General features: G+C 41.4%; 1 protein-coding gene and 1 pseudogene across 1 annotated transcript; one reads left to right on the top strand and one right to left on the bottom strand.

Annotated features, from left to right (window-relative positions):
• The first annotated feature begins 10,250 nt into the window (after nucleotides 1-10,250).
• Nucleotides 10,251-72,604, top strand: LOC104675552 (cullin-2-like). The gene is given in 19 exon segments (XM_030940154.1): nucleotides 10,251-10,417; nucleotides 18,649-18,751; nucleotides 21,317-21,411; nucleotides 34,269-34,374; nucleotides 37,272-37,382; nucleotides 42,912-43,074; nucleotides 46,740-46,864; nucleotides 49,327-49,434; nucleotides 50,094-50,153; nucleotides 50,973-51,023; nucleotides 51,026-51,103; nucleotides 51,208-51,294; nucleotides 53,287-53,439; nucleotides 54,007-54,084; nucleotides 57,819-57,885; nucleotides 65,413-65,615; nucleotides 68,334-68,435; nucleotides 70,488-70,604; nucleotides 72,015-72,604. Coding segments are annotated over 19 exon segments (2,106 nt in total). The 3' UTR covers nucleotides 72,147-72,604.
• Nucleotides 72,605-109,483: 36,879 nt separating this feature from the next.
• On the bottom strand, nucleotides 109,484-110,705 carry LOC104672440 (annotated as a pseudogene).
• Nucleotides 110,706-114,436: the final 3,731 nt, after the last annotated feature.

Below are 114,436 nucleotides of genomic sequence, written 5' to 3'. Positions count from 1 at the left end.
TCCTCCTCTTAGGTCCTTAATCATTGAAAATACTTACCTTATAATCTTTATTTGCATTGTTATTTTGTAAGACACTTGGAGGGCAGTCTAAATGTTTGTGTCTGTTAATTTGTGATCACAGGGATTGGTTCCCTTCATGTTTCCTTATGTCTGATTGTAAATTTGTTTCAGCCTGGGTTGAGGTTTTGTGTTTACTCTACCATCTGACTCCTTATGTTAACTTAATGTTTGGGACTAATCAAACCAGGCACATAGTGTAAATTCAAACCCAAAATCTATTTGAATGCAAGCCTGTTTACATTATTATAGCACACTCTTTACCTCCTCTCCAGAGCGTAGAGCAAACTAGACAAGCTTTATTATTGTCTCCCAATGTCGTAGTTTTGGGTTTTGTGATTTCTCTGCATGTGTGTTTTTTTCTTTGTTGGTTTTTGTTATTAAATATTCTACCCTTCTGCTGAATGTGTACCCCTTTGAAAGTCTCAGCCATATGAACAGGGTCTCATCAGTTTCAACCTTTCATTTATTAGAAGCCTGAAGTCTTTGTGTTTGGAACATTCAAACCAAAATTCATACATTATTGAGACAGGATAACTTCTGTAAGGCAGCCTCTTTGAGCTTTAAGTTTTAAGGTATCCATTTTATTTCTGACCTCTAAAGATTTTTCTTAGTTTCTTAGGGACTCAGGTATTCATTTTAGGTAATTTTAATTAGGATGGTTTTTAGGTTGTCTAGTTTTTCTTATTACCAGAAACAGAAATTCTTTCAGTTATTTATTTTTCAAACCAAGTTTTATGACCTCTACAACTACAGCTCCACTCAGGTCAGGAATGACTTTCACGTTGTCAAGTCAGTAAATATTTTGTCTTGATCTTAGGCCACATTTCATCAAAAACGTTTTCATTGAGATATTCCTGTTAGAAACACTTTTTGCTTTAATATTCTAATATTTTTGCTTTTGTAACAGTGTGCTTAGCTTGGCTTTCCTATTTTTTCTTCTTTTACTTCACTTTAATCTTTTCAGGACTACATGTGCAGGTCTGTTATATAGGTAAATTAGTGTCATGGTAGTTTGTTATACAGATCATTTTATTCCCCTGGTATTAAGCCTATTACCCATTCATTTTTTTTTTTTTTTTTCTGATCTTCTCTCTCATCCTACCCCACCTTCCGCCTTCTGATAGGTTCAAGTATTTGTTGTTCCCCTCTATGGGTCTATGTATTAACGTTTAGCTCCCACATATATGTTAGAATATGTGGTATTTGGCTTTCAGTTTCTGCATTGGTTTGTTAAGTGTAACAGTCTCCAGTTCCATCCCTGTTTCTGCAAAGGACATAATTTCATTCTTTTTATGGCTGCATAGTATTTCATGGTCTTACTATTCTGACAATTTTTAGTTTTCCCATAGCTTTGTTGTATCCTAAACTGTATTAAAATTCCTTGGGTGTTTGCTTTTCTCACTCCACAATTTTTACCAGATTTTAATACTTAAAATATTTTTTCTCCAATATGACAATGGCTACTGAAGTGATCTCCCTGACTCTACTCTGTTGTCTTTCAAGGCATTGCCCACACTGCAGTCAAAGTGATTTTCTTTTTGAGGTAAAGTTTCACTCTTTTTTTTTTTCTTTTTTCTTTTTTTTTTTTTTGAGACGGAGTCTCGCTCTGCCGCCCAGGCTGGAGTGCTGTGGCCAGATCTCAGCTCACTGCAAGCTCCACCTCCCAGGTTCATGCCATTCTCCTGCCTCAGCCTCCCGAGTAGCTGGGACTACAGGCGCCCGCCACCTCGCCTGGCTAATTTTTTTGTATTTTTTAGTAGAGACGGGGTTTCACCGTGTTAGCCAGGATGGTCTCGATCTCCTGACCTCGTGATCTGCCCATCTCGGCCTCCCAAAGTGCTGGGATTACAGGCTTGAGCCACCGCACCCGGCCTTTTTTTTTCTTTTGAGATGGAGTTTTGCTCTTGTTGCCCAGGCTGGAGTGCAATGGTGTGATCTCGGCTCACCACAACCTCCACCTCCTGGGTTCAAGTGATTCTCCTGCCTCAGCCTCCTGAGTGGCTGTGATTACAGGCATGTACCACCATGCTTTTCTAATTCTGTATTTTTAGTAGAGATGGGGTTTCACCATGTTGGCCAGTCTGGTCTTGAATTCCTGACCTCCTGACCTCAGGTGATCCACCTGCCACAGCCTCCCAAAGTGCTGAGATTATAGGCATGAGCCTCCATATCTGACCCAAAGTAATATTATTGATACAGGAGCTATGTAGAAAGAAATTATTTAGGCATATAATGAGGGATAAAGAGTCATTGAAAGAGCTTCCCTTCTAATAAAAAGCAGCCCAGAAAATTATTTCTTTTTTCTAACAAAGAGCAGCCTGAAAAATTGAGCTGCAGACAGATAAACATGCTGGAAGCTTGCATGGGGCAATGCTGACAGCTATGCCAAGAGAAAAATGCTACCTGGGGGCCACACATAGTCAACATGGAGGTTCCATCTTCCCTTTTGTTACCATGTTTATAGAAACATAGAAATGGGCAACATGTCACAGCTTAGGCAGATAACCTGCCTGCATAATAAAAGATTAAAATAGGGCTACCAGAGATTCACCTTCTATGCAAATGGCACACCTGTTCTAACCAGTTTTTTATGTCCTATTCAAATCAGACACTGCCTCCTCGCCAGCTGATCTTTAAAACCTTCTGTATTTTGCCATAGACAGGCAACCCATTTTTCCAGGACAACTCTTTGCAGCAGACAGCTATTCTCTTTCTTTTGACTTCCACTCTCAACCTCACTCTTTGTGTGTCTGCATCCTAGTTTTACATGGCCATAAGATAAGGAACCATGGGTGTTGGGTAAGTATAGCAGTGGACCCCAAATCTCTACTTTTATTTTGAGGTCTTCGCTCCTCAATTTTAAATTGTAAAATCAAACTTAAAACTGGGTATCTGATGGCCAGTTAAGAGACTGGGTATCTGATGGCCAGTTAAGAGATGGCCAGTTGTGCTCACCACCATTCTCAAGATGCAGGTGAGGTGACAGGCTTGCTGGGGAATGCTGAGCAAATCCCCCAGTGACCTCAGGATGCTGGGAATGTTGGTTCTGTTTTGAACAGATTGACTTTCACAAAGAGCCTAGCTGTCATGTGGGACTGGAAGAGATCCAGAGGCAGTTCCTGGCCAAAGCTACACCCCAATGTTACCCAAAGGCTTCTGGATGTACTCTTCCAGCCTCTTACTGCTCATTAGGTATCAGCAACACAATCTCCAAGGTTTTTTCATCAATTTTTTTTCTTTCCTCTCCATGACCACCATGTCTCCTGTCCCCTCTTTATATGCAATGCTGCAATAATTTTTTCAGTTAAAAGAAATAATCATATCAGGCAAGATCAGCAATTCCACAGTAACTGGGCATAGAGCTTAAGGGATTGCCATTTTTGTGATTTTTCTAGGAACAAAGGGTCTCCCCTTCCCTACCCAATGAACATCTTTTTCTCTATCCTTTATCTGGAAAGTACATGGTATTTCAAAACCTACAGTGCCACCCAATGGAATAGGAATCCTCTCCAAGAGATACCTTGTCAGGCCTTTGCTGGAACACTGTATTTTCCCAATACTATTCCTTTTTTGCACCCCTCAACTATAAACCAAGCTTTATGCCCCATCCATGAATGGGAAAACTCAACAATGAGGAGGAAAATGTCTCCCAAAACCAAATTTTGTGTCAATAATTTCTCCTTCAACAGAAAAACTTCCATTTGGTCACTACATGTTTTAAAGCACCTATTCTACTTCCTGTTACAATAATACTTAAATAATAAGGGGATTTCATGTAGTAAGGATGCTAACCAGAACCACTGCCTAAGAATATATACTTTAATCTGGGGTATAATAACAGCATATAGAGCACAACCCAGTACTCTCGCTCCATTAAGGGGCCTTGCCCACATACAACTGTTACATAGTCTGTCCTGAGAGCCATCTATTGGGAAGCCACAGAGATCACAGAAGTCTAGAAAATCATAGGGAAATCGCCAACAGAGGACTAAAGTTGAAATGGTAAGTGTGACTAATCCCATTGCTTAGTTCCCCTGGATCCATGTCTGAGGGTGGTGTCTGCATCCACTTTAATGGATGCTGGGGCTCAGGGAACCAAGGAAAGAAACAGTTGAAAGGATATACCCATTGGCACCTCCTTTACCCTGGGTCATTCCAAAAGAAAGGAAGGACACTAGGCCAGGTGCAGTGACTCACACCTGTAATCCCAGCACTTTGGGAGGCCAAGGCAGGTGGATCATGAGGTCAGGAGATCCAGACCATCCTGGCTAACACAGTGAAACCCCATCTCTACTAAAAATACAAAAAATTAGCCAGGCATGATGGTGGGGGCCTACAGTCCCAGCTACTCAGGAGGCTGAGGCAGGAGAATGGTGTGAACCTCGGAGGCAGAGCTTGTAGTGAGTCGAGATCACGCCACTGCACTCCAGCCTGGGTGAGCCATCTCAAAAAAAAAAAAAAAAAAAAAGAAGAAGAAAAACAAAACAAGAAAAAGAAAGGAAGGAAGGAGACTAAAGGGATACCTTTTTCTCACTTCTCTTTTCAGATGGGTAACAGACTATCCTCAGCCTGTACTCCTCTGGAGTGCATTATGAAGCATTGGGACTCCTATGACCCCAGGACTTTGAAGAAAAAGTGGCTAATTTTCTTTTGCACAAAAGTATGCCCTTCTTATTAGCTTGAACTAACCTGACTTTGGAGGGAAGTCTTGATTTTAATACTATCCAAAAATTAGATCTTTTCTGTAGATGAGAGAGCAAACAGGTCAAGGTTTTCTATGTACAGGTTTTCTTTGCCCTGTGAGACAACCTAGATCTTTGCAAGCATTGCACAATTGACCCAACTCTTTTAGCAGTCATATCAGGGAGGTACAAAGGAAATAATTCTCCAAAACTAGAAAGGCAACTTCTAGGAGAACCATCTGAGGGAGCAATCTAGTGTCCTAGCCCCTTCTATCACCTATATTCAGGTCCCCCTCTAACCACACCACAGGCTCTTCCACTTCCACCATATCCAAAACTTCCCACTCCTTCAGGTTTGCTCTTAATCATATGGGAAATTCCCAATGAATGTGATGCCACTAGGGTTCAAGTTCCCTTCTCATTTCAGGACCTTAGGCAAATAAAGGGAAACTTAGGCCAATTTTCTGATGACCCTGATAGCTATATAGAAGCCTTCCAAAATTTATCTCAGGTGTTTGACCTCTCATGGAGGGATGTTATGCAGCTCCTAAGCCAAGCTCAAATGCTGCTGAAAAACAGGCAGCTCTGCCGGCATCAGAGGAATTAAAGATGAGCAATATGTCTCTTCTAGTAGGCCAAAAAGCAAAAGAGAAAATAGGTAAGGACAAAAAAAGGGAAAACACCATTCCCAATAAAAAGAGAGGAAATACCTCCTGACAACCCTCATTAGAACCCCAATAACTTCACAGATAAATGGAAAAGAAAACACTTTTTATTGTGCATATTGGAAGGCCTGTGAATAATTAGTGCCAAATCTCTTAGTTACTCTAAAATGTCCATGACAGACAAAAACCCACGTGAGAATCCCACAACCTTTATGGCAAGGCTGAGAGAAGCACTAATGAAACATACCTCCATATCACCTGAAACAGTTGAGGGACAGCTAATTTTAAAAGACATGTTTATTACACAGGAAGCTCCTAATATTAGAAGGAAACTACAGAAGGAGGCTACAGGACCAGATACCACCTTGGAAAATCTCTTGAGGATGGCCACCTTGGTATTTTATAATAGGAACCAGGAGGATGTCCAGGAGAAAGAGAGGAAACACAGGGAAGGACAGGGGCTGTAGTAACTGCTTTACACACTTGCAAGATCCAGGATCCCTGAGGTGCATCTCCTAGTTGCTACCAATGTGGCAAGTCAGGGCACTTTAAGAAGCATTGCCCGGGGAGCAAGAAGCAGCCACCTTGACCCTGTCCAGCACATGGCAGTGACCACTGGAAATCAAACTGCCTCCAGAGATGGAGGTCACCATGTCCAAAACTGGTTTCACTAATGGTCCAGCAAGACTGATGAGTCCCTGGGATCAGACCCCCAGCTCCAGTGGTTCGAACTGCCATTATTGCTCAGGAACCCTGGTGATTCTGGAAATTGAAGGAAGGAATATGAACTTCTTTCTGGACACTGGAGCCAGTTTTTTACTTCTCTCTAATCCAGGCCTCCCCTCTTTCTGTAGCATGACCATGATATGCATCTCAGGAAAGATTCTAACCTGCTATTTTTCTCAATCGCTTAGTTGTAGTTTGGGAGATCTATTATTTACACATATCTTCTTAATCATGCCTAAAATCCCACTCCTTTATTAGGTAGAGATATTTTAACTCACATGGGGTCAGCATTCTTATAGCCCCAGAACAAACTCTTTGTTTCCCCCTGGTGGAAACTAATATTAATTCAGAAGTGTGGGCAATTCATGGAAGAATAGGTCAAGTTATAAGCACTAGGCCAGTCCAGATTCACCTTATGGATCCCAGTTTTTTGGGGAGTTCAGGCGATAGTTAGGATAATATTCCCTAAAGCCAGATGCTAGGAAAGGGCTAGAAGCCATTATTAATAACCTGAAAATGCAGGACCTCATCAAACCCTGTAACAGCCCTGCAATACAACTGTCCCAAGGAACACACCTTCTTTGGGTCATTCTTTCCAAGGCTTTACGGTGGCTTTACCCTTCAAAGTTAGGGCTGAACCCTTTTGAAATGCTATATGGATGGTCTTTTCTTACAAATGATTTTATTTTAAGGAAAGAGACCTCTTAGTTGGCTTAGCATATAACCCCCTAGCTCACTTTCAACAAGGATTAACACACCTTAGACAGAGAAATCCACCTGCATAATAAAAGATTAGGGTGGGAGCTACCAAAGATTTGTGTTCTGTGCAAAGGGCACACCTGGTCTAACCAGTTTTTTACACCCTATATAAGTCAGACACCACCCCCTCACCATCTTATCTATAAAACCCCCTGCATTTCACAACAGACCAGCAGTCAATTTTTCCAGACACCTGTCTGCAACAGAGAGCTATTCTCTTTCTTTTGCATGTTAAACTTCTGCTCTCAACCTCACTTTTTGTGTGTCCATGTCCTTGTTTTCCATAGCTGTGAGACAATGAAACTCGAGTGTTACTCCAGACATCGAAGCTGTTTTATTATGAAAACATACTTCTGATTATGCAGTCTCCTGCTTAAATTTTTAAAATGGCTTTCCATTAGAATGAAATTTAAAAGTCCTTTACGCCCTGAAAGCCTACACCAGTTGACTCCTAGCTTCATCTGTGAGCATTTTATTTCTTTTCTTACTATACCATAATGACTGTATCAGCTAGGGTTGATTGTTGCATAAGCCACAGAAGTAAATTCTGTGCAATTTAAGCAAAAAGGGGAATCTATTACCTATTTTTGCTTGTTGCAGAGAATTAAGTGCAATGCCTGTCTCATAATTCTGGAAGGCTAGAAATAAGCTTAGTTTTAAGAGTTAGATGAACAAGAATTAACTACTAATAGGCTTCATTTTACTACCATTGGACTAACATAGGTCTGACCATTTTCTGCCCTTTTTAGTACATGTTTAAAGTTTAAACACCCAAGAGAAACTATTATTGTCTTGGCATGGATCACATGTTCAGCCATGGGCCAAGAGGGTATGAAATGTGGGAGGTACAATTCACTGATAGAAAATATAATGCTATTTGGGAAAGAATATAATGCTATTTGAAAGGAATTCTGAGTAAGTAAAAACAACAGAAATTGTTTCTAAGGATTTCTTTTTAGTCGACGTGTCACTGTTGCAGAGACACCTGTCCTAAACTGTTAATCTCAGTGGTCATCTTTTAAAATTCTGTCAAAGCACATTTTACTTTTTGTTGGGAACAGACCCCCCAAAATTTGGCCATAAACTGGTCCCAAAACTGGCCATTAACAAAATCTCTGCAGCACTGTGACATGTTCATGATGGCCATGATGCCCATGCTGGAAGGTTGTGGGTTTACTGGAATGAGGGCAAGGAACACCTGGCCCACCCAGGGCAGAAAACTGCTTAAAGGCGTTCTTAAACCACAAACAATAGCATGAGCGATCTGTGCCTTAAGGACATGCTCCTGCTGCAGATAGCTAGCCAAACTCATCCTTTTATTTTGGCCCATCCCTTTGTTTCCCATAAGGAATACTTTTAGTTAATCTATAATCTATAGAAACAATGCTTATCACTGGCTTGCTGTTAATAAATATGTGGGTAAATCTCTGTTTGAGGCTTTCAGCTCTGAAGGCTATGAGACCCCCGATTTCCCACTCCACACCTCTATATTTCCGTGTTTGTGTGTCTTTAATTCCTCTAGCACTGCTGGGTTAGGGTCTCCCTGAGCTGGTCTCAGCAACTTTTCATGATAACATTGATATGTGTATGATTTTATAATCTCTATTTCCTTCACTTTAAGTTTCATAAAGGCAAGAATGACATCTATTTAGTTTTTTCTGTAGTATTATTACATCTATTATTTTATCTGGGCATAAAAGGCACACATGATTTATATAATACTGTAAAATAAAGTAAATTATGCAAAATTTTACTGATGTAGTCACTTAAATGATGTTAAAATATTTAAAAGAATTTTATAATGGAATAGAAAAATGTGTGTGTTAAAAATAAAAAGAACTGGGGCCGGGCGCGGTGGCTCAAGCCTGTAATCCCAGCACTTTGGGAGGCCGAGACGGGCGGATCATGAGGTCAGGAGATCGAGACCATCCTGGCTAATACGGTGAAACCCCGTCTCTACTAAAAAATACAAAAAACTAGCCGGGCGACGAGGCGGGCACCTGTAGTCCCAGCTACTCGGGAGGCTGAGACAGGAGAATGGCGTGAACCCGGGAGGTGGAGCTTGCAGTGAGCTGAGAGCCGGCCACTGCACTCCAGCCTGGGCGACAGAGCAAGACTCCGTCTCAAAAAAAATAAAATAAAATAAAAAAAATAAAAATAAAAAGAACTGAAAATTCTGTATTTGGTATATAGGCAATTATATAGAAGAAAACAAAACCACAGACTATGCACTAAAAAGCTTGAAAAATACTTTATCACTTTTTCATTTATGAAGCTTAGTTTTGATAGACACAGAATTCTTGGCTGGCTTTTATAAGGTTCCAGGCTAAAAGCAGGAGGACCCCAATCCCTCTGGTTTGTAAGGTTTTTGCTGAGAAATTGGCTGTTAGTCTGACAGATTTTTTTTTTATAGGTTACCTGATACTCTGTCTCACAGCTCTTAAAATTCTCTCCTTCACATTGACTTTTTTCAGACAAACAAGTGTTGGGGGAATTTGCCACTTCCAAACCAGCACTACAAGAAATGCTAAAGGGAGTTCTAAATTTTAAAACAAAAGCTTGCTATACAGCAAAATAGAACCTCCTTAAAGCATAAAACTAACAGGGCCTATAAAACAATAACACAATGAAAAATACGAAGTGTCTAAGTAACAACAGGATTAATTGAATAGTACCTCACATCTTAACATTGAATGTAAATGGCCTAAATGCTCCAAGTAAAAGAATATAGAATGACAGAATGTATAAAAATCCAACAACCACATATTCGCTGTCTTCAAGAGAGTCACCTAACACATAAGGACTTATGAAACTTAAGGTAAAATGGTGGAAAATGATATTCCACAAAAATGAAAACTAAAAGCAAGCAGGAGTAGCTATTCTTATATCAAACAAAACAAACCTTAAAGCTACAAAGCTTTGTTGCTTTACAGTCTGTATCCTTTTTTATATTTAAAAAAAAGGCAAAGAAGGATACTATATAATGATAAAGGGATTAATCCAACAGGAAGGTCAGTTTCCTTTTTTGTCTTAAAAAAAGACGAAGAAGAATACTATATAATGATAAAAGGATTAGTCCAACAAGAAGATATTACAATCCCAAATTTATAGGCATCTAACACTGGAGCTCCCAGATTTATAAAACAATTCTTATTAATGAGAAGTGACAACATGCTAGCAGCCCTCAGCTCACTCTTGGTACCTCCTTGGCCTCGGGGTCCACCCTGGCCATGCTTGAGGAACCCTTCAGCCTGCCACTGCACTATGAGCCCTCTCTGGGGATGGCCAAGGTGAGCTGGCTCCCTCTGCTTGCAAGGAGCTGTGGAGGGAGAGGCACTGGCAGGAGTTGGGGCTGCACATGGCACTCGTGGGCTGGTGCAGGTTCTGGGTGGGTAGGGGCTCGGCATGCCCTGCACTCAGCGTGGCCGGCCAGTGCCTGCTGGGCTTGACTGGGGGCAAGCTCCCTCTGGGCTGCCAGAGTTCCTGGGCTAGGTGCCACAGTCCCGTGGTGAGTACCATTGAGAGGTAAAGCCAGCTGGGCTTGTGGGTCTGGTGGGGACCTGGAGAACTTTTCTGTCTAGCTAAAGGTTTGTAAATGCACCAGTCAGCACTCTGTATCTAGTTAAAGGTTTCTAAACTCACCAATCAGCACTCTGTGTCTAGCTAATCTGGTGAGGGACTTGGAGAACTTTTGTGTCTAGCTAAAGGATTGTAAACACACCAATCAGCATTCTGTGTCTAGCTAAAGGATTGTAAATGCACAAATCAACACTCTATCAAAACGAACCAATCAGCTCTCTGTAAAATGGATCAGTCAGTGCTCTGTAAAATGGACCAATCAGCTCTCTCTAAAATGGACCAATCAGCAGGATATGGGTGGGGACAATTAAGGGAATAAAAGCAGGCCACCTGAGCCAGCAGCGGCAACCCACTCAGGTCCCTTTCCATGCTGTGGAAGCTTTGTTCTTTCACTCTTTGCAATAAATCTTGCTGCTGCTCACTCTTTAGGTCGATGCCACCTTTTTGAGCTGTAATACTCAATGTGAAGGTCTGCAGCTTCACTCCTGAAGTCAGTGAGATCACGAACCCACCGGGAGGAACGAACAACTGCAGACGCACCGCCTTTATGAGCTGTAACATTCACTGTGAAGGTGTGCAGCTTAACTCCTGAAGCCAGGGAGACCACGAACCCACCGGAAGGAATGAATAACTCCAGATGCGCTGCCTTTAAGAGCTGTAACACTCACCGCAAAGGTCTGCAGCTTCACTCCTGAAGTCAGTGAGACCATGAACCCACTAGACGGAAGAAACTCCAGACACATCTGAACATCTGAAGGAACAAACTCCAGACACACCATCTTTAAGAACTGTAACACTCACTGCGAGGGGCCGTGGCTTCATTCTTGAAATCAGCGAGACTAATAACCCACCAATTCCGGACACGCTAACACCTGAGAACTCAGCAAAACAGCAACACAATAATAATGGGGAACTTCAATACTTTACTGACAGCACTACACAAATCATCAAGACATAAAGTAAAGAAGAAGCTATGAATTTAAATTACACTCTAGAACAAATACACCTAACAGGCATTCACAGAACATTCTTCTCCCAAACTGCAGAATATGCATTCTTCTCTTCAGCACATGGAAAATTCTTCAAGATATACCATATAATAGGCCACAAAAAAACAAGTCTCAGTAAATTTAGAGAAATCAAAATCATATCAAGAATTTTCTTAGATCACAGTGAAATAAAACTGGAAATTACCTTCAAAAGGAACCCTTAAAACTATAAAAATAAATGAAAATTCAACAATCTTCTCTTGATTAATGTTTGAGTTAAAAATTAAATCAAGATGGAAATTTAACAATTATTTTTAAAAAACAATAATAATGACACAAATTATCCAAACATCTGGGATACAGCAAAAACGGTGCTAAGAGGAAAGTTTATAGCATTAAATGCCTACACCAAAAAGTCTGAAAGAGCATGAATAGACAGCTAAGGTCACACTTCAAGAAACTAGAGAAACAAGAACGAAGTAAACCCAAACAAAGCAGAAAGCAAGAAATAACAAAGATAAGAGCAGAACTGAAGGACATTGAAACAAAAAATAGAAAAGATAAATGAAACAAAAAGCTATTTTTTTGAAAAGATAAACGAAATTGAGAGCCCATTTGAAGATTAGTCAAGAAAAGAAAAGAGAAAATCTAAATAAGCTCAGTTAGAAATAAAACTGGACATATTACAATCAATAACACAAAAATTATAAAAAATTATTTAAGGCTACTATGAGCACCTTTACATGTACAGACTAGGAAATCTAGAGAAAATTGACAGATCTTTGAAAATACACAACCCTCTTAAATCAGTAAGAAATAGAAACCATGAACAGCCCAATAACAAGCAGCGAGATGGAATTGATAATAAAAAGAAAGTTGCCAACAACCAAAAAGGCTAAAACCAGAGGGATTCACAGCTGAATTCAATTAGACATTCAAAGAAGAATTGGTACTATTTCTACTAATACTATTCCAAAAAATAAAGAAAAAGGAAATGTTTCCTACATTATTCTATACAGCCAGTATCATACTAATAGCAAAACCAGCAAAGGCTACAACAAAAACGGACATCTACAGACCAATGTCCCTGATGAACATATATGCAAAACTTCTCAACAATATACAGCTAACTGAATTCAACAGTACATCAAAAAGATAATACATCATGACAAAGTAGGTTTTATCCTGAGGATGCAGGGACGGTTTAACATATGCAAGTCAATAAATGTGATACATCTTATGAACAGAATTTTTTTAAAAGTATGATCATCTCGAAAATGCAGAAAAAGCATTTAATAAAATCCAGAATTATGATAAATTTCCTTAACAAAATAGGCATAGAAGTCACTTACCTCAAACAAACAAAAACCATTTATGACAAACCCACTGCCAATATCATACTAAATAAGAAAATTTGAAAACATTCTCCTTGAGAACTGCAACAAGACAAGGATGCCCACTTTTATCACTTATATTCAGCATGGTAGTGGAAGTCCTGGCCAGAGCAATCAAACAAGAGAAATACATACAGGGCATCCAACCTGGAAAAGAGGAAGTCAAACTGTTTCTGTTCACTGGTGGTATGATCGTATACTTAAAATACTCAAAAGGCTCATCTAAAAAGCCTCCAGATTTTATAAACAGATTTAGTAAAGTCTTAGGATACAAAATCAATGTACACAAATTAGTAGCACTGCTATACACCAAAAACAATGAAGCTGAGAATCAAATTAAGAACTCAATCTGTTTTACAATAGCTGCAAAAATAAATAAATGAATAAATAAATAAAATACTTAGAAATATATTTAACAAGAAAAGTGAAAGAGCTCTACAAGGAAAATTACAAAACACTGCTGAAAGAAATCATGGGTGACACAAACAAGTGGAAACATATTTCGTGCTCATAGATTGTGACATGGTTAAGTTTGTGTCCTTACACTAACCTCATTTTTAATTATACTTCCCATAATCCCCATTTGTCAAGAAAGAGACCAGGTGGAGGTAATTGGATCATGGGGGTGATTTCCCCCATGCTATTTTTGTGGTAGTAAATTCTTATAAATCTGATGGTTTTATAAGAGTTTGATAGTTCCTCCTGTGTTCATTCTCCCTCCTGCTGCCAAGTGAAGAAGGTGCCTTGCTTGCTTCCCCTTTACCTTCCACCATAATTGTAAGTTTCGTGAGTCCTCCCAAGCTCTGTGGAACTGTGAGTCAATTAAATCTCTTTCCATTATATTTTATTATAAATATTTTTATATAACATAATATGTAAATATTATATATAAATAAATAATATATATATATATATTTCCAGTCTTGGGCACTTCTTTACAGCAGTATGAAAATAGGCTAATAGATACTAAATATTATTCTGAAAAATGACCATACTGCCCAAAGCAATCTCTAGATTCAATGTAATTTTTATCAAAATACCATCATTATTATTCACAGAACTGGAAAAAAACAATTCTAAATTTCATGTGGAACCCATAAAGAGCCTTCAGAGCCAAAGCCATACTAAGCAAAAACAACAAATCTGGAGTCATCACATTACCTGACTTCAAATTATACTACAAGGCTCTAGTTACCAAAGCAGCATGGTACTGGTATAAAAATAGGCATGCAGACCAACAGAACAGAATAGACAAACCCTGAAATAAAGCCAAATACAGCCAACTGATCTTTGACAAAGTACACAAGAACATAAAATGAGACCCTATTCATCAAATGTTGCTTGAATAACTATCAGCCACATATAGAAGAATGAAACTAAATCTTCAGCTCTCACCTTATGCAAAAATTAACTTCTGATGGATCAAAGTCTGAAATCTGAGACTAGAAACCATATAAATTCTAGAAGATAACATCAGAAAACCTCTTCCAGACACTGGCTTAGAAAAAGAATTTATGGCTTAGATCTCATAAGCAAATAAAACAAAAATAAATCAATAAATGTGACCTAATCAAACGAAAAAGCTTCTGCATAGCAAATAATAACAATCAGCCAAGTAAACAGACAACCCACAGAGACAAAATATTTGCATGCAAACTATGCATATCAGAAAGAATTAATATCCAATAACTACAAGCAACTCAGGCAAATTGGCCAGAAAAAAACAAATAATCCCATCAAATGTGGGCAAAGGACATGAATCGAAAATTTTTTAAAGAAAATATACAAACAGCCAACAAACATGAAAAAATGCTAAACATCACTAATTATCAGAGAAATGCAAATTAGAACTACAGTGAGATACCCCCTTACTCCTGCATAAATGGCTATAATTAAAAAGTCAAAAAAAAAAAAAAGATATTGGCATAGATGTGATAAAAATGAAAAACTTTTGCATTGCTGGTGAGAATGTAAGTTAGTACAACCACTATGGAAAGCAGTATGGGTATTCCTTAAAGAACTAAAAGTAGAACTACCATTCAATTTAGCAATCATACCTTTGGGTATCTACCACCCCACCCCCCTTAAAAATAAGTCTTGAAAACATAAGTCATTATATGAAAAAGGCATATGAACAAGTATGTTTATAGCAGCACAATTCACAATTACAAAGACACAGAATTAACCTAAGTGCCCATCATCCGAGGAGCGGATAAAGAAAATGTGATATATATGCACCATGAAATATGACTCCCCCTAAAAATGGAGCAAAATGATTTATTTTGCAGCAACTTAAATGGAGCTAGAGGAAATTATTCTAAGTGAAGAAACTCAATAATAAAAAAACAAATATTGTGTGTTTTCACTTATAAGGGGGGAGCTAAGCTATGAGAATGCAAATGCTTAAGAATAACACTAACATAAGGGACTTATATTATTCTAATATCTAGAATTTGCAAGGAACTCAAATCAGCATAATTCCATCAGAAAGTACGCAAAGTTCATGAATAGACAATTATCAAAAAATGACACACAGTCAGAAACATACAAAAATACTAAACATCACTAATTTTAACTCAAGACAGAAGGTTGGGACAGAGTTTCACCATGTTGGCCAGGATGGTCTTAATCTCTTTTTTAAATTAATTAATTATTTATTTATTTTGAGATGGAGTCTCGCTCTATAGCCCAGACTGGAGTGCAGTGGCGTGATCTCAGCTCACTGCAACCTTCACCTCCTGGGTTCACACCATTTTCCTGCCTTAGCCTCTCCAGTAGCTGGGACTACAGGTGCCTGCCACCATGCCTGTATAATATCTTTGTGTTTTTAGTAGAGATGGGGTTTCACCATGTTAGCCAGGATGGTCTCAATCTCCTGACCTCGTGATCTGCCCATCTTGGCCTCCTAAAGTTCTGGGGTTACAGGCGTGAGCCCCCCACGCCTGGCCTCGATCTCTTGACCTTGTGATCCCCCCGCCTTGGCTTCCCAAAGTGCTGGGATTACAGGTGTCAGCCACCATACCCAGCCAACGTTTTTTGTCTTTTAAAGTGTCTTGTCTATAATCGAATCATAGCTGAGTGTTGGAGGTTGAAAAGCTCATTTTTGTAGGTGTTCTTCATAAGGGTTAAACATTTCCTGGTTGGTTGGATATTTGAATAGGTTAGAGAGAAAGAACATATTTAATTGGTTAAAATTATACAGTGGCTTGAGACCCAAAACTATGGTGAGTTAAAACATGAACTTTAAAATTTTATTAAGGTGGATTCACTCCATTAAAAAACGTGTATTCTGGAAGAGTCCAACAGTGCAGAAGTACTATGTATGGAATGAAGTAGGAGAGTCTACCTGTACCACCTCTCTTGTGTAGCTCCTTTCTGCTTAAGCTGGAGATGTGACACAAATCCTTCCAGTAGATTTTGTTTACATTTACATGCAGTGGATATATTAATTTTGGCATTGTGAGACATTTGGGCACATAATTAACATATGCAAAAATCATGGTATTGAATAGTTTTAATTTTTCAGTACCAATTAAGTCGTATCTTTTTTTTTTTTTTTTTTTGAGATGGAGTCTCGCTCTGTTGCTCAGGCTGGAGTGCAGTGGCTGGATCTCAGCTCACTGCAAGCTCCGCCTCCCGGGTTTACGCCATTCTCCTGCCTCAGCCTCCCGAGTAGCTGGGACTACAGGTGCCCGCCACCTCGCCCGGCTAGTTTTTTCGTATTTTTTAGTAGAGACGGGGTTTCACCGTGTTAGCCAGGATGGTCTCGATCTCCTGACCTCATGATCTGCCCGTCTCGGCCTCCCAAAGTGCTGGGATTACAGGCTTGAGCCACCGCGCCCAGCCTAAGTCATATCTTTTAGAAGTAAGTGTGTATATGGCTTTAGGAAGACATAGTTGGAGCAAATAACATCATTATATTGTATGAAAATTCTAGAAGTAGGTATTCAGAACCATAAGACATAATCTTTGTTAAAAGGTCCACATAGTCTTTGTTAAAAAGTCTACGTAATCTTTGCGAAAATGATTTAATTACTAATTATTATTAAAAATAAGTAAGGCTGAGTGTGGTGGCTCATACCTATAATCCCAGCACTTTGGGAGGCCGAGGCAGAAGGATTGCCTGAGCCCAGGAGTTTGAGACCAGCCTAGGCAACATGGTGAGACCCTGTTTCTACAAAAAAATCTTTTGAAGTAAAAATATAAGTAAATAAAGCTTAAAAATATATAAATAGAACCGATCAAAAATTTATAAATAAGTAAATAAATGTGGAGAGGGCTGCTTGTGCTTTCTGGGGTAAGGGAGCATGTGAGATTGATTTTCCATCTCCTTTCCTTCGGTAGGATTTAATAAATCGTCATGTGCTAGGAACTGTGCCTGGGAGCTGGCAGTATGGAGTTGATGAAGGATAGGCTAATGTGGATGGGAAAGGTATAAGTAAATTTTACTGTATAAAAATAAATTTTGTAGAAGAATATATAAAGTGTTGGGGGGGACATAGAGGAGGAAGAATTTGCATCCTTATTTTTAAGTTAATGTTTTTATTTCACAGTATTTCCTAATCTTTCTATTAAACGTAAGACTTCATCCTGAATCATCAGCCTTATTTTCAGTTTGTATCAGCATCTTTAGTTAGGCTGATCTCAGGTTGCTCATAGGTCCTTTATACATTTGGTTAGTGATGGGCAGTTTATAAAGTACTTTAACATATATGAGTTTATTTGGGTAAACTATGGAGATGTCAGGGAAAGGTTCCTTATCTTTACCTTGGAGACACTTGGTGGTGGTCATTGTACCGATCAGATGGCATAGCTTTATCATGGAATAGTCCTGGAGTATAACCACCTGGAGGTCCTGACCTCTGTGTTGCTCTGGTGTCAGTGTTCCTGTGGACAAATGAGCTGTTACCCCCAAAATGCCTTGTCACAGTGGTTGGAGGCAGCATATGAAACACCTAGTTCCCAGAATCATAATGTATTACCGTGTCTGGCCCCAAAGTTGTAAATGGGCTTTGCCTTAAGTCTTATCTTTTGTTCTTCTTGGTCTATAATGTTTCTAATTATTGGAGATGTTGAGAAGATCCAATAAAGCAAAGAATATTAAAAAAAGAAAAAAAGGAAAAAGGAAATGCCACCCCAGAGAGGCTAGGAAACTGGTGAAGATCACTGGCTAGTGAAAAGTCAAGTCTCAGGTCTTACTTCTTTCCACCCCTCCTGTTATCTACCTCCGGTGAGACTTAGCAAGGTACTTAGTTGATGTTCAGAAACTTAATTGGTATTCCTATTCATGGTATATTTCTTCTGATAGAGTAACGGTAGAGTATCCTAACTGCTGTGATGTAGGAGACTGTGTCAAATGAATAATTTTTGTTTAGTTTCTCAGAATTGCTTAGACATATCTGCCTCTTGTCATATTCCATAGCCCTTCATTGATACTATGCTAATATCCATTCTAATATCAATCTTATTTTGTAGGATTCTGGGTAATTTGAATTTCCAGAAACTCCCTCTGGATTTTAACCTCTCTGATAAGAACCGTTTTCCTTACAGTGTCTTCAAATAATTCTCAGTAAATACTTGTGGAACAAATAAGTGAATGAATCTTATAATGCTTTTTAAAGTAAGCATGGTTATGTATTCTGTCTTTGTCATATATATAACAGTATTATGTATATTATAAGCCAAACCATGGAAAGAAGTACTGTTTTTTCATTTTTTAATGCCAAACAAGGTAAATCTCATTATGTTTTAAAGTTGTCTCCAATAAATATGAAAATCTTAATAATTTAACTAGAGATATCTATGCTTTATGTGTGGCCTGTCCTGAACCCCCTGGAGAAAGACTTTATACAGAAACTAAGATTTTTTTTGAAAATCACTTTCGGCATTTGCACAAGGTAAGCAATGATACATACATGATATAAATATGTTGATAGTTGTGTGCCTTACTAGTGTACTGTTTTCCAGTGTAGAACTTTTATCAAGGTGAGCTTGTTTTGCTGCTACTGCTGCTGCTTTTTAAATTTTTTTTATTATTTTATTTTTTTGAGATGGAGTCTCACTCTGTTGCCCAGGCTGGAGTGTAGTGGTGTGATCTCCACTCACTGCAAGCTCTGCCTCCCGGGTTCACATCATTCACCTGCCTCAGCCTCCTGAGTAGCTGGGACTGCAGGCACCCACCACCACGTCTGGCTAATTTTTTGTATTTTCAATAGAGATGGGGTTTCACCATGTTAGACAGGATGGTCTCGATCCCCTGACCTTGTGATCCACCTGCCTCGACCTCCCAAAGTGCTGGGATTACAGACATGAGCCACCGTGCCCAGCCTGCTTGTTTTAAATACAGGAGTAGCTGAGAATACAGACACACACCACCACACCTGGCAATTTTTTTTTTCTTTTTTTTTTTTTTTTTTGGTAGAGACGGGGGTCTCACTATATTGCCTAGGCTGGTCTCAAACTCCTGGGCTCCAGTGATCCTTCCACCTTGGCCTCCCTTGTTTTTGCTTCTTAATTGGCATTTAAAAAATATATACATATTAAGATCTTTGAGTCAAGCACTGTGTTGTTAGGGAAATCAGTTTACTTGCTCAGCATCTTGTAATTAGTAAATGAAGGAGAGGGTCAGCTCAGAGTTTGTTGAGTTTTAAAATGTACTCCTATTCCTCTGGATATTGTTTATACAGCCAAATTTTCCCTTGTTTTTTATTCGTATCTCTTGGTAATTCTCTGTCTTTATTATTTTCAGCTTTTTAGCTGCCTTTCATATGCTATATAAAGTCTTCCCAAAATCTAAAATTAAAAAGAAATGGTAAACGATGATAGAAGCTGTCTCTGTGACCAGTGTTTTGATTAGTATGCTACACATAGAGGGGCAGCATCACAGACATGATCTGTGTATAAACAGTGAATTTCGCAGTATTTTGCTATAGACAGCATTTCTAACTTAATTTAGACTACTGATCTAATCAGGAACTGGGTGAGATAATTTTGTGCCTGCGTAAGAATCTTCACTCTGCTTTTTATTAGCTGTTGTAACCACGGGCAACTCACTTAACAACTACCTTATGGACTGAGTTTTGTCTTTCTTTATCTATAAAATGGGAGTAAAACAACACAGTTTAATTTTTTTTTTTTTTTTTTTTTTTTTTTTTTTTTTTTGAGACAGAGGCTGGAGTGCAATGGCTGGAGTGCAATGAGCCCAGGCTGGAGTGCAATGGCCGGATCTCAGCTCACTGCAAGCTCCGCCTCCCAGGTTCACGCCATTCTCTTGCCTCAGCCTCCCAAGTAGCTGGGACTACAGGCGCCCGCCACCTCGCCTGGCTAGTTTTTTGTATTTTTTTAGTAGAGACGGGGTTTCACCATGTTAGCCAGGATGGTCTCGATCTCCTGACCTCGTGATCCACCCGTCTCAGCCTCCCAAAGTGCTGGGATTACAGGCTTGAGCCACCGCGCCCGGCCAACAACACAGTTTATTTAAACTGTGTAACCCTGCACGTGGTCAGGAGTAGATACTTTTTTAAATGGTAAGAATTGGCCTGGTGTAGTGGCTTACACCTGTAATCTCAGCAGTTTGGGAGGCTGAGGCAGGAAGATCATATGAGGCCAGGAGTTCAAGACCAGCCTAGGCAATATAGTGAGACACTATCTGTACAAAAAAAAAAAAACACCTCATAAGTAAGGCACAATTGATTGTGTGCTGTTTCCCTGAAAATACTGGGAAATGCTCTACTTTTGATTGTATATGGCATGTGCATTTTAGTGTTCTAATGTGATCATTTATCCACTCAAGAAAGTGCTTTTGATAGCAAGTGTGTTAAAGTGGTCTTAAAGTGTTTATGTTTAGTATGTTAATTTAAAGTTCTACTATTGTCAGCTAGTGAACTTTGGTTACACCATAAATGATAACTATGTAAGACATTAGTGATTTTTTTGCAATTTTATATTTTAGGTTACATTGTGTGGATTTTTTTTTTTTTTTAAAGAGATAGAGTCTTCCTCTGTTGCCCAGGCTGCAGTACAGTGGTAGGATCTCGGCGTGATCGAGTTCAAGTGATTCTCCTGCCTCAGCTTCCCAAGTAGCTGGAACTTACAGGCGTGTGCCACCATGGCAGGCTAATTTTTTTGTATTTAGTAGAGATGTTGGTCAGGCTGGTCTTGAACTCCTGATCTCAGGTTATCCGCTCGCCTCTGCCTCCCAAAGTGCTGGAATTAAAGGCGTGAGCCACTGCACCCGTCTCACTTTATTCTCTATTGTGGATGCTTCACTTTCATGTTGAAGACTCACATCTTTCCCAGTTGTTTCATTTTTAATAAGTGTAGTTAATATGTATTGTGTAAATGTAATTTCTACAGTTTGAATTATGTAAATTATTTTAGAACATTAATTTTGATACATTTTATGGTTGACAGTGAAAATGATTATTGCTTTTCAAGTAAAAATATTTTTCCTCTTTATATAGAGAGTTCTGGAGTCAGAAGAACAAGTACTTGTTATGTATCATAGGTACTGGGAAGAATACAGCAAGGGTGCAGACTATTTGGACTGCTTATATAGGTGAGTGTGCCTTTAAAGTCTAGACAAGCTAAGCAGCGTTGCCTGCATTCAATAGTTGACAAGATAATTTTTTTATTACCTATTTCTCACTCACATGTGCAGAACTAAAGCATCCTCTCTGACATGGACTTTTCTCTGCTATGGGGAAAGGTCTATAGTCAGGGTAAGGTGGGTATTTAGGAGCCAGGGAGTGTGTAGAATGTTCTGTGAAAAGTGAAACTGTACTCAATTGCATGGCTCTGTTTCTTCTGATTGTTTGCAACCTGTAGCATGTGTTTAATCTCAACAGAGATCCATGTGAAAATTCAATTTGCATGAAACTTAGTGGGAAAATCTCAGCTCATGTCCCCTCAATATGTTCTTATTTGGCTGTAGCATTCAGTATTTTATGTTTGATGCAAATGATGTTGGATAAATTACTGGGTTATTTTCCCCTTGAAGTTCTGCATTCCCCATGCTCTAGGCGTATTGAATTACTTGTAGTTTCATGATGGCCCATGGTCTCTCCCATTTTCCTGCCTTTCCTGGTGCTGTTCCATCTGCCTGGACTGCTCTCTCTTTCTTTTTCTATTTTTCTTTATTTTATTTTGTCTTTTTTTTTTTTTTTTTTTTTTTTTTTTGAGGCAGGATCTCACCTCGGCTGCAGTGTAGTAGCATAATCTCAGCTCACTGCAGCCTCAACCTCCTGGGCCCTAGCAATCCTCCCACCTCAAACCCCCTTCTCCCCAGTTGCTGGAACAACAGGTGTGCACCGCCATGCCCAGCTAATTTTGTTTATTTTTTGTAGAGATGCTGTCTCACCTTGTTGCCGAGAATGGTCTTGAACTCCAGAGCTTAAGCAGTTCTCCCACCTCTGCCTCCCAAAGTGCTGGGATTACAGGCACGAGCCACTGTGTCTGTCTAAATTAGTACTATTAAATTGGTGCTACTTATGAACTTTTAGTCAATGTTGCAGCATGTTTAGTATGTGTGTGTAAAATGATATGAGTAGTTAGTATCTCCGTTTTTTACAGAGGAAGAAAGCAACGCTGAGAGCATGATTTTGTTGAAGGTCACTCAGCTAATGAATTGCAAAGGCAGGATTTAAACCCAGATCAGTCTGAATCCGAAGCCCATCCATTTAACTACTTAATTCTACCATAATCTTGTTCCAGAAACATGCTATTTCACTTAAGTAGATTCTACTCTCAATCTTTTTCTTGTATAGGCATACTTTGGAGATGATGTGGGTTCAGTTCCAGACCACCACACAATAAAGGGAATATTGCAATAAGACAAGTCACACAAATTGTTTGGTTTCCCAGTGCATATAAGTTATGTTTATGCTATACTGTAGTCAAAGTGTGCAGTAGCATTGTCTAAGAAAATGTGCACAACTTAATTTAAAATTACTTTATTGCTAAAAAAAAAAAAAAAAATGCTATTGATCATTTGAGCCTTCAGCAAGTTGTAATCGTTTTGCCAGTCTTCTTGCCTGGGTGTTGAGGGCTACTGAGTGATCATGGTGATGGTTGCTGAAGGTTGGGGAGGCAATGTGTGGCAATGTGTCCGAATAAGACAACAATGAAGTTAGCTGCATCAGTTGACTCTTTCTTCACAAAAGATTTCTGTGTAGGGTGCAATGCTGTTGGATAGCATTTTACTTGCAGTAGAAATTCTTACAAAATTGGAGTCAGTCCTCTCAAACCCTGCCACCACCTTACCAGCTAGACTTATATGATATTGGAATCCTTTGTTGTCGTTTCAACAGTGTTCATACCATCTTATTAGGAGTAGATTCTATCTCAGGAAACCACTTTTTCATCCATAAGAAGCAACTCCTTATCCATTCAAGTTATAGCATGAGATTGCAGCAATTCAGTCCCATATTCAGGATCCACTTCTGAGTTCTTTTGATGTTTCCACAACATCTCCAGTCACTTCCTCCTCTGGAGTCTTGACCCTCTCTAAGTCATCCATGAGGGTTGGAAGTGTTAACCAAAATGAGTGACTGAGGCAGGTGTCTTCAATCAAGGTTTATTGAGCCAGCTTAAGGATGCACCCAGGAAAATGCAAGGCACAGATGCATCTGTGGCTATTTTGTCCAAAGAGGTTCTTAGGAGGTTTAGTGTTTGTACATTTTCCTTAAAACATGAGGGATGGTGGCAGTGAGGCAAATGATTATCTACTTGTGAGACTAATTAATGCCCAGTAAATCTACATTTTATATAAGGTAAACCTTTGAAGGAAAAGGAAATAGAGGAAGAAAACAGTTGTTCAGACATCTCAGGGAGGGGTGAAGAATGATTACTGTCATCTTGCCTTTGCTCTGTGCCTGGGAATATCAGCTAAGAATTGACACTTACCAGGTGGATCTAACAGACCTTAGATTTTAGGAACTAGGCTTTAGATTACAGATCTGGAGTTATAATTGACCTGTCCATGTGTTATGGGAGGATTTACATTTTAACGGTTTCAAGGCTAGCAAAGAATTTACGTTATGAGTGACTTTTTGATGGGGGGTAGTCATAAGGAAATGGCTGAGGTTTTTTGCCTTACCCCGGGGGTCTAGCTAATATATAATGTTTCTACACAAAGTTGTAACAGTTATCCATCCAGGAAAAGGATGACCATTTAGCATGACTCAGCCTCCAAGGTTAAATTCCTGTTTTGGCATAGGAGTTTTGGGAATCCTGAGATTTTATTTCCCTTTACAGAATTGGCATCTTCCAATCACCTGTTCATAATGATATTTAGACCTTCTCCCATGAATCATAAATGTTCTTTTATTTTATTATTAATTTTTGAGACCGAGCCTCGCTCTGTTGCTGCGGCTGGAGTGCAGTGGCACAATCTCGGCTCACTTCAGCCTGTGCCACCCAGGTTCAAGTGATTCTCCTTCCTCAGCCTCCTGAGTAGCTGGGATTAGAGGCACGTGCCACCACACCCGGCTAATTTTTGTATTTTTTTAGTAGAGATGGGGTTTCACCATGTTGGCCAGGATGGTCTCGAACTCCTGACCTCGAGTGTTCTGCCCACCTCAGCCTTCCAAACTGCTCGGATTACAGGCATGAGCCACCGTGTCCAGCCCAATGTCTTTATTAAGAAGCAAATATGTGGTTAATAAATTTGATTGTAAAATACTACAGTGACTTATAAAATAAAATTAATAATGGTGTCCATATTAAAATGAAAAATGGCACAGTTAATATTTTAAATCATGACTTTATTTAATTAAATTAATTAATTAATTAATTTTTTTCAGACGGAGTCTTGCTCTGTCACCCAGGCTGGAGTGCAATGGTGTGATCTCCTCTCACTGCAACCTCTGCCTCCTGGGTTTAAGTGATTCTCCTGCCTCAGCCTCCTGAATAGCTGGGATTACAGGCAGCCACCACCATGCCTGGCTAATTTTTGTATTTTTTTAGTAGAGGTGGCATTTCACCATGTTGGCCAAGCTGGTCTCCTGACCTCAGGTGATCCACCCGCCTCGGCCTCCCAAAGTGCTGGGATCACAGACGTGAGCCACCTCACCTGGCCATGACTTGATTTTAAAACATTGTATTTCAAGCTTAAATTTACCAAGAGTAGCAATCTGCAATAAGAAAGACATAGTTAATGTAAGTTAGTTTAAATTTTATTCTGTGAGGAAAAGATAATACTGGTTTGTCCTAGCAGATACAAAGCATGTAAAGCTGCACTAAATTAGTAACCTGGCTCGAGAATATACATCCAGATCTTTGGAATGGGTTAGTGAATTCAGGCCTGATCTGCAGATCTAGCATCTGCTTCTATGCTAAGCAATTTACACTTATTACATAGTTAAAGAAAGCTCCTGTAGAATTCTGAATAGGAAAGTGACATCCTGACAGCAGAATTTTTAGATGAATTAAAGATTCCAGAAACTGAAGTAGAGCCCAGTCATAAAAGTGTTTCACATGATCGGGGCAGAGGGTAAGCAAGTACATGGGAAGTCAAAGGAAGTAGTGGGAGGAGGTGATGAATACTTTAGGAAGACAGGAAGACTGACTAATTAAAGCAGGCAAAATGAAAGGATGAGATAAGGGATTCTAATGTTTTAGGTGCAGTTACTGGAATGGTCTTGGTTCCAGTGACCAGAAAAGAAAACTGGTTTGGAGCAGAGATTCCATATTGGAAGGCATATGTAAATGGTAATGATATGACAACTAAGTACCCTCTCCTGAGGGAGCACCCCTCCTTGACGAAATCTTACATTTGTTTCTATATTCTAGCACAGAGTGAGCTCTGTGTGGGCAGAGACCATGTTTTTGCTTCTCATCTTTGTGTTTCCGTGCCTCATATTGTACCTGGCACACAGTACACCCTCGGCTGATGCGTATTGAATGGGAGTGGAAGACCTCTCCCGAGTTTCTGTGCCAGCCCTGCCACTTAGGAGCTGATTGACCTTTGGCAAGCTCTTTAACCTCTCTAGGCTGCAGCTTTCTTATGTATAAAATGATCATAGGAGTACCACATACATCTGTCTTATAGTAGTCAGCCTCATAAAATGCTTAGGGCTGTGTCTGACAGGTGATCTCAATAAATGTTAGTGATTACTTTTATTTCCTGGTATTCATGGCTTTTATGATCTGGCTGCAGGCTGCTTTTCCAAGTTTGTGTTCTACTGTTAGCTTTTGCTATCCTGGCTGTCTGGAATGTTATCCGTTTATTTATTCAGTAATTCATTCAGTAAGTATTTTTTGAGGACTTGACTTTTGCCTGCCACTACTGTGGATGATGTCTACAAGAGGGGTTCTTCGGGGCGGAGCAAGATGGCCGAATAGGAACAGCTCCAGTCTCCAACTCCCAGCACGAGCGACACAGAAGACCGGTGATTTCTGCATTTTCAACTGAGGTACTGGGGTCATCTCACTAGGGAGTGCCGGACAATCGGTGCTGCTCAGCTGCTGCAGCCTGACCAGCGAGAGCTGAAGCAGGGCGAGGCATCGCCTCACCTGGGAAGCGCAAGGGGGAAGGGAATCCCTTTTCCTAGCCAGGGGAACTGAGACACACAACACCTGGAAAAATCGGGTAACTCCCACCCCAATACTGCACTTTAAGCAAACGGGCACACCAGAAAAATACATCCCACACCTGGCCGGGAGGGTCCCACGCCCACGGAGCCTCCCTCATTGCTAACACAGCAGTCTGCGGCGATCTAACCACAAGGCAGCAGCGAGGCTGGGGGAGGGGCGCCTGCCATTGCTGAGGCTTAAGTAGGTAAACAAAGCCACTGGGAAGCTGGAACTGGGTGGAGCTCACAGCAGCTCAAGGAAACCTGCCTGTCTCTATAGACTCCACCTCTGGGGACAGGGCAACGCTAAAAAACAACAGGGGAAGCAGCAGAGGCCTGTGCAGACGCGAACGACTCTGTCTGACAGCTTTGAAGAGAGCAGTGGATCTCCCAACATGGAGGTTGAGATCTGAGAAGGGACAGACTGCCTGCTCAAGTGGGTCCCTGACCCCTGAGTAGCCTAACTGGGAGACACCCCCCACTAGGGGCAGTCTGACACCCCACACCTCACAGGGTGGAGTACACCCCTGAGAAAAGCTTCCAAAGTAAGAATCAGACAAGTACACTCGCTGTTCAGCAATATTCTATGTTCTGCAACCATTGCTGCTGATACCCAGGCAAACAGGGTCTGGAGTGGACCTCAAGCCATCTCCAACAGACCTATAGCTGAGGGTCCTGACTGTCAGAAGGAAAACTATCAAACAGGAAGGACACCTATACCAAAACCCCATCAGTACGTCACCATCATCAAAGACCAGAGACAGATAAAACCACAAAGATGGGGAAAAAGCAGGGCAGAAAAGCTGGAAATTCAAAAAATTAAGAGCGCATCTCCCCCTGCAAAGGAGCGCAGCCCATCGCCAGCAACGGATCAAAGCTGGTCAGAGAATGACTTTGACGAGATGAGAGAAGAAGGCTTCAGTCCATCAAACTTTTCAGAGCTAAAGGAGGAATTACGTACCCAGCGCAAAGAAACTAAAAATCTTGAAAAAAGAGTGGAAGAATTGATAGCTAGAATAATTAATGCAGAGAAGGTCATAAACGAAATGACAGAGATGAAAACCATGACATGAGAAATACGTGACAAATGTACAAGCTTCAGTAACCGACTCGATCAACTGGAAGAAAGAGTATCAGCGATTGAGGATCAAATGAATGAAATGAAGCGAGAAGAGAAACCAAAAGAAAAAAGAAGAAAAAGAAATGAACAAAGCCTGCAAGAAGTATGGGATTATGTAAAAAGACCAAATCTACGTCTGATTGGGGTGCCTGAAAGTGAGGGGGAAAATGGAACCAAGTTGGAAAACACTCTTCAGGATATCATCCAGGAGAACTTCCCCAACCTAGTAGGGCAGGCCAGCATTCAAATTCAGGAAATACAGAGAACACCACAAAGATACTCCTCGAGAAGAGCAACTCCAAGACACATAATTGCCAGATTCACCAAAGTTGAAATGAAGGAAAAAATCTTAAGGGCAGCCAGAGAGAAAGGTCGGGTTACCCACAAAGGGAAGCCCATCAGACTAACAGCAGATCTCTCGGCAGAAACTCTCCAAGCCGGAAGAGAGTGGGGGCCAATATTCGACGTTCTTAAAGAAAAGAATTTTAAACCCAGAATTTCATATCCAGCCAAACTAAGTTTCATAAGTGAAGGAGAAATAAAATCCTTTACAGACAAGCAAATGCTTAGAGATTTTGTCACCACCAGGCCTGCCTTACAAGAGACCCTGAAGGAAGCCCTAAACATGGAAAGGAACAACCGGTACCAGCCATTGCAAAAACATGCCAAAATGTAAAGACCATCGAGGCTAGGAAGAAACTGCATCAACTAACGAGCAAAATAACCAGTTAATATCATAATGGCAGGATCAAGTTCACACATAACAATATTAACCTTAAATGTTAATGGACTAAATGCTCCAATTAAAAGACACAGACTGGCAAACTGGATAAAGAGTCAAGACCCATCAGTCTGCTGTATTCAGGAGACCCATCTCACATGCAGAGACATACATAGGCTCAAAATAAAGGGATGGAGGAAGATCTACCAAGCAAATGGAGAACAAAAAAAAGCAGGGGTTGCAATACTAGTCTCTGATAAAACAGACTTTAAACCATCAAAAATCAAAAGAGACAAAGAAGGCCATTACATAATGGTAAAGGGATCAATTCAACAGGAAGAGCTAACTCTCCTAAATATATATGCACCCAATACAGGAGCACCCAGATTCATAAAGCAAGTCCTTAGAGACTTACAAAGAGACTTAGACTCCCATACAATAATAATGGGAGACTTCAACACTCCACTGTCAACATTAGACAGATCAACGAGACAGAAAGTTGACAAGGATATCCAGGAATTGAACTCATCTCTGCAGCAAGCGGACCTAATAGACATCTATAGAACTCTCCACCCCAAATCAACAGAATATACATTCTTCTCCGCACCACATCGCACTTATTCCAAAATTGACCACATAATTGGAAGTAAAGCACTCCTCAGCAAATGTAAAAGAACAGAAATTATAACAAACTGTCTCTCAGACCACAGTGCAATCAAACTAGAACTCAGGACTAAGAAACTCAATCAAAACCGCTCATCTACATGGAAACTGAACAACCTGCTCCTGAATGACTACTGGGTACATAACGAAATGAAAGCAGAAATAAAGATGTTCTTTGAAACCAATGAGAACAAAGATACAACATACCAGAATCTCTGGGACACATTTAAAGCAGTGTGTAGAGGGAAATTCATAGCACTAAATGCCCACAAGAGAAAGCAGGAAAGATCTAAAATTGACACTAACATCACAATTAAAAGAACTAGAGAGGCAAGAGCAAACACATTCAGAAGCTAGCAGAAGGCAAGAAATAACTAAGATCAGAGCAGAACTGAAGGAGATAGAGACACAAAAAACCCTCCAAAAAATCAATGAATCCAGGAGTTGGTTTTTTGAAAAGATCAACAAAATTGACAGACCGCTAGCAAGACTAATAAAGAAGAAAAGAGAGAGGAATCAAATAGACGCAATAAAAAATGATAAAGGGGATATCACCACCGACCCCACAGAAATACAAACTACCATCAGAGAATACTATAAACACCTCTATGCAAATCAACTAGAAAATCTAGAAGAAATGGATAATTTCCTGGACTCTTACACTCTCCCAAGACTAAACCAGGAAGAAGTTGAATCCCTGAATAGACCAATAGCAGGCTCTGAAATTGAGTCAACAATTAATAGCCTACCCACCAAAAAAAGTCCAGGACCAGATGGATTCACAGCTGAATTCTACCAGAGGTACAAGGAGGAGCTGGTACCATTCCTTCTGAAACTATTCCAATCAATTGAAAAACAGGGAATCCTCCCTAACTTATTTTATGAGGCCAACATCATCCTGATACCAAAGCCTGGCAGAGACACAACAAAAAAAGAGAATTTTAGACCAATATCACTGATGAACATTGATGCAAAAATCCTCAATAAAATACTGGCAAACCGGATTCAGCAGCACATCAAAAAGCTTATCCACCATGATCAAGTGGGCTTCATCCCTGGGATGCAAGGCTGGTTCAACATTCGCAAATCAATAAACGTAATCCAGCATATAAACAGAACCAAAGACAAGAACCACATGATTATCTCAATAGATGCAGAAAAGGCTTTTGACAAAATTCAACAGCCCTTCATGCTAAAAACGCTCAATAAATTCGGTATTGATGGAACGTACCTCAAAATAATAAGAGCTATTTATGACAACCCACAGCTAATATCATACTGAATGGGCAAAAACTGGAAAAATTCCCTTTGGAAACTGGCACAAGACAGGGATGCCCTCTCTCACCACTCCTATTCAACATAGTGTTGGAAGTTCTGGCTAGGGCAATCAGGCAAGAGAAAGAAATCAAGGGTATTCAGTTAGGAAAAGAAGAAGTTAAATTGTCCCTGTTTGCAGATGACATGATTGTATATTTAGAAAACCCCATTGTCTCAGCCCAAAATCTCCTTAAGCTGATAAGCAACTTCAGCAAAGTCTCAGGATACAAAATTAATGTGCAAAAATCACAAGCATTCTTATACACCAGTAACAGACAAGCAGAGAGCCAAATCAGGAATGAACTTCCATTCACAATTGCTTCAAAGAAAATAAAATACCTAGGAATCCAACTTACAAGTTATGTCAAGGACCTCTTCAAGGAGAACTGCAAACCACTGCTCAGTGAAATGAAAGAGGACAGAAACAAATGGAAGAACATACCATGCTCATGGATAGGAAGAATCAATATCGTGAAAATGGCCATACTGCCCAAGGTTATTTATAGATTCAATGCCATCCCCATCAAGGTACCAATGAGTTTCTTCACAGAATTGGAAAAAACTGGTTTAAAGTTCATAGGGAACCACAAAAGAGCCCGCATTGCCAAGACAATCCTAAGTCAAAAGAACAAACCTGGAGGCGTCACGCTACCTGACTTCAAACTATACTACAAGGCTACAGTAACCAAAACAGCATGGTACTGGTACCAAAGCAGAGATATAGACCAATGGAACAGAACGGAGTCCTCATATATAATACCACACATCGACAGCCATCTGATCTTTGACAAACCTGAGAGAAACAAGAAATGGGGAAAGGATTCCCTATTTAATAAATGGTGCTGGGAAAATTGGCTAGCCATAAGTAGAAAGCAGAAACTGGATCCTTTCCTTACTCCTTATACGAAGATTAATTCAAGATGGATTACAGACTTCAATGTTAGACCTAATACCATAAAAACCCTAGAAGAAAATCTAGGTAGTACCATTCAGGACATAGGCATGGGCAAGGACTTCATGTCTAAAACACCAAAAGCAACGGCAGCAAAAGCCAAAATTGACAAATGGGATCTCATTAAACTAAAGAGCTTCTGCACAGCAAAAGAAACTACCATCAGAGTGAACAGGCAACCTACAGAATGGGAGAAAATTTTTGCAATCTACTCATCTGACAAAGGGCTAATATCCAGAATCTACAAAGAACTCAAACAAATATACAAGAAAAAAACAAACAACCCCATCAAAAAGTGGGCAAAGGATATGAACAGACATTTCTTAAAAGAAGACATTCATACAGCCAACAGACACATGAAAAAATGCTCATCATCACTCGCCATCAGAGAAATGCAAATCAAAACCACAATGAGATACCATCTCACACCAGTTACAACAGCAATCATTAAAAAATCAGGAAACAGCAGGTGTTGGAGAGGATGTGGAGAAATAGGAACACTTTTACACTGTTGGTGGGATTATAAACTAGTTCAACCATTGTGGAAAACAGTATGGCAATTCCTCAAGGATCTAGAACTAGATGTACCATATGACCCAGCCATCCCACTACTGGGTATATACCCAAAGGATTATAAATTATTCTACTACAAAGACACATGCACACGTATGTTTATTGCGGCACTATTCACAATAGCAAAGACTTGGAATCAACCCAAATGTCCATCTGTGACAGACTGGATTAAGAAAATGTGGCACATATACACCATGGAATACTATGCAGCCATAAAAAAGGATGAGTTTGCGTCCTTTGTAGGGACATGGATGCAGCTGGAAACCATCATTCTTAGCAAACTATCACAAGAAGAGAAAACCAAACACCGCATGTTCTCACTCATAGGTGGAAACTGAACAACACTTGGACTCGGGAAGGGGAACATCCCACACTGGGGCCTATCATAGGGAGGGGGGAGGGGGGAGGGATTGCATTGGGGAGTTATACATGATATAAATGATGAATTGATGGGTGCTGACGAGTTGATGGGTGCAGCACACCAACATGGCATAAGTATACATATGTAACAAACCTGCACGTTATGCACATGTACCCTAGAACTTAAAGTATAATAAAAATTAAAAAATAAAAAAAAAAGAGGGGTTCTTGCTTTGTAGTCTTTACATTCTAGAGAGGAGATGAATGTACAAGAAAAGAAACCAATAAAAGCATAGGATTATTTCTTGTAGTAGCAATTACTGTGAAGAAAGTAAAATAGTTGTGCATTAAATAGTTACTTGCTTAGGGCTGGGAAATGAAGGCTAACTCCTCTGCAGTTCACGGCAGGCCTGAAAGGTGTGTCTGTGCTGTGAGACTCAGATGAAAGGGGACTACCCTTAGAATATCTGGGATGGGGCACTTAGGTGGAGATGCCATCCGATCTCTACCTTTTACTTTTGTCTCTCAATCTTACTCCTCTTTCCTCAGCTGGAAGGCATGATTGGAAACTCAGCATGAAATTTTGAGAATTGGCCGGGCGCGGTGGCTCAAGCCTGTAATCCCAGCACTTTGGGAGGCCGAGACGGGCGGATCACGAGGTCAGGAGATCGAGACCATCCTGGCTAACACAGTGAAACCCCGTCTCTACTAAAAAATGCAAAAAACTAGCTGGATGAGGTGGCGGGCGCCTGTAGTCCCAGCTTCTGGGGAGGCTGAGGCAGGAGAATGGCGTGAACCCGGGAGGTGGAGCTTGCAGTGAGCTGAGATCCGGCCACTGCACTCCAGCCTGGGTGACACAGCGAGACTCCGTCTCAAAAAAAAAAAAAAAAAAAAAAGAAATTTTGAGAATTACAGTGAGGATAGAGAGGAAGGAATAAATGGCATTTTAAAGGGGGAAAAAAAGGAGTATGATTTTGTAACTTATGGTCAGAGGACACTAAAATGTCAAATGGTGCATCAAGGTTGTAAGCCAGGGAGTCTAGAGCCTTGACACTAGTGAATATGGAGGTGGAGCTTGTGTAAATGGTTGTGGATATACCACTTTGGAGTCAATTTTCTAGGAGTCATTATTTCTTTTAGAGACAGTCTCGCTGTTACCCAGGCTGCTCTCAATCTGCTGGCCTCAAGTGATCCTCTCACCTCAGCCTCCCAAAGAACTGGGATTACAGGCATGAGCCACTACACCTGGCCAGGAATTGTGTGTTTGTTTCCCAAAATTTTTGTCTTGTTTTGGTTGTCTTTGTTTTTAAATGGTCTGAGTGGACCCTTCATTCTGGTATAGTGAACTTTGAAAAGTGTATATATTCACATATAGACTTCACGGGTTGTTGCCTAAAATGCTGTATTATCAGTAGCTGTTTACACTAGCGGAACCTTTCAAATGAATAGTTTTAGGTGGTGATCATTAAAGGCATTATAGTGAAATGGGATCCTAAAAAGTACACAGTTGAACGTTATGAGTCCTTTCTCCATGTTTTATTTTAGATTTCTGTATTCATCTCAGTTATTCTTAAAGCTAATCACATTTATTAGTCTTAAAATATATTGAACATTTTCATTGTAATTCATTTTCCTCTGGTAGACAAAGTCATCTTATATCTGTCACTCTTGCCCATACTTACTGTCTGTAACACTCTGTTCCATTTTCTTACCTACTGATTGTGATCTTTTTTGTTTAAAAATGAAAAATTGCATTTCTTCCTGGTGATTAGAATATAAATTAGAAAGCTAACTTGACTTTGATCTTTTAACCATTCTCTGTTTAGTTTTTGGAAAGTGAACTTTATCTTGACTTTCCCAAGAAGAGTCTGGGAAGTAGCAAACGAGATTGTAGAAATTCTGAAACTTGGATAAGAGCTGTTGGGCTAGAAGGGTAAGGGCTTGCAGAGAAAGGTGGGCTGATAATTTTAATTTTTATTATGTTTCTAATCTCTACATAATTCATTTCTTTTGGAATTATTAGTAGGCTATTCCATGGTTGATATGTAACCTTAAAAATATTCTTCTGAAGTTGCAAGTTATTTGCTTTCCTACTGACTTTAACTTAATATCCATTGATATTACATTTATTTTCCAGGTATCTCAACACCCAGTTTATTAAAAAGAATAAATTAACAGAAGCAGACCTTCAGTATGGCTATGGTGGTGTAGATATGAATGAACCACTTATGGAAATAGGAGAGGTAGGAAATTCTTTTTTTTTTTTTTTTTTTGAGACGGAGTCTCGCTCTGTCGCCCGGGCTGGAGTGCAGTGGCCGGATCTCAGCTCACTGCAAGCTCTGCCTCCCAGGTTTACACCATTCTCCTGCCTCAGCCTCCCGAGTAGCTGGGACTACAGGCACCCGCCACCTCGCCCAGCCAGTTTTTTGTATTTTTTAGTAGAGACGGGGTTTCACCATGTTAGCCAGGATGGTCTCGATCTCGTGACCTCGCAATCCGCCCGTCTCAGGCCTCCCAAAGTGCTGGGATTACAGGCTTGAGCCACTGCGCCCGGCCAGGAAATTCTTTAAATGACTAGCAAACATAAGTATGTTTTTATACATTGAGGTAATTTGTGCATCATTTTTTAAGGACACTGATTTGGCTAGCTTAATATGGTCAAGATTTAAAATATCCTAAATAAAATGCTATAGTGATTTCCTAAGAAGCCTCAGAGGGATGAAAAAGATGTGACAATTACTCTTTTGTTAATTAAATTTATAATGGATGAATGATAGGGTTAATGGTTCTGCATTGTGAAAAAACTCAAAAACAAGTATAAAGTGTTGACGGCCCTGTAGTTAAAAGTACAGGGGACATGTACTTAAAAGACAGGCTAGAGGAGAGGAAACACAAATTTATGAATTTAACAAATTTATTGTAACTTTACTGTAAAAGTAATTAAATTCAGAGTAAAACAAAAATGGGCAGTTTGGTCAGTTCATTCAAGTTCTTGAGGTACAGTGCAAATTAAAATATGGAAAATTATGCTGATTGTGAAAGAAACATTATTGTACAAGCTTGTTTATTCATTTAATACATCTTTATTGAGTAGCCAGGCATTGGGGATACAATGGTGAACAGACAGAAGGTCCCTGCACACAAAAGCTTGTAAGTTCATGTAAGGGAAGCAGATGCCAAATAGGAAATTAGTGTTAACTTGTGATTTGTATTAATGAAGGAAATAAATGGCTAAGAGGCTAAGAGGCAGCATTAGTAGACATTTAAGTTAGTGTAATCCTTTCTGAAAGAAATTGATCAGTGTCTTTCTTTCATTACAATTTAAAATACTTAATAAATTTTGACCAAGTAATCCCAAGTCCTAAGCCTAGTGATCCATACTTGGAAAATAATAAATATGATAAAATTGTTTAACGTTTAAAAGTATTCTTTGCAATCATTGTTAATAGGGTGCCTAGTGGCTAAACAGTGTAAAATTTCAGCATCCAACATTCAGCAATAAAAAGCATGAAAGAAGAATATATTATATATATGATTTTGTTATAAAAGTAGGCAAATGGATAAATTAATAGCAGAAAATTGTTCATAGAAACTTTAACAAAGGGGACATGGTTTATGAAAAAATTTGCACACAAAATTATAGGTGCATGTTGAATACAAATACAATTGTAGGGAAAAGATGATGTAGAGAAAAGGATCAATGAGAAATACCAAAATACTAACAGTAGTTGCTTTTAGTTAGTAGCATTGTAAGTGAATGATTTACTTAAAATTTTCCCTTATCACCGGAACTGTCAAGCACGCTTCTCTTCCCGGAGGAAATCACTGTAAACGATTTAGTCTGCATCTTTTCTGAACTTTACCAGTGTATTTACAAATATTTACATACACACACACACGCAGCAGTTTTCATTTTATTTTTCAAACTGCGATATAATGGCACACATAAAGTTCTACAACCTATATTTCTTCCCTTTTTTTGTTATTAATATCTTTTTACATAAGTTTGTTTTTTGTGAAAGCTTAATATTCTGTAGAGATACAGAGTAATTTTTTAAACTCTCCCCTTAATTTTTTTTTTTTTTTTCTTTTGAGACGGAGTCTTGCTCTGTCACCCAGGCTGAAGTGCGGTGGTGCAATCATGGCTCACTGTAGCCTCAACTCCTCCTGGGCTCAAAGGATCCGCCTACCTCAGCCTCCAGAGTAGCTGGGACCACAGGCATGTACCACCATGCAAGGCTAAGTTGTTTTTTGTTTGTTTGTTTGTTTGTTTGTATGGGGTCTCCTGTGTTGCCCAGGCTAGTCTCAAACTCAGGACTCAAGGGATCCTCCCACCTCAGCCTCCAGAGTAGCTGGGACCACAGGTGCGTGCCACCATGCATGGCTAATTTTTTTTTCCGAATGAGGTCTCGCTGTGTTGCCCAGACTGCTCACAAACTCAGGACTCAAGGGATCCTCCCACCTTGGCCTCCCAAAGTGTTGTGATTACAGGCATGAGCCACGGTGCCTGGCTCTATTTCATATTCCTTTAATTAGAAAATCTAACATTCACCTACATGTCTTAATACGATTAAGACATTGTAGTTTGTAGTGAGTGAAATTCAAGCATTCTTAACCACCAGTATTAAAGTTTTGAATTGATGGGCTCGTATCTACTTTGTTAAAATTAAAGAAGTGTCATCTTAGTACTGGCATAGTATCTTGAACTTTACAATCAGTTTTCCTTTTATTTCTCGAAATGACATCTAATGTATACGTTAACTATCATGAATATTAACTCAGCTGTAATATGAAAAAAATCGTTAAGATTCATGCATGTACCTTTTTATAGTTCTTTACACTTTGATTAGACCAATGGAATAAGGAGCCATATTTTGGCATACTTTGGTATATTTCCATAGATAATTTATATTCTCAAGAATATTTTGTGTCATGCCTTGTTTTAGTGATCGTGGTGGAGAAGACCCAAACCAGAAAGTAATCCATGGGGTTATTAACTCCTTTGTTCATGTTGAACAGTATAAGAAAAAATTCCCCTTATAAGTAAACAGCCTCCTTTAAAAATATAAATAATTAGACTGTTAATTTTTTAAACTGCTTGCTCTAATTTCTTCTAATATGATGTAATTGATTTATCCAGTTTTATCAGGAAATCTTTGAGTCTCCCTTTCTGACTGAAACAGGAGAGTATTATAAACAAGAAGCTTCAAATTTATTGCAAGAATCAAACTGCTCACAGTATATGGAAAAGGTAAGAAATAAAACATATTAAATACGTTTATCTATTTTTGTATCTGGCCTGGTTTTATTTAACATCGTTCTCAGTTTTGGGGGGGTTTTTTGGTGGAAAAAGATTGTTTATTTAATCATTAACTCTGAGTTATAGTTATTATACAATATCGTTGTTAAGTCATTGCTCTTGTAACATTTTCCTGAGAAAACAGTACCCTTCCAGTTTTCATCATAATTGATGCATTTTGATAAATCCTAACTGCCTGGATTAATATATATGCACATTCTTGGCAGAATAATAAACTGGATTTCATGCTTAGTGGTTTGTTTAGAGAATAGGATAAGTGCAGAAGCTCTGTGTTGAGGTTTTTTTCTTCATTTAAAATGAGAGGAAAAATAGGGAAAATATAGTCATGTCTAGAATGACATTTGAATAAGTCACTCTTTTGGTCTGTTAAGTTCTTGGAAAGCTGAGAGACAACCCCACATGAGGTGGGTTTTTTTTTTTTTTTTGGAGACATGGTCTTGCTCTGATGCCCCGACTAGAGTGTAGTGGCTTGATCATGGCTCCCAGACTCAAGCGGTCCTCCTGTCTCAGCCTACCAAGTAGCTGGGACTACAGGCACACACCACCACGCCCAGCAACTTTTAAAATTTGTTATAGAGATGGGGTCTCGCTATGTTTCCCAGGCTGGTCTCAGAACTCCTCAACTCAAGCAGTCTTCCTGCCTCAGCCTCCCAAAGTGCTGGGATTATAGAAGTGAGCCATTGCACCCAACCAAGAAATTTTAATTGATCACTAAACCAGTACATACTGGTTATCATATGTTAAATTCCATTTATATTTTCTCAGTAGTAGAAGAAAAAAAAATGGTCATACAAATTAAATCACCATATATAAGCTATATTAGAATTTCTAGCCATGTTTTTTTTATCTGCAGTGTTGTATTTCAGGCATTTTATTTTGGATGATTTGTGTTAGTTTATGTAGCCAGGAAAGCTCAAGTCGTGTAAGTGGATGAGCTGTCCTCCTACATCTGTAGGCCACAAGTTACAAAGCATCAGTGCTTACCGATACACTGTTCTGTCGTCCACAAAGCCCAGATCTAAAGGTCTTAGTTGTTTGACTCTCTTCCTGCTTTTGTTACTAATTAGCTCTGTCCCCTGAGCAAATTATCTGGAACTTTACCCCCATCGATTAAGTTCAGGTTATACTAGATCAGTGGTTCTAAGCTCTTAGCCCTTATTGCACCTTAGACTCTTGTTGAAATCTCTAGATCCAGCCCTAAGAATCGCACACAGATTATCTGTGATACATACACTTTGCTCTATCTGGCTCTCAAAAAGATGCCACTGGCAAGTGCTGGCAGTAGCCCAGATGTCTGTCAGAAGTTGAAAGGATAAGCAAAATGTGATACATACGTCCTTTGGAATATTATTCATCCCGTGTAGTGAAAAACTCTCAAACCATGTTTTTTCTTCTGCTCTGACATCACAGCAACGCTCATCAGCACAGAAGGCTTCTGTAAACAAAGTTGTGGCTCTTTTCTCCCACACACCAAGCAGCAGACACCAGCCAGGTGTCCTCCAGTTCAACTCTAACACCATCTACTTGAGATAGTGGCCGATCGCACAGATTGGGGGCTGAGTCTCCAAGACTGCCCTGCACACCCCCAGACACCAGTCACAAGGCTGGGCCTCCAGACTACTGACTGACTGGCTTTCAAGTTGAGGTCCTACAATACACTCTTTGGGTTCCATTAATTTGCTAGAGCAGCTTACAGAACTTAGGGAAACACTCGGTGTTTACTAGTTTATTAAGAAGGATATTTCAAAGGATATAATTAAACAACCACTTGAGGAGATACATAGGGCAAGATCTGAAATCATCCCCGAGTGCAGGAGCTTCTGTCCCTGTGGAACTGAGTCTTCTTCGATTTTTGTGGAAGCTTCATGATGTCAGTAGTCTTTCCCCCTGCGTACAGGGTGGGGCTTTCTCTGGGGAGGGTCTTATGACCCACAGTCAGAAAGGTAGGGCAAGATTAGAGTCCTGCCTTGAGGCAGGTGAAAGGAGAGTAGGAGAGAAATTCTGTTTCCTGAGACTCAACACACTCAACATTGTAACTAAAGACTATAACTAGGACTAAGGGAGTTATGAACCAGGAACCACAGATGAAAACCAATGTACATGTATATCACAATACCACACAGTCTTAAAAAAGAATTGAAGTTATGATACTTGACACAACATGAATGAACCATGAAAATGTTATGCTAAGTGAAAAAAACCAGACACAAAGGGGCAAATATTGTGTGGTTCAATTTATAGGAAATATCTAGAACAGACAAATTCAGAAGGACAGGAAGTAGATTAGAGGTTATGGGGGGGGGAGGATGTGGGGATTTGTTACTTAATGGTTATAAAGTTTCTGATGGGGTAATGAAAAATATTTGGAAGCAGACAATGGGGGTGGTTGCACAACACAGTGAGCGTTATTTAATGCCACTGAATTGCCCATGTAAAAATGGCTAATGTAAATTTTATTATCTATGTTTTTACCACAATTTAAAGCTGATAATGTAATATTATCAGCTTTACTGTATTACTGATTATGTATTACTGATAATGTAATATACCAAAACCATTGAATTTCACACTTTAAATGGGTGGATTATATAATATGTAAATTACATCTCAAGGTGTTAAAAGGGAGGGAGGGGCATTGGAATAAATTATGTTTGGAAAAGAGTGTTTATTAGAAAAGCTTATTTCAGGCCGGGCACGGTGGCTCAGACCTGTAATCGCAGCACTTTGGGAGGCTGAGGCGGGCAGATTACGTGAGTCCAGGAGTTCAAGACAAGCCTGGGCAACGTGGCAAAACCCCATCTCTACAAAAAGTTAAAAAACTAGCCACGCATGGTGGCGTGGTCATCTAGTCCTAGCTCTTGGGAGGCTGAAGTGGGAAGATCACTTGAGCCTGAGAGGCGTAAGTTGCAGTGAGCCAAGATTGTACCACTGCCCCCCTGCCTGGGCGACAGAGCGAGATCCTGTCTGACAAAAAAAGAAAGAAAAAGAAAAGCTCATTTCAGGGAATAATGTTGGACCATATTAGCTTCAAGGGCAAAATCCTGGACTTTGTTCTCCATTTAGTTAATTGGGAGATGAGTCAGTGCAGCCTTCCTGCCTCCCTTGCTGCATTCCTCTAGCTTTGGCCTTTCCTTCCCCCAGTGGTTTTACAGCTGTTTGAAGCCCTGCACTGGGGCAGTCCAACTTTGTCTACGTTTCTCTTGATATGCACCTCTCTCCCCTAAGTTATCATTGTTTTATGTTTTCCTTCTTTCATCCTCTTTCACCTCTCTCAGACCCACTGTAATTCCTGTTGCATAAGTTAATTTTAGCGAGCAGGTTAAAGTCACTGTAGTATGCTCTGAATGACTAATAGGCTTAATCCTTTTTATTTGTTATAAAAATAGCCCTTAAAGGATTTATTGTTAACCAAAATGCCTTTCTTAGCTGATGTGATATGTGGTGAACACTTTTGTCCTCTAGACGAGGGGTCCCCGACCCCCAGGCTGAGGACTAGTACTGACCTGTGGCCTGTTAGGAACCGGGGAGGACCAGTACTGACCTGTGGCCTGTTAGGAACCTGGCCGCACAGCAGGGAGTGAGCAGCCGCTGTGTGAGCAGCCACTGTGTGAGCATTACCTACCGCCTGAGCTTCGCCTCCTGTCACAGCAGCAGCATTAGATTCTCATAGATTCTCACAGGAGCGTGAACCCTATTGTGAACTCTGCATGCGAGGGGTCTAGGTTGTGCGCTCTTTAGAAGAATCTAATGACTGAGGATCTGAGGTGGAATACTTCATCTGGAAGCCACCTGCCCCCAACAATGCCGCCCCGACTCCGTCTGTGGAAAAAGTATCTTCCACCAAACCTGTCCCTGGTGGCTAAAAGATTAGGGACCCCTGCTCTAGACCCCTTCTTGCCCAACCTGAGTCTATGACTTTGCCCTGAACTCCTGGCTTCAAAGGGTCACACAATAAGAAAGATAGGACTGTGGGACCCTGCTGTCTAGAGCTTCATTTTTATAGAAAATTTCTGATATGCTTTCCAGGAATGATTTTCACTCCTTGTGCCCAGGCCAACTCAGCAGCACTCTCCAAAGTGCCAGGTGTATGTAGTTTCCTGGGAACACTTAATTTCAGAAACTCTAATTACACAGTTTCATGTTACAGAGTGTTTCCAAGCCTGTGCATTTGTCTGTGTATATATTGTTATTTTGTCTTGAGATAGAAATTAGTCAAATTCTTTGGTTATTTTCCTTATTGGCTAGTTCTTGTTAATATTAAACAGTGTTATTTGTAGCTCAGCGCTTTACGTAGGATAAACTTTAATGAGTCTTGATTGACACACTTGACTATGACTAAATGTATATTTACTTTCAACATTTTTATTTTTTATTTTTATTTTATTTTTATTTATTTATTTTTTGAGACAGAGCCTTGCTCTTATTGCCTAGGCTAGAGTGCAGGGGTGCGATGTCGGCTCACTGCAACCTCCTCCTCCCAGGTTCAAGCAGTTTTCCTGCCTCAGCCTCCTGAGTAGCTGGGTACTACAGGCACCTGCCACCACGCCTGGCTGATTTTTTGTATTTTTGTAGAGACGGGGTTTCACCATGTTGACCAGGTTGGTCTCAAACTCCTGACCTCATGTGATCTGCCTGCCTCGGCCTCCCAAAGTGCTGGGATTACAGGCATGAGCCACCTTACCTGGCCTTATTTTTATTTTTTTGAGACAACATCTCTCTCTGTCACACAGGCTGGAGTGCAGTGGCACAATCTCGGCTCACTGCAACCTCTGCCTCCCGGGATGAAGTGATTCTCCTGCCCCGGCCTCCTGAGGACCTAGGATTACAGTTTTTATATTTTTAGTAGAGACAGTGTTTCGCCATATTGGCCATGCTGGTCTTATACTCCTGACCTCAGGTGATCCACCTGTCTTGGCCTCCCAAAGTGCTGGGATTACTGGTGTGAGCCACCGTGTCTGGCCCCTACTTTCAAAAATTTTGATGAAATCTTTAATATGATAGTTAACTATCATGTACATACAGTTCCATTTACAAGAAGAGAAACCAACGTAAAATAATTAGATTCATCTACTTGATCTCAATATAATTTACTTTTTAATTTGATAGTTATTCATACAGAGATCACCTGTTCTGATTTTTAATCATCTGTACCCACTTTTCCTGTTACATGTTATGTTTTCCACGTAATTGGATGATGGTATAGGTAAATGAAGACAAAATGCAGACTCTTTAACTTTAGTTCTTGCTTATAAGACTGGTGGAATGTAGATGACAGCTCCTAGCTTAAATAAAAATTTGAAATGATTTATGGAATGTGGGTCTAAATTGCTTGTGTAACCCTTATTACCTTTGCCATGTTTAATTCAGCCATTAAAATTTGGCTGAATTACTTGCTGATATTACAGATTTTTCCTCATAGTAAAACTTTGTGTTCATGACTGTAAGAATATATTTCTGTAGGTTCTAGGTAGACTAAAAGATGAAGAAATTCGATGTCGAAAATACCTACATCCAAGTTCATATACTAAAGTGATTCATGAATGTCAGCAACGAATGGTAGCAGACCACTTACAGTTTTTACATGCAGAATGTCATAATATCATTCGACAAGAGAAAAAAAATGGTAAGTTTCTACCAAACATGTGAGTAGAAATTAAATTACACATCCACCTTTTATATCATCTTCTAGTCACTGTTGGTTTAATGCATGTTTTAGTAACAGTCTTTAAAATATTTTAAATAAACTTTGACAGATTATTAATACTTTATTTTGAAAGACTATTTTGGGCAAGTGTTTTCAAAGAGTGTTCTAAAATCAGAAGAAAAAGTGGGAAATTGTGTTTATACATTTTTATATATTACAAGAGCTAACTTCCTTAATACATTTAGAATTCCTGATAAACAGTGGGAATAAAGACAAAGACTATAAAAAGGAAATACAAATATTATATAACAAAAGTAATCATTTATATAACATGAAAAATAGCAATATCTGATTTTATTTTATTTTATTTTTGAGACAGAGTCTCACTCTGTCACCCAGGCTGGAGTGCAGTGGTGCGATCTTGGCTCACTGCAACTTCTGCCTCCTGGATTCAAGTGATTCTCCTGCCTCAGACTCCTGAGTAGCTGGGATTACAGGCGCGCATCACCACACCTGGCTAATTTTTTTGTATTTTTAGTAGAGGCAGGGTTTCACCATGTTGGTCAGGCTGGTCTCAAACTCCTGACCTCGTGATCTGCCTGCCTTAGTCTCCCAAAGTGCTGGAATTACAGGCTTGAGCTACCGCGCCCAGCCTCTCTGATTTTTTAAAAAAACAAAAAACATGCATTAATTTTATAAGGAGGAAGGATAATAAATATGTATGTTTTATTTAATTAATTTATTTTTTTGAGATGGAGTCTCGCTCTGTCACCTAGGCTGGAGTGTAATGGCACAGTTTGGGCTCACTGCAACCCCTGCCTCCCTGGTTCAAGCAATTCTGCCTCAGGCTCCCGAGTAGCTGGGATTGCAGGTGCGTGCCACCACACCCGGCTAATTTTTGTATTTTTAGTAGAGATAGCGTTTCACCGTGTTGGCCTCCTGGTCTCGAGCTCCTGACCTCAGATGATCCACTTGCCCCGGCCTCCCAAAGTGCTGGGATTACAGGTGTGAGTCACCGTGCCTGGCCATTAATCAGGTTTTTGTTTGTTTTGTTTTGTTTTGTTTTTTCTTCTTGAGACGGAGTCCCTGCCCTGTCACCCAGGCTGGAGCGCAGTGGTGCGATCTTGGCTCACTGTAACCTCTACCTCCGGGTTCAAGAGAGTCTCCTGCCTCAGACTCCCGAGTAGCTGGGACTACAGGCGCCTGCCCCCACACCTGGCTAATTTTTGTATTTTTAGTAAAGATGGGGCTTCACTCTGTTGGCCAGGCTGGTCTCAAACTCCTGAGCTCGTGATCCGCCCGTCTCTGCCTCCCAAAGTGCTGGGATTATAGACGTGAGCCACCGCGCCCGGCCCTGTGTTTTTTAAAGCAACATTGATTTTGTAGACCCAGGACAATGTAGTCAAAACACAATTTTATTTTAATTCCAAAAGTCACTGTCTTGAAGAGTATGATGGAAAGACTTTAATGGCCAGCAAGACTTATTGTAAAACCTATAGTAATTAAGACAGTGAGGCATTGGTACAAGGACAGAAAGATATCCCAATAAAATAAGAGACCCCAGAAACAACCCACGCATATGTGGCCACTTGATGTAAAACCAAGGTGGTGCTGCAGAGCACCAGGTAAAAGATGGTCTTTTCAACACACATTGCTCAGTCAATTGGATATCCATTTCGGAAGAAAATGAAATTTGATCACTACGTCAGATACCATATACAAAATCAAGTTCACTAGAGTTTTTATCTAAATGTACAAGGTAAAAAAAATAACACTTCTAGAAGATAATATCGGAGAATATCTTCATAACCTTGAGATAGGGAAAGATATTTTAAATAGGACACAAAAAGCCCAAACCACAAAGAAACAATTGATCCAGTGAACTACATTAAAATGAAAAACTTTGGATTATTAAAAGGCCATTAAGAGGGAGGAAGATTGCTTGAGCTCAGGAGTTCAAGACCAGCCTGGGCAACATGACACTATCCCATCTCTACAAAAAAATACAAGCATTAGCCAGGTAGGGTGGTGTGCACCTGTGGTCCCATCTACTTGGGAGGCTGAGGTGGGAGGATCACTCATGCCTGGAAGGTGGTGGTTGCAGTGAGCCGAGATCCTGCCAGAGCACTCCAGCCTGGGTGACAGAGTGACAACCTGTCTCAAAAAAAAAAAAAAGAAAAAAAAAAAGCCATTAAAACCACTGGATCATCAGAAGACACTTATAGGGTAATGTAGCTGCAGTAGTAAAGATTTATATCCAAAATCTAAAATGGCCAAAAAACAGACACTGCAGAATAGAAGATACCCAGATGGCCAATAAACATAAAAAGAAATGTGAAGCAGCAGGAGATTTTGAACACTGAAGTGAGAGTATAAATTGATGCAACTACTTTGGGAAACTGGCATTGACTGCTAAGTGGGATATATTATGTATATTTTATGATCCAGCAGTTCTACTCCTAAACGTATAACCACCCCACCGTACCTTCTGACCGCCAGTGCCTGGACATATGTACAGAAAGACTTACAGGAATGTTCATATTATTAGTATTTGTAATAGCTCCGTAAACTGGAACAGCTCAAATGTCCAGTAACTATAGAATAGTACAGTATATTCACACAATGGAATATTATAGAGGAGTGGAAATGAACAAATTAAAGCCAGGTACAACAACATAGATGATCCTTATACACATTTTGTTGAACACAAGAAGCCAGATGTGAAAGAATTGTGTGATCCCATTTTTATATATAGTTCAAACTCATCTGTGATTTAGAAGTCACAGCAGTGGTTACCTTTGCAGAGGAGCAAGAGTGTGTGATTGGAAGGAGGCGTGAAGGGGACTTCTGGGTGTAGATAATGCCTATTTCTTATCCTGCATGTGATTACATGGGTGTGTTGTGTGTTCACTTGTAATAATTCAGTAAGATACACACTTAGGTTTGTATACTTTTCTGTGTATGTATGATGCTTTAATAAAACGTTTAAAATAAAACCTACTACACTGAGAGATCATTATTTACCTCCCAGTGTTAGAGATCAAAACGTTTGGTAACACATTGTTGGCAAAGGAACTCTCTGCTGTTGGCAGCTGTGGTTAGAAGGATCTGTCTACAAGATTAAACTTTGACACAGTAACCTCACTTTTGGGAATTTATGTTGCATATATTCTTGCTCATGTATAAGATTATTGATTGCAACATTGCAATATCAAGAGACTGGAAACCACCTGAATTTCCATCAGTTGTTAAGAAATTATAATATATCCACATAATGGAGTACTGTGCAGCTGTAAAATACATAGAAATGCTTTGTGTACTGATAGGAAAAGACTACTAAGTTAAAATGTGTTCTGAAGCTACAAGTAATATACAAAATACAGTACACTGTATTAAAAGGGGCAAAGGGAAGAATATATGTATTCACTTGACTTTGCACAAAATATCTTTGGGAAGATGTTAAATAACCACATCCCTTTGCTGTGGGGAGAGGGGCTTGGGTGGCTGGGAGGTGGGCATGGGGGACTTTTCTCTGGGTACTCTGCACTTGGACCCATATATTGTATTCCTGCACTTGGATCCATATATTACCTAATAAATGAAAATATTTAGGAGTTAATCCTCAGATGTCTTTTTCCTCTCAGACATGGCAAATATGTACGTCTTACTCCGTGCTGTGTCCACTGGTTTACCTCATATGATTCAGGAGCTACAAAACCACATCCATGATGAGGGCCTTCGAGCAACCAGCAATCTTACTCAGGAAAACGTGAGTTGTGTGGGGAACTGCAGTGTTTTCCTCCTAATCAGATCCATCGTGGAGTCTTTCCTTGACTTTACTGTTTTGAAAGATGAAAGAAAAAGTCTTACCATGCCAACAAAAGAAATGTCTTTATTCAAATATTTTAAACCTAGAGCTTGTTGGACTCATTTTGGAATTATCAAATTATTAGAAAGCTATTGATGAGATAGGCTGCTGCTTAGCCATACGGAGGTGTCTGTTGAACAGTTGTTAACTTTTCACAGAAAAATAAGCTTGCCATTTCTAAGTAACTGTGTTTTTGTGTAATTGGCGTTGATAACATAATTTGTTGTCATGGTAGTAGTATTAATCAGCGGTAATGTAGACAACTTGTAATTTTCCTCCTTTCCATATTCTGTGAATTTGGTTGTCTAGGAAGCAAATTTAGATTAAAATAATCTTCTGTAAGTATATGCTTGCTGCCCCAAATACCCAAAACAATAACCCTCGTATCCCTAATACTCATCTTCCTTGAGTACTTTGCCAATCACGTGACTGTAACAGTTTGTCTTTCCCATCACCAAATCTTGTTATTACTGGTGACGGTTGATGAACAAGAGAGACGTAACTTCAAATGTTACTATCTCTTCTTAAGTAGAGCTGTTTGCCCTTCATGTGTAAGATAGTATCTGTCACATCTGTAATCCCAGCACTTTGGGAGGCTGAGGCGGGCGGATCACGAGCTCAGGAGACTGAGACCATCCTGGCTAAAATACAAAAAATTAGCCGGGCATGGTGGCGGGCGCCTGTAGTCCCAGCTACTCAGGAGGCTGAGGCAGGAGAATGGCGTGAACCCAGGAGGCAGAGCTTACAGTGAGCCAAGATCACACCACTGCACTCCAGCCTGGGCGACAGAGCAAGACTCCGTCTCAAAAAAAAAAAAAAAAAAAAGATAGTATCTGTGTGTATGTGTGTAGCCGTCACTGTTCAGGAGCACTTTTTAGAGGCTGTTACCTTAGCGACAGATTGGTCTTTGGCAAGTAATAATTTTTAGTTTTTATGTTCTGCCACAATAATGTGTAAGTTTTCTATTTTTTAATTTCTTCAAATTCCTTTTACCACAGTTTTCTATTTTTGTAGAACTATTAGTTTGTATTATGCAGATTTATTACTCTGTATTATTTGTCAAACTTACTAGTTTACGTTACTACGTTTATAGATTCCATGTCCAATGACATGGGGCATAGAAGCATAGAATTTTGTGTCAAGGCTGGCAGATGGAAACATAAGTGAATACATTTGTAGTAGACTCAAATCCAGCTGACTTAGTTAAGTCTTAGGTAGTAATTTCTTCATGGTTATCTCCATTAAGAGGGAAAACTCACTTTTGCACTATTAGGTATTTCTTCTCTCTGAGATGTGAGGGATTGTCTTGCTGAGTTTAAGGGGTCTCTGTTCTCAGGGTTACTGGCTTTTTAACTCTCCTCTCTCTCAGCCTTCAGTGACTTTGCAGGCAGTCTTTGCTTATATAAGCCTCTATGAAAGTGATAGACCTGGTAGTTCAGGTCTTGTTATCCTTAAGTTATTCCAACACAGTAGAAAAGTATGCTTTTGTTGGGTTCTTCTGGCAGGTACTAGACAGTCTATATGACATTAGCTTGTTGTGTTGAATGACAAGCTATTTTCGGTTGTTTTTTTTTTTTTTTTTTGAGATGGAGTCTTGCTCTGTCGCCCAGGCTGCAGTGCAGTGGCCGGATCTCAGCTCACTGCAAGCTCCGCCTCCCGGGTTTACGCCATTCTCCTGCCTCAGCCTTCTGAGTAGCTGGGACTACAGGCGCCACCACCTCGCCCGGCTAGTTTTTGTGTTTTTTAGTAGAGACGGGGTTTCACCGTGTTTGCCAGGATGGTCTTGAACTCCTGACCTCGTGATCCGCCCGTCTCGGCCTCCCAAAGTGCTGGGATTACAGGCTTGAGCCACCGTGCCCGGCAACAAGCTATTTTCTTTCTTTTTTTATGTGTTTGTTTTTTTTTCTGAGACGGAGTCTTGCTCTGTCACCCAAGCTGGAGTGCAGTGGTGTGATCTCTGCTCACTGCAACCTCCACCTCCCTGGTTCAAGTAATTCCCCTGCCTCAGCTTCCCGAGTAGCTGGGATTACAGGCGCACGCCACCACAGCTGGCTAATTTTTTTGTATTTTTAGTAGAGACAGGGTTTCACCATGTTGGCCAGACTGGTCTCGAACTCCTGACCTCAGGCAATCCCCCTGCCTCGGCCTCCCAAAGTGCTGGGATTATAGGCGTGAGCCACCATGCCCGGCTGACCAGCTATTTTCAACACCAAAGTTTTAAATTTTTAAAACCACTTTCTGAGAAGTGTGCATGTGTAAAACATAATTTCCTTGAGGAAAAATTTACTCAAGTCTAATAAACCAAGTAGTTTATCCTTGAACCTTTTAAAATGTGGTTTTGTACTTATATTTCATATTTTTAGATGCCAACACTATTTGTGGAGTCAGTTTTGAAAGTGCATGGTAAATTTGTTCAACTTATCAACACTGTTTTGAATGGTGATCAGCACTTCATGAATGCATTGGATAAGGTAAGTTTTAAATACGTATATACTATATATGTACATAAAGCTCTGTCATTCTTTAGGCAGTTTCAGGATTAGACTCCTGGTATGAGATTTCTGACCTAGACATGGAGATTAAATATGAAATTCAAAATGGAAATAATATAACTTTTAAATTATTAATTGAATAGTAAATTGAATGCTTGTAGAATTTCCCATGATTATGCTATATAAGGGGAATTTTTAATCTGATATCTTCTGGATAGACATGCATAATTTTACAATTTTTAGTACTGATTTTTTTCTTTGGCCATAATACTTAGGCTATATTGAATAATATTTGAAAAGAGAATAGATATGTTTTACGTGAACTTTTGTATACTTTAAAGGAAAGTTACTTACAAGATTGTAAGTTTTTTTTTTAAGTAGTGTTATTTTATCTGTTCAAATTTTGGTAATGAGTTACAGAGTATCTTGCAATAGCAACAGGATGTATAGATATTTTGTAATTAGAGAATAAAGTCAGAGGAGTCTACTGTGTTAGGTGGGAAAATATTAACAAACTACCAGCAATGCTGTGTTGTATGTGGCGGGGTAATTTTGGATGTACAGATTATGGCCTATATTGAACTAGCTGTACTTTTTCCCTATGGCTGGTGGTTAATTATGGCCTGTTTTTTATGTAGGCCCTTACGTCGGTTGTAAATTACAGAGAACCTAAGTCTGTTTGCAAAGCACCTGAACTGGTAAGTTTGGTGTTTGCTGAAAAGTAATCTTAGGAAAAGTCAGTATTAGAAAAGGAAAACTGAGAATATCAAATTAATTTGGTTTTTGTAGCATTTTTCAGAAAAACAGAAGGAAAATTGTCTACATTGTATATAGTTTGGCATTTATGTAAGGAATGCAACATACCGTGTGTCTTTTCTTAAAAAATAATCATTTTACAAAGTTTGGGTTTTAATGTATGTCTATTTTGAAATAATTTGTAATACTTTTCATGTAGATTGTTATATCTGAAATCTAAAGGAAATCTGATGATAAAGTTTGGGGTAACCTTTGAAGGAAACTTGCTTACAAGGTTTTTGTAACTTTTTTAAAAGTACTTATTCAATGTCAAAAATTATAAAACCACTCGAAACTCACCCAGGTGTTCTTTTAAAAATTTATATTACCCATATCAGTTGCTTTATTGGTCAATAAGTGATGATTCGATATTTGAGTTGTTCTTTTAAAAAATTTACCTTATGATATGTATTTTATTTAGTTTACACTTATGATTATTACATAAAGTTTTAGAAGCCTGGTGTGGTTGTGCATGCCTGTAGTCCCAACTACTTGGGAGGCTGAGGCAGGAGGATCCTTTGAGCCTAGGAGTTTGAGGCTGCAGTGAGCTATGATGTTGTCCACTGCAATCCAGCCTGGGCGACAGAGCAAGACCCAGTCTCTTAAAAAAACAGTAAAAACTCTGTCCACTGATGTTATCTTGTATCACCACTTTGCCTCCTTTGAGGCATGATATATACAGAAGCACCCTTTGTAAGATTTATTGTCAATTTCTACATGAGCTTGCTAAGTACTGTGACAACTTACTGAAGAAGTCGGCGAAAGGGATGACAAAGAGAATGAAGTGGAAGACAGGCTCACGAGCTTCATCACGGTGTTCAAATATATTGATGACAAGGATGTCTTTCAAAAGGTATGTTGTGAACAAAAAAGTTTCGTTTGTGTTTTGGTCAACTTTATTTCTGAATGCTAAATCATTAGAAAGGAAGTGATCTTTTAAAATATTTTTAAATGCAGTTCTACGCAAGAATGCTGGCAAAACGTTTAATTCATGGGTTATCCATGTCTATGGACTCTGAAGAAGCCATGATCAACAAATTAAAGGTAATGTAAGTCTTTAATCTGGTACTGTCCTAGAAATTCACTCACAAGCACGTAAAGATGTTCATTGCAGCATTGTATGCAGTAACAGGAAACAATTCATCCAGTTAAATGTATATTTTTATATTCACACAGTGGGATATACAAATACTATATTAAAAGGACAAAATATGTATGTTTATATATGAAGATTCACAGGATAATCAGTATTAACGATAAAAGATTATTACTACTTTAAATGAATACACCTAAAATATTCCTTTAAGTACAAATTTTGGAGTGCAATTCCATTTCAATTTATTTTTACATCATTTCAGCTTGCTTGCATACCGATAAGTGGTAGCAGATTCTTATTTCTCTTGCATTATTCAATAACTTTTCTTGCATAGTAGACATTTTGAATATAATATGCACTCCTTTTTTCCTTTTTTTTTTTTTTAAGAGATAGGATCTCACTCTGTTGCCCAGGCTGGACTCTAACTCCTGGGCTCAAACGATCCTCCGGCCTCAGCCTCCTGAGCAGCTGGGACAACAGGTGTGCACCACTTCACCCAGTTGCTGTGTGCTCTTTTTTAAACCTACAAAAAAGAAAAAAAAAACAACTAGGTTTTTAATTTCTAAAAGTAAGAGTTGGCCAGGTGTGGTGGCTCACACCTGTAATAGTAGCACTTTGGGAGGCCAAGGCGGGTAGATTGTTTGGGCTCAGTAGTTCGAGACCAGCCTGGGAAACATGGCAAAACCCTGTCTCTACCAAAAATACAAAAGTTAGCTGGGCTTGGTGGCTAGTCCCAGTTACTCAGGAGGTTGAGGTGGGAGGATTGCTGGAGCCTGGGACATCAAGGCTGCTGTGAGCCATGATCACACCACTGCACTCCATCCTGAGTGACAGAGCAAGACCCTGCCTCTAAATAGATTAATTACCCAAAAAAAAGTAGTGTTAATGAGCTTTTTATATTTCAAGATTAGAGATTCAGATTTTCTGACCTGGTAACAACATAATTTTGAATTTTTTTTTTTTTTTTTTGAGACGGAGTCTTGCTCTGCCACCCAGGCTGGAGTGCAGTGGCCGGATCTCAGCTCACTGCAAGCTCCGCCTCCCGGGTTTACGCCATTCTCCGGCCTCAGCCTCCCAAGTAGCTGGGACTACAGGCGTCCGCCTCGTCGCCCGGCTAGTTTTTTGTATTTTTAAGTAGAGACAGGGTTTCACCGTATTAGCCAGGATGGTCTCGATCTCCTGACCTCGTGATCCGCCTGTCTCGGCCTCCCAAAGTGCTGGGATTACAGGCTTGAGCCACCGCGCCCGGCCCCCTATAATTTTGAATAATTTTAAAGAAATAATTGTCTTCATTACTCAGTAGATGCTATTAAAAATATGCCTAATATGCCTAAGTAGACCTTTTTCAGTTGACTACTGGCTGGAGTATTCCCAGTAATCATTTATGTAATCTTTCATTTGATACTATCTGTAAACCTTATAAGAGCCAGCAGCTGTGGTATGCGCCAATAGTCCCAGCTACTGGGAGAGTGAGATAGGAGGATGGCTTGAGCCCAGGAGTTCGAAGTTGTAGTGCACCACGATGGCTCCAATGAATAGCCACTGTGTTGCAGCATGGGCAACAGTGAGACCCCATGTCTTTAAAACAAAACACAACATAAAATCCTTATAAGGTATCTTATGTATAGTAATGGGGCATTTTGCAGTGCTGAAATAAGAGATGAATGTATAAAAAAGTTTTTGTTTATGGGGAGATTTATTGTTCCTAGATAGGTGGTTTTTATTCACTTATTTAAAATATGCCTTTAAAAAGAAAGAAAGTTTGAAAGGTTTTGATTAGTTGCTTTGACTTATGAGGAATATATTACTAGTCCTTGGGTGTAAGTGTACATGCAAGAACCTTTGACCAAAGACCTAGCAATACTGACACATTCTTATTAACCAGTATGACTTATTATTTTTCTTTTGAAGTCATGTATTTTCTAAAACTTTTTTTATAGCAAGCCTGTGGTTATGAGTTTACCAGCAAGCTACATCGGATGTATACAGATATGAGTGTCAGCGCTGATCTCAACAATAAGTTCAACAATTTTATCAAAAACCAAGACACAGTAATAGATTTGGGAATTAGTTTTCAAATATATGTTCTACAGGTATGAATATGTGTTTCACTATGAGCATTTACTAATCATTTCAGGACTTTGATACAAAGGATTCATAAATGGATGCCTGATTACGTTTGGTTCTGTCAGTAGATCGTGGCTTCCAAAGTCCTATTGATTTGGGCTGGGCGTGGTAGCCTTTGAGAGGCCAAAGCGGGCAGATCTCTTGAGCTCAGGAGTTCCAGACCAGCCTGGCCAACACAGTGAAAACTCATCTCTACTAAAAATACAAAAATTAGCCAGGCGTGGTGATGCGTGCCTGTAATCCCAGTTACTGGGGAGACAGAGACAGGAGAATCACTTGAACCCCCGGAGGCGGAGGTTGCAGTGAGCGGAGATGGTGCCTACTGCATTGCAGCCTGGGTGATGGAGTGAGACTCTATCTCAGGGGGGAAAAAAAAAGTCCTATTGATTTGGAATGAAATGTGCCATAATAGAAATACTCAGATTTTATCAGCATTTTGAGGAAGAAAAAAATGTTTTAGATGTTTAGATTATTTAATAAATATTTACTTTCAATTTAGATGTTGATCCATTTAGCTTATTTTTTCCTTCTAGGCTGGTGCATGGCCTCTTACTCAGGCTCCTTCATCTACATTTGCAATTCCCCAGGAATTAGAAAAAAGTGTACAGATGGTAAGTTTGCAGGAAATATACTAGAAGACTAAAGGAATTTTAATAATTGTCTTCATATTGTATCACCTTTAATATTTTTTCAAAGTCTTAAGGGTTCACGTGATAAAAATAGATTCACAAATTATAGTCAGTCTGCCCTTTGGGAAGAATGTAAGTTGTTGTAGTTACTAATATTAAAACTAAAATGCTAAGAATGTCATACAGTTCTTTGTCAAAGCATGTCTCTTATTCTGAATAAATCTGTCATCTGCTATTAAGCAGTTTTAAATTATAAAAATGTTGATATCAGAAGAAAGCTTAGAATTCAACACTTAAAATATCACTTACCAGTTTTCCTTTTGAATTTTGACCAAATACCTCATTCAACCCCTGTAATATTTTTTATTTCTGTCCTGTAATGTAGGTGAGTATATGTGAAGTAACTGCTGGTAGAGTAAGTAGTAACAGTGATCGACAGTGGTAATAATAGAGGAGAGTGCTGTAACCAGTCAGGTAGGTTTCAGGAAGGCAAGCATGATAGACTTTCAGAATAGGAGGCTAAATTAGGACTTCTTACATCTTCTCTGAAAAGACATTGTAGCACAGACTGTTTTAGAAACCATGAAGAAGAGCATTTGTGCAGACATTCATTGGATGAGGCAGACTATAATCCAAGGTTATTACAAATTTTGCAGAAAGGATACATCCCAAAGTGCTGGGATTTCAGGCATGAGCCACCATGCCTGGCCTTGGCAGTCTTTTACATTTCTTTTTAAAAATCCTGTGTCCCTGATTGAAATTAAGGGAGGGAATAGGAGCTGACAGAAATGAAGTTTCCCTTTAGTTTTTTTCTTTCCTCTTTCCTTGAAATAATTATTTTCCATTTATAGTTTTTACTCCTTAAACTTTATTGATGTATAGCCTTCATCAGGTTTTAGTTTTCCCATTTACAAATAGGAAGTGAGTTTCTTTCTGTCTCTAAAATTCTGATTCCAAAAATACTGTTCTCTCCATTTGAATTGTCTCCAATTACCAGTAGAGGGAGTTTGTCCTTTATTTTTTTCTAGTAAAGTCCAAGTTTTCAGACACATAGGATTGAAATCCATTTGTATACTTAATAATGTACAGTTTTCACATGTAAATTAATTCATCCTGCCTTAGTGATGATTTGCATTTTTTTACATCTTAATCTTAAATATGACTATTTATCAAGAATTACCTTTATTTTACACCAAAGTGTCTCAAAACTGTAGAATTAAAGATGTAGTTAAAAATAATTTCTTTTATACTTTAGGCCAATAAATCTTAATTGTTACATTTCTTTTTTACCTAGGCCAAAACCCTGAATAATATTAAGAAGTATTTAAAGTAGCTGGGCGCGGTGGCTCACGCCTGTAATCCCAGCACTTTGGGAGGCCGAGGTGGGCGGATCACGAGGTCAGGAGATTGAGACCGTCCTGGCTAACACAGTGAAACCCCGTCTCTACTAAAAATACAAAAAATTAGCCGGGTGTGGTGGCATGCACCTGTAGTCCCAGCTACTCAGGAGGCTGAGGCAGGAGAATCGGTTGAACCCAGGAGGCGGAGGTTGCAGTGAGCCGAGATTGCGCTCCTGCACTCTAACCTGGGCGATAGAGCGAGACTCCATCTCAAAAAATAAAATAAAATAAAATAAAATAAAATAAAAAGAAGAAGTATCTAAAGTAGAGTATAATAATGTAGCTATCTATTAAAGGTAAATAAACTCATTGAATTTTTAAGGCTCTTTGAGATCTAATTAATGCCCTTAAAGGGCATTAATTTCTTACTAATAAGCTTTGCTAACACAATTATTTTAATGACATAACCAAGGAAGGTTTTATAACTTTGGTCTTTGTAGTGCCGGATGAAATGATGAATTTATTGGAGTCTGTTCTTGACTAGCTATAGAAATGAGAGTCTTTGTAGTCAGATTTCAAATGTAAGTATGAGTCAGTATCTTCTTTTGGCATATTGATATTATCATCAATAAAACTTTACCAAATATTAGTATTGAAGAGGTAAAACATATTTTTAGAGCATGGAATATACATTTTAAAGCCAGTTTTGCACTTTAAATTATGAGCATTTTAAAGCTGGAATTTATCATTTCCAAAAGTGTTTTGAGAAAAAATGAAAGATTTTTTAAAACTTTCATTTTGGTTTTGTCCAGAGATTCATTGTAAATGTGTTATAGATAAATTGTGAATTATATAGTAGTGATTGAATTTTATTGATATCCCTCGGGATTATTAGTCAGATCATACTTCTGAAATCCCCTTATGATGTATTTCAATTTGCTGTTTGTCTGGATTAGAACTAAGCAGGCAATCTGAAGTATTCCAGGTGCTAGTCATTTCCTGTTCATCCTGCAAAGGGATTGGTGGATCTGCTGGTAGAGGAGGATGCTGCACCATTAGAGGGAAAATAGGCTCAACAGATTTCAGCTTCCCAGGACTAGGCAAACTTAGAGTAACTACTGAAAGAATTGACTCATTTTCTTGGCTGGAGCTATTAACTTTTGCTCTTAAGGAGTGGTCATACTATAGCTGACAGGTCAGTCATTGCTGACTGCTTTATGTGAACTTCCTTTTTAAAGTACAAAAGGTAAAGTTTGATATACAAATAAAAGCTTTAAGTATGTTATATGTGGTACATCATGCTAAAAGTTTATTCAGAATTCTGAACTGGCATAATGCAGTTTATTTTTTAGTTTTGTAAAAAAATTGAGTTTTTATCTTTTTCACATTCAACATCATTTTTCCTCTTTTTATTGTATACTAGCTCTTTATTAAAGAAAAAGGAACTCTGTATTTTTGTCCTGTAATTACACATTCAGTCCAGGGAGGAATGTTTAAAATTTCAAGGCTACATTAATAGAATTTAAATGTAATCGTTCACAATAATATCAGCGAAAGAGTATCCAGAGATATACTCTAAAACTTCGTATTTGTGTCTGATTGAATGTGGAAGCTATATGTTGGCAAATGGGAGATTAGAAATGAAAATGAGGTTTCTGTTTTCATGGTGAAATATGTATGTTGCTGTGTTTGGTTAGTAAGTGGAATTTATAAAGTCCATGTTAATATTATTCAGAAATGATAATCACTGTGTCATTTCAGAAAGTCAAATTTGTAGTGCTGTGGTTTAGTGGAGAGAACTCTAGAACAGGTTGTCAATTAAAAGAGCTGGAATAACATGTGTATAGCCTTGATTAGGGACTACAGGAACATGCTTTCTCCTCTGTAAAAGAAGGAGGTAAATCAGATTGGCTATAATGTCTTTTCTAATAGGAATGGTGTTTATTGCTTTTGTAGTATAGTGTTAATTAACTAGGCAAGTTATAGTAGCTAAAAATAATGTGTTTTTTTGTTTGTTTGTTTGTTTTTACAGTTTGAATTATTATTATTTTTATTTTTATTTTTATTTTTATTTTATTTTATTTTTTTTTTGAGATGGATCTCGCTCTGTCGCCCAGGCTGGAGTGCAGTGGCCGGATCTCAGCTCACTGCAAGCTCGGCCTCCCGGGTTCACGCCATTCTCCTGCCTCAGCCTCCCGAGCAGCTGGGACTACAGGCGCCCGCCACCTCGCCCGGCTAGTTTTTTGTATTTTTTAGTAGAGACGGGGTTTCACCGTGTTAGCCAGGATGGTCTCGATCTCCTGACCTCATGATCCGCCCGTCTCGGCCTCCCAAAGTGCTGGGATTACAGGCTTGAGCCACCGCGCCCGGCCCCAGTTTGAATTATTTTATAGCCAACATTTCAGTGGAAGAAAACTTACATGGTTACATTATCTGTGTACAGGTAAAATGCATTTAATTATATCTGACTTAATGAAATTTACCTGATGCTTATATTAATTTAGAAACAGATTTTCTGTGGCCCAATTACAGTTTTTAACCTTTTCTCTTCCATCAACCTTTTTCCCCATTAAAGCAACTAACAATGAAATTCAAATGAAAGTATAGCACTTTTTAATAGTATTATATAATTATACTGTTTATAATCTTTCTGCTTTTAAAGAAATGTTCTGACTTTATACTGATTTATTACATTTCTGTAGCCAACCACTACATTAGCAAATTTATTAGAAACTCAGATTTGATGGGTCAGACACACTTAGAAACTTGTTCTCTAAATATGCCAGATCTCCTTGCCAATTTCATTATTAAAGCATCGTAAGGAGACCTAACCATTTCATTTTTACTTGTGATACTGGAGTGAATGCAATAGATAGTAAAGCTTTTTGCAGAAAGTCCCACTTAATTTTCAATAGTTTCCAATTTTAAAAAACTTTAGTCACAATCTAATTTCCTTTGCTTCTTTCTGGAACAATGGGGTCCACTTACTTACGGTGGGATTAATACCTGAATTATTGTGGACTGTGTGTGGAATTACCTGAAGAGGTAAGCCAAAGCAAACACTTGAATTTTCTTTCTCTCTCTCTTTTTTTTTTTTAACTAAACTATGCTTTGGCAAGTTCATTGAATCACTTTTCCTTTGTACAAGAAGGAAAGGGTATATATGCTAATATTTCTTAGAAAGGTACAAGAAAATCATTTGCCAAACCTTTATTAGGATATATGTTCTGTCTCCTCCCCAAGGAAGATTTCATCCAAGTAACTATGATACTTGCTGTTTATTTGACTGATTTACACCTTGGGAAATGTAATACATTAGTAAAACATTTCTCTATCTCATTGTATTAGTAATACATTTTGCATTACTTATGTAAGTTGATCTTTATTGAGCAAGTTGGACATTCTAATTTTTAAAATAATTTTTGAAATAAGGAGATTTTCACTGATACTCTTAGTGGTGGTTAAAATTTGACCTTTGACTAAGCGCAATGGCTCATGCCTACAACGCCAGCACTTGGAGAGGTGGAGACGGGTGGGTCACTTGAGCCCAGGAGTTCGAGACCAGCCTAGGCAACATGGCAAAATCCCATCTCTACTAAAAATCCAAAAATTAGCCAGGCATGGTGGAGCACACCTGTAGTCTCAGCTACTCGAGAGGATGAGATGGGAGGATCACTTGAGCCTGGGAGCTGGAGGCTGCAGTGAGCCATGATCGTGCCACTGCACTCCAGCCTAGGCAACAGAGCAAGACTCTATCTCAATCAGTCAGTCAGTAAGTTGACCTTTAATTTTACAGATATTCTATTTTCATTTAGCAAATATAATTGATTTTAAGAAAAAAAATGCTGGGCCAGGGTTTTATATATATTTTTTTTTCTAAGAAAGCTAATGTATCTTAGTGTAGTTCAATTTAGCTTGCTTTTACTTTGCATAAATAGCTCTCTAGGGGAGTTTAAACTTCCTTGGTTATTCTCATTTCAGCAATAATCATGTCTCCTAAAGTAATTTTAATAAGGGGCTCATTTTTTTCATAACAACTAGTGGTGTATAAGAAGAAAATAAATTTATATACATAGTTTTTTAGCCATTGGAATTTAGTTTGAAAATAGTCACCAATATCACCTAAATAGGAAAGAGAATAACTTTCTTGCTGTTTTTGAGCTATACTAAATTTCTAAGCTGATACATAATAAGTTGATTTGGGAGCTCTTTTGTTTGTTCATTTCTTTTATCTTATTTAATATTATTTGTGTTTTAGTTAAAACCAAATAGTTACATACTTTGGAAAGAGAACCTTGTAAGTTTATTTTTTGTTTTGAATCACTGAAGGTACTGAAAACACCGGTGACCTATCAGTGAAACCAGGAGTTAGAGTTGTTTTTCTTCCCAGCTTTAAGATATAATTGACACATAAAAATTGTATGTATTTTTCAGTGTACAGTGTGATACTTTGCTATATGTTTATATTGTAAAATGATTAACTCAAGCTAATTAACATAAGTAGCATCTCACTTATCTTTTTGTGGTGAGACCATTTAACATCTACTGTCACAGCAATTACTGTCACAGCAATTTCCTTTGTTTTTTTTTTTTTGTTGTTATTGTTGCTGCTGCTGTTTTTTGAGACAGAGTCTTGCTCTGTCATCCAGGCTGGAGTGCAATGGCGCGATCTCGGCTCACTGCAACTTCCACCTTCTGGGTTCAAGTGATTCTCCTGCCTCCGCCTCCTGAGTAGCTGGGATTACAGGCACACACTACCTCGCCCAGCTAATTTTTGTATTTAGTAGAGATGGAGTTTCACCATGTTGGCCAGGTTGGTCTCGAACTCCTGACCTTGTGATCCACCCACCTCAGCCTCCTGAAGTGCTGGGATTACAGGCGTGAGCCACCGTGCCCGGCCTTGTCACAGTAATTTTCTTTCAAGTTTACTCCACAGTGTGATTAAGAGTCACCATGCTATATGATAGAGCTCCAGAACTTACTGGTCCTAACTGAAACTTTGTCCCCTTTGACCAACATTTTTCGTTTTATTTTTGTTCACCATTTATTCGTTTAACAAAAAGCTTCTCACACACCATGTGTATTGAAGATGCTTGTTCTAGATTACCCATATATGACCTAAGGCTCCAGGACTTCTTTAAAACACTGGCTCTGAGGCTGGACAGATCGCCCAGAGTTCTGTTTCTCGAGAACCCCTGTTACTTCCACTTAAACACAGAATGAAAATTACTCCTTCCTAGTCCATTGCTGTATTTCCAGCTCAGTGAATACCCCAGAAAAGGTTAATTTTTCTATTGTAAATGAAGAGTCTTTACAAATGGTTGATGGTACACAAAGTGGTATTTGGGGGAATTTAGAATTAGAAGACCTGTGGTCGGAGTTATTAGTTCACAACTTACTAGCTGTGTAATCTTGAGCAAGTTACTTAACTCCTTTGAGCCTGTTTCCTCGTCTTTATCATTGTAAAATTCATTGATAATTCAAAGAACATTTTCTGTATCTCAAGTACTTCTAAACACCAAGTGGACAGAAATAAAATACAGAGCCTTAGCCCTCAAAAAAAGCTCATGTCTAGTAGGCAGACAGACAAGCACATAGTTACGGTACAGTGTTTTGAACGTGGTAGAGGCCAGCCCAGGGCGTAACACAGAATGGTGGTGGCAGTCAGGTCCTGGCGAGGGAGGGCTTCTGGGGAAATCACATCTCAACTTGTTTTCAAGAACTAATAGGGCCAGGTGCAGTGACTCACACCTGTCATCTAGCACTTTGGGAGGCTGAGGCAGGAGAATCCCTTGAGCCCAGGAGTTCAAGATCAGCTTGGGCAACATAGTGAGACCCTGTCTTGAAAAAATCAAATAAAATAAAAATAATGAATAAGACTTAACCAAGCTAGGTAAAGGAGAGTGTTGAGGGTGTATTACCAACAGAGGTAAGAATTTTAAGAAGCAATCTGTGATGCCAGATGTTACAGAGTGAGAAAAATCCTGAAAATTCCAGTGAATTTATGACTAGGGCTTTGGATAGAATTAACCATAAGAAACAGTTTGATAAAGACATACAGATACTTGATAAAGAGATACGACCAGACAGTGTGACAGAAACCATTACACTGTCTGCATATAAATAAGTTTTATTTGTGGCAGAGCAAGAAGTTGCTGAGATTCCTGGTCAGTTGCTGAAAGACACGTTGAGAAATGATGAACTCAAAGAAGATAAAACTTCACCAGACAGTACATAGTATGGATCAAGCTAGAACTTTGTGAACCCTACATTATAGTATGTGTTAGTAGTTACTAGTGTTTGCCAAAATAAAAGTAACACCATATAATTGTGCATACCTTAAAAGGTAATGATTCTATTGACTAAATTTGTCTCGCTTTTGTTTTCAAATACTTCCAACAGCTAAAAATAGGGAGGGGTGTTAATATTGTCTAATGTCCAGTCCATATTCAAATTTCTCTGATTGTCACAAGTTGACTTGCTTGACTGTCAGAGGTCACTAATTGTATTTGGTTGTTACGTTTCCCTTCCACTGTCCCACTTCTCAGCATCCTCTGACATACCGTTTTGAACAGACCAGGCCAGTTGTCTTGTGGAATATCCAGTACTCTGGATTACTTATTTGGGATTTTTTTTTATTTTTTACTTTTTAATTTGTTTTCTATTCCTTGTATGTTCTAGAAAGTGGAAATTAGTTCTAAAGGTTTGATTATATTCAGTTAAGTGTTATTGGCAAGGGTATTTCATAGCTGGTCCTGTGTATTTCATATTGCATATTTCAAAGGCATCTAATGTCAGGTTGTCTCACTATTAGAGATGCTAAATTTGGTCACTCAATGAAGGCAGTAACCACCAGATATCTCCATTGTAGAGGCACTCTTTCCCCTTTTCGGTTAGCTTAGCAGACAATCTGAGGGGTGATAACGTTGGCATGAATACCCTGTTCCAGGAACCTAATATAGTTTTAGCCTCCACTGATGATCCTTGCCAGAATCAGTTGTTTCACTACTGATTGCAAAATGGTGATATTCTATCATGCCTTCAGCATTCCCTGAGAGAGTAGAGAGCTGACACAGATACTGGGTAGTGACTTGGATGAAACTGTTATGAGAGTTCTGCCCACTCTTTATTTCCTGTCATGTAAATGCTGCTTGAATTATTGTTGGCTTACTTTAAGTATCATGTATCAGAATGTTTTATTTTAGTTTTTAGTTTCTTAGAGTTCACCAACCTATTCTGCAGGGTAAATCACCACTCTTGTCATTTCTCATTTGTGTTTACATCATAGTAATTAAATTAAATGTAATGTTTTACTTCTTACCACATTTTCCAAATTTTGGGGCTTCCTTCCCCCGCCCCCGCCCCCATGCCTTCCCACCCCTTCCCCAGTCTTTTCAGTAAGAGTATAGTGCTAAGAAAAGTGGGAAGAGGTCAATGTACCCCAATCCCTGGTAAAGTATTGAAAAATAGCAAGAAAGGGCACAATGCAAGAATGAACTCAATAAGAAGTACATGATACTTTGGCCCCTCACATAATCTCCTAATGCTCTTTGGGTCTCGTGGTGCTAAACGACGAGTTTTGTGTGGCAGAAGACTGATTTTCAAACCCATGGCAGCATATTACAGCATCAGTGACATCCTGGCTGATGGTGCCACTTAATCATCTTGGTGCTTGATGCATAATTCTCTGTTTCTGCATATGTTTAAGTCGTCATTGCAGAAATAACAAAATGCAATTTATGTAATGTTTTACTTCTTACCACATTTTCCAAATTTGATGTTGATAAGAGCCCTGTTTATAGAAAGTGTTAATAGTGTATGCCAAATGATAAGTTTTTACACAAGCTGTTTCTATGAATTGGATATTGAATTTAATATATTAAACCTCCTTTTGTGAAAATTTAAAGGATTATGAATTTTTTCTCTTGGTGTTCCCATCCAAATAATTCTGAAAAATATTTCTGAATATCAGTTTTATCTAAAATAAGTCAAGGCATAAATGATGATAATCAAGATAGTATTGCATTTACAGTGATATTAAGCTAATGAATTCACTCATGGCCTTTAAAACCTTTTTTTTTTTTTGAGACGGAGTTTCACTCTTGTTGCCCAGGCTGGAGTGCAATGGCGCGATCTCGGCTCACAGCAACCTCTGCCTCCTGGGTTCAAGCCATTCTCCTGCCTCGACCTACAGAGTAGATGGGATTACAGGCATGCGCCACTACACCCAGCTAATTTTGTATTTTTAGTAGAGACGGGGTTTCTCCGTGTTGGTCAGGCTGGTCTCGAACTCCAGACCTCAGGTGATCCGCCCACCTCAGCTTCCCAAAGTGCTGGGATTACAGGTTTGAGCCACCGCGCCCAGCCTAAAATCTTTAATGAGGTAATGAATACATAAAGCAGAAAACCTTAATCGGAGTTACTAATTCTCCTTGAGAGGGAAAATGCAGTCTTTGGGGTAATTTCATGAGAAATACAACTTCCTTGAGTTAACAATGAAGAGCTTTAAAATCAAATCTCATGTTGATTTCATTTATAATCCGTTCGGCAGTCAAATAATGCAGGCTGTGTGTGTGTGTCATGAGCTTTCCGTGTGCTGATGTCATGCTGCTGTCTCCCAGGATGTTGCAGAACTGTAGTATACATAATACTTGCTCTATCTCTTGGAGCTCAGGGTCGTTTAGCATACAGAATTTCTTTTTTCTTTTTTTTTTTTTTTTTGAGATAGATACTCATTCTGTCTCCCAGGTTTGGGTGCAGTGGTGCGATCTTGGCTCACGGCAACTTCCGCCTCCCAGGTTCAAGCGCTTCATATACCTTAGCCTCCCGAGTAGCTGGGATTACAGGCATATGCCATCATGCCCGGCGAATTTTTGTATTTTTAGTAGAGACAAGGTTTCACCATGTTGACCAGGCTGGTCTTGAACTCCTGGGTTTAAGTGATCTGCCCACCTCGGCCTTTCAAAGTGCTGGGATTACAGGCATGAGCCACCGTGCCTGGCCCATATGGAACATATTTATGAAAACATTCAGATTAAATGTTTTTCATTTTTATGAAAACATTCAGATTAAATTAAATTCTTTTGCTATCAACTATTTCAGCAAAAGAATGGGTGTGCCTATTTGTCTCTCCTTTCATACCTATTTGCCTCTAGGAAGTTACTGGAAAGAAAAATGTTATTTATAAGACATAATAGCATTAATTTTGGCCGAAATTACAGCTTAGACAGGGCTGTAAAAGCATTTTCCATATGGCTGTAGACCTCCCAGGAGGCTTGAACCTTCCATGGGAGACTTGAGTCAGTTGCTGGTATCACTTTCCCCTTTGTCTGTCCGTCCATTTCTCCTTCAACCACCTCCTTTTATTGTTTGGGTTTTTTGTTGTTTTCTTTTTCTGCCTAAGTCTTAGCGTTTCTATTAATACTTAAAGACTTTTTTTTTTGAAACGGAGTCTCACTCTGTCACCCAGGCTGGAGTACAGTGGCGCGATCTCGGCTTGCTGCAACCTCGGCCTCCCAGGTTCAAGCGATTTTCCTACCTCAGCCTCCCGAGTAGCTAGGATTACAGGCATGCGCCACCACGCCTGGCTAATTTTTGTACTTTTAGTAGAGACAGGGTTTTACCATGTTGACCAGGCTGGTCTCAACCTCCTGACCTAGTGATCTGCCTGCCTCGGCCTCCCAAAGTGCTGGGATTACAGGTGTGAGCCACTGTGCCCAGCCTTAAAGACTATTTTAACCTACTGGTGAAGTTATGATAGCTTAACTGATTTATACCATATACTCAAAACTAACAGAATTCCATCTTCACCTCCCCAAGAAACAAAATGACTAGCTTGTTAACAGCAGTGGCTTTACAACAATTTAATAAAACTATTGGTTCACTCTTTCAGAGGAAAATATCTGAAACAGTAAATTTGAAATGTTTCTTTGAATGGTCATTTCACTGTCAGTTTTTGTTTTAATTGTAGGTGAAGTTAAAATGAACTATTTGGGCAAACCATATGTAGCCATGGTTACGACATACCAAATGGCAGTTCTTCTTGCCTTTAACAACAGTGAAACTGTCAGTTATAAGGAGCTTCAAGACAGCACTCAGATGAATGAAAAGGAACTGACAAAAACAATCAAATCATTACTTGATGTGAAAATGATTAACCATGATTCAGAAAAGGTATGTAGTAATATTCCAAAGAATTTAAGCATTATCAACATTAAAGCTTTTTCATGAGACGTTGGCAGTTTTAAAGTAAGGCTGTAATTGTCATTGCGCCTTGTGCTCTGGAAAGCACTTGTATTCACTACATTACTGCACACTCCATAGAGCTGTGAGCGTAAGGCAACACAGAGCGTGCTGTGTGAGTTGGTGCCATGTGCCCTTTATAGTTTGATTTTATTTGTCCTATACTGTTAAAGCTTATTGAATAATTGTAAAAGAATTGCCATCTGGAAGATTTTGATTAGTTGAGATTTTGAAACTAGCCTTTAAAGACTTTCTGGGTTTTTGGTTTTATAAATGTGCTTAATTTCGTGGTTCTATACCAGGAAATAACAGCCTGTTGATGTCTCTTTGTACACATATTTAATATGTGTAACTCCATTCCAAGTATTCTTAATGTTAGCACTCAATTAACTATCATCTGTTTTTAACCACCATATATTTTTGATACCTGTCACAAGAATAACAGGCCATTAGTATATTACTTTTTTTCTCTGTAACTTTTTTTCTAGTTACAAGATTTCATTGTTTTGTTGTCATAGTATATCCTAGATGTTTAAATAGTTAAAAATGCAACAGAGGTGGGATTATATCTCCTTCAAATTATTGTGCTTATAAGAAAAAAATTTCTATAAATAATGTTTTGTTTTTATTTTGATAAAGTTAATAGCCTATAGTTTATTTCTCTCATCAATTCATTTTGCTGACATCCCGAAGATGATGATGACATTTTATAGTCTACAATTGAACAACTGTAAAAGGCATATATTCTGAAATTCAAATCAAAGTTTTCATAATTTTGAGAAATGATTTTTCTGGCATCAGAATCTTAGCAAAATACAATTTTTTTTTCTTTTTTTTTTTGTTTTTTTTTTTTTTTGAGATGGAGTTCCGCTCTTGTTGCCCAGGCTGGAGTGTAATGGCGTGATCTCAGCTCACTGCAGCCTCCACCTTCTGGGTTCAAATGATTCTCCTGTCTCAGCTTCCTGAGTAGCTGGGACATGCCACCATGCCCAGCTACTTTTGTATTTTTAGTGGAGATAGGGTTTCACAATGTTGGCCAGGCTGGTCAGGCTGGTCTGGAACTCCTGACCTCAGGTGATCCGCCCGTCTTGGCCTCCCAAAGTACTGGGATTACAGGTGTAAGCCACTGTGCCTGGCCAAAATAGGGATTTCTTAAGGTTAATTATGGCTTTTTTTTTTTTTTTTTTTTTTGAGACGGAGTCTCGCTCTGTCACCCAGGCTGGAGTGCAGTGGCCGGATCTCAGCTCACTGCAAGCTCCGCCTCCCGGGTTTACGCCATTCTCCTGCCTCAGCCTCCCAAGTAGCTGGGACTACAGGCGCCAGCCACCTCGCCCGGCTAGCTTTTTGTATTTTTTAGTAGAGACGGGGTTTCACCGTGTTAGCCAGGATGATCTCGAACTCCTGACCTCGTGATCCGCCCGTCTCGGCCTCCCAAAGTGCTGGGATTACAGGCTTGAGCCACCGCGCCCGGCCCCTAATTATGGTTTTTAATTTTAGGCTAGTAAATGCTTAAAGGTTTGATATTTTTTTCTAAAACATGCTGCCCAGAAATTGACAAAGTAAACATAGATTCCTTGTTTGCACTTTAAATTTTATTTTATATTATTTTTATTTGTTTTTGAGGTGAGATCTCACTGTGCCACCCACGTTGGAATGCAGTGGTGCCATCTCAGCTCACTGCAACCCCCACCTCCTGGGCTCAAGTGATAATCCCGCCTCAGCCTTCCAAGTAGCTGGGACCACAGGTGTGAGCCACTATGCCAGGCTAATTTTTAAATTTTTAATAGAGACCGGATTTTGCTGTATTGGCCAGGCTGGTCTTGAACTCCTGAGCTCAAGCACTCTGCCCACCTCAGCCTCCCAAAGTGGTGGGATTACAGGCGTGAGCCACCATGCCTGGCCTTTTAATTTAATTATGAATCCGTCCATTCCTTAGCAGAATGTCTTAGATTATTATTGAGAATTAGTTCATCTTCCAAATGCCTTTTGATCCTTCTGCCAGAGAAATTCCACCCTATGATATCAGTGGCTTTCTTAAGCCTGATATAGAAGTTGTTATTCTAAAAATTGGCTTAACAGTTTTCCTCTGAGCAAAGGCCACTTGCTTCTTGAAGAGTGAATAAAAGATGGATTGAAGTAAACGTTTTCACCATCACCCCAGGTCACGGCAAATTGATGCTGTGTGCTACTGGAGGCACAGCCTTCTCCTGCCGTCAGGCCATTTACAATGGGTATTTTGTTACTGCAGCATTTGTAAAAAAAATTTGGTTTTTCAGAATGGGGTGATGGAAAAGTTATGAACTTTGGTGTTTCATAAAAATTAAAATGTCAAATTTGAGGCAATGAGCTTGACTCTTATTTTATCAAAAAGTAGTGTATATATAATAGTAGGACCAGAAAATAGCTTATTCCCAAATATAAACTGCTTAAGATTCTGGCAGATGTAAAAGTAGAAAATAAAATTGGGTTTTTCCTGTTTGTTTGAACAAAAGAATTATTTTTCTCTTAAATTTGGTAATCTATAATATAAAAGTTGTAAGAGTGGAGACTTTTTTGCTTGGTCATTAGTTTAGTGGAATTGCTTGCAGCAAGTTCTTATTTATAAGATTTTGGTTTTTGTAAATATAAATGTTTTATTTTTAAATGTAGGAAGATATTGATGCAGAATCTTCATTTTCATTAAATATGAACTTTAGCAGTAAAAGAACAAAATTTAAAATTACTACATCAATGCAGAAAGACACACCACAAGTAAGTGTTTTTAATGTCAAGTTTTTTTGAGGGGAAACATTTAAGCATTGGACTTTATAAGTGTTTACACTGAGATTGTGCAAAACGTTGCACAGCAAAATTAATAGTGGGGTATGTCTTTTCTGGTTTGTTGTTGGCATTTATTAACCTTACAATCAAACAGAAATCTCTACTTGTATTTTAGTTTTTTCTAAGGAGAAGAGTATGGTTTTGTTGTATTTGCTTTTAAACCACTAGAATGTGTAACTTTACATCCTCTCCGAAAATTCCCACATTGAGAAGTAATAAAATTTCATATTTTTCATTTGTAAAATAAGGGAAAGTTCTATAGCTTTTTTTTTTTTTTTTTTCCTGAGACAGAGTCTCACTCTCTCACCCAGGCTGGAGTGCAGTGGTGTGATCTTGGCTCACTGCAAGCTCCGCCTCCCAGGTTCACGCCATTCTCCTGCCTCAGCCTCCCGAGTAGCTGGGACTACAGGCGCCTGTCACCACGCCCGGCTAATTTTGTTTTTGTATTTTTAGTAGAGATAGGGTTTCACCGTGTTAGCCAGGATGGTCTCGATCTCCTGACCTCATGATCCACCCGCCTTGGCCTCCCAATGTGCTGGGATTGCAGGTGTGAGCCACCGAGCATGGCCTACAGCTCATTTGTTTCAAATGAAAACTTGTCAGTAGAGAATGCTTCTTTTTTTTTTTTTTTTTTTTTTTTTTTAGACAGAGTCTCGCTCTGTCGCCCAGGCTGGAGTGCAGTGGCTGGATCTCAGCTCACTGCAAGCTCGGCCTCCCGGGTTTAAGCCATTCTCCTGCCTCAGCCTCCCGAGTAGCTGGGGCTACAGGCGTCCGCCACCTCGCCCGGCTAGTTTTTTGTATTTTTTAGTAGAGACGGGGTTTCACCGTGTTAGCCAGGATGGTCTCGAACTCCTGACCTCGTGATCCGCCCGTCTCGGCCTCCCAAAGTGCTGGGATTACAGGCTTGAGCCACCACGACCGGCCGAGAATGCTTCTTAAACTTTCATATGCAAATGAGCCACCTGGGCATCTTGTTCAAATGCAGATTGTGATCTACTGGGTGTGGAGTGAGGTCCTAACAGGCCAGTATGAGGAGGGGCCTTCTGCTCTTCATTCTTTTAACTCAGCAGTGATTGTTGCTTTGGTCTAGGATAGACTGTTTCTATCACTTATGCTTCCTGATTGCCTCCTGTGTGCAGTCCTTGGGCTGGTGCAGAATGTGAAGATAATATAAGACATTAGCCCCTTTCCAGAAACTTAATTCCCCATGGGGGAGACAAATATTAATTGCGATTCACTTTGAAACCTAAAATGGTCAAGATTCCATTTTCCTCCAGGCTAATACATAAATATATAGATTGTATTTTGTCTTTGAAAAGCTATGAGGAGATCCTATTAATGTGGCATGGCCTGCTTCTATGCCTTGCTTCTCCTGTGTTTCTTGAGCTCCGTGGAGATAGGCCCCCTCTCCTGGCTTCTCTGCTTGAGCCACATAAAATGGCACTTCACAGCTGTTCCCTTTGAAGCCTGATCCAGTATGCATTTGGAGCTAATTACTGCAGTTGACACAACTCCATCTAAAAGCATTGTGATACAGATTCTGTAATCACTAATAAGAAATGATCTTGCAAATTATTGCTGTGTCCTCCTTTATTACCTGTTTACCTTAACAGTACAGTTAATAATAATGTAAATTTTTTTCTAATAACCTTTCAACTTTAACCCTAGAAATTGTAGAGCAGATGTTTTAGCAGTGGTTATGTGATATTGGCACAACAAAGCTGTATAATTTGCTCAGTATTGTGGTGCATGCCTGTAATCCCAGCTGCTCAGGAGTCTGAGGCATGAGAATCATATCAACCCAGGAGATGGAGGTTGCAGTGAGCTGAGATCGAGTCACTGAACTCCAGCCAGGACAACAGAGTGAAACCCTGTCTCAAAATAAAAAAAAAAAGTATTTGCACTCACTGATAAAATGAATTTAAAACAAGTTCAGTGACTTAATGTCTTGTTGGGTCTTTTTTCTTTTCTTCTGTAAAACAGGAAATGGAGCAGACTAGAAGTGCAGTCGATGAGGACCGGAAAATGTATCTCCAAGCTGCTATAGTTCGTATCATGAAAGCACGAAAAGTGCTTCGGCACAATGCCCTTATTTAAGAGGTAAAAAGAGGGCAGTCCTCAGGGCTTCTTAGGATAGAGGGCATTGTCATTGTACAGATTCAATCTCTTTCTTCTTAAAGAGGATATAGAAATAACCTGATCCTCAGATAGCATAAAGAAATGTTTTATACTTAATCAGAATCGTACTCACTTATAATTTCAGTATTAAATTCGGATTTGCAGGCTGGGCACAGTGGCTCATGCCTGTAATCCTTTTTGTTGTTGTTGTTATTGTTGAGACAGAGTCTTGCTGTGTCGCCCAGGCTGGAATACCGTGGGGTGATCTTGCTCACTGCAACCTCTGCCTACCGGGTTCAAGTGATTCTCCTGCCTCAGCCTCCTGAGTAGCTGGGAATACAGGCGTGCACCACCATACCTGGCTAATTTTTGTATTTTCATGGAGACAGAGTTTCACCATGTTGGCCAGGCTGGTCTCGAACTCCTGACCTCAGGTGATCCACCTGCCTCGGCCTCCAAAAGTGCTGGGGTTACAGGCGTGAGCCACCATGCTCAGTGGACACCTGTAATCTGAATGCCTTGTTAGGCCAAGACAGGAGGATCACTTGAGTTCAGGAGTTTCAGACCAGCCTGGGCAACACAGGGAGACCCCATCTCACCTAAAAAAAAACAAAAACAAAAAAAAACAAAAAAAACTTAAATAATTAGCCAGGTGTGGTGGCACACCTGTAGTACCAACTACTTGGGAGGCTGAGGTAGGAGGATTGCTTGAGCCCAGGGATTGAGCCTGCATGACACAGTGAGACGCTATCTCAAATGATAATAAATTCATACTCGCTTTGGCTTTATTTTAGAGGTCTAAAACTTACCGATTCATTGAGTCTTCTGTCCATTTATTGAAGGAAGTTGACCCATCATTCATTCCATAACTACCTGAGCCTACCATGTGATAGACAGCTGGGCTGGTCCCTGGGATGTAGTACAGAGCAGCTGAAGATGTGGCAGGCTGTTTTGGAGTTCACAGTTTAATGGGGGAAGAAATACACTATTGAAGTAATATGCAAATAAATATAAAATTATATTAACATGCACTAAAGGAAAGGTATGCAGTACTATGAGAATGTATTTAAATATCCTGGCCTGGGGTCTGCTGGGGGAAACTCTCTTGAGAAAGTGGTGTTTGAACTAAGAACTGAGAGTTGAGTTAACGTTAAATAGAAGCTTGGGGTTGTATGTGAGTACTTAGATTAGTTTATTGTTTCACTTAATTATGTATCATTATTAGATTTTGCTGTATCCATTTTCCACAATTTAGTTTCTATTTTCATACTTAATTTGGCCCATTTGTTGAAACCTCAGTACCTTTGAGGCACTTTAAACTGATTGGTTAAAAGTAATTACTTATAGCTGAAGAACTGGCAGTACTTTGACTTCGACATCTCTCTTCCACAGGTGATTAGTCAGTCAAGAGCTAGGTTTAATCCCAGTATCAGCATGATTAAGAAGTGTATTGAAGTTCTGATAGACAAACAGTACATCGAACGCAGCCAGGCGTCGGCAGATGAATACAGCTACGTCGCATGATGTCGCTCTCCTCCAGCGTGGTGTGAGAAGATCATTGCCATCACCATTTGGTGTATTCCTGTGGGAAAAAGCAGGCCTATGCCTCCATAATTTGGTCATTTGGCAGCCCCTGTTTTCTGCTGTTTACAACATCACCAGTGCCACGTCATGAGCGTCAAAGAAAATGCCTAGAGATATTTCAAGCTCATGTCATTATGACATTTCTTAAAACTTTATTAAAAGAATGAGTGAAGTATTGCTGAAATGTGGACATTCGGTTGGGTACCATGCTTTCTCTCCCCTTCACGTTTGCAGTTGATGTGTCTTTTTTTTTTTTTTTTAATGTATCTTAAAGGACATAAAATTTAAAAACTTAAATATTGTAATATGACAGATAACCTAATAATTGTATCTACATTAAAATGACAAACATGATACTGCTGCTTGTCAAATAAAAAAAAATAAAGAAAGAGAATGCCTTTTTTATGTGGATGGAGTATCAGGTTGACCACAAAATATATTGACTCAAAGCAGCTAATGCATCTTTAGTTGCGTTTTTATCTGAATGGTTTAATTCACTTGTACTCCTATTTAAATCCTACATGAAAAATGTCTAGATTATTGTTCTGGAATGCATAGGACGGCATTCAGGATAAAGAATGCTTTATTTTTATGGATTAGATATATTGGATCTAAACATTTTGAATCTTGAAGATGTAATTCCATCAGCAGCTTCTGGTGGTGTGCTACCCCACAGACATCGCAGAGTGTGAGCAGGATGTGTGGTGACCTCAAGTCTGGCACAGAGAGAGCTTTTCATTCAGAAGTTGTCTTTCTTCTGTTGCATAATCCATTAGTTCTAGCATAGACTAGTACCCTAGCTCTATGGCCTTCCCTGAGTCTTAGGAAATCTGTGATACCAACATATTCCTTCTATATGCCTTCCCTACCTGTTACCCTTACAGCCCTCCTCCAACAGTTTAGATACCAGAGTCACTCTCATCAATTACAGATGTGCTTAGCAATGCATAACCTAAATGCTTTTTTTAAAAAAGAAAATTGTACATTGTACTGGGTGCCATATATATAAATCCCATTATTTTGTTTATTTTATATATATATATATCTCAACAGCAGTGTTAGAATACTGCGATCTATTATATTTATTGTCTATCAATACCATTACCACCACCACACCCCTCCTCCCTCAACAGACAAACAATTTTTCTTTCTTTTTTTTTTTTTTTTTTTTTTTTAAATAAGAGATGGGGTTTCGCCATGTTTCCCAGGCTAGTCTGGAACTTCTGGCCTCAAGCAATCCTGTCTCTGTCTCCCAAAGTGCTGGGATTACAAGCGTGAGCCACTGCATGCATCCAACACACAATTTTTAAAATCCGGAATATTTTAAAGCAAATCGCACAGTAAGTATTTCACTTATAACACTTAAATAAGACCTTTAAAAAATATCCACAATTTTATATTATTACTCCTAACAAAAACAATAATTACTTAGTATCATCTAATAGGTGGTTGATATTTAAATTTGTTGTTGTTTTGAAATGGCTTTTACAATTGGTTTATTCGATTGCATTTTTTCTAACTCGTGTCTCAAGTGTTTTAAAAATCTGCTGAACTTATAATGACTTATACACTGTATTTCTCATTTTACCTTTCTTCCAAATGAGGAAATAATGGCAAACCATATAATATTGTACATTCACTGTCAAAAAGCAAACCCTTGTTTTTGCTTTTTGTAACAAGGTAGGCTCACATGTAAGGATTTTGTAACCTTGTTTTGATAACTTGTTGATTGATAAAAGTTTTCCAAATTGATTCCTTTTTTCTTAAATATTTATAAATGTTAAATCAAGTCTTATCCTGGTATCTAATTGTCAAGAAAATATACTGAAAAATGGACAAAGTACTTGTGCGAAGGTCTACAGAGATGGCTTACAAGAGTTTTCTTCACATCCTTTCTCCATTTTACCTGAAAGGAAACATCTCTCGCATGAGGAAGAAAAGAGGACAGATCCATTCAACCAAGGCACCATTCAGAAAATGAGCAATGTTTGGAATCCATTGCAGCACACACCTTCCCCTGCAGAGTGCAGGGAAGAGTTGTAGTCTTGTCAAGTTAGGTCAGGAGATTGAAGTCATCACTGCAGAAGCCGTAGCACACAGCCCAGAGCTCTGACCTGGCCGCCCTGCTGTGCAATAACTAGTGCGAGTGGGCAAAGTAGCCCAGAACTACGAAAAGGAAAAAGGAGCAAGGAGAGGAGGATTTTCTATGCTTCACTGCGGAAAACACAAGTGAGCAAAACCCTTAGAAGTTTTTTAGAAGTCATTAATTCTAAGGCAGTTTACGTGTATGAGTCAGTGATGCATTTTATAGCCAGTCAGCATGAGGCCTTGTCAACATGCCAATATGCTTCCCCTTTGAAAGCAAATATTTAATTGCTACCGAAGGTGCAGACTTATTTTAAGGTTTAGTCCAATATTTATGACCATTTGCTTTAATATAACAAACACTCTGGGGGTTGTATGCTGTTTTTGTTGCTTTAAGACAGGGTCTCGCTCTGTCACCTAAGCTGGAGTGCAGTAATGCAATCACGGCGCACTGCACCCTCGACCTGCCAGGCTCAAGTGATCCTCCCACCTCAGCTCCCAAGTAGCTGGGACCACAGGCACATGCCACCACACTTGGCTAATCTTTGTATTTTTTGTAGAGACAAGGTTTTGCCATGTTGCCGAGGCTGGTCTCAAACTCCTGAGCTCAAGCAATCCGCCTGCCTCGGCCTTCCAAAGTGCTGGGATTAGAGGTGTGAGCCACCATGCCAGGCTTTATTTTCTTTATAACTTACTATCTTCTTAGGATTTTGTAACCTATATATGCTACCATGCTATCCCATGTCCACTTTTTAAAAAAACTTTTTGAGTATAACTGATGACAGGTGCTTCCACCTATGTTATTTTATTTAATCTTCAGGTAATCCTGTTTGGTAGGCAATGCTGCTTTTTTCATAGGTGAGGAAACTAAATGAGACTTTTCCAGGAGTTACTATTGTAAACTGCAGAACCTGAATTTAAATGCCAGTCAATTCCATGGTTGTTATAAGTATGGCCTCTCTATGTATATAGCCTCTAAAATAAGTAGAAATAACTTCATTTCATACATAAAGAATAGTTTTTCCTGACTTTTTAGAATAACAATTTATTTCTAGTTAAATAATGTATGATGAACACTTCATTTATTTAAGATGTTGTAAATACACACGATTAAGGAATTTGTCTTGGCACATAGCTGATTCATGACAGGGTATTTGTGAATGTAGTATTTTACATTCACATATACTATTACAAAACATTTATTTCACAGTGTATATATACTTAAAAGTTGTTACCAGTTAATTTTGTTGAGCTATCTACTAGAAAAGGATAATTATTTACCTCTTAATTTTTGGTTCCAAGAATAAATTCTTGGTTGAGCAAGGTCAAAGTCAAGATGCGAGCTTTAAAAATACTAGTCCGTGGCTGGGCATGGTGGCTCACACCTGTAATCCCAGCACTTTGGGAGACTGAGATGGGTGGATCACCTGAGGTCAGGAGTTCAAGACCAGCCTGACCAACATGGAGAAACCCTGTCTCTACTAAAAATACAAAAAATTAACTGGGCGTGGTGGCGGGCACCTGTAGTCCCAGCTACTGAGGAGGCTGAGGCAGGAGAATCACTTGAACCCAGGAGGCGGAGATTGCAGAAAGTCGAGATTGCGCCATTGCACTCCAGCCTGGGCGACAAGAGCAAAACTCGGTCTCAAATAAATGAATAAATAAATATACTAGTCCTAAGGGCTGTTGCACATGGGCCATAGCGAAATGAATGGAAATTAATATGGAGAGACCCACTAGTAGAATGCTATGTTCTTGGAGCATATCAAGGCCAAAGCAATTAAATTAGGCACTCCTTTGAAATATATGGCCCCATAGGCCAGAATTTATTAAAGATAGGATTTACTAATGGGGAAAAATGCTAATTTTCATAAGGAATGGCTGTACTACCTATGAAATTGTAAGATTTTTTTTTTTTCTTCCCCTGGCCCCTATCCACAACCCAGGAAATTCCTCCTCTTATCATCTAGCCAACAGGTGCTGGTGCCAGGGCGTTACACTGGGTGCAAGATATGCAATGATGTGCAGAAAAGATGCGGTCTGTGCTCACATGGAGCTTCCAGTCTTTAACAGTCAAGAGCTGTGTCATTCCAGATGTGGTAAGTGCTTGTGAAGGAAATCCTGACTGCTCAGGAGGATTTCATAAGAGAGGTTAATGGGTGGAGAATGAAGGTGGGAGAGCACATTCTAAACGGAAGTGACAGCAAAGATCCTGAGATAAGAGGCATCCAGAACCTGGAAATCAAAAAGACCAGTGTGGCCAAATTATTTGCATTTTAAGCAGAGAGTGATTTGGTTATATTTACATTTTTAAAAGATGATGGCAGTGTTTTCATAACTTGGCTAGTCAGTGTGTGAATATTCATTTTGTTAACATGCTTTATGGTGTACATATTTATATATTATTTTGCTTTGGCGTTTGTGAACTATGTCATAATATTTGTAAATTTCTTTTTTTTTTTTTTTTTTGAAACAGAGTCTTGCTCTGTTGCCCAGGCTGGAGTGCAGTGGCACGATCTCTGCTCACTGCAATCTCCGCCTCCCAAGTTCAACTGATCCTCCTGCCTCAGCCCCCGTAGTAGCTGGGATTATGGGCACACACCACCATGCCCAGCTAATTTTTGTATTTTTAGTAGAGACGGGGTTTCACCATGTTGACCAGGCTTGTCTTGAACTCCCAACCTCAGGTGGTCCACTCGCCTCAGCCTCCCAAAGTGCTGGAATTACAGGTGTGAGCCACCACGCCTGGCCAATATTTGTAAATTTTAAGGGAAAATGGATCAGAAGAAATTAGGAGGTCTGGGCAGGAGTAATCTTTTACAGAGTCTTGCTCTGTCGCCCAGGATGGAGTGCAGTGGTGCCATCTCAGCTCACTGCAAACTCCACCTCCCAGGTTCAAGCGATTCTTGTGCCTCAGCCTCCCAGGTAGCTGGGATTAGTTTGCATGACCATGCTTGGCTAATTTTTGTATTTTTAATAGAGTCAGGGTTTCATCATGTTGGTCAGGCCGGTCTTGAACTCCTGACCTCAAGCAATCTGCCCACGTCAGCCTCCCAAAGTGCTGGGATTACAGGCATGAGCCACTGTGCCCAGCTCAGGAGTGATCTTAATGACAGTGGCTACTTCCAGAGGGATCAAGTGGATGAACCGGAGTGAGTTATGGTTTGAGACAGGGTGAGTGGGGGAACGGATGAGTCAAGGATGGCAACCTAGATTTTTGGCTTTCACAACTAATACCATTTAGCGAGTTATTTCACAACTAATACCACTGCTCTGTAAAGTAGGGAAGAGAGCTACTCAAATTAAGGAAGAGGCTTCAATAGCCAGCCACCACTACTTTTCTGAACTATTTCTGGTATTTGACCTCCAAGTCTAAATGGAGTGAGCCAGTTTGCATTTCTTGGGCAGTTGCACCCTTAGTGGGGGTCAACCTTAGCTCTCCAAAAGTCAGATCAGGCTCACTGCTGACCCAGTAATTAAAATTCAATCTAATTAGATCTGAAAGTTCTGACAGCAATTGGAAGTCCTTGAAGCAACCAATGTGGGATTCTTTAGGAAGCAGAGATGAGGGGAGAGAAAGCAGAGAAAGGTCAGACAGCCAGCTCATTTTGATCCCTGCTAGACCATCAAACCCACCAGGGACTATCCATGAAAGGGCAAGTACGTGACCAACCAAGGAATCTCCTGGGATGCAGCAGAACACAGTATTATAGTGCTGTGGTTTCCAAAAATACACTTGAAAAATACAAGTGTAATGTGAAGTGTGATGTGAACTCAAAATTAGGGTATTTGCATGGGTGTGAATGTTCATTTTTATGAAAATCATCTGTGTATTCGAGTTTTCCAGAGAAACAGAACCCACAGGATACACACACACACACACAGTTGTCTCTCAGTTTACATGGGGGACCCCTCACGGATATCAAAATCCACAGATGCTCAAGTTCCTTATACAAAATGATGTAGTATTTGCATAGAACCTATGCACATCTTCTAGGAGGATCCTAGAAGCCAGAATGGAGAAGAAAGTTAGTAGGCTGGGTTTTAGACAATGTGCACTTGATGTGCTTTTGAGATGTCCAAGTGCAGCAGGTGGTTGTAAAGGCTGAAGGTTCACTGTGCACCTGTTCCCATCCTGATTCTTAGAAACCAATCCTTAGAAGCTGTTTGAACCATTCTCCTTTCTCTGACCCTAACCCGTGAGTCAACACTTTCCAGGTTTATTGTGACTAGAGAATAACAAACATTTATTACCACATGAATGTGTTGCAGACATGTTAAGTCATAAAAATGGGAATGAATAGGAATGAGATTTTTCCTTTAGTTATTTATATATTAATACATTCTAGGATTTGCCTTCCTGTGTTGCAGTGAGTGGTCTTTTCACCCCAGCTTTGAGGTGAGGACACATTTACAGAAGCGGGGTCATTGAGCCCAAGGTGAACCTGCCGGATTCTCTGTCACCAGGCTGGAGTGCAGTGACGTGACCTCCGCTCACTGCAACCTCCACCTCCAGGTTCTAGTGATTCTCCTGCCTCAGCCTCCTGAGTCACTGGGACCACAGGTGTGCACCACTACGCCCAGCTATTTTTTTGTATTTTTCGTAGAGACAGGGTTTCACCATGTTGGCCAGGATGGTCTCTATCTCTTGACCTCGTGATCCACCCGCCTCGGCCTCCCAAAGTGCTAGGATTACAGGCGTGAGCCACCGCGCCCGGCTGGTTCTTTCTTATATTCATAAATCTTTGCTCACTACTGCTTTTGCACTGTACTCCTGGCAAGCTTAAAATGAGTCATCAGCAAAGGAAGAAACCTTTGGAAACCAACATGTGGAAAAGAATTTGGATAACAAAGGGCGGTATTAGATGTTTTGTTATTGTTTTCCTTTTTTCCATTGTTAGTAGCTTACTATTTATAGTTCTAGTAATTGAAGAATTGTAGACTGTGTTGAAGTTTGCAGCCTTGGATAAGGAGTAAAGTTAGTGGGTTGCTATTTTTGTACTTGGATGGCCAGACTGATATTTTCCTTGGAGGAACTTTGATGCAGAAAAAAAGATGAAAATTTTCTGTGACTTTCATAAGCAGCCCTGTTCAGGTATCAACTAGCTTATGGGGCTGTCCCTACCTCAGTAGTACTCAATCCTATGCCGAGAGCCTCAGCATTCTTAAATGGATGGTTTTCAGGCTGTTTGTCTTTAGGGGAAAAAACAGGTATGATAAGCTCAGATCTACTTTTAGCAGAAACAAAGCTTGTCTAGTGGCCAGGCGCAGTGGCTCACACCTGTATTCCCAACACTTTGGGAGGCTGAGGTGGGGATCATTTGAAGTCAGGAGTTCGAGACCAGCCTGGCCAACGTGGTGAAACCCAGTCTCTACTAAAAATACAAAAATTAGCAGGGCGTGGCACACACTTGTAGTCCCAGCTAGTCAGGAGGCCGAGGCATGAGAATCACTTGAATCCAGCAGACAGAGGCTGCAGTGAGCTGAGATCCTGCCACCGTGCTCCAGCCAGGGTGACAGAGCCGTCTCAAAACACACGCGTGCGCACACACACACACACGAAAAAGAGAATGCTGGTCTAGCATCAAGTGTACCAAATTTTGGCCTGAGGAGGTCAATGATGCAGGAGAAGTATACTGATGTTAAAGGAAACTCGCCAAATGCAAATCAATGCAGTGCTGCAAAGTAGATATCTGAGACACTTTGTTTAAATTGTACTTTTATTTTTTTTGTTTTTTGAAATGGAGTCTCATTCTGTCCTCCGGGCTGGAGTACAGTGGCACAGTCTCAGCTCACTGCTGCCTCCACCTCCTGGGTTCAAGCAATTCTCCTGCCTCAGCCTCCAAGTCGCTGGGATTACAGACGTGTGCCATCACGCCCGGTTAATTTTTTTTTTTTTTTTTTTTTTTTTGAGATGAAGTGTTGCTCTTGTTTCCCAGGCTGGAGTGCAGTGGCGTGATCTTGGCTCACTGCAACCTCTGCCTCTCAGGTTCAAGCAATTCTCCTGCCTTAGCCTCCCAAGTAGCTGGGATTACAGGCATGCACCACCATGCCCGGCTAATTTTGTATTTTTAGTAGAGATGGGGTTTCTCCATGTTGGTCAGGCTGCTCTCAAATTCCTGACCTCAGGTGATCCACTAACCTTGGCCTCCCAAAGTGCTGGGATTACAGTTATGAGCCACCATGCCTGGCCACCCCGGCTAATTTTTTTATTTTTAGTAGAGGCAGGGTTTCACCATGTTGGCCAGGCTGGTCTCGAACTCCTTATCTGAGGTGATCCACCTGCCTCAGCTTCCCAAAGTATTGGGATTATAGACTGAGCCACCACACCCACCCTAGATTGTATATTTTAAAATAATCATCTCTAACTGTTGACAGCCAAGAAAGATGAGGACCTCCAGCCACTTGGTAATGGTAAATTGGAAATACATGGTGTCAGCAGTCAGGAAGGTGCATGTGCCTTCACTTGTGAGTTACTTACTTGGCTCTGGTTTGAGCCGCCATCTCCACTGCTCTGTAAAGTAGGGAAGAGAGCTACTCAAATTAAGGAAGAGGCTTCAATAGCCAGCCACCACTACTTTTCTGAACTATTTCTGGTATTTGACCTCCAAGTCTAAATGGAGTGAGCCAGTTTGCATTTCTTGGGCAGTTGCACCCTTAGTGGGGGTCAACCTTAGCTCTCCAAAAGTCAGATCAGACTCACTGCTGACCCAGTAATTAAAATTCAATCTAATTAGATCTGAAAGTTCTGACAGCAATTGGAAGTCCTTGAAGCAACCAATGTGGGATTCTTTAGGAAGCAGAGATGAGGGGAGAGAAAGCAGAGAAAGGTCAGACAGCCAGCTCATTTTGATCCCTGCTAGACCATCAAACCCACCAGGGACTATCCATGAAAGGGCAAGTACGTGACCAACCAAGGAATCTCCTGGGATGCAGCAGAACACAGTATTATAGTGCTGTGGTTTCCAAAAATACACTTGAAAAATACAAGTGTAATGTGAAGTGTGATGTGAACTCAAAATTAGGGTATTTGCATGGGTGTGAATGTTCATTTTTATGAAAATCATCTGTGTATTCGAGTTTTCCAGAGAAACAGAACCCACAGGATACACACACACACACACAGTTGTCTCTCAGTTTACATGGGGGACCCCTCACGGATATGAAAATCCACAGATGCTCAAGTTCCTTATACAAAATGATGTAGTATTTGCATAGAACCTATGCACATCTTCCTGTATGCTTTAAATCATCTCTAGATTACTTATAATCTCTAACACAAGGTAAAGGCTATGTAAGCAGTTGTTATACTGTGTTGTTTAGGAAATTATAAGAAGAAAAAGAAGTCTGTACATGTTCATTACAGACGCAACTATTCTTTTCTTTTTTTCAAATGTTTTTGATCTGTGGTTGGTTGAATCCATGGATGTGGAACCCATGAATACAGAGGGCTGACTGTTCATGTAAAATGAGATTTATTTATTTATTTTTATTTATTTATTTATTTATTTTTGAGACAGAGTTTCACTCTTGTGGCCCAGGCTGGAGTGCAATGGCGCAATCTCAGCTCACTGCAACCTCCACCTCCCAGGTTGAAGCGATTCTGCTGCCTCAGCCTCCATAGTGGCTGGGATTACAGGTATGCGCCACCACACTTGGCTAATTTTTTGTATTTTTAATAGAGACGAGGTTTCACCATGTTGGCCAGGCTGGTCTCGAACTCCTGACCTCAGGTGATTCCCCTGCCTCGGCCTCCCAAAGTGCTGGGCTCATAGGCATGAGCCACCGCGCCCGGCCCAAAATGAGATTTATTATAAGGAATTGACTCACAAGATGTTGGTGGTTGACCAATCCCACAATCCACTGTCTTCTAGCTAGAGACCCAGGAAAGCCAATGGCATGAATTCCAGTCTGAGTCTGAAGGCCTGAGAAGGAGGAGTGCTAATGGCATAACTCACATTCCAAGATAAGGAAAAGACTGATGTCTCAGCTCAAGCACTCAAGTAGAGAGACAGAATTCAACCTTCTTTCACCTTTTTCTTCTGCTTGGGCCCTCAAAGTGTTGAATTATGCCTACCCATGTTGGAGAGGACAATCTACTTTAGTCAGTCCACTGATGCAAATGCTACTCTTTTCCAGAACCTCCTCACAGACATACCCAGAAATAATGTTTAAGCAGGTATCTGGGCATCCTGAGGGCTAGTAAGGTTGACACATAAAATTAACCATCACAAGTCTACCTCTTGTCAACTTGGCACCTGTATGCCTCCCTGTAAAACATATTTAATCTCCAAATGAAAACAGTAACAGGCTGGACACAGTGGCTCATGCCTATAATCCCAGCACTTTGGGTGGCCGGGGAGGGTGGATCATTTGAGGTCAGCAGTTTGAAACCAGCTTGACCAACATGATGACACCCCGTCTCTACTAAGAATACAAAAACTTAGCCAGGTGTGTTGGCTCATGCCTGTAATCCTAGCTACTCAGGAGGCTGAGACAGGAGAATTGCTTGAACTCAGGAGGTGGAGGTCGCAGTGAACGGGGATCATGCCACTGTACTCCAGCCTGGGTGACAGAGCGAGACTCCTCAAAACAAACAAAAAAAGTCAATAACAAGGTCATAGTTCCACCTAACATGATACAACTAACTACCCTATATGCAACTGAAAACGCACCAATCCCTTCCCCAAAAGAGGAGGTAAAATCCATCAGTGATGTTTATTCTTCTATTGGTAGCCCGTAACTTAAATACTAGGGTGTAAAATTAATAAATACTATGATATAAAGTCAGTATTTATGTTATATGATAAGGGAATAAAAGATGAAAAATAGAAACTCAAACATTCATAACAAGATGAGGAGGAAATATGACAATTACATTCCTTGTTTTTGTAACTGGTCACATGGCCATAGCTGGTATTTGTAACCACCTTGTTTCTACTGCCCACTGTATATTCCCTTTGCAGCTGGTTGTAGCTCTTCATCTGGTGGGGTGACCCAAATCTTTATTTCTGAAGAGTCTAGGCCATTAAGAGTCCTGCCTGAATTGGGTTGTTGTGGTTTTCCATTGACCCTAATCCTAAGTGGTACCAAGAGACAACCTTAAGGGATCTCCTGTAATCCAGATATACTCTTCCTGATCTTCACTGTGGAGTAGTTGTCCAATTTCCTCCTGGTATTCAGTATCAGTCACCCCAGCCATCACAGGAACTCCCTTCCTTGCCTGTTGATTCAGAGCCATGAGAAGCTCAAAGTGGCTGGGGACACTCTTAACTTCCAGTTCAATGAAATCATTGCTGTGTTTCCCGGTTGAAGCATTCTTCCCTCCGGAACTAAGACCTCTAGGTCACCAGAGCATAAGATTACAGGGCCAGGAAGCAAAGATTTTGCTAATGGGTTACCAAGGGTAATAGTGAACAGTGATGCTGTCACTTTCACCCCTTGATTCCTGGACCTGTGAGTCATGACTTCGTGGAAAGGCTGATACCACTGTGAGGAGAGAGGCTGATACCACTAGGGTTGTAGAGACCTCTTCCACTGGCAAAAAGACTCATCAGAATTCAGGGACTCAGTGCCCCCTGCTTTGCCAGGATCTTGCCATACGTTCCCACCTCAACTAACAAGATTCCATTCTTTCTCAATCAATGCTCTCACTTTAATAGTGGGCACTCTGCAAGGCCAGGAGTACAACTTGCAATGAGATTCAGCCAGACACAGGGTGAAATTCTGTGTTTGATTTTCAGCGATCTCAGCTCTGCAGCTATAGGGAATAAAGGTGAGAAGGCACCCTTATCTATGAAGCAGAGCAAGTGAGCCATCACCAGACACAGAATTGGCTGCTGCCTTGATCTTGGACTTCCCAGCCTCCAGAACTGTAAGACATAAATCTCTGTTGTTTATAAATTATGCAGCCTAAGGTATTTTGTTATAGTAATCTGAGCTAGTCAAGACAATCTTCCTCCAGCCTTTCCCATCTTGGTTGATGGCAACTCCTTCCAGTTTCTCAGGCCAAAAACCTCGGAGTTTTTCTTTACTCATGTCTTTTTTTTTTTTTTTTTTTTTTGACGGAGTCTCACTCTGTCACCCAGGCTGGAGTGCAAGGCCTCTCGGGTTCAAGTGTTCTCCTGCCTGAGCTTCCCAAGTAGCTGGGACTATAGGCACGCGCTACTGCACCTGGCTAATTTTTGTATTTTTAGTAGAGATGGGGTTTCACCATGTTGGCCAGACTGGTCTGGAGTTCCTGACCCCAGATGATCCACGTGCCTCGACCTCCCAAAGTGCTGGGATTACAGGCGTGAGCCACTGTGCCTGGCCCTTTACTCATGTCTTTCACACTCTACATGTAATTCATCTTGAAACCCTGTTGGCTCTATTTTCATTTTCTTATTTTATTTTTTCAAGAGGCTATGTTGCCCAGGCTGGTCTTGGACTCCCAGACTCAAGCGATCCTCCCACCTTGGCCTCCCAAAGTGCTGGGATTACTGGCATGAGCCACCATGCATGGCCAGGTCTACTTTCAGAACATATTCAGCACCTGGCAGACAGGTCCCACCAGAGACAATGACGGTAGGCCAGCAGAAAGCAGATGTGTGTAAAGCAGTAGGCTGCCAGATCAATATATCAGGATGACTAGAGGCAAGGGATGTTCAGCAGGGTAGACAAGCAGAAGGTGCCATCAGGAAGGAAGTCCACAGTTACCAGGGCCGTAGCTACTGAGCCCAGAATGGGCAAGCCAGGCACAGGACTGGAGGAACTGAAGCACCAGGCAGGCTTCCATGACAGAGATCCAAGTGGAAGAAGCAAGGCAGATGTCTAGTTCACCCAACTAGGGCCTGAAGGTCTCTGAAGCAGGAGGAAATTCATGCATCATCATTGGGCACCAAACAAGCCTGAATGAGCAGTGCTGAGCTATGGGCCTCTTACCCCAAAGCAGGGAATGGACCTGGAGGCTAGAATGGAGAAATGCCTGCAAGGGAGGTCAGCAGGTCCCAGGCTGGGGAGACTGGGGGAAGCTGAGCTGGCAGTCAAGCTGACTGGACACCATTCAAACAAGAAATGCCACAGGATCCTGCTTCTGAAGCACTCAGCTCCCAAACAAAAAACATGGAAGACAGTTGGGTGGCTATAGTGCGGATCTCCAGATGGTATTTCCTGGGTCTTGTGTCTCCTGGGACCAGGAGGATGGAGGTTGAGTTGAGTCTTAAAGGCTTAACCTTTCACACACCGAAAAACCCTCTTCCCAGCAGCCCGACAGCAAGTCCTCTGACCTCTGTAGTAACTTTTCTGGTATTTAAGTCATTATCACCTCCCAAAGTTGCCTCTTCAGTGGACTCCACGTTGTGGTCCCTCCCTCTGTCTTTCCTGGTCTTCCCCAGCTCTGCATGCTGCTCTCCATTCCCCAGACCCACATGTTCTGCCACACCTCTCACCAGCCCCTAGGTACTTTAATACATGGGAATATCTGTTGTTGCTACATGTCCCTAGGTCAAAATTTTTTCTTTTTTCTTTTTTGAGACAGAGTCTCACTCTGTTGCCCAGGATGAAGGGCAGTAGTGTGATCTCGGCTCACTGTAACCTCCACCTCCTGGGTTCAAGCGATTCTCCTGCCTCAGACTCCTGAATAGCTAGGGCTACAGGCACACGCCACCATGCCTGGCTAATTTTCATACTTTTAGTAGGGATGGAGTTTCACCACATTGGCCAGGCTGGTCTTGAACTCCTGACCTCAGGTGATCTGCCTTCCTTGGCCTCCCAAAGGGTTGGGGTTACAGGCATGCCTGGACTCAAAAATGTGTTTTCTAATACTATTTTGATAACAATCCTTCAATGTTGTTGGTTTCCTTTATAATCCTGGGTATTTTATTTCAAGCACTAAAAAACATTACTGTGAGAAGAAGATCAGAGACTCCAGAATGCCACATGCTCTGCCACAGCTCTCACAGCAGGGCACCACAGGCCTCGTGCATCCTGGGCCGTGTGAAGCTCAAGCCACAGTGTTCCTCGTGCTTCTCCTTCCTGCTTAATCCTCCTGTTTTATTGGCTGAGTCCACCAGCTGGGCTTTAACCAAGAGTCTACTCCCCTAGTTCCTTTTACTTTCTTCATTTTTTAGAGACAAAGTCTTGCTCTGTCACCCAGGCTGGAGTATAATGGTATCATCATAGCTCACTGCAGCCTCAAGCTCCTGGGCCCAAATAGTCCTCCCACCTCAGCCTCCCGAGTAGCTGGGACTACAGGCACACACCACCATGCCCTGGCTAATTTTTTTTTATAGAGATGGGGTCTCCCCATGTTGCCCAGGCTGGTCTTGAATTCCTGGCCTCAAGAGATCCTCCTGCCTCAACTTCCTAACCTGCTGGGATTATAAGTATTAAATCAAATTTAGCCTAAAGCTACCTCCTTACATATTTTAAGTTCAACCTAAAGGTTTCTCTGTACATTGTGGACTATAAGCTAAATGGAATTGTAAACAGACTATAGCCTACTCTAGTGCCAATCAACCAGTTTTGGCCAATCAAATGTGGTCAACTGTTCCAACCATGTTCTAATAAGGCAAATGCTGAGCTATAACCAATCCGGCTGTTTTTGCACTTCTCTTCCATTTTCTGTATGTCACTTTCCTTTTTCTGCCCATAAATCTTCTACCACGTGACTACGCTGGCGTCTCTGAGTCTACTCTGGCTCAGGAGATGGCCCAATTTGCCAGTCATTCTTTACTCAATTAAACTCTTTTAAATGTAATTTGACTAAAGTCAAATTTTAATTTTTTTTTTTTTTTAAACCACAGATTTGAGCCACTGAACCTAGCCCCTTAGTTTCTATTCAGTGACCTAGCTTCCTGCCAGGCCTTCACCAGGCCTTGTCCTGGTGATGGAATGCTGGTACCATGCGTTCTCTTTTTTGCCTCCTGCCCTCTACATACCCCACCACCAGCTGTGACGGTCCTTTGAGGAAGGATCTTTGGAAAGCTTCCTGGCATCCTTTGTCCTGCCTGCTGGAGGGGAGTGCCTGGTCCCAGTGATTGTCCCAGATGGTGCTGAGTTTATTACATCCTCTGACACTAGGCTCTGAGCTGCCTAGAAGCCCTGGCTAGAATCAGACTCTATCTGCATTGATTATTTTTGTTTGTTTGTTTCCATTATCTGGTTCTACTACTTCTCCACAGACCTCTTCCCTACCTAGTTCTCCTCATGCCTCATGCCCAGGACCACCCTTTGGTTCTAGTCTAGTTCTCTGGAGCAGAAGTGAAGACATGTCATTCCCCTGCTATATGGTAATTCTTCATAACTTTTTTCCTGCAAGCTCAACATTCCTCCTTGATGATAGTTTCTAACTCATTTTCTGCAGCAGTGCATACACTTCTGCTCCCTAAAGTGCTGCTGGAAGGGCCACTTATTAGAACCAGACCAATTGTTCACGTGCTTACTGCTTAAGAGACTCATGACTTGTCTCTAATGACTAGAAGCAAAGAAAGAAGCTGTTTTAAGGGGGAGAATCTGCTTTTGAATCCAGCCCCCACTTATGTTTTTGGCCAAAATGAAATGGCTTCTTTCTTCATGCACAGCAGAAATACCCAGGAAGCCACCTCAGTTCTCTGGGTTAGAGTATAAATGTTCTAGGTGTTTCCTCTCTGAGCCAAATAAAAGGAATCCCCAGAATTCCTAGAGGAATTTGATATGTAAGAGTTAACACATGTTACCCTGCTTTTTCCAGATGAACGAGGACGGAGGGCATCTTCCTCCCTGACGCCAGGCTGGAATTGCTTGGGTGACTAGCAAGCAGGTTGCCAGCATCTATGCCACTATGAATCGAAGGGTCTGGAAAAATCTCGACCAAAATACTTTCTGAGCACCACCCTTACCTCAGTGTCTAAGATTTCTCTGTTCAAGATTCCCATGGGTTTAAGGTGTCAGAGTTCCTGGTCATTGTGCAAACTGGTTTTCTGGAAGGGCTCTCGTTTCTGAATGCCTCTGCTTTTTCCCCCAGCAGATGCAAGTCACCTTTCTGTCACCCTCAAGGGGCCAGGTCCCAGGTCCTGAGCTCCGGTTGGGAGGAGATAGTTTGAGGAGCTCTGAAAGAGGGAGGGTCAACCCTGGAGACTGGGCAGAGGTCCTCAGTGTGGGGAAAAGGCGGGAGCGCTGGGAGGCAGCTGCATTTGGAATACAGATTCCCCCGCCTCTGGCAATCTCTGTCTCCCTCTGGTGGTTTCAGCTCTCAAAATTACAGGCAGTCTTTGTAAGTAACTCATACGTTCCAGTACCAGGGTGACTTTTTAATCTTTTGGCTCATGTCATTTTCTCCCAGCAACTAGGGTCTCTGCATTTTGTCCTGTTGTCATGGCAACTGGTTCTCTGCAAGCTTTGGGAGCTGAAGCTGTAGAGCTGGCTCGTTAGGGAGGCTGCCCTCTCTCTCCAGCTCAATGGGGAACGGTAGACATTTGGAATTTGAATCATTCTAGTCCATTGAATAGCTTGCCGAGGTGACCCTGAGCAAGTTCCTTCACATCTCTTAACGAACCAAAACTATAGTGTTATCGTGAAGATTGTATGAGATAACTTATCTGAAGTTCCTAGCGCCATGCCTGACATACTATTTTAAGTGTTCGATAAATAATATTTGCCTTCCCGTTGATTCAGACTCCACAGGCAACAATAAAAAATTACTGCTCTAAATATTTATCTTTTTCTCTCTGCAGCCTTTCACGGAAGTTGCCGTGGTTCCACATCCCTAAACCAATGAGACACAATGGCAAGTTTTTCTTCCTACCTCTGTTTCAACCACCAGCTTAACTCCCCTTCCTGAGTGCAGCTAAAGCTGTGGCCATCAGGCAGGTGAAGCTTGGTGCCTCCTGTTCAACCAACAGGAATGACTGAAGCAGGATGGGGGGGTGGGACCAGCAGTAAGAAGCCCAGAGCAATGACCAGAGCTCCCTTTCTGGGGAGAGCTGGGCTGGAGAAAATCTATGCACTGCTGATCTCCTAAGGAGAGAATTTCAAGGATGAAAAGATGGTGTCCCACAGGCCTGAGGCTGTACAGATCTAGCTTCTGCCATTGAGGACAGCAGGGACAATAAAGCTTCCCAGATCCCCTTTCAACCTGCCAGCTGGCATGTCACCTACCAAAGGGGAAGCCAATCCTAGACCTTGCACTACTTGAGAGATTGCAAAAGTATCCAGTTAGCTCGGTCTGGACCCCAGTGATAAATAGACTCACGAGTGAGCTAAGGAAAGGAACTGGTCCATCTGAAAGGAACCGGCCCAAGGAAAAGCAGGAATCTATGAAGGCATTCAATAACTTGGACCAAAAAGGAACAAGAAAGTAAAATTGAATATTTGGGTGATGGTTACACTAAAAGCCTAGATTTCCCCACTACAAGATATATCCATGTAACAAAACTGCACTTGTACCCCTTAAATTTATATACTAATATAAAATAAAATAAAATAAAATAGAAGAGATTCCTTTTCGTTTTGTTTTTGAGTCTTACTCTGTCACCCAGGCCTGGAGTGCAGTGGTGCCATCTCAGCTCACTGCAACCTCCTCCTCCTGGGTTCAAGCAATTCTCCCAACTCAGCCTCCCCAGTAGCTGAGACTACAGGTGCATGTCATCACGCCCAGCTAATTTTTGTATTTTTAGTAGCGACAGGGTTTTACCATGTTGGCTAGGCTGGTCTCGTATCCCTGACCTCAAGTGATCCGCCTGCCTCAGCCTCCCAAAGTGCTGGGATTACAGTTGTGAGCCACTGTGCCCAGCCAGAATAGAAGAGATTCTATTACAGCATAAAATACTTTGCGGAAATAAGAAACAAGGCCGGGCGCAGTAGCTCACGCCTGTAATCCCAGCACTTCGGGAGGCCGAGGTGGGCGGATCACGAGGTCAGGAGATCGAGACTATCCTGGCTAACATGGTGAAACCCCGTTTCTACTAAAAGTACAAAAATTAGCCGGGCGTGGTGGCACACGCCTGTAATCCCAGCTACTCAGGAGGCTGAGGCAGGAGAATCACTTGAACCTGGGAGGCGGAGGTTGCAGTGAGCCGAGATCATGCCACTGCACTCCAGCCTGGGCGACAGAGCAAGACTCTGTCTAAAAAAAAAAAAAAAAAAAGAAAAAATAAATAAGAAACATGAGTTTTTCATTTTAAATTTCAGTTGATGATTGAAGAAGAGGATAGTTGCAGGCTAAATTAGTGGCCCAGAAGATTCAGTGAGAGAAAAATCTCAAAACATAAAACAAAATTACAAGCAGATGGAAATATTGAAGAAACTGACAAAGTCTTTGAAGTCTAGATTCAGACAACCTTACATGTAAATGATATAATGCCTAGAAAGGTTTTTAAAAAAGAAACATAGAAGAGAAGCTATAATTAAACCAAACCTATAATAATAATAATGATAATAAATCCTATGTACTAAAAAGAAATTGAGTATTCAAAATGAAAGAATTCACCAAATCCCAATCTGGATTAATAAAACACTTAAGGAATATCCTGGTGAACTGGGCCCAGTGGCTCATGCCTGTAATCCCAGTACTTTGGCCAGGCTGGTCTTGAACTTCTGACCTAAAGTGATCCACCTACCTCAGCCTGCCTCAGTGCTGGGATTACAGGCATGAGCCACTGCGCCCAGCCTATATAACTGTTAAGGTAAAAGAAATATATTCAAAATTACACAAGATTTAGAATTATTTTCTAAATAATTTATTATCCTACACCTACTTCTGTTTGATGAAAATATTCCAGAAGAACTTTAATTAAATGATAAGTAAATCAGAAAGAAGACCACAAGATTGTCATGATGAGTAATGAACTTCTGTGTGTGTGAGTGTGTGTGTGTGTGTGTGTGTTGCAATACTGTGTAAGGGAGCAGAAGTATAGTTACAGCGTTCTGAAGATTTTATCTTAAAAAAAAAAAAGATTTTATCTTACTGGCCAAGGAATGGAGTGCCTTGGTGAACAGAAATATTTGATAGTGTGCTTTTATTTTTCTTTTCACAGGTAATGGTAGAGAAATATTTGTTTATGTGTATCCAGTATAAAATGGAATCATTAGTGAAATGGAATATTACATCAGAACTTTGCATTTTTCAGGTCTGTTAAGGAATGACAGAATGACACACCCGTTCCTTGCTCCATCCCCACTTCCGATTTCCACATCCATACACTGGAAATTCTTGATTTCTTTAGCCAAGACACAGAAGCTCAACAAATTAAAGATACAATGCAGGACTAAAAAAGATGTGTTTTTTTGGTGCCGATAGAATCTTGCCTGATTTGAGAGGTTTAATTCTAGGGTGTTTAACAGCCCTTTATTTTTTAGGACTTGCATTCTGTTCAGGAAAAATTTATATAAACTCCCTTAATACTTGTGTGTAATGAATGGATACAAACATGAGGGGCTGCTTGTTGTGTGTGTGTGTGTTTGTATGTGTGTGTGACAATCTATGTCTATTGGAGTATTTATGACATTAATGTTTAATAAAGGTATTGATCTATTTAGGTTTAAATGTACCATCTAGTTATGGGGGGTCTTTAAATTTTAATTTGTTTTTACTTTATTTCATTTTTTTTTTTAGAGACAGGGTCTCCCTCTGTCACCCAGGCTGGAGTGCAGTGGCATGATCATAGTTCACTGCAGCCTCAAACTCCTGGGCTCAAACAATTCTCCTGCCTGAACCCTGAGTAGCTGGGACCACAGGCATGTGCCACCATACTTGGCCAACTTTAAAATTTTTTGTAAAGATGGGGTCTTGCTATGTTGCCCAGGCTGGTTTCCAACTCCTGGCCTCAAGTATTTTTTCTGCCTGGGCTTCCTAAAGCCCTGGGATTACAGGCCAGGTTTGGTAGCTCATACTTGTAATTGCAGCACTTTGGGAGGCTGAGGCATGCAGATCACCTGAGGTCAGAAGTTCAAGACCAGCCTGACCAACATGGTGAAACCCTGTCACCCTGTCTCTACTAAAAATACAAAATTAGCCGGGTGTGGTAGCACTTGCCTGTAATCCCAGCTACTCAGGAGGCTGAGGCAAGAGAATTACTTGAACCCGAGACGCAGAAGTTGCAGTGAGCCGAGATCCACCGTTGGACTCCAGCCTGGGCGACAAGAGGAAAACTCTGTCTCAAAAATAAATAAATAAACAAACAAACCAAAGCACTGGGATTACAGACAGGAGCCACAGAACCTGACCTAATCTTATTTATTTTATTTTAGTTTAGTTTAGTTTAGTTTAGTTTAGTTTTTTGAGACAGAGTCTCGCTCTCTCACCTAGGCTGGAGTGCAGTGGCACGATTTCGGCTTACTGCAACCTCTGCCTTCCGGGTTCAAACGATTCTTCTGCCTCAGCCTCCTGAGCAGCTGGGACTATAGGCGCCTGCCACCATGCCTGGCTAATTTTTGTATTTTTAGTAGAGATAGAGTTTCACTGTGTTAGCCAGGAGGATCTTGATCTCCTGACCTCGTGATCTGCCCACCTCAACCTCCCAAAGTGCTGGGATTACAGGTGTGAGCAACCACGCCGGGCCCCTAATTTTATTTTTAATTTACAAAGTAACAATTGTATATATTCGTGGAGTACAATGTGATGATTTGATACATGTTGACAATGTGGACTGATTAAATCAAGCTAATGAACATATCTATCACCTCACATACTGTCATTCCTTTGTGGCGAGAACTTTTTTTGAGACGGATCTCGCTCTCCACCCAGGCTAGAGTGCAGTGAGGCTATGTAGACCCACTGCAACCTCCGCCTCCCAGGTTCAAGTGATCCTTCCACCTCGGCTTCCTGAGTAGCTGGAATTACAGGCACATGCCACCACACCCAGCTAATTTTTGTATTTTTAGTAGAGACAGGGTTTCATTATGTTACCCAGGCTGGTCTTGAACTCTGACCTCAAGTGATCTGCCCACCTTGGCCTCCCAAAATGCTGGGATTACAGGCATGAGCCATCACACCCAGATCTTTGTGGTGAGAACCTTTACAATCTAATTTTGAGGGTCTGCAGTTTCTTGAGTTAATTTTAGAGCCAGGAAGGTCACATCTTTGGAGTGGGAGTAGGGATCAGGGTCAGTTCCTTGGCATCACTGAGTGGTCCCTCACCATCCATCTTTCCAGCTGGAAAGCATCTTTCTGGCCAATCTCCAAAATAATAAGCAGGAAGGGTAAAATAAAGGAGGATGTGATCACATCAGCAAAGAAAAAAAAAAAGAAAGAAAAAAAGTAAAGAGAGGGAATGCCAGTGTAAAATAAATGAAATAAATAGTAAAGAAGTAATATTACTAACAATATTAGTAATATTGTTGCTAATGAATAGAATGCATTGTGGCATATTATATGTGGATCTTCTGTTTATCATCTTGCTAAACTCTCTCCTTTATATATTCAATCTTCTAGGAGAGGATTCATACAATCACAAAATAATTACAGTTTTATTTCCTCCCTTTCAGGCCTTTGACTCGAATTTGTTTTCTTTGTATTGGCCGGAATATATGAAATAGACATGGTCATATGGGGCATCTTTGTCTTCTTCCTGATTTTAAAGGATACTAATTATTTTAATGGAATTTATATAGGCCTCATGAAATGAGTTGGGGAGTAATCTATTTTTCTCTCCTCTCTAGGAAAATCTATAAAATTAGAATGACATTTTTCAAAAAAGTTGACTTGTCTGTGAAACTAACTGGGCTTGGTATTTTCTTTGTAGAAAAAGAGACCATTTCTGACATTCATCATACTGTTTAGCAAGCCACCACTTTTACAAATGAAACCTATTTATGACATTCATTTTGCTACTAAAACCCTGCTCTATTGATCAACATATGTACAGTGAAGCCTTTGTGGTAACTGACTCTGCTGTGCGGCCTTAAGGTGAAATGTCAGCTGACCACTCTTGAAGAGCGAGTTCCTGATTAAAGACATTGACTTCCCTGAAGTGTATCTTAAACGAACACACACACACACACACACACACACACAGAAGCAGGCATGCCTACACACATCGCATTATCCTTGCCAAAGTACCTTAAAGAAAGTTACAGTATTTTAAAGTAAATTAATCTCCATGCATTGATTTTTTTAAATCTAATTTTGGGATCCTGGGCTGACGTCTTTTTGACACCAAATTAATGTCAAATCATTTGCTTCCTGACTTGTTGAAACATGAATACCTGGAAAGAAAAGTTCTCTGTGAAGCAGAGATTAGTGCTATGAGAAAGAGGAAGAAAGGCATCTACAGCACGCCTGAGCAGGCTCTGTAGGTTCAGTCCTTAAGAGTCAGTCCTTCAAAAACAGATTGAACTCTTACTCCCAAAGATAAGATCACCCTTCTGGAGGAAATGTCAAAATTTAAGAAATCAGAATAAATCCTTTCTTAACCATTCCTGCATTCATGTAGCAGTTATTGGAGGTCTCCTAGGGGCAGGGCACCATGATAGACACCACAGACACAGAGAGTTACTTGTCCTCAAGCAACTCACAGTCTACATAGGATTAAATAGAGAATTAGCCAGGCGTGGTGGCTCACACCTGTAATCCCAGCACTTTGTGAGGCTGAGGCGGGCGGATCACTTGAGGCCAGGAGCTGGAGACCAGCCTGACCAACATTGTAAAACCCTGTCTGTACTCAAATAAAAAAATTCGCTGGGCATGGTGGTGCGTGCCTGTAATCCCAGCTACTCGGGAAGCTGAGGCAGGAGAATCACTTGAACTGGGACCTGGGAAGTGGAGGTTTCAGCAAGCTCAGGTCACGCCACTGTGCTCCAGCCTGGGCTATAGAGCGAAACTCTGTCTCAAAAAAACAAAACAAAACTGTAATGACCAACACAAAATCAGATCCAATTTACTACTTGAGGGAACAAGGCCAAATAATGAGAATCAGTATCAGCAGACAGTAGGGACAGACTCACAGCTACTCCTGATAGTGCAACTACTAGATACAAACTGTAAAATCCCTATGCCTATTATGTTCATGGAGATGGAAACCAACATTTTCAGGAAGGAACTGTATCTATAAAAAGTTACACTGGGCTGGGCACAGTGGCTCAGGCCTATAATCCCAGCAATTTTGGAGGCTAAGGCAGGAGGATCACTTCAACCCAGGTGTTCAAGGCCAGCCTAAGCAACCCTGTCTCTACTTTTTTTTTTTTTTTTTGAGACAGTCTCACCCTGTCATTCAGGCTGGAGTGCAGTGGCGTGATCTTGGCTCATTGCAACCTCTACCTCCCAGGTTCAAGCAATTCTTGTGTCTCAGCACCCCAAGTAGCTGGGATTACAGGCTCACACCACCATGCCTGTCTAATTTTTGTATTTTTAGTAGTGATGGGGTTTCACCATGTCGACCAGGCTGGTCTCAAACTCCTGACCTTAAGTGATCTGCCTGCCTCAGCCTCTCAAAGTGCTCAGATTACAGGGGTGAGCCACTGCTCCAGGTCAAAAAAAACTTTTTAAATTAGCTGGGCATAGTGACTCACACCTGTTACCCCAGCATTATGAGAGGCTAAGGGGGGAGGCTCACTTGAACCCAGAAATTCGGAGCTGCAGTAAGCTGTAACTGCACTCCAGCCTGGGGGACAGAGCGAGACCCTGTTTAAGGGGAAAAAAAAAAAGTGACATGCATATTTGAACAAAAAAAATGTATCTGCCTGGGTCCAAATACAAGAGAGAAAACACATTGCAATTTAAATGGGGAAACTTAATATAAAGAATTATTGGCCAGGCATGGTGGCTCACACCTGTAATCCCAGCACTTTCAAAGGCCAAGGCAGGAGGAGGGCTTGAGCTGAGGAGACTCTCTCAGGAGACCACCCTGAGAAACATGGCAACACCCCATATCCACAAAAGAAAAAAAACAAAAATTAGCCAGGTCCAGTGATGTATGCCTGTAATCCCAGCTACTCAGGAGGCTGAGATGAGTGGATCGATTGAGCCCAGTCAAGGCTGTAGTGAGCCATGATCATACCACTGCACTCAAGCCTGGGTGACACAGCAAGGCCCTGTCTAGGAAAAAAAAAGAAAAAAATTACTATAACAAAGGATTAGAGCTGGGTGCAGTGGCTCATGCCTGTAATCCCAGCACTTTGGGAGGCTGAGGTGGGTGGATCACCTGAGGTCAGGAGTTCGAGACCAGCCTGACCAGCCTGGCCAACATGGTGAAACCCCGTCTCTACTAAAAATACAAAAAATTAGCAGGGTGTGGTGGCAGGCACCTGTAATCCCTGCTACTCAGGAGTCTGAGGCAGGAGAATCATTTGAACCCAGGTGGCAGAGGTTGCACTGAGCCAAGATTGTGCCACTGCACTCCAGTCTGGATAACAAGAGTGAAACTCTGTCTCCAAACAACAACAACAACAACAACAAAAATCAAAGCATTAGAGTAGCAAGGGATTGACTAGTAAGAAGTAAATGCCTCTAAAAATATAGAACTGGCAGATTTGAAGAGCAGTCGCTAACTCCAGGGCTGAGATAGAGCACCTTAGCCCATGTCCAGGGCTCAGATTCTGACCCTGTTGAGAGGCCATGGACAGCTCTGGCTCACTGGAAGGCAGAGAAGTTGCTGAGCTGCTGCACTGGTGGAAATGCTGGAAATCTGCCTGATGTGGTTTGGCTGTGTCCCCACCCAAATCTCATCTTGAATTCCCACAGATTGTGGGAGGGACCCAGTGGGAGGTAATTGAATCATGGGGGCAGGTCTCATGATAGTGAATAAGTCTTATGAGATCTGATAGTTTTAAAAAGAGGAGTTCCCCTGCACAAGCCCTCTTCTATTGTCTGCTGCCCCGTGAGATGTGTCTTTTGCCTTCTGCCGTGATTGTGAGGCCTCCCCAGCCAGGTGAAACTGTAAATCCATTAAATCTCTTTCTTTGGTAATTTGCCCAGTCTCAAGTATGTCTTTATCAGCAGTGTGAAAACAGACCAATACACTGCCCTTTAGGGTGCTGGGGAAAGCTGTCTACAGGGAAGGACGTCACTAGAGATGAGATGCTCTACTACAAAAGTGCCAGGGGAGGGAGTACTGGTTGCATTGCTGGAGCTGGGTGCTGAGGAAGCTGCACTCACTGCAGAAGCCTACACGGGAAAAACCATGCCCTCTGCAAGAGCCTGCCCAGCCGAGTACACTGGGACCTTCACCTGCAGTGTCTGTCCATCATTCTCCACTGAGAAAGCCTTGGTGTCTGCTAGCATGGGAAAAAATAGTTAAGGGACAAGATCCACTTTCACAGAGCATCGAAAGGGGTGAATTTGTTTTGTTTTGTTTTGTTTTTGAGATGGAGTTTCACGCTTCTTGCCCAGGCTGGAGTGCAATGGCACGATCTCGGCTCACTGCAATCTCCGCCTCCTGGGTTCAAGTGATACACCTGCCTCAGCCTCCTGAGTAGCTGGGATTACAGGTGCCCACCAACATGCCCAGTTAATTTTTGTATTTTTAGTAGAGACGGGGTTTCACCATGTTAACCAGGCTGGTCTCAAATTCCTGAGCTCAGGTGATCTGCCTGCATTGGCCTCCCAAAGTGCTGGGATTACAGGCATGAGCCACCATGCTTGGCCTAAAAGGATGAATTTGGAAGCAAGAGGCAATACATTGATAACCAGAACAAGAAATCAGAAGAAATTTTCGAAGTGAAAAATAAAATAGATAAAATTCAGAACACAATAGAAGGATGTAACATAGATTAGACACAACTGGAGAGAGAATAAGGGTACTGGAAGATAGATGAGGAGGATAGAACATACAGAGGAGAGAGCAAAAGACATTTATGACAGAGTTGGAAGGTTCTAAATCTGCACCATTCAATCGGGTAGCCACTAGCTATATGTGGTTATTTAAATTTAAATTAATTGCAGTTAAATAAAATATAAAAAAATTCAGTTTCTCAATTGCACTAATCACATTTCAAATGCTTAATAGTCACATACTGATACATAACACAAATGCTCAATAGCCCCAGCATGGACACAGATTCAGCAGGTTGTATTAGTGCTGGTCTAAATTGATTTAATTGGAGTTCCACAAATAAAGGAGAAAAGGGAGCAGAAGCAATATTTGAGGAGTTTTAGCTGAACAGTTTCCAAAACAAAAGACATAAAGCCACAGTTTTCAGAAGATCGAAAACCCCCAAATCCAAACAGGATAAATAAAAAAGAAATCCACAGCCAGACCTAGTAAATCTCTGGGAATACCAAAGACTTAGTGGCAAAGAGTTGAAAGCTTTCTCTTTAATGTCAAAAACAAGATAAGGATATCTACTGTCACCATGGCTATTCAACATTTCTTGGCCAGTGTCATAAATCAAGAAAAGGAAATCAGAGGCACTACAACTGCAAAGAAAAGACCAACTGTTATTTGAAGGCAATGCTATTATGTACTTAGAAAATCTTTTAAGATTTACAGAGAGGCCGGGCGTGGTGGCTCAAGCCTGTAATCCCAGCACTTTGGGAGGCCAAGACGGGCGGATCACGAGGTCAGGAGATCGAGACCATCCTGGCTAACACGGTGAAACCCCGTCTCTACTAAAAATACAAAAACTAGCCGGGTGAAGTGGCGGGCACCTGTAGTCCCAGCTACTCGGGAGGCTGAGGCAGGAGAATGGCGTAAACCCAGGAGGCGGAGCTTGCAGTGAGCTGAGATCCGGCCACTGCACTCCAGCCCCGGTGACAGAGTGAGACTCTGCCTCAAAAAAAAAAAAAAAAAAAAAAAAAGATTTACAGAGAACTTGTTAAAATCAGTAAGTTGCTGAATACAAAGTCAGCATACAAAAATTTCGTTATAAATGGTGGTTAAATGATTTGAAATAGAATACCACTTACAGTGATATGAAAAATATAAAGTACCTAAAAATAAATCTTATAAAACATGAGTAAGATCCCTATATAGAGAACTATAAAATAGCTTTTCAGGAAACTAAAAACAGCTAAATAAATGGAGAGAGATATGCCATGCTTAAGAACTGAAAAACTCACTATTGTAAAGATATGGGTATCCGTAAATTGATGAATAGATGCAGTGCTATTCTATCTCAAGAGTTTCTTTTGACAATCTGATTTTTAAATTTATATGAAATACAACAACAATTGAGACCCTCAGCCAGGAACAGTGACTCGCACCTGTAATCCCAGCACTGTGGGAGGCTGAGGCAGGAAGATTACTTGAGCTCAGGGTTTCAAAACCAGCCTGAGCAACATAGTGAGACCCCGTCTGTACGATTTTTTTTTTTTAGATAGAGTCTTGCTCTGTCGCCCAGGCTGGAGTGCAGTGGCATGATCTCAGCTCACTGCAGTCTCCGCCTCCCAGGTTCAAGCAATTCTCCTGCCTCAGCCTCCCAAGTGGCTGGGACTACAGGCATGTGCTGCCATGCCCAGCTAATTTTTGTATTTTTAGTAGAGATGGGGTTTCACCATGTTGGCCAGGATGATCTTGACCTCCTGATCTTGTGATCCACCTGCCTCGGACTCCCAAAGTGCTGGGATTACAGGCGTGAGCCACCGCACCCGGCCAAAATATTTTTTTTAAGTTAGCTGGGCATGATGGCACATGCCCATAGTCCTAGCTACTCAGGAGTCTGAGGCAGGAGGATCTCTCGAGCCCAAGAATTCAAGGGTGCAATGAGCTGCGGTTGCACCACTGTGGTCCAGCCTGGGTGACAGTGAGACCCTGTCTCAATTAAAAAAACAAAAACAAAAGAGGGCTAGGTATGGTGGCTCATTCCTCTAATCACAGTACTTTGGGAAGCCGAGGCTGGTGGATCACCTGAAGTCAGGAGTTGTAGACTAGCCTGGCCAACATGTTGAAACCCCATCTCTACTAAAAATACAAAAAATTAGCTGGGCGTGGTGGCAGGCATCTGTAATCTCAGCTACTCGGGAGACTGAGGCAAAAGAATCCCTTGAACCTGGTAGGCGGAGGTTGCAGTGAGCCGAGATCTTGCCACTGCACTCCAGCCTGGGTGACAAGAGCGAAACTCCATCTCAAAAAAAAAAAAAAAAAAAAAAAAAGAAAAGAAAAGAAGATCCCTCTTTGAAGTAAAGCAAGATGGAAAGAGTTACTCTTCTAAGCATGGAGACTCATAAAATTGTACAATAATAAGCCAATGCTGTGATGGTCTAACAATCAGCAATAGAACAGAATAGAGGGCCCAGACACAGATCCTTAAATACATAGACATTGATACCTTTTTTCTTTTTTTTTGAGACAGAGTCTTGCACTGTCACCCAGGCTGGAATGCAATGGTGCGATCTTGGCTCGCTGCAACCTCCGCCTCGTGGGTTCAAGCGATTCTCATGCCTCAGCCTCCAGAGTTGCTGGGACTACAGGTGTGTGCCACCACACCCAGCTAATTGTTTGTATCTTTAGTAGAGATGGGGTTTCACCATGTTGGCCAGGATGGTCTCGATCTCCTGACCTCATGATCTGCCCACCTCAGCCTCCCAAAGTGCTGGGATTACAGGTGTGAGCCACCACACCCAGCTGATTCTTGACAGAGGTGTCACTGCAAAGAAGTGGGGAAAAAATGTACTTTAAAATAAATGATCCTGGAATAACTGGGCATCCACAAGGAAAAAAAAAAATAGAAACTTGTCCCCCACCTAACACCATGCATAAAAGTCGATCCTAGAGAGGCTGTAGAAAAAAATGTGATAGGCAGATAAAGCTCTTAGAGGATGATATAGAATTTCATGATCTTGCATTAATGCTCTTTTTAAAAAAAAAGATCAATACATTTACCTACATTAAAATTAAAGGCTTCTGATCATGAAAAGACACTATGAGCAAAATAAATAAGGCCAGCCCGCCACAGACTGAGAAAAGATGCTGAGAACAGGTGTAACTGACAAAAGGATTATACCAAGAATATTGAAAGAATTGCTACAAATCATTAAGAAAAGGACAGATAACCCAATTGAAAATTTGGGAAGAGACTGAATTTTACAAAAGCAGAAATCCAGATGGTCAATAAACATATGAAATAATGCTCAACTTCATTAGTAATTGGGGAAATAAAAATTTAAATCACAATGAAATACCATTACCCACTCACCAGAATGGTTAGAATTTTAAAAACAGGCTATTTGAGGAGTGAAGCAACTGAAAATTTCATGCATTACTGGTGGGAGTTAGTTGGAACAGTCTCCTTAGGAAACAATGTGGCACTGTCTTCTAAAGTTGAAAATGTGCATACCCTGTGATTCAGCAATTCTACTCCTAGATATACACCCCCACAAAATATGCTCATAGCAATGAAAAGAGGTGTATAAGAATGTACATAAGCCAGGTGCAATGGCTCACAACTGTAATTCCAACAGTTTGGGAGGCCAAGTCAGCAGGATCGCTTGAGTCCAGGAGTTCAAAAGCAGCCTGGGCAACGTAGTGAGACCCCCATCTCTACAAAAATTTTAAAAATTAGTTGAGTGTCATGGCACTTACCTGTAGTCCCAGCTATTCAGGAGGCTGAGGTGGGAGGATCGCTTGAGCCCAGCAGTTTGAAGTTACAGTGAGCTATGATGGTGCCACTGCACTCTAGCCCGAGCAACAGAGGAAAACCTTCTCTCTAAAGAAAAAGAATTAATAAAGATAAATTTAAGAACACATAAAAAAATTAAAGAATATACATAGCAGCATTATTTGAAATATCCCAAGACTGGAAGGAACTCAAATGTCCATCAACAGCAGAATGGATAAGTGGTACAATGAAAATTGTATTCATCGGAAACAATAAAGATAAACTCCAGCTACGTGCAGCAACGTGGGTGAATGGGCTCCACTAACAACCAAAGCCACAGGAGGAGTCTCATGTGAACTAGAGAAAAGTGAACACGCCACACAGAGAAGCACTTATTTGGAGATGCCTCTGTTTCCAGCCCCCAAACCTGCAGTCCTACCAGCTTCTGCCTGGTTCACACCACCTCCTCTTTCTTACAATAGAAGGGGTATTCATTTTGCCATCTCTCATGCTGTGGATTCCTTCCCATTCTTGTATCTTCAACTCGCCCTCTTGATGGGTGCCCCCTCTTCTCCCAGGGTTCCTTATCTTAGCAGTTATTTATTTACTGTTTGTTCCCGCTGACCTGAGCTGTGCCTGGCCATAAGGATGGGGCTCAGAGACTGCTGTTGTCTGATGCATGCAGGGTTTGGGACACTTCACCACGGTCTTATTCTTTCCTCCATTCCCATCGTTCCCATCTCTACTCCAGAATCCCACATTCTCTCGGTTGCTGCCTCTGGCCTCTGTGATATAATACCCACAGTGCTAGGAAGCATTATTTAAAATGTTTGCCGGGCACAGTGGCTCATGCCTGTAATCCCAGCACTTTGGGAGGCTGAGGCGGGGGATCATTAGAGGTCAGGAGTTTGAGACCAGCCTGGCCAACATGGAAACCTTATCTCTACTAAAAATACAAAATTAGCTGGGTGTGGTGGCATGTGCCTGTAATCCCAGCTACTCAAGGGCTGAGGCAGGAGAATTGCTTGACCCCAGGAGGCAGAGGCTGCAGTGAGCTGAGATCGCACCACTGCACTCCAGCCTAGGCAACAAAGCGAGACTCTGTCTTGAAAAAAAAAATTAATTTTTAATTTTTTGATTTTTTTAGAGATAGGGTCTCATTTTGTCACCCAGGTTGGAGTATAGTGATGTGATCACAGCTCACTGCAGCCTCAAACTCCTGGGCTCAAGTGATCGTCCTGCCTCAGACTCCTGAGTAGCTGGGACCACAGGTGCACACCACCACATTGGGCTAATTTTTAAAATATCTTTTTTGTAGAGACAGGAGTCAGTCAGTGTTGCCCAGGGTGGTCTCAAACTCCTGGCCCCAAGCGATCCTCCTGTCTTGGCCTCCCAAAGAGCTGAGTTTACAGGCATGAGCCACTGTACCTGTCCCTAGATTTCTTATCTAGAATGCATCTTGTGGAACGTCTCTTTTCTCTTAATTGGTCCTTCATTTCTCTGTTCAGAAGGTACAATCTGAGAAGAACAAAGGTTTACCTTAGTTTCTGATGGCTCATAAGGTGACACCCAGAACATCAGACCTCTACTCAGGCCAGGATTGTCCTTAGAACACCCTCTCAGTGCAGTTCTCTTCCTCATCTGCTTCCTCCACCTCTATTTTGAAAGAGAGATGCTCAGCTGAAAGATTTGCTTTGAGGCTAAGTTATGAGAGCTCCTGACAGTGGCAGCCTGACCTGTGGTCACTACAGGGCCCTACATGTGGTGAAAGTTGATAGTAAGGGAGCCAGGTTCAATGGCTCACACCCAGCTCACCCAGCACTTTGGGAGGCTGAAGTGGAAGGATGGCTTGCGCTCAGGAGTTTGAGAGCAGCCTGGGCAACATAGTGAGACCCCATCTCCACAAAAAATCAGAACTGTAGCCAGGTAGAGTGGCACACACCTGTGGGCCGAATTACTTGGGAGGGTAAGGCAAGAAGATCGCGTGAGCCCAGGGGTTCAAGGCTGCAGTGTGCCACGATGGCACTAATGCACTCCAGCCTGGATGACAAAGCAAGACCATGTCTTAAAAACAAACAAACAAACAAATGCTCAGGGAAGTTTAGAGGAGGAGGCATGGTTCTTATTCTGGAAGGAGATAATGGGATGTCACTGTTTCAGGAACCCTCTGTGTTCTCTAACCCAGCGGCTTAGGGTCTGACTCCACACACTCCCCTCCGTGCTATTCGGGGTCTACCAGCATCCAAGGTCTCTGCTTCTGGGTGGAGGCCCTCACGATCCTAAGGACCACAGCACACAGCTGGTGCCTCAAACCAGGGCATCAGCCTGTATCCTGTGCCCAAGGTCACGGCCTTACCACCAACCCTACCCTTGCTGGTCCTTCCTGCCTTTGGGGTCTTCTCACGGTTTTACTCTATTTCCCCAGCTAAACCCCTGTGCCCACCTGATTCTTTTTTATTTCACAAACCTTCTTGGCTCTGAATTTAGGTTTTCTGGGAGTGCTCATTTGAATTTGACAAACATTCTTTGAGCTTCAAAGACAGGTATGGTGTCAGCCTTGGAGGAGGCTTTAACTTTGTAGTAAAAATCAGCTGGCCAGGCACCATGGCTCACGCCTGTAATCCCAACACTGTAGGCAGCTGAGGCAGGTGGATCACCTGAGGTCAGGAGTTTGAGACCAGCCTGGCCAACATGGTGAAACCCCATCTCTACTACAAATACAAAAATGCAGCTGGGTGTGATGTCGTGTGCCCGTAATCCCAGCTACTTTGGAGGCTGAGGCAAGAGAATCGCTTGGACCTGAGAGGCAGAGATTGCAGTGGGCCAAGATCGCGCCACTGCACTCCAACCTGGGCAACAAAATAAGACTCCGTCTCAAAAAAAAAAAAAAAAAAAAAAGCCAAAAAAGTACTTTTTTTTTTCCTCCACAAAAAGTACAATGCAGAATGTGGTGAGTATTTCCCCAGATGGAGAAGCAACTTGTTAGGAGATTCGTTACAAAAGAGTAGTGGGAAGGAGGGGAGGGCAGGCTTCCCAAGGCTTTCTTTAGAGATGTGGCATTGGGCTGGGCTTGAAGGATGGAGATGCTTTCAGAAGCCCAGGTGTGGGGAGAGGGACATGAGATGAAGGGACAGCATGTCCAGGGAATCACTGAATTCCAATGTGCTTCAAGTACAAGTAGAGAAGGGAAAGAGAGAGAGAGATGACAAAGCAAGGTTGAAGTGATGTCACTGAGGATCCCCATGTCAAGCCAAGAAGCCTAAATCTTTGTAGATAAAGGAGAGCCAGTGAGGAATCTTGAGTCAATAAATGCCTAGGCCTCCATGTGTGAGCCATTCTGATCCCCACTCAGTCACCGATTTTATATCTGTAGCCTCTTAAGAATCCACCCATGTCCCTCCATCCCTGCAACCTTAGTTCACACCACCACCTTGTCTCACTGGGATACATACAACAGTCCCGTAACAAATTTTCCAATCTCCAGACTCCCCTCCGCCCCCTCCACTCCTAAGGGTTTCCCCCCAGCAGCCAGACTTGGTTGTTGTCAAAGTCCAAATCCAATCGTGTCAGTTTCCTGCCTTGGAACTTTCAAGAGCTTCATGTTACCCTTGGGATCAAGTCAAAATTCCTTGTATATTACACACCTGGCCCTTCCCAGCTCCACTGCACCAAACTGTCTCTACTTCTGCAATCCCTTCTGCAGGAATGCCACTCCACCCATCACCTAGTGACCATGGCTCAGCTCTGGGCGGCCCCCCAGCGGCCTCTCTGACTCCCACCTCCTTCTCGGGCTTTGTCAGTGCACTGCGCTTCTTACTCTCTGTCCTAGCACCTGTCACAGTGTTGAAACGGCCAGTTCCTTCATTTTTCCTCTGCTCTCAGTTTTATTTTTTATTTTTTACTTATTTGTTTTTTGAGACAGAGTCTCACTCTGTCACCCAAGCTGGAGCACGATCTTGGCTCACTGCAACCTCCACCTCCTGGGTTTAAGCAATTCTCCAGACTCAGCCTCCTGAGTAGCTGGGATTACAGGTGTGTGCCACCATGCCCACCCCTGGCTTTATCTCCAGACTCAGCCTCCTGAGTAGCTGGGATCACAGGTGTACACCACCACGCTGGCCCCGGTTCTATCTCCAGACTCTGCCTCCTGAGTAGCTGGGATTACAGGTGTGCACCACCATGCCCAGCCCTGGCTTTATCTTAGCATCTCTATTTTCACAGTGCAGGTACTAGGGGCTCAAAAAAAAAGAGGTCCTCAAAAAGATGGATAAAACACCCACCCACTTTCTCAGCTGACCTCTCCTGGCTCATGTCAGTCCCATACCCGCTGGGCAAATTTGCTTCTTTCTTTCTTCTCTTCCCATCATCTTTTTTTTTTTTTTTTTTCCTGAGACAGGGTCTCACTCTGTTGCCCAGGCTGGAGTGCAGTGGCACCATCATGACCCACTGCAGCCTTGGCATCCTGGGCTCAAGCAATCCTCCCACTTCAGCCCCCCAAAATTACAGGTGTCCACCACCATGCCCAGTTAATTTTTTTATTTTTTTAAAGAGACAGGGTTTCACTATGTTGTCCAGCCTGGTCTTGAGCTCCTGAACTCAAGGGATTCTCTCACCTTGGCCTCCAAAATTCTTGAGATTACAGGTGTGAGCCACCTCACCTGGCCCCATTGTCTTTCTGTCCCTAGTTCTGCCCCAAGAGGTGACTGTGGTATAGCAGAAAGAGTCCACACAAAATCATTTACGAACAAAGCCTGGAGTGAAACAGCAAGTGGTTAACAGCGGTGGCTCTCAGGGGCAAGACAAGAGACAATATTCTTTCCACCTTTTTTTGTATTTATCAAATTCACTATATTTTCTAAAGGGAAAATGCTTTTTTTTTTTTTTTTTTTGGTAAGAAAGAGCAGTCCGGGTGCAGTGGCTCATGCCTATAATCCTAAAATCCAACATTTTGAGAGGCCAAGAGCCCAGGAGTTTGAGACTGCTCTGGGCAACATAGCAAGGCCTTGTCTCTAAAGAAAATTAGCTTGGCATGGTGGCACATGGCTGTAATCCTAGCTACTCTACTCAGGAGGCTGAGGCAGGAGGATCGCTTGAGCCCAGGAATTCGAGGTTACAGTGGGCTATGATTGTGCCACTGCACTCCAGCTTGGGCAACACAGTGAGACCCCGCCTCTAAAATAGTAATAGTAATAATAATAAAAGATGGAGCACTAGATCAAGACTGAAAGAGCTTGATTTAAGTGAGAATAGCAGAGTAGTGTGTATAGTAAATATCATCTGTCTAAAAAAAGAAAAGCAGAAAAATATGTATTTATAAAATCTCTATAGGCTGGGTGTGGTGGCTCACACCTGTAATCGCAGCACTTGGGGGGCCAAGGTGGGCAGATCACCTGAGGTCAGGAGTTCAAGACCAACTGGCCAACATGGAGAAACCCCATCTCTAATAAAAATACAAAAGAATTAGCTGGGTGTAATGGCGGGCACCTGTAATCCCAGCTTCTAGGGAGGCTGAGGCCGGAGAATCACTTGAACCTGAAGGGCAGAGGTTGCAGGTTGAGCTGAGACTGTACCACTGCACTCCAGCCTGAGACTGTACCACTGCACTCCAGCCTGGGTGACAGAGAAAGACTCTGTCTCAAAAAAAAAAAAAAAAAAAAAAAAAAATCTGGAAGGTTACATAAGACATGAAAAACATCAAAGGCTTCTGCAGAGAAGAGGCAGGAGGCTGGGGCCCAGGGAGACAGGATTTCCACTATATCCCCAACTACACTTGGGATTTTGAACTATGTGAATGTATTACCTATGCAAAAAATAAATTAAAAAGTATACATATATTTATTATAAATATTAAAAAGTATAAATAAAAAAGATTTGAGGCTGGGAGTAGTGGCTCACATCTGTAATCCCAGCACTTTGGGAGGCTGAGGAGGGAGGATTGCTTGAGGCCAAGAATTCGAGTCCAGCCTGGGCAACATAGTGAGACACCCTCTCTTAACAAAACAAAAGTGTTGAGTTTGAATTCTGAGCCACTAGATAACTTTGGAAACATCACTTTCCCCATCTGTAAAATGGAGAAAACAGTACCTGTTTCAGGCAGTCTTTGCAAGAAACAAATGACATGTGAGTGTCTTTGGTGACCCTCTGAGGCACCCCACAGAGGTAAGGGCTTGTCCTCTGGCCTCCCGATTCCCCAGGGCCCTCCCTCCTTCTCACCCTCTCTTGCCCTCCAAATGAAGCTGTCAAGGCCAAACTGTGCGCCTGCCAAGATGGCCCCCACTGGAATCCCTCCCTTGGCTCTCTGCCTGTTGGAACACAGCTAATAGCAAGGAGGAAAAGCCACACTTCGAGGATCTGGGCATTTCAAGGCAGCCAAGCAGCTCTTTGTTTTCTCAGGCTCTCCGCTTGCCAGCTAGTTCCACACATTAGAAATGTTTTGGGTCAGCTCTGCAGTTCTCAACCATAGCACATCCGTCTTGTTTCATGACTACTTCCCTATAATAGCTCTCGGAAAAACTGCACTGGGCCTCGTCCCAAACCACGCTGCTGGCATCCCAAGCTGCATTCAATATGGTGTCTTCGGGTAGTAATTATAAGAGAAGTTGAAAACTCCCGAGACTTCCTCGGGTTTGGTCTGGAGCAACGAGGAGCTGTTTGGGTTGAGTTTCTAGAGAGTTGTCATCACTATGACCTTCAAAATGCTTGAGGCAGGAAGAGGAGCTTAATTTACCATGTTTCTGCTGATTCCAATAACCCTGCTCTTCTCTGCAGCCCAGTGGCTTTTTTTTCCTCCTTGATGTGGATATTTATTGAGTGTCAATGCAAACTGTGATGCTGAAGGAGGTGCTTTTTTTTTTTTTGGAGACAGATTACATGCGTGAGCCACTGCACCCGGCTGAGGTGCTTTCTTTGTTGCCTGGGATAGGGTTGCCAGATTTGGCAAATGAAAACGCAGGATACCCAGTTATATCAGAATTCCAGGTAGTGAAGAATTTTTTAGTATAAGTATGTCCCATGCAATTTTTAGGACATACATTGAAATCATTTATTGTTTTAGTATATAAATATGTCCCACGCAATATCTGTTTTTCTGTTGGTTTGATTGAGTTATTTATTTATTTATTTTTGCCTTTGTTTTTTGAGACAAGGCCTTACTCTGTTGCCCAGGTTGGAGTGTAGTGGCATAATCCCAACTCACTGCAGCCTCGACCTCCTGGGCTCAAGCAATCTTCCCACCTCAGCTTCTCGTGTAGCCGGGATTACAGGTGCACAACACGATGCCTGGCTAATTTCTAAAGTTTTTCAGAGATAGCGTCTTTCTATGTTGCCCAGGCTGGTCTCTAACTCCTTGGTTCAAACAATCCTTCTGCCTCAGCCTCCCAAGGTGCTGGGATTACAGGTGCAAGTCACCATGCTCGGGCCTCCCGTGGAGTATTTGTACGTACTTACATTGTAAATTATTCACTGTTTCTCTGAAATTCAGATTTAACTGGACGTCCTGTACTTACTGAATTTATTTATTTATTTATTTATTTATTTATTTATTTATTTATTTATTTATTTATTTATTTATTTTCTGTCCCTAATACTTTATTGGTCCTCTCTAGGCCTGTGTGCAGCTGGGTGGGTTTGGGGGAGGGTGTCACTATTCACCAGCTCCCAGTTGGAGGCATGAGAAGGCCTTGGCCTAGCTTTTCAGGGTCCCAGACTGTGGAGTTTGGAGGGGCAGATCTGGCCTTTCCTGGGTCAACATAGGGCACCCGTGTAGGGGCACAAGCTCACGATCCATCAGCCAGCCTAGTTGTGTTTGAAGAAGTATTCCTTGCTGTCATTCACGCTGGGGTTGATCATGTCACTGCCAGGCTTCCAGCCAGCAGGACAAACTTCCAGGTGTTCATCTGTGTACTGAAAGGCCTGGACCAGCTGCAGGGCCTTATCCACAAAGTGTCCCACAGGCCAATCATTAACAGCAATCTGGGGAAGGACATCCTTGCCATGGATGATAAAGAGGCCCCTGCAGGCCAGGCGTGGTGGCTCACAGCTGTAATTCCAACACTTTGGGAGGCCAAGGCAGGCAGATCACCTGAGGTGGGGAGTTTGAGACCAGCCTGACCGACATCAAGAAACCCCGTCTCTACTAAAAATACAAAAATTAGCCAGGCGTGCTGGCACACTCCTGTAATCCCAGCTACTCGGGAGGCTGAGGCAGGAGAATCGCTTGAACTGGGGAGGCAGAGATTGCAGTGAGCCGAGATCTCGCCACTGCACTCCAGCCTGGACCACTCCATCTCAAAAAAAAAAAAAAAAGAAGAGGCCCCTGCAGCCAATGCCCTCGTCTGTTTTCGGCACGTCATACTTCTCAGACACACTTCAGGTCACGTCAGCAAGCAGAGGGTTGTCCAGAGGGTCCAAGCCTGCCTCCCTCCTTCCAGGGGGTGTTGCTCCAAGCCAGATGGGTGAACTGAGTCCACCGAGGTCCCTAGCACTTCGCAGCTTTCAGAAGTCCTCAGCATAGTCGCTGAATGCGATGATCTCTGTGGGGGCACACAAAAGTGAAGTCCAAGGCTCAGTGGCTCACATCTATAATCCCAGCACTTTGGGAGGCCGAGGCTGGCAGATCACCTGAGGTCAGGAGTTCAAGACTGACCTGACCAACATGGTGAAATCCCATCTCTACTAAAAATACAAAATTAGCAGGGCGGGGTGGCACATGGGCATCCCAGCTACTTGGGAGGCTGAGGCAGGAGAATCGCTTGAACCCAGGAGGCAGAGGTTGCAGTAAGCCGAGATCGAGCCACTGCACTCCAGCTTGGGCAACAGACCCAGACTCTGTTTCATAAAAAAAAGTGAAGTCCAGAGGATGGAAAAAGAGGATCACGTGCTTCCCTCTGTAGTCCAACAGCTTTACCTCCTGTAGGCTCCATCCACCACAGCAGGGGCCTTGAAGTCAGGGGTGAGCTTTCCGATGTGCAAGTTACCCGAGGCCATGACTGAAAGCTCCATGGGCAAAGGCCAGACGCAGGATAACCAGATGTGTGGACCTGCGTTCTCAGCACCCTGGGCACCCTGTATCTATTTACCCGGCCACTCTGCCTGTGAAAGACATGAGCAGAATCCTCTTGAGTCATGCAGAGGAGACAGGAGGCCTATTCCTCTTGTTCTCCGGCCTTAGCCTGCTTCTTTATTTTCTTATTTTTTTTATTATTATTTTTTAGAGATGATCTCTCTGCTGCCCAGTCTCAAGTTCAGTGGCACGATCATGGCTCACTGCAGCCTCTAACTCCTGGCTCAAGCGATCCTCCCACCTCAACCTCCAGAGTAGCTGGGACTACAGGCACACACTACCACGCCTGGCTAATTATTATTATTTTTTAAATTTCTTCTAGAAACAAGGTCTTGCTCTGTTGCCCAGGCTGCTCTTAAACTTCTGGCCTCTAATGATCCTCCCACCTCAACCTCCCAAAGTGCTGAAATTACAGGTGTGAGCCACTGTGCCCAATCTGGCCTGAGCTTGCTTCTTTAGCCCAACTCTCCGCCCCGGGTCACAACATGAGAACCCCTGTAGGGACAAGGCGCCAGTGCACTCGCTTTGACTGGCACTCTCTACTGTGCACGGGGCCTCGCCCTGCCTGGCACCCACTTCCAGAGCCCGCCTAACCTCCGAGTCCTGCGGCTGCCGCTCTGCCTGTGCCTGGGATCCGCCCACGTGGCTCTGCTGGGGCTGCCAGGCTCCCTCTTTAGTGACATATCCGCACTTGGTTTCCCCCTGGGTTTCTTCTGTGTCCACTCTGAGGAATAATTCAGCCTGATTCCTGATTCCGTGCAACCTGAGACCCTGCTCGGATTCTAGATCCTGTGACCCTAGCTCTCAACAGATCTGTCCTGTCCTGTTTTTTTTTTTTGTTTTTGTTTTTGTTTTTAAGATGGAGTTTTATGCCGGGCGCGGTGGCTCAAGCCTGTAATCCCAGCACTTTGGGGGGTCGAGGCGGACAGATCACCTGAGGTCAGGAGTTCAAGACCAGCCTGGCCAACATGGTGAAACCCCGTCTCTACTAAAAATACAGAAAAAATTAGCTGGGCGTGGTGGCGGGCGCCTGTAATCCCAGCTACTGGGGAGGCTGAGGCAGGAGAATCACTTGAACCTGGGAGGCAGAGGTTGTAGTGAGCCGAGATCACGCCACTGCACTCCAGCCTGGGCGACAAGAGTGAAACTACGTCTCAAAAAACAATAAAGATGGAGTTTTGCTCTGTCATCCAGGCTGGAGTACAATGGTGCGATCTCAGCTCACTACAACCTCTGCCTCCTGGGTTCAAGCGATTCTCCTGCCTCAGCCTCCCAAATAGCTGGGATTACAGGCACACGCCTCCATGCCCAGCTAATTTTTGTATTTTTGGTGGAGATGGGGGGTGGGGGTTCCACCATGTTAGCCAGGCTGGTCTCGAACTCCTGACCTCAAGTGATCCAACTGCCTCGGGCTCCCAAAGTGCTGGGATTACCGGTGTGAGCCACCGCGCCCCTACCCTGTCCTCTTAAAATGGTTCTGCCTGCTGACTTGATGTTAGAATGTAGCTCAGAGAGGATTTTTGTTTTTAAGAAGCAGCAGCCACTATCAGTCTAGAGGCCCTACTTCCATAAACCCAGCCACTCTCCTTGAAATCCTGTTATCAAAAGCCCTGAGCCAATTCTGAAGGCAGGAGTCCATGTGCAGCCAGGCAGTGTCCCAGCCAGCACCCTCGCCATGGGCTTGCTTTGCTCAGGGGTGGCAGTGACTGGGGAGTAATTTCTGCACTTTTATTCTGGCTCAGCAGGTGAGTCTCCAATAGACTCTGGGCCAGAGTCCTTAGAGAGAGCTGTGGCATGCAAGAAAACAGAATTCAAACTCACTTCTGGATCTCTTTGTGATGCCAGATGCTCTGCTGGCTCCTGGGGACACACGCTCACTCAACGACTGAATGCCCTGGGACTCCCTTGCAATGGCAGGCCATGTGACTGGGGCCATCCTGCCAGCTGGTGGCCTCCAAGATGGCACACAAAGATGCCTCCCTGTGACCTCTTAAAGTCTGACCTTCAGCCAGAGGACATAAAGTACCAAATCTGTGTGTGTTTGCTGGTCTGCCATGACAAAACACCACCAACTGAATGGCTTAAAGCCACATAAATTATTGTCTCCCAGTTCTGGAGCCCAGGAGTCCAAAATCAAGGTGTTGGCAGGGTCGTGCTCCCTCTGACACCTGCAGGGGAAAACCCTTCCTTGACTCAGCCTAACTTCTGGTGGTTTGCTGGTTACCTTTGGCATTCCTTGGCTTCTGACAGGTCCCTCCCACCTTCTGTTGTCACATGGCATTCTCCCCTGTCTTGTGGGCCAGAGGCTGCCCATGAACAAAATATTTTAACACACACTGGTTGGTATTTAACAGACAAAAATCAGAAAGTGTGGATTTCCATAGGACTTTGTAACTGTGACCACAGCTTAGGCTTTGCTGGGGAGCAGGTGACAGTCTTATCACCAGCGTGAGTGTACATGGGTTTGTTGTGTCTTTTTCAAAGAATAAGCACAGAAGAAGGGTGGAGGGAATAGGTTCTGTGCATGTGAGGTGGGATGTGAGAGTGGGGACAGAGGGAGAAAGACAAAATGCCCGGAGGCAGGCTGGACGCGGTGGCTCATGCCTATAATCCCAGCACTTTGGGAGGCTGAGGTGGGCGGATCAAAGCCTGGCCAACATGGTAAAACCCTGACTTACTAAAAATACAAAAATTAGCTGGTCATGGTGGTGCCTGCCTGTCTTCCCAGCTACCTGGGAGGCTGAGGCAAGAGAATTGCTTGAACCTGGGAGGTGGTTTTCTGTGAGCCAAGATCACACCACTGCACTCCAGTCTGGGCAACAGAGCAAGACTCCATTTCAATATATATAAAGGAGTTCACTCTTTTTTACATATAAAGAAAGGAGTTTCGCTCTTGTCACCCAGGCTGGAGTGCAGTGGCACGATCTCAGCTCACTACAACGTCCGCCTCCCGGGTTCAAGCGATTCTCCTGCCTCAGCCTCCCGAGTAGCTGGGATTACAGGCACTCGCCACTAAGCCCAGCTAATTTTTTCTGTATTTTTAGTAGAGACAGGGTTTCACCATGTTGGCCAGGCTGGTCTTGAACTCCTGGACTATATATATATATATATTGTCCAGAGGCAGGAGCTGGTGGCAAATGATGCCCTGGGTAGGTTGGGGCAGGATAGCTCTGTGTGAGGAGCTGGAGGCCCAACACTCATCCCTCTATGGCCCTGTCCCCGGGCTGTGTTCCTGAAATTCACATCAACTGTCCTCATCCGCGCTGGGTCCCTGCAGAACCATCCATCCAACCTCTCAAGGATTTCCTACTTCTCCGGCAATTTCCTCAATCACCAGAAGAGGATTTTCTTTTCTTTTCTTTTTTGAGACACAGTTTTACTCTTTTTTGCCCAGGCTGCAGTGCAGTGGAGCAATCTTGGCTCATTACAACCTCCACCTCCTGGGTTCAAGTGATTCTCCTGCCTCAGCCTTCTGAGTAGTTGGAATTACAGGTGCCCGCCAGCACGCCTGGCTAATTTTGTATTTTTAGTAGAGACAGGGTTTCACCATGTTGGTCAGGCTGGACTCCTGGGCTCAAGCCATCCTCTTGCCTCAGCCTCTCAAAGTGCTGGGATTACAGTCATGAGCCACCACATCCAGGAAAATGGATTCTTA

Source organism: Rhinopithecus roxellana, chromosome 11 (genome assembly GCF_007565055.1).
Source record: "Rhinopithecus roxellana isolate Shanxi Qingling chromosome 11, ASM756505v1, whole genome shotgun sequence".
Lineage (NCBI taxonomy): Eukaryota > Metazoa > Chordata > Mammalia > Primates > Cercopithecidae > Rhinopithecus > Rhinopithecus roxellana.
This window is presented reverse-complemented; position numbering and strand designations above follow the sequence as displayed.